The sequence below is a fragment of the Rissa tridactyla genome, chromosome 10 (genome assembly GCF_028500815.1).
Source record: "Rissa tridactyla isolate bRisTri1 chromosome 10, bRisTri1.patW.cur.20221130, whole genome shotgun sequence".
Classification (NCBI taxonomy): Eukaryota; Metazoa; Chordata; class Aves; order Charadriiformes; family Laridae; genus Rissa; species Rissa tridactyla.
The window spans coordinates 14414983-14536878 of NC_071475.1; the positions used below are offsets into that span (position 1 = coordinate 14414983).

The window sequence follows — 121896 nt, forward strand, 5'->3', positions numbered from 1 at the left end:
TTATTCACCCTTCACAAGGGCTACTGCCTTGCTTCAGAATTACTCATCTTTTACTTAACCTGAGATTACGGCAAACTTTTACAAACTTTTTAAGAGTGTTCTACTTTTTGACGTTGAAGGACAGGCACCGAGCTGGGTTTTCCTCTAGCAAATTCCAGACGTGGTTTCAACTCTGTGTTACAACGGACGCCTTTGTCTATATTGTTCAAACTGTTTGAAATCAAGTTAAACAGCAAGAGGAACAGAGTTACATTTGAATCTGAGTAGGTTAGAAAATAGAAAACAAATACGCTACGCGAGCAATGACTCTAGCTGTGCATGCTGAGACTCTTTAGCATGCATATTTACAACGAGGGTTTACTGCGAAACTGTCAGCGCATCTTAATACTGAAGAAATTCAAACTGAATACTGAAAGAGACAAAGATTGCTTGAAATTCAGCTAAATGTGTGCTTCTATCTGACACACCAGCAAACCAAAGGAAAAACAGTTTTAATTTCAGTGGGTGGTACAATTTTATGACAGAAGGAAATAAATTTTCATCGAGTATGACTGACATTTCTGGAAACTGCATTAGCTTTGTTTCCAACCATCACGTCAAAATAGATTTGGGTGTTTCTATTCAGATCAGCACCGTAATCAAAAGACTAGAAAACATCTCCTTCCTACTACGCCGTTTTGGAGTCATCTCTTCTTTTTGCATTAGGACTTCCCTCTTATCTTGAAACCTACAATATTAAAAAAAAAAAAATATTTCAAAAACCAGGGCCAGTTTTCTTCATCGTCTTTACAGTATTTCAGGTGTGACAAAGCAACTTCTCTTTTGAAATACTATATTGTCTTACAAATATTATTAAAAAAGATTTCTGTGCTCTCTGAAAGCACCATGCAATTCTTGAACTGCGATTACTTGTAGAAAGTTATTTCCAACCCTAGCAACCTACAGAAACACCGCTTGCTATATCCACACTGAAATCTGAGCAGCAGGTAGTGGGAAAGAGGGATGAAGGTGACACGTCATGGTTTCCCAGGTTGTCAATCTATCATGACAATTCCCCACGGAGGTTCACAAACAGGTCCAACAAGACCAGAGTTACTCTCCTCACACGTTCCTTACACGCCTCCGTCTGTCAGTGCCTGGGATCACGGTATCTACAACACTGAGAACACACTGGTTTATTCCCTACTTTCAGCCAATGCAGTTCTGCTCAGACATGCTACCGCAGAGAAAAGTAGCAGATGTGAAGAGAAAAATAGCAAAGTGGGGATGGCTGATCTCAGCGAACAAGGGCGGGCAGCAGCAGGGGTGCGCTTTTTTTTATAGTGAAAGAGAACGCTGCATCTGCTAGAGCCATGGCACACGCTGGCCTGTAACATCACGTCCCTAGCTTTAGAGATGATTTGATGTCAGCACACCCAGTTTGTGAGCTGCTCAGAAGTTTCGCCCCTCAGTTCTGAGGCTTCTGATTTATCCAGCTGGTCACTGATTTATACTGATGTAACCCCACCACTCAGTTCAAAGGTTTAACTCTGAGTACCAGATTTATGGCTTCTTCAAAACATCTTCAACAATTCGTTGTCTAAACTACAATAAGAAATTCATTTTTTAATTAATTTTCCTGGGTTTTCACTGACCTTTCCAAAAATGACTGCAGTGATTCAGCAGCAATGATTTGAGATCATCTTGGTTGGCCATGCTACTGAATGCTTCTGGCCACTTACAGTATCGAGACCATAGTAAACATACTTTTCTGCTTCAAAGCCATTTATTGGAAGAAATTATCTTCTGGGACCGATGGCATAAAGTCAGAAGACAGAGGGTGAGCGATTGCTCATTCACTTTAGGAAGGATTGGTGCAAAACATTCACATCCAACTAGCTCATGCAATTACCGGTTTATTTCCAAATATTAAGGGCGTTTAAATTAAATGTCATTTACTTACAAAGAATAAAAGCAAGAAGAGACTGAGGAAAAACTGTGTCCTTTTGTAGCATCAATTGGATTCTCACAGACGCAGCCTCCAGCAGCACAAGACCACTGATGCGAGGGATGCCTTATTCCACAGGGTCAGGAGCGCTGTTTGCCAGAGACAGTCTTCCCACTCCAACATGCAGATGTCTACCTTGCCATTTAATTGATCAAATTATCTGATGGACCAACACGGCAATCTGCAGGCCCAAATCCTTCTCCTGCTGATACAACTTCTCAACTGTATTTGAAAACCAGACCTCTACACATTTTCTCTTAAGTATCACATCAATCCTTTTACTTACCGTAAGCAAATGACTTCAGCAATTACTGTCTGTACAATTGCTCTGTTCGTAGTGTTGGAGAACGCACGGTGGTGCATTCCCAGCGGTCTGTACGCTCCAGGCTGGCTCCAGCAACACGGACACTAGTGTTTTGTTACACGGTCTGGCCGTTCACAGAGAAATCTTCCAAGAACAAGAACAGGAAAGGTGTCGGGCAGGTCAACAGTGGCTGTGCAGAAGCGCAGCAGTTCCAGAAAAACAGGCTGAGTTTATGAAGTCCCATGGTACAGTTTTGCTTTACTGGAATGTCCCAAACTTATGCAATCCCAGTGGCTGGAGTATTTATGAGCAGAACACAAGTGCGGTCAGGTAAAACAGCTCTTACTGGGTAAAAAAATTTACAGGCAAGCCATTTGCTATCCAGGAGAGCAATAAAGCAGTGCCTGAAGTACAAATATTTACAGGCAGAACCAAGGTCTGAGCTGTGAGTTACTGGTGGACTGCGACTATGCTTTCAAAGTGCTTTCACTTTACCAGCTGCTCAGCAACAGCAGTCGGAGCAAACTCTTCAGTTCCTACCTGGAAGAATTAAGTCAAAAACTGGTTTTAACACTGAGACAGTGTGTTCATTTCATCATCTGTACAGCTCTGTAGAGGCAAAGAGAAGATCAGACTGACATGTGAAAAACACTCCTATGAACATGTTTGATGATGATGAACATATGATTGATGTGAAAGATAGAAACTAGTGAACTGCATTTTTAGGAATAAGTATTTCCCTCTAGCCAATTACCACTCAAACCTCAGAAGGTGAACACAGAAATGTAAAGTAAGTATTATCTAGCATTTCCTCATGCTACTAATTGAATCCATTTAACAATCATAAAGAATTTTGAGCTATACTACCACTGTTTCCATATATATTATACAATGGTAAATAGAAAACACCCGATACAGCCTTGAACCACTGCAATGGTGGGAAAAGTCCCCAAAGCTGCTCTCCACAAGCACTGAATTTGTCCTGAATCACGTTTTTTTCCTTAAGAAGCCAAGGACATAGTGGGATTTCTGAAGACATCAGATGATGTGCAACTGCAGCTGGGTACTTTGACTTTCATCAAGATTTAGTCTAGAGCTAAGCTAGTTCAAAAATAACGGATGTCAAAAGAGAGTGAAAAGACCATGTTGCCAATGCTTAATTGACCTGCTCTAAGCATCAACTCACTGAAGGTGGGAATGAAGCCCAAAAGTTGGTAGAAACGCGGAAAATTAAAATAAATACTTGACAACATGCAACAACTTATTATTTCTGATTTGAATTAGGGCAGATGAGGTTACCAGCCTCCTTTTTGTAATGGCACTACTTCGAGTAAACTGGCAGCAGCCTAAATGTAAAAACCATAATTGCAATCAAACAGGGCAAAACCTCAAAATAGTGCAAGAGAGATCTTCTCCTGTTGCGCAGCATTCTGGAACACAAGAGCTACTATCAGCACAGGCTGGCACTAAAATCAGCCATTTCTCTCAGCTATTCCCTGCTTGCTGTGAAAAATAATGATCTGTTGATCTTGGTTTGTCATTCAAACTGTGTACCCACTAAGTCAGCATCTGTCTCTTTACTGGATCTTCTTCTGTGATGTTTACCAACCGTCAAAACACAACAGAAACAAAGATACAAGAACAAAGCTTCTAGAAATACTTTTATAACTACATTTGTCAAAAAGCCCTGATAATTATGGCCACCAGAGTTCAAAAGACCTCAACCGCAATGATACTATGACCACGTCTATGTCTACACAGAAAGGCATGAATTTATATTGTACTTCCAATATCAGTGCAATTTAGAATGGATTTTCTTTTTTTTTTGCACTTCCATTATGGAAAGTGAGTGCAAGTGGTTTGTGCTCAGTTACGAAACAGAAGGCAAGGCTTTGCAGGACAAATTTACAAAAATAAAGAAGTTAACTTTCAAAATAATAATTACTTGATCATCTTCCCGTTTCTGTTAAGGACAGCAGATCAGCAGGTGGTTCTTTCCCGCTTCCAAATGTGAAAGCTTTCCAAGTAATTCCCTATCAGTGGATATTTTACCTTACAGGATCTCGTACCTTTTCCGTAAACACAGTGAACAACGTATCCAAGGCGAAGATGAGAGTCTGAGATTTGAAAGCAAAGAAACCACTGCAGCGCCCGCAAGATACAGTATAGAAGAAAAGATCAAAGCTTCCACTGGCAGAGCCAGTGTGGCAGGTGCGAGCGCAACCAGCTTTGGTTTATGTGTGTGTCTCAAGTGTATGTCCAAACAGTCTTGTTCAGTTACCAGATCTTTAAAAAAGAATTTTCTGGAATAGGAGCTAAGCTGGGCTGGGGAAAAGCAAGAGGAGGGGAGGGAGAGGTGGATCCTGCACCTGGGACAGACAGAGGCAGAGAAAAAGGCACTTGTGGCTTTGGCTGGGGAAGGGGAGAGATTCGCTTTGTTTTACTTGAGGACTTTGTCTGAATTGGTTTGCTTGAATTAATAAACAGTTCCCTGAGAAGAGGGCCTGAATGAGATTGATTTGCTTATGGGATTTCAATTCTCCTAAGCGGGAGAAATCTGTCAAGTACCTCAGCACCTACTAGACCTGGAAAGCTGAGAGAACCCCATCACCAAAGTCTCGCTCAATTTCTAACTACGAAGAACGTCCTTGGAAATAAGCTTCTCATTTAACACTTCAACAATGTTGAAAACTTAAGACTTAGGTACACTACCATATACCCAATTTATGTGCACCACTACTCAACTGTGTAAAAAAAACCAAACCCGGTAACTGACTGAATAGTGGCAAGGTCATAACTTCTCACACACAAACATCCCCAATCTGTATGCAAACGACATGCAATCTACATGTTCAAGTGCATCCCTTCCTAAATGATTTGGATAAACAGCCCAATAGCACAAAAGAATGTACTGTAAAGACAATTTTCCCAAAGTAAACGCTACAACTGCACCTAGAAACAACAGTCATCTGCTAACGAAGGTGCAAAATGAAACAGCCCTGCCTAAATAAAGGCAGTGGAAGCCTACAACCCTCACCCTGGAAGCCCTGGCACACGTACCAGATTGCAGGCAGAAATTACTCCCCGTACCTGACTCTGGAGCTGTGCTTAAGCTTTTGCAGAATCATGAAATTATGGGCAAAAGAATAAACAGCTGGAGACAGCAGAAGATAACAGCGAGACAGGCCTACTCCATAAAACATGCAAGTTAAGTCAAGGAAAGATGGTATCACTTCAGTTGTTTTCACCTGAAAATAATTTATTTTCAGTAACACAGTATTTTTTGTTCAAGTCTTCTCTTACCGTCACATCCCAGAAGACTTATATAAGCTCCTTCCAGTTCTACCAGGTTCATCCCCATCACCCATCCGCCCCCTCCGCGCTGGGGTGGGACAGGAGGAAGCCTGGCTGGAAAGCTGACATGGCGGTTTGGACAGAGACAGGAGAGTGTGGGGAGAAACAGATTCGGGGAAGTTGCAAAAAGCTGCAAGATGTGCCTGTAATTCATTTAAATGTGGACTTTTCCCCATTTTTGTGCCATGTGGCTAGACTATCTCTGCTAGTGTGCTAACAAGTTTTCTGTGGTGCAGCTGGAGAATGGACGGAGCCGGAGCCAGCCGCTCCAGCCTCACAGAAAATACTCTGTGCTCCCTCTGCATCGGCACCAGGGACTTCAACAAAGCGGTGCCGGGGCTGGCGCTGCCATGAATCAGCCCTCTGTGCCCAGCTGCCTCCCCGGCCTCCCCCATGCACCCGCCGACACATTCAGACATTCACTCAGCTTTCAACTACCCCGCATCACCGAGGGAAAGGGGGAAAAAAAAAAAAAAAAAAAAAAGAGTGAAGGGAAGCTTTTATGTTCTTCGTAGTTTAGGCAGTGCCCTGAAAGAGGCAGACGGGGCTCCTGACCCCAAAGCGCGGCCCCGGGGACAGGGCAGCGCTGAATCGCTCAGCAGCTCTGCCACAGCCCAGGCAGGCACGGCCTCACTTCTGCCAGCACTGCTCCTAGAGATCTGCCAGCTTAAAATATCTCGCCTTTATGCACAAATCCTAATTATTGGTGGTCCTGATTAGGCCATGTGTTATCATTAACATCATTCTAAAGGCACAGACCATTTTTTTAGTATGAATTTTGAGTTATTGTGAGAAAATGAGATTATTCATTTCATAAGTACATTTATCCCTGTCTTTCTAGTAACACCCTGGGAAGGCTTATCTAACACCCCCCCCTTCCCAATCTCCATTACATCCCAGAGGGAGATAACGAGGCGCATAAAGAATGTGCTCATTGATCAGAAAGACCGGCGGAATCGTTAACAAGGTTCAGATGGCAGGATGGCACACGCAGTGCCCCAGAGCGCTCTCCATGGAGCGCCTGAAGGAAAATGTTCTTTAAATGCATCAAAAGTGGTCCGCTATGCCTTGTAATTTGGCTCCCTAGAAAGATATTTCCATACTAGACAGGAAAGTTTCAGTTGTGAAGGTGAAGGAGCAGAAAGAGATTAATTATCCAGCAGAAAGAAAGCAGACACTGAAGTTTGCCAGTGCTAAACTCTCCCTTACTACTTTACTGCCACAATAAATAAGATTTGGTTGGACAGAAACAACACCTGTATAAGTACACCCACCAGTGCAATGCAAATCCTTCTCCAGAAGATGATACACAAGCAATGCTGCACACAGAGGAGATGAACTGGTGAAAACTTGTTGCCAGGACACTAGAGAGCAAGCAATCAATATAAACGCACTTGAGGTTTTGCAGATTAATGAATGTATTTTAAGGGAACCCTGATGACAGTGTCCAGGAGGCTCCTGATACATCCTTGATAATAATTCAGTATCCTCAAGCAAGAGTTAAGGCCATTGGCTTCTAAATTACTAAATAATCAAACCCACCACTCTCTGATTGCCCAGCATTACTTCCTGAAACATCCGATTTGTTGCTCTCTACAATCCACTGTATAAATTGGTTTGATGGACTCCAGCTCTCCTTATCTATTTTATTTCATCTGACCATCTATGGTCAGGTGTTACAGCAGCAAGCCTGCTTTCTAGGGCGGTCAGTAGTTAATGGAAGAAAAAAGATGATCATCAATCACTTTGAAATTGTCTCCTTTTGTTTAAGGGGGGAAACAGAAAAGTTAGCAGGAACAGGACAACACAAGGAAGGAAGTGCAAGCGACTGATTCCATCCCTGCCAGACAATCTCTCTGCGTGACAGTAGACGGATTAACAAGCAATACGGTACAGATTAACACCTCTAAAGAGTTTAGGAAAAGGACACATAAATCATGTCAATACTATTACTCTATCCTGGGGTCAGAAAAAAACCTAAACCAACCCTTTTGCTATTGTTCTCTACATTTAGAGAATGAAGTTCATACCTCGACATTTGTAAAAAGCAGCTACAAATATGACAACAGTGAAAAAGAGATGACAATTTAAAAAACTCTGAAGGACACAGCAGGATTTTTTTTAAAAAGATAGATATGCCAAGTAAATATGACTATTGCTGCCAAATCTCAGCAATTCACTACAAGCAACTGAAAAAAGCCTATGTGATAATAATGCAAAACAAGTACATGTACACTCATACAAGCAATATTTACAAGCACTGCCATGCTTGTCTAAAGATGAATTTCCATGCTCCAATCACATAATACTGGTAACAAAAGATTACACATCCTTCTCAGAAGGAAAGAATTAGCTACTACTGACTCCAGTGGTTACTGATCCCAGAAATCATTACTAACTGGAGCAGTATTTGCATACACAAATAGTCCCTTCTGCTAACACTGCTGCAGTCCAGCTTCAGAATGGTCGCAAGCAGGAAGCAAGCATTCTGTCCAGCTGAACTGCTGTGACTGCCCATCACCCTGTTTATCTGCAGGCAGGAGTCTCTTCTCTATTCCTGCTACAAAGCTGCTCCCTTTCTGTTCCTTCTATAGAGGAGAACAAAGGTCCTTAGAGAAGCTAAAAGGAAAGAAAAGGAGAAAGAAGCCCCACACACACTCCTGTGGGACGCAGAACACTACATAAGTAAAAATTTCTTTTATTGTATGTTTGGTGCAGCTCTTGTGCAGATACTGGGTAAAAAAAGTACAGCGAGCTTCTCATGAGTGAAGGTCACAGAGCCAGGGTGTCCATTCCAGCGCCCCTGTTCTGCATTGCATGGTCACAGCGAGCTGCAGCACGTCACCCAGTGCTTGTCTGGCAAAGCAGACATTGCAGATTTAAGATAAGCAGCAGCTTTAGAGATAAGGCTTGGCCAGAGCGATAACTACTTTTAATATCCATACCTTTGCCAATTTTTTATATTAGTAAATTGTAATACAGAAAAATACAAACACAGTATCAAATATAATTATTAATTTTAGAACTGGATGCTAAAGAAAATTAGGTTTATATATAGTCTGCGCAAGAGCCAATCCTTCGCTATCCTGGATAACTTGCTTGTCTGTGTTAGAACGTGGCACAGGGAAACAACCATCGTTTGCAGAAACAGATACAAATGAGTGTCAGATTATGCAAGGTCCTGGGAGCAACAAAGGATAAAGTAGCATCTGTTGAAAATTCTAAGATATCAGTCACTACTATTCATTGAGACTTAACTTTCGCAGCATTTCTGAGATTCCATTAGTAACACCTACCCTAAGCCTGTTGATGGGTTTTTCTTGCGGCTGCTCTGACTGTTCACATTTGGGAATATCAGTTTTCATTTTCTTCGACTGTTATTATCCACAGAGATGAACATAACTATGACTAGTAAATGGTCACACAAGTTTATTTACTGATGTGAATGCAGAACTCAACCCAACGTTTTGGATTACCTGGACATTTTGGATACCTTATTCTAAATATCAGGATGATTGTTTCTCAATGAAGCATTTATATGATGGTACCAGCAATTAATAAGGCATCTTTCCATTATTTCTGCATGCCCTATTTCCTTTAAGCGTAGCAAGTGTGTGAGTTAATCATCTCTTCAGGACAGCTGGAAGAAAAAAGCTGCACCACTATCATACGTTCTGGCCACAACTAGTAATTGTGTTGACAAGAGCATTAACATGACACAGGCTGGTATGAAAGGGAACGTATGTCCAGTACGCTGCGCTCTTGGCATGTCAGTGCTACAGAAACGGATGCCTAAACTAATGATTTCTCTTAATTTTGGTAAAAGCCTCAGCATGGTATCTTTTCAATCCAAATATATTTTATTTTCAGACTAGACATATTAAATCCATCTGCTGCTAAGCTCTCTTTTTAACCTTTGCATCTTCTACAGTTTATCTTTTAATCCAAAAATACACGGTAAAACCAACTCAAGACAAAGAAAGTCTGTCCGAACTCTTACACACCTTTCAGGTCATCAGCTACAGAGAGCTGGTCTCAGCTCTTCATAGCAGATGACAACAAGGTCTCTAAGCAGAATTCCACCGACTTCTATCTTCTGTGTGTGCATAAATGCCCATGTGAGCACACGCGCATGTACATGCCTCCATGTGTGTAAAAGAACAAGGGGAATATTTCTACAGTCTGCAGAACTGGTAAAAATAGCCTGAAATTTGTCACAACTCGTGGGCTCGCATACGAAACCCAGAAGCCACAACTTTTTGAGTAACTGCCAGGAGGGAGATGATCTCAGAGGGTTTTGTCATCATTCCCTTGGTAACAGGAACTAGTTTTTTGTTATCGTTCCCTTGAACATACTCTACTCGCCTTTCCAATGCGGGCAGACGACACGCTGCTTACAGCGCTGATCACCACCAAGATCCTGGCAGAGGAGAACGCAGCAGGAAATTGTTTCTTGGTATTTATCCTTTAGCTCCTGCCCACTGCAAGGTCTGTATGCCCATTCCACAAAATACAATTTGCACTTCCTTGCAGTACCTACAAGCTCTCTGGAAGCCAGGAAGCCTGGCGTCCAGATCCTGCTTTCTTCTCCTATTTTAAGGGCACTGAACTGGTTCTTACCTCCCAATAATGGGTAAAACTTTTGTTAAGTGACACTACAACCAATTCCTTGGAAAACAATGGCTCTATTGGGAACATCTTTATTATTATCCTTTTAGATGTGTCAAATAATGCTATGAACATTTCTGTACTAGCTTCTACAACAGCTTTAATTTCAGCCTTTAATTTCAGGTGGGGTTTTTTCCCCTTAATAATTAAGTAATTATTTTGTCCATCACTGGTCAGCTTTCACCTTTCCAGTATACCCACTCTTGAAACCTCTTTGACAGTACACTGAAAATCCCAAACCACACTGCTGGCATCACGGGGTAAGCAGGGATTTTGCTGGTAATGTGTCTGGGGAGGCATGGGTAACTCATGTGATTAAGTAAGAGTTTTTCCAGGTTATTTATCGTAAGTGTATGATGGGTCTTTAAATTCACCTGCAAAACCTGCATATGCATGATCTGTACACTATGAAGTCAATTTATCATTGTACATCAGCACTTGTCTATCTCTAACAAATGAGTAGCCTGAGGAAATCAGTGGGATTTACCAGTTACTTAGAATTAAGCTTGTCTTTAACCACCCTGACAAACCAGGTCTGATGTTTCCTCGCTAGATGGACTGCAGAATACATATGCAATAGAATGAACATGGAAAAAAAAAAGTTTCTGGTTTATCAATGCCTCAAGCAAGTTTATTTACTACATTACGTATCGTTCCTCTAATGTACTAAGTGTAACAGGGTGCTTGCACTGATTGGAATTCTGAGACATTAAAGTTTTAAGTAAATAAGTAAAGCTAATTTAAAAAAAAAATAAAACACACCATCACCAACAAAATTCACACTGAAGAGAAGCAAATTAAGGTCCTATTTCTAAGCCCTAACTATGGTAGCAAGGAAAATAATAAACCTGCCAATAAGACTGGCAACCACATACCCCCCCCATCTGCTATTAATGGAACAGAAAATATTAACTTTTCTACAGAATTTTTAAAAGCTCAACAACAGTCCCTGATACAGTTACATATTTGCTACATAATTAGGTTAGAAAGCCCTGAAGGAAGGTCTTTCTTTTGTGACATATTCTATTATGTCCTTACAATAGTCTGCTATAGATTTTTCAGCCACATTTAACCCTCCCAAGACTTTTTCAAAAGGTTATTCAGAAACAGCTACTTCCACTTGCATAAAAATAAGGAGCCCCACCAGCCAGCAGGTTTGCAACAGCAAAGCCCCAGTCAGTGTATGTACAAGAGTTTTCAAGCCCGTGCAACGGGCAATAACGGCAGCTGAGAGATGGGCAGGTAACGTTGCTGCGGAGGAAGGCTGGCTGCTGGATGCCCAGACACAAAAGAGAGGACCCAGAGTCACTAACTCGGTCTCAAGATTTAAGGACAAAAGCAATTATGAAGAACCCACGCCAGCAGGTTTGTGGATAGGTCTCTATACATACCCAATGGCCCTGTGACTGTTTTTTTTTCCATTAATGTACGTTTGCACAATTCAGAGTGTAACTACTTTAAAGCCTTAAAAACATCATTACAGATAAATCAAGGACCCCAGACAAAAGGGGCAGTGGTTTATTCAGTGACAGCCGTAAGGAGAGTTGAATGCGCCAATGAATTTTACATTCCCAACAAACACTCACCATTCCTCCTGGGGAACCATCGCACACACGAGTGAGCCCCGAGGGTTTTGCTTTCCTGACAACCTTCTGAAAACACAACACTACCGCAACCTGCACTGGGAGGGCAGCGGACCGGTCCACCCCAGTCTCCCCAGCCAGACACGCTGCTGGTGTGGGGCTCCCCGTGCTTCAGGCACAGCAGCTCCGGATAAACCAGCAGAGGGGTGAACTACAGCCAGAGAAAGCAAAAAGAGAATGAACTAAAAGCGGTTAGAAGTGGGGAGAGAGGAGGCAAAACAAGCTCAGACAGGTATTACTCCATGCTCTGGCTTTCACCGAGGCAAGGCATGGCAGCTAACTAATTTTAACCATTATTTTCATGCCTCCATACAAAGCACTCGGGTTTTGTCACTGGCTTCTGTTCTACACTGAACTTTCAATTTGTTGAAGCGTCAATCTAGGTGGCTTTGTTGGAAGCCAATGAGGTGAGATTATTCGAGCGATTATGAAATAGAATGAATTGCTGCATTTGAGAAACCTGCAAACAAACAAAAAGATCACCCTTTTCATTGTGCAGCGAAACCACTGCTTACAAGCTTTAAATACTAGAGGCACAGGTCACCCCTGAGACACGCAGAAAATGCATGCAAGTCTTGTTTTTCAAGATTTTAAATAGTCACCAAAGAACTAAAAATGTTTGGGGTATTTTCTTCATTTTATGTGCTGGTGTTTTTCTTGCCACATCAGGATTTACCATTTTTATGCTGTAGTTTTCAGAAAACATGAAAAATGTGCACAGAACGACCTTTCTGCTTCGTGCCTGTAGAGGATCTAACAAGTTGCTGGCAAATCTCTTTGTTTATGAAGTGTACAAACTGAGACACATTTTAATGTAAATTAGGAACAGACTAGGACTCTTACCGATTTCAGTACTTTTTGCCTGTATTTTCACACCAAGTGCTTAAGAGACCAGGGAGGAGACGTTAGAGCAACCAGCGATGGCAAACAAACAAGCACATGTCCTTTTTGGGAAGGGACGGTATTTCTGGAAGATACAAACTTGGGGAATTTGTTTAAAAAAGAGTAGGGTTTGCTGGCCTTGATCCAGCAAAGGATGTAAAAAATGCAGGGTAGGTAACTGCATTAAGGACAGAGGAGCGGACTGTGCCCTGCATCTTCCGCTGCAGGAAGCCAGTAACCTACTCCTGGACTCCACATCTCTGAACAGCCTGGCACAGCACGCTCAAAATATTGCTGAGATTAACAACCCACCGCACTCCTTCAAACTCTAGGAAATTTCTTAAGCTTTAACTTGATGAAAGAAAGTAATATTTCTATGCAGACATGCTAGACAGACAGACACGCAGCATACCTAGAATCCAGTCCTGTGCACTTCATTAAACTGCATGTTCTAAACCAGGCAAGACTGCGGTGTGCTCTGGCTTCCTTTGCAAAGAAACGAAACGCTGGCAAATTCAGCTCAAGATCTCATCACGTGAGTATTTCCTCAAAACTGCTTGGCCAACACGCTATACGTTGTGATTACTACTGATTTCCTCTTCAGATAAACTGGGAATCAAGCTCTCAACTCACGTGTGCTACTTACTGAGTTCCTTTGGGAGCAGGATCACCTACTTGTAAGGTGTTGGGGGAAAGAGAGAAAAGCAGAAGCTGCTAAACGCTAACCGAAGTTGCAAACGAGCACACTACAGTCCTCTGCCTCGGTGCCTGCACAGTTTCCCACCAGCCCCAGAGTTTCGCTGAAGATGTTACCACCGCTCTGTGGGCTCCATGGAAACTCTGGGATGTAACCTATAAACAGAAGTTCATCTACTGAAAATTGTATCTGTGCTTCTTTTCAAGCGAGTGGGCAAGGTCGGAGAGTTTCTTTATTCATGAGATTTCGGCTTTCCTTCTCGTAGAAGCGAGGCCCAACAAATGTGTTTTTCCAGCATCCTGATTCAAGTACCCGCAAGGCACACAGCTGAGAATAGAAATTCTTCTAATTAGAGACCACTTTTCAAAAAATTTAGCCCTCGCTGCTGTCTTGCTCAAGGTCATATGCTAAGTGGCTGATGAACAAACAGATCTGCTAACTTTCAGCAGAGTGAAGAATTAAAATCCAATTTAACTTCAGTAGCAAACCTGGTATTTGACACTGTCAAAACAATTTTTCGTTTTAAAGCAACAGTAGACTATGAGTGAGGCAGCAAAAGAAAACCGGAAATGAAATGAGACTTTGTAATCTGTCTTTTTTTCCTTAAAATCAGACTATTTTCTAAGAAATTGTTGATCAAGAATATCAATTAAGCAAACCATTAGTTCCAAATCCAGTATTTGTGGTTCTGCTGGGTTGCTAGCTTAGATTCTACATTTAAATTAATAACTGAATGGAGGTGTTCCTTAGGTATTCCTTCATATTAAACATGCAGTACCCAAAATACCCTAAACACCACACTATTTTTCCCCCCCCCGCATCCTCAAAATATTGAATTTGGTCCATAACAAGTTGCATAGAGACTGGTGAACAGGTAGAACTGTATCAGTATTTCCGTAATTTTATACTTCGCAGTTACTGTTTGATAAAAATAATCACCAGTGATCACCCAGTATCTTTTCTTAATGATCATTAAGATATTATTCTTAGAAATTTATCATTTTTCATATTAAAATATAATTGCCAGTACTACTTTATTGCTCAGTACTGAATGTATCATTGGTTTTCTACTTATTTCCTACTCTGTTTTTCTCAATGTATCATTCATCATGAAATAATCAGGATGGTAAACACTAAATTTTACGTCATTGTGATGTTCCATTTAAACAGTTCATCTGACATTTTAACACGTGCTATAAACCCACACAGAAAATAAGGCACGTCAGTAGCTGGGAAGTAGCAGCTCAGGTGAAGGATTTCAGCAAAGTAGGAAAAAATGTTCTGAACACAACAGGCAGGTCTTGGCCACTGAATAAAATCAATATTTTCATTTTAAATTATCTTGGAATTGAAATAAAAATCCACTTCTGTCTTAGCTACCAATTTAATTGAAATTGATAGTCCCATGTGCTCAGTGTTTATAATATACACTAAACTCCCGCTAGAATAATCATATAAGTCAGCAAGGATTTGCTTCTGATTTATACTTATGCTGAAACGCAGACTTTGTTCCACTGCTGTCCTTGTGACTACTGATGCAAGGAAGGGGTGCACAAGTTTTGCTATAACAATAAAAGAGTTATTTTCTCAGCTGCACGGGCAACCAACAAAGAAAGAAATACTGGTGTCACACCTAAATATAAACACTTTTTCCCCCAATGAACTACAGAGGGAAATGGATTCCAAACAAATGAAGGATGTTAGCTAGGTCAAAACAAAAATATTTTGTACTTTATTAAATCCCCTTAATTTGGTGTCTTATTAGGAAGGTTTACAATTCAACTTCGAATCTACAGTCTAAGACTCTCATGACTCAAATTTTCCAGGCAGCACGAATCTGCCTGCTAAAGAAAGGGGGAAGAGATCAACACAGCGTAGACGCTGCCCCTACGCTTCCATATTAGACCACCACCTAGTAAATGCTGATTATTTCCAGGACCTGGGCTAAAGCCCTGTGCTAGAACGGAACGCAGGAAGCAAAGGTGCAGCAGCACCACTGCCCTCTCCAACGTGGGAGCAAGCGCAGCCTGGGGAACTTCCCGACCCTCTAATGCCACCTTCCTTCATTAAGCCTGCCAATGTTCACACGAACACGTGAGATCACAGGAAGGCTTGTGGGGGAAAAAAAAAAAAAAAAAAAATCCAAATTTAGGGGAGCTGTAAAGTAGATTTAAGCCACTTCCTCAACTGCTGCCCTTGTCTAAGGGCCTCTTCTGTAGCTCACTGACATCTGAATCTTACCATCAACCCCTGCTGACTTCAGACCAGACCTCGAACATCTCTGAACATGACGCTCTTTGAAAGATTGCTCTGCTGTGCCTACCGGAATTCAAATTTCAGTTATCATTTAAAAAATATTGTTCCTTTTACTTTCTTTGACAGATAAAAATTGGGCACATTATAAAAAGGTCCGTAAGCTATTACAGATGGCATTTGAGATAACGCGTGTTCTTTTGCTAAGATACACACTACTCAAATGGCAGGAGTCTGGGAGCTCACGGAAGTTTAACAATTGACAAGCTGTGATTGACACGGCTCTGCTCCTAGTGCGAGATGTCCTATTTAAGGCTCGCCGAGATGCACCGGCTCGGCAGAAGGACTGCAGCAGTGTTAATGTTTGCCTCCTATGTGGATTTAAGAACTGGCACAGAAGCTTGATGCAGAGAGCCCCTGCTCTCATTTTCTGCACTGTCATCTCTAACCACCTGCCACACAGACATTCTGACATGGCCTTATTTCTCCAAACCGAGAAACGTTATTTTTGGTGTGCCATTTAGTCTCAGAGAGTTCCTTTGGCTCCTTTGCTATTCCCCTCACCCCGGGCTTTCATGCCATCGCAGCTTTGTTATGAGGTAAGTCCATCCCACCCTCAACACTAGGCACAAAAACTTTGTTTTGGTGGATGCTCAATGCAGATAAATAAATAGAAAAAGAACAGAACTCGAGGCAGATAAACGGAGGGAAGAAGCACTTTTCGAAGTCCTGGAAATGGTAAGTGTATGCAGTTTAAACCTTTCCTTTTGGAGACTGGCCACAAGTATCAGAAGGTAGTTTACGGTTCCCTTCTCTTTTCCATTAACATCAACACCAAAGCCTGACCTTTATTCAGTGAAGTTATGGGAAGATTTTACTTCTCTGCAGTGAGATGACTTTCTGTACTAAATCATTTATAGGAGGACTATTCAGAAGAATCCCTGTCACAAGAATGGAAAAATGAGAAATACATTGTCTGATTTTCAACAAACTAGCAGTCAAAAAAAAGGCATTTTACAACCAAAGAAAAACAGATATGAAGATGAATCAAAATGGTTCATTCCCGTGGTACACTTCCAAAACATCCATACTATAGTTAGCTTAAACCTTAATCAAAAGGTGCCTTTCAGAGTAAAAAAGTTAAAATAGGTGAAAATAACACATTTGAGAATTTTTATATCCATCAACCTTTGACTGAAGAAATTAATTTAGCCAGATACTTCCTACAGCATATGCTGGATTTTGAGGAGCTATCTTGTTTCAAAGGCGGGGGGGAATATTTCCACCTAAGTGGAATATTTTCAATAGAAGTGCACTTACTTCTGAAAAACCCCACATCCTACACTGACCTTCTTATTCCTCACTCGCCATGCAGGAGGTAGCGACAGCACGTATGTGCACGCTGTGTGCGCAGCACAAGATTAAAGTGATTCATTACTCTGAACGCTAGGGCAACAGATGCCAGAAAGTCTAATATAACCTGATGAGAGATAAACTAAGGCTGCAGTGTTGAATACCTTCTAAGAGATTTGAAGGATGGTATTTTAAATCAATATATTGTTTTTAATGCAGCTTATACACACAATTTTCCTATAGAAAGAGCTCCACGTTTTCAAAACCATATGAAGGAGATTATTTGGTTGCATTTTTCCGAGAGGAACAAAAGCATGAGGTGTGCTCAGTTCTATAGTGAACTGGTACAACGCAAGTTCCTATTTTGTTGGCTCAGGCAGGACAAGAGCAGGCAGTACAAAAGGTTACCACAATGTTGACAACTTTTCAGTCACCAAAACAGGTGCTAGATTTGAAAGACAGACCCCGAGATGGAAAACCTTACACCATTAACAATCTCCTAAGACCACTCTTCCTCCCAGCAGAAGGTCACACAATGGCAAGGGCTATTGACTGGGGACCCCCGAGGTGCACGGTCAGGGGGCAGAGGGGTCCTGCAGGAATCTGCACAGCATCCAATCCTGATCCGAAAGAGGAGGCACAGGCTGAGAAAGGAGAGCTTGGCTTTGCTGTCCTTGACCACTGCTCACAAAAAATTGCTCTCGTTATTCACTCATGCACAGCGGCTTTTACACTGCCAGAGCTACAGGCCAAGGTGTTTCAAGTGCCCGGGTCCAACATTAGGCACGTTAAATGCAATATCCTTATCTACATGACTACGTGAATCTGATGGGTACCATCTACCTGCAGTAGTACGGACTACAAGACCTAGAGCTAGATGCAAAGGGCCTCTAAGTCAGAGATATCAAAGTACTAATTCAAAAGTTGGTGAGCTGGGAAAGCTAAGACAAATTCTCATGTCAGTCTGCCTATTGATTCAGCTCCTTTTGCTGCTTGTATTATTGCAGTTAAACCTTTGCTTTCATATGCACAACTTATTTAGAAAATTTAGAGAATCAGAAGGCCTCTAATTTTTATCCTTCCAAACTCCTGTCTCTTGCAGGCACATGGTCTTTGACTGGAACATCAGACAAACCTTTTCCTTTATTAATTATCCACAAGCTACAGGTCTTCTAAACAAGATTTTGTCTAAAATAGGCAATAGAAAATTTCCATTTCATCATATTAACAAGGGGCAATAAAAGCATAGCCTAGAAGAACAAACTAATTAATATTTCCAAGAAATATTAGCCTTGGACTTGTCGTCTTTTGCAAGGGAACTTCTCAGACCAAGGCATCAAATAGGTACAAGAAGAAGCATTATTATGATTATTAAGTATTCATACAGCATTGATTAATCTCTAGTGTTACAAGGAATCCAGCATAAACGTTGCCAAGATATTGCAATGATTTAAGAAGGTACAAAAATTATGTTCAGCACACTGCATTTTTAACAGAAGAATGACATGGCTCATACCTAGCACTGCACTGTATTAACTGAAGAATGTCAGATGAACCAAGAAACATTCTGAACTCCATTTATGGCACATACTGCCACTGCAGTAATTTCAAAACATCTGTACACTATCAGTCCTTCTTCTTGTACCCACCTAGAAGAAAATAACTCCATTTGCTTGAAAGCGTGACCTGACTTCAGCATCTCACACAAAACCATTTCCTAATCTTTCTCTTCTCGCAGTTCCCTATGTTACATGAATTAATTGCTGACTTTTACAATCACCAGTTTCAGCTGTAAGGTAAGTTCATCTTGTAAGTTTGTATGTAACTATATGTAACTACTGTTAACAGACAAGCCACGCAGTGACACAGGTTTGTAAAACGTTATGCTTCAGTACTCAGCAATTACACACAGTTGTATATTTGGGTTTTTTTTCCAATATGCTAACATCAACCTTTAAATAACTTTGTATAACTGTGCACCCAGTAAAACAGGCATCAACTGCCAATCTGCTGAGTCAGGAATGTAACAGCAAGTCAACAAGTGGCATGAGGATTGCCGTATTTGTAACTAAATCCACACTGAAAACCTCCAGTAAACCCTTGGTGCAAGGACCTATTTTGATTTTTTTAAAAGAGAGTAAATGTGTTATTTCTATCAAAAATTATTCTAACAGTAATTCTGTACCTTAACATAACATCTCCAAGTTGGTAAGTGGCAGTCACGTCCAATGGAGGCATGTAGACTACTGTAAGAAAGGATAATTCAGTACCAGGAAAATCAGTGGAAGGGATGATTGACCACATTTTGGTTACCCCACCTACAATCTTTTCTTTAGAGAATATGAAATGTTAAGAGAGGGATGAACTGAAGATTTATGAATCCAATACCTGTACTGGAAACATTACGCTGTTTATCTTCAGATTCCATTAGCCTCTGCCAACTTTAGGTAAGCAAATAGTTATAGGAGTAAGCACAGTCTCAATTCTATTACGATTTCCCAGAATCAATGAGCTACAATGCAAATGTTTGCCCACAAGCATAAGCAGAGGCAGCCCTGCCTGCGCTGCCACTGATCATGACTAATAGAGACCTGACGTGGGAATGGATAGCTAGAATGAAAATGACTGCTACGCAGCTTTGTTTCATTTGTTTCCATTTTCAAGTAATAATACAATATAAAATTCCATATTATTTTTAGCTGCTAGAACAGGTGGCATAAGGAGAAAAATAATTTAAGATCTTATTTGTATGAATATGTGGTCCTGTTCTGCAATATTCTTCAGTTTGTACCAACAAAATGTAGAATTAACTGATTCTGAATAAATTGTGCTGTTTTGTCAGTCAAATTTCCTGCCACACATCCATACTCTTGCACTCTGCAGGCAGCAGAGCACACCCACACTGACATTTAAAATACCTTGTCACAATAAACCACTGACTTCTTCACATGCAAGGCCTGAACCAGAACGCTGATTGTGCCTCAATTCACGGGTTAGATCTGGTCTTTTAAAGAACTCACAGAATGTGCATTGGTAGATATGCCCCATCAGTACAAGCACCCTGGGATTACAGTCGGATCCAATCCACATGTATTCTTGGCCATTTCTTTTCCTTCTACCAACACCAAGCATGATCTTCTGTGGGAGCTGCTTAGCTGAGGCAGCAGCTGAGAAGCTCCATGTGGGTAACTCCGCCAGCAGAGCCCTCCAGGCTGGTGCCTCCACATCTCCTCATTTTCCGGAGCCAATGTCCCTCTTTCTCATCACTAGGTTCTTCAGCAGTGATAACTGACTGAATGAAAAATGTCTTGAATGAAAATCCTTTAGGACTACATTAACACACTCAGCTAATACAACTTACTTCAAAAAGTGTCTTCATCCCTACTCAGATCTGCGTTGTGTTACTGCCTTATTGTCAGAATTCTTTAGCTTGCCTAAAAGAACCCCCCATGTCAATTCTGGTGGGTCAGAACTCAGACGGGCTGCTTTGTCTAATTAGATGAATTTGCGCAAATACTGCTTTTGAATAATTATGCACGGCTGGCAGCAGGCACTACCTTTAATTCATGTTATTTTCATTTTTCTTCTATGTCCGTGGCTTTTCTTTCTAATTCTAATCTTTTGCCGCTTGCAATATACACAGAATGAGAGTACTCCACTCTTGACCTTGATTAGCACCACTGAATTTCAATTGTTATATCTCTAACACGTAGTGCTGGAAGCCACAAGAATTTTGTAGATCCTTGTGTTGCAGCTTTGGGAATCAAACCAAACTTCAGGGCTGTGCCTCCTGAAAAACTTGTAGTATTGACCATAATATTTGTGTTTTGCCTGATACTGGTGTACCAAAAGCCAAGACTGAATGAATTAGTTTGATCTTTCACCCCTTCTATCACGGCACCAGTGAAACTCCCTTCTTGCCTATGAATCGCAGTGATAACATTTGCAGCAAAGAAGCGTGGATTAGACAACAGAGAACTAACACCAGAAACAAATTCTTAGGAGATAAGAAACACTTAGGAGATAAGAAACACTTAATTGTTGCAAGAAAATACACAAAAGTAAACAGAGCTCCATAAAAATATATTATTATATGCTTGCTGCCACAGGGGACGAGCCAAAGGCTATATAGATGACAAACATAAAACAAATTGTGCTCCTAAAATTAGATGAGGATGGATTTTGCACATATACACAGCAACTCAGCATTCAGATGAATTTATTACAAAGAATACAAGGCATGTAACGTTTGTCACTATTTTTCATTTCCTGCTTCCATCTGCTTAGACCAAGTTGAAATTTGCTACTGTACATTATACAACCCCTTTTCTCTGGGTCTCTCTGATTGTTACCATAAAAGGTGAGGAATGAAAAGGCTAACGTTATATCTGTTGCCGATATTTTCTACACAAAGAATTACAGTGCCATTTTTGCAGTACTGCAGGTTTAGAGACAAGTGAAATGCCTAGCAAAAGTAAAACAAAAATAAGGCAGAAAAACCCCTAGCTTCACAATCTGCTTCTAAGGGCGTTACATGCTATCACAGTGGTGGTACTCTTCAGCAGTAAAACCCAAATAAAAGTTACATTTAACTTCACCAAGAGAAATATGAAGCCTCACAAGACAGAGGAATGGGCACAGAGTCTGCTGGTTTACTCTGATCTCTCATACCTGGGAGTTGAATTAGACTGGAATTTTAATTGCATAAGCAACTCACTGCAAATGCCAGCTAGATGATTTATTAAAATGAAAGCCATCAATATTATCTCTATTACAAGTGCAGAACAGATAAGGATAAGTGCATTCTGTTAGTTTCTTTAACTCTGGGAAGACCCACGTTATGTAAAACTTCTGGACCCAGTGGATATTGCAACCAGGTCTTCCTCGGTTATCTACATGGAGTGAAACAAAACTGGCTCTCCGTAAATTAAACTGACACCATAAACTTATAACTGGATAGAAAAAGTTGTCAATCACTATCAGAAATACCAGGATTCAAGTCCTCTGTTTCCTCTCAACATTGTTGCAACCTGCTTTTGTTTCCCATAATTTACACTCTTGCCAACTGATGAATCTTTTATTACCCAATCCGGGATTATGGGGGTCAACTATTCCATATATAATTACAGAAAACTCAAACCCAAAGTTTACATCATGAACAACAGCTTACATTATCTAAGTAACTGTTTCCAAGCCCTTGTTTTCCATTTCTTCACTTCTAACAGGACACAAGCAAAGCAATTATTTCACCCAGTAAAAGGTAATGGCTTTTATGACACAGAAGGTCAGACACCATTACCATGAGTGCTTCCTCTGGTCTTAAAATTATAAATCTTCTGTTTCTTCAAGGAACAGGTCAGGCCAAATAAGGAGAAGTCTTCAGCAATATGTCTAAGCTACAACAGGATGAATTCAATGTAGCTCTGCTAGGAGTGATTCTCAATAGATTAGGGATTAATCAATCTAAACAGATAACAAGGAGACAACAAAAGTTTAAATGACAATTTCATGATAAAGATAATGGGGACTAAATACTAGGAAAACAGACACAGAATAGCTGGACAACTTAAAATGACAACATATTTAACTAACCGCAAGACATACTCAAAAGTTGTCATCTATAAGAACTACTGAGTCACGTATCAGCCCTGAAAAGTGACACTCCTGAAATTCTTCCAAGAGAAGAATTTCAAACCTGTTTATAGTAATAAGGCTCAGCATATTTTATTAAAACATTTTGTACATGTTCCCTTTATCAATACACAGACACCTGCGTGTGGCAACCGCATATTAATAACACAGGAAGATTGACTGTTAATTGGTTCTGTGAATCTCACCACAGCCGACTCCGTTTCTCCCGTTGGTACGAGAACCCTGTACCGCCCTCCAACACTTCTGCGGCCTGAGAACAACCCCCAGCCAGGTGTTCTCCTGCATCTTTTCCCTCACTTTAAGGATCAATTAGTGACCAAATATTCATATGAAAAAAACCTTTATATTCTTCTTTTGAAGGAGGTAAAATATCATGTTTTGTTGCATGTTGCAATGCTTTAAAAAACAAGAGTTGGCTAAGAATTTTGTTTGGGCTGTTACTTGTTTATTATCAATTTACATCTGCAGGAATTCTGAATGTCATCATGCCTCTTCTCCCCTGCCTCCCTCCCTCCCTCCCTCCCAGTGTTGTTACAGACAGACCACTGGCTTTAAAACATTTCCTTTTCATATGCTGCAAGAAGGATGGGGGAGGGAATCTTTCATGTGCCATTTTTGAAATCTACACAATAAGAGTTTTAAGGGTTAAGGCAGAAAATATCAAAAGCCTTGTTCTAAACCATTCTAGGAGAAACACACATTCTCAGCATTGAAGAGAAACAATAAAATTTTATAAGGTTTACATAAAACAAGGCCAATAGCTAATACTAAAAGCTGGCATTTTACCAACTGCCAAAAGCAGTTCAATAAATAACTATCTTGAACTGAAGAAAAAAGTCTTAGGAATGCATTATCAGTAACATGCCATCCAGGGAAAGGACATGAGAGGTACAGTGTGCTATGCAGATGTTGTTGTTGCAGTGGGAAAATGTGGGTTTTCTGTACAGCCGGTATAAGCAGTTTCTTTTGCTGCCACGGGAGATGACAAGTAGCTACCCACCTCGCCTCCTGGGAGCACGGCTGTCGCAGGAAGACGGGAAGCTACAGGCTGCTGAAGCCTGGGAGGGTGCTTTGAGGAAAGAGCTAGAGGTGCCTGCCCTGTTCTGAATTCCATCGGCATCCACCGCAGGAAACATGCTGCTGTGCTGGACGAGCCTGGGGTTTGACATCGCGGAGGGGATCTCCCACTGGCATCAAGATTAGACAGCGAGCACTGCAACAGTCAGGAAATCATGGAAATGCATTTAGCGGGACAGGGAAATATAACTGGTACAAAATTGTCAGAAGTACAGAGTTTATATAGGAAAAAAAGGAAAGTTGAGATCTGCTCTAAAATAGACCATACTAGAAGAGACATATATGGTAACTCTAATTTAAGGAAGCAATTTTGAATGATTTCTGAAGCACAGGTTGATCCCTAGCACAGCAGAAGCAGGCAAATGCGCTCATGGTTAAGCATCCGCAGCTGCCAAATTGCTGCCACAAGACAGAACATGAAGTCTGTAATGGGAGACAGTACGAGTGCTCCAGTCCAGCACATCTTAACACATGATCTTGTGACGCTTAGATCCTTTCTTTTAAGTTTTGTATTTTACTGGAAATCTAAAATTTACTGTAAATATAATTTGAAATTAGCTATCAGCCATCAACGATGGCTAACTCAGACAAAAGTGCAGGGAAATACCCTGAGGATGGATAGCTGGAAGCGTCAAGTGGGACTGCTGTGAACTGCTGAGAACAGTTGTTTGGGTACCACCAACACCACACATTCAAATCCTTTTTCCACTCGCCAGCACAAAACAGGAGCCCAGTGGTGGGGTGGGGTTTTTTTGTTTGGTTGCATTTTTTTAGTTTTTGTTTTAAATAAGGAAAGGGAATGAAGAGATCCAACTTGAAATGCAGAGAACGGTACCATCAGTCTCTTATTCAACAGCCCAACTGTTAAAACATTCATCTGAAGTGTGAAAAATGTTCCTCCTCTGCTAGAAGAACTGCTTCTCACCTAAACCGGAAATTTTTCCATTCTTGAGTCTGCACTCCTTCACTTTTTATAAAATACTTCCCAGCATCAGAGGCAAACGCAGATGAATTGGTAACACCTACGGGGCAGCTTCAGTCCTGCTCCAGGAACATGGGACTTCCCATTGAGTATAATAAATTTCATCCGCACAACAGTCCCACTACACAGAGAGCCCAGCGCCTGGGAATTACTCCCTCCTGCGAGCACCAAGGCCTGAGACCTGCTCAGCCAGAGGGAAAGGTCGAGCCCAGCGCCTGCATGATGGATAAATGATACAGCCACTATCCTGCTGGAAAAGGGATTCACACTACCACCTTTTCCTGGATGAAAAACACTTGCCAGAACTCACAACCACCACAGAATAAAGAGTATTTCTGACATTCTTACTATCTTGCCCCAATAAAATATTGAGGCATATTTTATTTATGCATATATATACATATATAATATTGAAGCATATTTTATAGATAGATAGATATAACACAGGGCTCATCAATATCTATAGAATAAACAGTAGGAGATGTGTTTGGATGGAGCAGTAAATACAGACAAGGAACTACGGCAGATGATTTCACAAACAAGTCACATACTACTGGATTTTTAATAAACGAGATCAGTCAAATGAGGAAGTGAAAACAGAAGAGTAATGCAGGACCAATTGCTCATCACAAAGGATTGTGACAGATTTTTGGCTATTCATAGAGAATTAAAAAAAATACTAGCACTACTACATGTTTTAATAAACATTAAGTACATTTTTAATAAATGAAACAGTAAGTACTGCAAACCAGTTATATCACAGCTGTCATACACATGGCTAAATCACTGCCACATTACTTTTCATATCAGCTCAAAAGACCACCACAAAATTGTGACTTGTTGGATTGAAAACTTTCTACTCAAAAACCTATAAAAACTGTCCTGTTCTTCAAATAGCGTCATCTTGTCTCCAAGACTGCTCGACTGTACTGTGCATTGCACTGTCCCATCACTGATGCTACTGTTCTCTTTTATTTAGCCAGGTATTTCTAAATTGTTTTACAATGCAATAAACAGAAGGTCAAGAACAGAAGTTATTTACAACCCCAAACAGCCCCTCTGTGTTGTTCTCACCTCAGTACGCTGCTGCCAGTGCCTCACCTTGCTCTGCCACTTGCTCTTTCCAACAATTTATCACCCCAAAAGAGAAACGGCTTCTCCCTTGGTTATTTTAAAAACAGGGCCAAATAAAGGTCTAACGGTCATTAGGTCCATGACCCCTAATAAATAGGACAGGAAAGAGCTGGGCAACTCACCTCATCCAGAGAGAAGTAATAGAGAAAAAAGTAATTTATTGATTAGTGGTATTTTTTCATTTTTTCTCCTTTGCCCAAAAGGTTTACTATGTGGGTTTTTTTCCGATTAAAAAGTACTTTGTTAAAAATGTCGCTTTTTTCTATCTCTCATCATCCTTGCCCTTAATCTCTTTATACAGAACTTTTCACAGATTTAAAAGTCTGTGGAGACTGAAGACCAAGAGTAACATCTTTAAAAAAAAAAAAAAACAAAACACAAAAAGACAGAACAGGAAAAAGCACAGCTAAGGATTAACATAAGTGGTTGAGCTTTGTTTATTTATTACAAATAATGTTGTGCAGAGAGCACTGTAAATAACAAAACTGCAATACCTTTTTTCTTCTTTAAATGCAATTACTGTGCATAGTATATTCAGAATTCAAGGATTTTTCATGGAGAAACTACTTAGTATGCATGCAAACTATGGAGAAAGCCAAACAAGCCAGCAGGCTTAGCAAGGTCACTCAGTATATATTGTGGCACCCAGATAATGTTCCCACTCCTAAGCCACCCATTTCCAACACTGGAAGCAGGTACACAGCCCAGAATCATCCCTATCTCCCAGCGTTAGCCTGAGCGGGATCCCGTGGCTGCGCTGGGGCAGGGAAGCAGGAAAAGGAGCCAGCACCAGTGACCCTCACCCTGGAGAGACGGTGTCTCTCTGCTGTATGTGACACTGCACCTCGGATTACATGAAAGCGGGAGAAAATGTGCCTGACGTCGCAGGCTGCCTCGTGATGACAGAGGAATGGGATGGATGGTCACGGGCAACATATGTTCTTGTACGTTCAGTAAGCAAATTCCTGTTGTTAATCAGAATTGGTATTTACAGAACAATCAACAAGGACTCCTTTCGAAGTGCTGAATAAGGAGAATCTCAAATAATTTTCCATTTTCTCTGCAATTACATGACATTAAAATAGACTTAATTTTCCAGGCTTTTAACGAGCAGACTTCCAAGACACAGAGCTAACAATAAAACCCTGAAATGGCCGTCGCGGCAGTGACAAGGGAATGTCTACAGCATCAAAATGAGATACCAACTTATCCAAACAGAGAAAACAATTGCAACACTCAAGACAAAAAGATCCCAACGGGAACTCAGAGAAGAGGATGTGAATATACCACTGAGGAAGAGCATGGGCTACTGTGTTGATGGAGAGTGGGTATCTGCAAACAGCCTGCACACCAAAATCGCTCCACTAGCCATTCGCTATGTTGCCAGGATGTTTGAATGTTAAAAACATAGTGATTTAAAACATACGATATTAAGCTTTGAATGTTCATTTCTATTTTTGTGGTTTTAATTAGGGAGTAAAATTTTTTCATGGGGTGAGATGCTGTATACATGATTTTCAGGAAAAGTTACTTCTATCGCTTTCTAGCGTACACTGCGTTAAGTACCTCTTCATTCTCAAATTGCACTGTCCAGGAAATATGAGGGTCTCAAAACAAGCCTGAAACACAGAAACCTCAGTCTCTAACTGCATTGTTTAATACTCAAGAGTGAAAATCAGGAGTGCTTCTAGGAAGAATGCAGACCGTTTGGCCCAGCATGGGATGATCCCTTCACTGTGCCATACTCCCTGCCAGGCTGACTAATTAGTTGTTTGAATGACCCAAGTGTTTTTGTCACAACAACCTTAACTATTAAGCTATTCTGCACTTTTTAATTATCTGGAACAAAATAAAACAAAAAGCAAGAGAATTACTCTGAAATAGGCAGTTAAGATAGAGAATAAATTTGCATACCAAGAAAATAAAGTTGCATACCATGTAGTGGCCATGAGGTCCTTTAGAAGACACCAACCTAAAAGGAAATAAAATGTTCATTGGAATCAAAAGTTCTTCAAAATGGACAGATAAGAACAGATGGATGCTAAGCAAAGAATAAAAAGAGGATGGCTTTAGCAAACAACATGGGGAAAGAAGGTTTTAAAACAATGTATCTTTGGAAGAGTAAAGAGACCCATATTGGTTCTGTAACAACTCGGAAGTGGGATGTCACAGATATGTCAAAGATAACGTAGTGTTTCCCATGTTACCAGAAGATGGGACTGTCCCAAGTCTCATCTTAACTCTCTAATTTCTAACATCACAACTCAACCAGGCGGCTTGTAAGACTTAGACAGGCCTCTAAACGCCATACGTCAGTTTACTTCACTAGGGAACAGGCAAATCAATTCCTTCTGAGGGCGTACTGACACCTTGCTGCAAAGAGTTGTACAGATACTGCTGTGTGATCCAGAAAACCAAAAGACAGTACATAATACAGGTAAAATCTCTTGAGTTCTGAAGTCAGGCTAAAGATCAGTTACCCCAGACTACAAATTTCACGTCTGTGAAACCCAGGAAGAAGGTTCGAATCTCCAGCTGTCTCTCCAGAAAGAACCTGCTGGGTACTGGCAGTCGATGCTGTTGGGTCATCGAGGGTACAAAATGCCTGCAGGGGTTTGAAGAAAAGGCACTGCAGAAACTGAGCGCCAAGGAGCTGCAAGAGGTCTCTCTGTTTCCTTTCTAAATCGTGCTTTCAGAAGGGGTATGGAAGACATAAGATAAAACGCTATTAAGTACACATTTTAAACAATTATTTTTACTTTTTGAAAAATTGGGTCAGGATTAATGATTCAAACCAACATGGAAATAAAAAAAAAATAAAAAAAATCACTGAAACAAAGAATAAGACACCAAAGCACTTGACAGTAACCAATAAACCAGCTGCATACTGGACTTAGCAGCACCAGAAAACCCCAGACATTTTATTCACTAATGGTTCGATAGAAAATAACAGAATTATTTTCCAATGATCCATAAAACAAGGAATATATAAACTGACATAGAGCTGAGACTACAGCGTGGGTAAGAGGACTGCTAAACTCATCAAATAAAGCCACAAAACCAGACAAGGTTTGCAGAAAGAAGCAGCATTTTTTCCCAAGTTTCAGTCTGTTATTCCCTGAAATTTAATATAATTCAATACAATGGACTCAGAGTTATCTTTATGATACTGCTGATTTACTAGTGATATAAGTAACTGTATTTGTCATTTACTTAGTTTCATACGTTTCTTCACAATAGAAATTCAGATTACCATAATGTACCAATTACTGTAAACTGCAGTTTTAAGGTTTTTTTGGGGTTTTTTTTTTTTTTTTCTCTCCTCCCACCCCCCCAAAAATGTGCTTTAGGCCGTATGATTCAAATACAAAGGTTCAAATCTGAGCAGTGGTTTCTTTGATCTCTTACTTCTTGCGGAACACGGGGAAATTATGAAATAATGGGAATTGTGAAAGCTTCATGGAAGTGCTTAAGGACTAATAACTAATAATGAAGATAAACACAAGAAGTCCTGAGATTTGCCCCTTTGCTCAGTACGGTGCCAACACTTACAAAGCTCTACATGCTTTTTTCCTTCGGTACTTGTCTCAAGCATTTATCTTATTGATAAATGCAGTCATAGATTTCTCTGACGCTCGAGCTCTTTGATTTAAGTCTTTCAAGGAGACTCAGACCTTTTCTTTTCCTTAAAACCTTTCCAGATCCACAGATGTAACTTTCCCAGCTCCTTTGGTTTGAAGCAAGAGAGCACAGTACTTCTAAATCGCAATCTTTTTTAAAGGCTATTGCATTTTCATCAGATAAAGACAAATTGTAAACACCCAAAAAGTCACACCAAGTAACAGAAAGCCCAGGAAAGGATGACATAGACCAAGAGAAGTAAATCAGTTTCCTTCTTCAAAGCAATCTTATGTTCCACCAAAAACTGTATCATTTTTGAGTTAAAAAGGCATGGTAAGGGGTGTGCAACTTCCATACCAGCAAGTGAAAGAAAACAATCATCATCCCATGTAGGCAACAGAAAGGTTAGCATTACATAATTTGTCAGCCAACAGACTGAGATTTAGGACTCTTCATAAAAGTGGTCTTAAAAGCGTTCAACCTTGAGTCTCCCTCTTAAAAAATAAAAACTAAATACAAACTCCAGATACAAAACGCAACAATGAATAGTAGATCAGGCTGAATGGGAAGGTAAAAGTAAAACAGGAATAAAATCCTATTTTCCTCCCAGACTGCATCAGCATTACACTAATACCACCAGAAAGCCAGGTATTTTTCCCTGGAGCCCTTGCGATCCGCCTCCAGTCAGTGCTTTGCAATCACATCCAAGAAGCTGAACAGTGACTTGGGCCGGAACAGCACGACGCCGAAGGCCAAGCTGACCTGACCTACTCGACCACGCCAGCTGTCTCTTACTGGGTAGAACAGATTTTAGTCCATGTACAATTCTGACAACCAAGCAGACCATTCCCTACATCACGAAAAGCTCATAAAAGTCACTCATTCACTGGGGATTAAAAACAAAAAAAAAAAAAACTCCCGAAAGTACCCAAAAGCATACGCGGAGAGGACAATGGTATAGGATGCAGTGCAGTAAGAATAGGACACTATAAAGATGGAACACAAGCCACCAACTTTAATTTCATTGCTTTGTGGGTTTTATTTTAAGGCCCAATGTTATCTTAACGTGCTTCCTGGCTCCCATAATTAAATTCACTAATCCTCAGTCTTAAGGCATCAGCAAGTTAAGCTAATTTAAAGTTAGCACCTCAGCTTACACCCTTTTTTTTTTTCCCCCTTTAGCAAAGAATAAAAATTATTGAACCCTTTCTGTGACAAGTAGGTATTTTTGTCTCTACTTTAATCGCTCGTTCTTTACTGTCCTTATTCTGTACTTTAGGGGTTACGAAGGAGGCTTAATATATTAGTTTGTGAAGATTTAGATATATCTGGATACTTAACCAAGCTACAGAAACATATCTTCCAATATCCTCACTGTATGGCTGCTTGATACTCCCAAGCTGGCATTCACGCTGTATTTGCAAACTCACACATCTGTTCAATATCTCTTATTTCCTTGTTTCAAGGTGCTGGGATCCCTGAAGGTAATACCTGAAAAATCAGCATGTCAGTCATACCTCCTAATTCCGTGATCCCGACAGACGCCACAAGCTAAGCAGGATCAGTTCGCCATCAATCTGTACACTGCAGACAAACACAATTACTAGATAAAAATCTCCTGGAAACATGACTAGCTGGAAAAATAAATTTACCTCATTATCTGCAAAGAAATCACCTAAGTTTCTCCATCACTTCAAAATAATGCACGTAAGTCATTTTTTTAATTACATAGAGAACATTTCTTCAAGTATTTCCAACCACACAATCTTCCACTAGCCGCTTCTATCAGCAGCATTAACCATCCTATGGCCCAATTTTAGCTTTGGCAATTATTTGTCCTCCACTTTAAATTCCTTTTTGCAGTTCCAATTAACACAGTGTCACTTGCTTCCTGTCCCAACCCATAGCACAGGTTTGTACCGTTTCCTTGGCTCTCCCAGCCATGGCAGGATGCAGGCAGACACAGCATCTGCAGTGGAAACACTGTCAAAAAAAAATCATGATAACGCAATCCTCAGCCCCATTGGGCCAGACAGTCTGGGCATAAACAAAGTACAGGCTGATGCATTCCCGTCGCTATTGAGGTAACATCACCAAGAGTTTGATGGGGAAGACACTAAAAGCCGCAAGGTCTGGTTTTCCTGCAGACTAGCAAAAAATTACTAGATGTGTGTGACCTGCAAGGTTCATCTTCAGTATTTATGAAATTCCTAACCTAGGTCCAAAATTTCAGTAATGACTTGTTAACTAACATTGCAATGTCAAAAAGTGAACCCATTTCATGCCATACTTTCATTAGTCTTCATAGCTTATCATTTTCTGGTAAAGCTTTTAAGTAATGTGCCACTTCCCAAGTGGATTTCTCCTCAAAACACTTTTTACATGCCACATGGTTATCCTTGTCCTATTCTTTTCCAGATGCCTCTCAACCAATGCAAATCCCAGTAACACAATATGTGCAAAATGAATAAATACAGATTTTTCTTTCCTGTACTTCTTATCAAACACTAGTAAAGAATAAAGACTTGTTCTGTCAATAAGGAACTTACCCTTCGTCCTCAAGCCTCCTAAATACACTCAACGATGAAGTTCACTAAGTAACATCTGACCAGAAGCTTGTTTTTCATTGGAAGCAGTTCAGAAAATCCAGCTTCAAAATCTGCAACGTACCCTTCTTTTAGGTATTTGTCTAGGTAAAGGGTAAGCTGTGGATCACAAACAATGTTTTCAAGAGATCTGTGCTTTGTGCCTTCAACCTTAAATAACGCGACTACCAGCAAAGTGTGGTCACAGCAGAGGTAACAGCCTCCAGCCAGCTCCAGCTACCTCAGCTTTTTCAAATGACGGGTCAGGACTAAGCACCTGAGTAACACTGATTTAACATCACAGATGAGGTATCTCAATTACCTTTATGCCCAAAGCAAATGCAGGAAGGCAGATGAAGTAGCAAGATGTCTGGACTCCACACATAAACACAACAGACACCCCACAAGTGGAATTAACGTGCAATTGCTCTGCATCCACAAAGAGAGAGCTCTCCAAGTTTGGAAATACTGCATTTAAGGGAAACAAGACCTCAGTACATCCTGTTACACAGAAGGATGGCCAAGATTTTGTGGAAGCTCATCTCCTGTTCCCCAAACTGGCCCAATCCTAGCTCCCTCACTAGTCAGGTGACAGGTCAATTCTTTCAGCTGGGCAGGCAAGCTCTTCAAGCCAACAGGGTGGTCTACTTAATACCTAATATCTCTTCAACCGTTAATTACCAACAATAAATAACATCAAAATATCTACAACAGAACATTTACAATGGCATTCCGAATTAATATTGAACATGTTTAGTAGATACGAAAGAAGAGATACGTTTACCATTTATCCTTTCTAGAACAGGTCTGGCACATTTTCCGGCTGATTTTTGTTAGTGCCAAACCCACAGCTAATGTATCTGTCCAGATGAAACAAAAATGATGGATTACAAAACTTACACACAAATAGCAGCATATATATATTAAAATCAGACCTTCAGTGACTGCTATCTTAATTAACATCTTATCTTAGTAGAAAAAAAAAAAATGTGCAGTTAACTCTAGAGGTCTGTTCTTGTTTCCCTGGAGGAGCAGGAATGCTGTTGGTCACTTGGGAGAGGGTAGGATGGCTCCCTCGTTAATCCATGAGCCTGACTGCTCCCTTGTTATTCCGTGAGCATGATCCTTCTCCAAGCAAGGGGGATAAACACACGCAGTACCTGAATGCAGCAGCACATTTTTTACTGCCACAGCAAAAAGCAACTCGCAGGACCACGAGCAGGCAGTGATCATTGATCACTCTGAAGGATGGTTCTGCTTGTTAAACTCTGGCTTATCCCACCACCGTCTCTCCTTTTTTTTTTTTTTAAACATTAATTAAACTTTAAAAAGGCAGTTAGGATAAGAAATTGTAGAAGAATTATCATCATTTTATTGTTTATTCCCTAATTGCACACGTAATGAGGCAAATTTAAAGTAGTGTACCTTAGAACTTATATTTTAATGATGCTTTTATTGTGGTCTGAGTGCTAATGTCCTCATTTTTATTATTGATTATGGCTTTTTAGTGACTGCTCAAAAAAATGTCTTGTTAAGAAATGCTTATAAGTCATTGTAATTATATATTGTACATATTAAGGTTACAGCTAAAGAAGCCAGTAATTTAGTTTACGAAAATATATTTATTGTATATTACAACTTCCTTGTTACAGTCTCTTAGTACTGTAGAAGGCACAAAGTCTTGGCAAAAAAACCTTTTGAATACAAGCCAGTGTTTTCCATTTAAATAAAAAGTGGTAATCCTACATAAAATGATGCTTTGCTGTTTTTCTAACTTGATATACATACGTCTGTACTTTAATGCATGAAATACCAACAGCACTTCTACCTTATTCTCCTAGCAGTAAGAACACAGAGTTGAATTTAATATAATTTCAAAAATAGATTTTCAATGCCACGTCCATCTGTATTTGTACCTTGGTTTCCAATAGTTGTCAACAGGAAACAGGTTCCCCAATTTAGTCTCATGTTGTCACCATGGCACTGTCTGCCGGTCCCATGGAAGAAGGATGTCCCCTTCCCTTGCAGCAGTACAGTCAGGGTTTCTGTGAGAGCAGTACAGGACTTGCACGCTCCCCCAGAAGCCTCATGAGAACAAATGAAGAGGCTCTGGAGGATAAATAACTAAATTTTAAATTCTGCTATGAGAGGAGCGAGCAATGCTTACTTAAAGATAGAATTATTAATGTAATGAGTGACAGTGGAACAATTCACAACTGCAAGACTGACCTTGAAATAATCAGCATATCACCAGGTACTTAATGTCTACACCTGTCTGTCTTAAATCCTGAAAATTGTTTCAGTTATTCAAAGCCCTGCACCACAGTGCAGGATGCCATACCCTGGAGTACATGCAGTTAGTCTTTTCCATCTTCCCATTTTTTAAAAATGGGATATATCACTCCGTATCTTTTCCCAGGCCAGCAGTTAGTTCAGAAGTAAACCAAAGGCTTCGCAGGACAGATGAAGCAATTGAAACACTGCAGCCGTATTCCTGCTACTGCTCACAAAGTGACACGACATGAGATGTAGGCCCTCACCCATCTTAGAGCCCTCCACAAGACAAGAAAAATAATGTGAAGTTTTCAAAACTGTCAAGATCCAGTCTATTTAACATCAGCAAGCTCCCCAGTTCCTATGAATAAAAATGTTCCTTCTTAGGCAAAAACTTTTCAAGTCTCATGGGTCCTTTTTTTAAAACATCCTCTTCAATATAACTACTTCTGTTGTGCTGGACAAATATACATTTAAGCTAATAAAATCTGCAGAAACTACTCCTATGAAATATTCCCAGAAGCCCTGAAATATTTATAACTAGATAGGGCTTGTAAAAAACAATAAAGAACCATTAATTGTAGTGGGATATCACCCTTGAAACTGAATACTGATCCATTTCCTCGGGTCCCATGGAACACCTCATTTGCTCAAGCAGGCGCGCATCCTTTCAGAGACCCTCAAATGCTTTGCATTTTATATTGCTCAGTCTAAAACTGCCTGCAAGATATTTCTGCTAAGCATATTCACTTGCTGCAAGGAAATAAAGAAGTAATAATAAATAAATCCCAAGATAAAGTAGCAAAATCAACATTTTGCTTTTTACTCCTTCTACAAACACTGCAGCAAGCGGCGGTAGCAAGAGGATTCAACAGACAGGGGTGCAGTTTCCCTATCAATCTGTGCAACGAGAAACTAGTGCTTTATTTAAGTGTTCTAACAAGTTTCTTCTTTCAGTTCAATTCCTGCCCCATCCCCAGCCACCTCAAAAAGGTCATGTAACACGCTCAACTAACAAGCCTGAGAGCTCCAAGCAGGAAACAATAAAATAATAAACAATAATTTACCTCTTCTTCATGCTAAACTTCAGTGTCTTATAATTTAGCTTTCTCAATACAAGTTCTCAGCAGGAGGCAGCTAATGACTTTTTCCACCTTAAAATAAGCTGTTCCAGACTGTGCTAGGTGAATCTCCCTTAGCTTTGTGTGGGAAGTCTGAAGTCGGGTAAAATATAAGCCTCTTAGGGCAAAAAAAGGGAGAAAATAATATTCTAAAACTAAAACTAGTCATATGGTTTAATATCAAATTTTTAGCATGCAACATCAGCTTCTTTTTTTCCTGCTTAGATCAAATTGGAAGCGCATTACCATGAAGTAGCAATATTCAGATTTAGCCTTAAGCAAGCAAGGGACAATTTTAATAAGGAAGTACAATACAAAACATGACTGCTTATCCACAGTAAGTGTATACAACATGCGTCACTCAAAAGAACACCTCCTTTGTTTTTAAACTGGTTAAGTCTCCTTCACTTGACACCAAGTTTCCCCAATTCCAAATTGAATTATATGTACGTACACAGCTAAAACGCTTCAGAGCAGGTATCCATTAAATCCGAAAATATTACAGGAGTATCAACTTTTTTTTTTTTAAATAAAAAATAAAGTGGGTCTGACACTGAGAAAAATATCCATAAGTGCATTATTATGAATCATTCTTCAAGGTCAGTTATTTACTTCCAAGTTCAGACTGTGAAAAGCTGGAGGGAGTTTTATGTCAGTTATGTGCCAACACATCTTCAGGACAGAAACCTCTTGTGTCTGGTTTATTTTCCCTCCCATTAGCTTCTCCCTCGTGAAGAGAGGGACGGAGGGAAGCAGGCAGCTGATGAAAAGGAAAAGCGACTGTGATGAGCTGGCAAGCAAATAGGGAGTCACGGAGGGACTTCTCCCTCTCCTGAGAAAGTCCTGCAGAATGTAACTGTTATTGATACTGGACACATTCCCCAGTACAACGGAGTTACATTAAGCAGAAATCAACACAGCAGATTCTCTTTTTCCTAGGATTTTTCTTCTGGGTATCTACCAGGCTGGATAACTTTCAAAGACTGGACGTGTGCCTTCACCTAAATAAAATAAATCCCTTCCATTTTCTATTTTTTTAGATGTGAGAAAGAGTGAAAAAGAAAAGAAATGGACATAAATTAAAGCAATAAACTAGAACTGGATTGCAGGAATTCATCAGCAGAGGTGGTCAAGAAAGAATGCTAACAGATTTATTTTTTTTTTAAATCCTAACCCAAAACATACTTTATCAGTGAAAATTAGGAAGAGAGAACTATATAAAGAAGACTTAATGTAAGGACCAATGGACGTGACTGATAAGCAAGACCTTTTACATTTCTATGCTCGGGTGTTAAAAACCCAGGACAAACACTGGACGACAGAAAACATTTCCGTGTGCATTAAAACGAAGCCTTCCCCTTGGAGGAATTTTAAGTGTTCAAGGATAAACCTTAGACACATTTCATTCAAGAGTCACTTAAAGGAAACCATGGTGTGTTTTATGCCCCCCCATACACTTTGCCCTGCCAGCCCCATGGAGAAGAAGTAATTGCATCCTCCTCCGGTGCACGCTGCTCACGCTGACGCTGCTTAATTGCTTTGTGCAGAGTCTTGTCATGAGAATGGAGCCCAGCCAGAGCCCAGCTTGCTCAGCAGCACTGGGACCAGAGCCCAGCACATCTGCCGTGTTCATTTCAGTGCTTCACGCTGCCATCATCCAGCGCAGATTAGAAGTAGCTCTGAGGTCACCTCGGAGTTGTCGGATGAGGTGCCCATTTCTTCACCTCTTACAGCTTCCAGGTGAAGGAAGGAGGTGGGCATGGGGCTGATGTCACTTTACCCATATGGCAGATCCATCTAGACACCAATGTCACACGGTGTTACTGGTAGTGACTGAAGCCAAGGACTGAATCCCTGCCAGCAGCCTGGTGGCTTTAGGAGAGCTATCACAAAGGGGTACTTCAACAACCCGGTTTTCTAATGCCAAAGGAAAAATTCTTCACTTTTTGTTAAAACACAGCAACCATTATGTCACTATTTTGATTCCCTTACATCATTTTCTGTCTCAAGGGTTACGGTTCCTTTTCAACATCTAAACCAGCAGATTTGCAACTCATCCATTCTCACGTATGGTAGTATCTTGGCAATCTTCATTCGTATGACTTATATTAGCTACGTTCTGAATTCTCACAGCTTGAAAGAAAGGTGGCTAAAATTTACTGAAAGAAGAGATACTTATCTATTAATAGCAATGCAATCCTCCTGTCAACAAGGCTGTTAATTGCTCTGTGAGAAAATATTTAACCTGCTAGAGTGAAATTAGACTTCTTATTCCAAGCAGAAAGTTAAAAATAATTTTTTCACACATTAAACACACAGTTTGTCACCAACATTCCCATTTCTAGTGCCACGGGGTTCCAGCAGACAGCAATACTGCTGACTTTGCAATGGTTACACAGTCCAGTCATTAGTGACAGTAAACTAGTCTAACGAGCTGTAACAAGGCCTTCGCTGCTGTTTTGCATTACTTTCCATATTTTACTGCCAAGCTCTGCTACTTTTACATCCCACCCGCATTGTACGTGCAGTAGATAAATAAAAATGTCTCTTTCTGCGCAAAATTCTAGAGGGACAGGAAAACAAGTTGAGTGTTCAGATCTCCGCGGCAGCCAGCTTGTTCTTCTTGCTATCACCGAGGCGTCAGGTGGCACAAGCCGCGCACCAGCTCCCAGACCCACAGCTCCCATCCCTGGCCGGTACGGCACTGCCACCTCCCTGCCTGTGCGGACTGAAAAAGGAGCCACTCGGCACAGCCAGAACCACCAGGTATTTACCTGATCGCATGAATTCTGTCGCCAAGCTGGGGATTGAGCCCCTTGCACAATGTGTGACGTGTCATTTCAAGGTGAAGGAGAAAGCTGCACGGAACACGGAGAAGCTGCAACGTGCCTTGCTAATGCAAAGTGCACAATCTCTTTTAACCGAACCAAACCTCTCATTTTGTGGCTCTTCCAGCCCAGGTGAAAATACTTGGAGTGGTTTGGCTGCTACTTTCTGCTCAAATAAGAAAACCTTTCTAGAGATGTATCTGTAGGTCAATGACACTGCAGTAAGCACTGACTATGACTGTCTACAGCACAAATAAATACATTTGCAGGACAAGAGTACTCACGCAAGAAATTCAGATATGCTCGTTCCCTGAAAATGGTGGGAGGCAGTTTATGCTCCCAAACACATGGAAGCAGTTTATGCTGCCCACAAACACAAAAACAATTTAAAAATAGCTTTAAGTTGCCAACTCATTCTGATAGAAAATACACTTCACAATTAACATCATCTTGCCCAAAGACGTTTTTCCAAGTATCACTACCGAGTCTTAAAATGAATACCTAAGACCTGACACAGCAGGTAAGGGAAAAGGCCAATCAAGCAGAGCACTCTGTCTGACAACAGCCAGCTGTAGATTTTTATGACAAAGATGGCATAATCCCCATGCCGGCGAGCTTCTGAGATGGTTTTCTTTAATATTCACTATTTGACTGAGCCACCAAAAAAAAAAAAAATCTGTTGAATCTGGTTTTGAATACAGTTGTAGTTCACATCTCTGCAACGTCCTGTGCTGATGAGCTCCACGATGTAATTACATGCTGTGGAGAGAAAGAGTTTCTTTTTGGTTGTTTTAAATCTACTGCCTAATAATTTCACTAAGTAGTCACTGTGTTTTGTATAAAACGCAGTACACTCATTCCTGAAGAGCCTTTTCTACGCATGCTGTTTACAGAGCAGTACGTATGGTCACACGTTAGCACTGCACTATTCATTCCTTTTCTTCACCAGCTACAAATACAATGGCCAGCACAAATCCAGTAATTAATCTGTTTGACTAATGGAAGTCTTCCTCAATTCAAATAAAGAACCCTCTATTCTTACCTTCTGTTTCCTATATGCTAATAAGTTACTAATCCATTTTACACTGTAGGTAAAATGGCTTTTTCCTCCCTCCAAGTGATCTTGCTGGAAGTGCCTGAAAAATACTAATATACAGTATATTGACCAGACCACCCTTACCCAAATATCCATTAACTCCTTCAGACAAACCTGATTGATTTGTCAGGCACGACTCCCTTGAAAAGTAATATTTTCCTACTATATCATATTTATGCATGTGTCCAATAATCTTTGTCATCTAGTAGTGTTCTGGTACAGAAGCCACACTTGCTTACCTGTAGTTCCCCCTATCATCTCTCTTGCTATTTCACATAAAGAAGTACATCCTTTTTGTCTCCATAACACTGAGGCTGATTTAAATGACAGGTTACTCTACAGTTAATAGTCCATATTTAAGTTCCTTTTCCACCCACGATGCTGCCATCTGTTCCTGTCATTTTGTTACTTTATCGATTGTTTTGACCATCTTCTACTGACACATCAATTTGTGACAGTTCCTTAGACTATTCCCACAAGACAAGGAGCTGATAGGGAGCCTGCCGAAGCTGTCCTAGACTGCACGCCAAGGCAAAGAAAGTATTTAACTCTTCCACTATCACATTACTCTCCTTGAATGCGACTTGCATTATTGTTTATTACTTTACTATTGATTACCTGTTAACTGCAAAAAGCAGGATGAGTGCCAGACTGTTGAAGACACTGGTTTCAGAGTGTTTGGGTTTGTGGTTTTTTTAACTATGACTGTCATTTCATCAGAATCCTTTTAGCTTTTCTTGTGGCTTTACATTTAAATTAATTAGAATGTATGTTCTTGCAATTTTCCTTCTTTTGCTATGACGTCCACTTTTGAAGAGTCTCTTTCACTTCAGTTGTTAATCATGCTAGCATTTGGTGTCCTTTCCAAGTCATTCTGCCTGAAAGCATTATACTCTTAGATGTTCCTTTAAAATTATTTTTAAAGAGCCTCCTAAATACGTGTATTTTTTGAAGTTAAATGTTTTACTGTGCCAGATTTATTGCTTCTACCAAGACATCAAATTTGAATAACACTATGTCCAACTTCATAGTAGTATCTTGAATTATGTCCTGTTCGCTATGCAGGATTAATCAAGATTTGCTCCACCTTTTCAGATTAGGTTATTTATTTCGCTCAGAAATCAGAGGTTTGTAAGATTTAAAATCTTTAGTCTCTAACCTTCAGCCTCAAACCCAGCCAATATACCCATAATTACAATTTAACTTCTGCTTTTGCAGCTTTTCTAATGTCACTTAGCCTTTCATGGATATTATCAGTATATTGTGATGATATGGTCACGGTCTCAAGATCTTTCCATGCAGATATGATTATTTTTTTTTATTCATAAAATTTCACAGCTCCTTTTGATGCAATTTATTAGCTTACCGTATTTGACTCTAACCTATCCTGAATATATATATATATAGGCCAATTCCTCTATAGCATGTCCTGCTCTATCAATCCTATATAATTTTTACCCTGGAAAAAGACCATCTCTCTAAGTAACTTTCCTTTGTATTCAGAGAATAAATAAAAGTATATGATGCTTGCCTAAACAGGCAATTGCACGATATGCAAGAATTTAATTCAGACTTATCATGCACATAACACTTCAGACCTGGAAATCCATGGAGATCAGGGTAGACAAGACTTTGAAAAAAGGTTTTGGTCTCTCTGGTTCCTTTATTGTACTCATCAAAATAATACCTGTATACCTAAGGCTGGATTTTTCGGAGAATCAATAAAACGATTTAGTGCACAGAGTACAAAAAACATACCAAGCTTTTAAAGAAGTGAGAAACAGCACCTATGTGAGAAGGGGACCCCAAGAAAGCAGTTCCCCAGAGCAAGGAGCACAGGGAGCGGAGCAGCACTGCGCAGCCCGGTGTGTCCCCACCGGGGACCACTGCAGCCAGCACCACGCTGGGGGTTACCCACCCACCAGTACGTTAAGCCACATAAAATGCCATCTGGATCCAAGCATGAAAGATTAACATCAAAATTCACACAGTTACCCATCAGAAGGAGAAAATAAACAGAAAATGACATCCTTTGAGTGTTATCCTAAATGAATACTGTCCCAGGCTCAGAAAGCCGGGTCCGTATTCCTCTCGGCCAGGGGTGACAAAACCTGCTACTGATGGAGAAAGTTAAACCCACGTTAACACCCAGTTCTTGCAAACATTTCCGTTGTTTTCTCAAACAGGATTGATGAGGCACACCAAAACCTTCACCATTCTTGCTTAGGCTATGATCTTTTATTTTATTTCACTTATACATCCTCTGTGCACAGAGCTTCCAGTCCCGGGTGTCACAAGGGAATACCTGTCATCTCTCTGGTCCACAAGAGAAAGGAAGAAGAAAGCCCCTTTCCTGACAGATTTTTTAAAATAATCACAGCTTTCATCATCCCTGATCAGTAAGCAGTGCTGACGCTGCCACGACAGCCAGCACAAGCCCAGTTGAAGTGACTTCCCTCAGTTCTTCCCAAGCTCACCCCAAAGGCACGGGCCCTCGCCCCTGCTCCCCCTGAGCACCCCCCTGTGTCTGCCAGGCTCCTCAGGCAACACCGTAAAGGAACTTCAGTCAAACCAGGCAACAACATCAAGGAGCTTTTGGTGAGACTGCTCACAAGTGCTGACACCTTTACCCACACTCGAGACAGGAAAGAGACTTAATTGATTTTCACCTCACAAATCAAACCCACTATGCTGAATCCCCTCAGCTTTGGGTGTTGGGAGAACGGAATACGATGGAATGCAGCCCCGCTGATGCAAAGCAAGATCCTGTTTTACAGTGACACACATAGACCAGAAAACCACGCAAGGACCTTTTCCTCCCTTGCAGCTCGCAAGTATTCAACTGTTAAATTACACCAAGTTCCATTGATTACAAAAAGCAATACAAGGACTATAGATATTTTGAAACTATTTGCTATCTGTAGATGAAAGGACTGCTTTCAAAACCAGTCTGCTGCTCTGAAATCGGGGCTGAAGCTTTGTATGGCCCGTGAAGGTGCTCCATCACCTTCTCTGGGAGCAGGGCACCAAGCACACCCTGGCCCAGCCTGGGGAACGAGCCACGCCAGTTCCAGACCTGAAGTGGCACCAGAGACACAGCTCCAGCGGGGAAGTATCAACATGGATGTTTGCACACAACTTCCAGCCAATTACAGACGCTGAATTTAAAATGCACTCAAGCAACCTCATTAACTCCACAGCCAGAAATATGCTGCTGTAACTCTTACCAGCATGAGGGTGCAAGTGTCTGCTTGGTGTAAAACTCCTCCAGACACTAAAATAAAATATTTCCTCAGCTGAAGTTTCTTCATATCCCCTGGGTCATTCTCTCAGAGTTAACGGTGTCCCGTAAATCTGACTTAACTATGTTGCATAAATCTAACTTTTCAGTGACAAAAGCTTACATAAACGGATGATAAAATTGTCTCGATTCCCCCATTGGGGGCTGGAGCTAAACGAGAGACAGATTTAGGGTTTCAGATGAACTGAGAATACTTACAGGCTCTTCTAAATAGGGCTTGGGATTAAAAAAAAGGTTGTTGTTTTACCTCAGGCTGCCATATTTCTGTCTCAGCACAGAAATACTCACACATGCACTACGCTCATGCAACCACTCCCCACCCCTCTGTGAGGCCGCAGATTTATGGCACACACACAGCAGCACGCGGGTACCAGCAGCTCTGCTCGCTGGGCTTTCTGTAGACAAACAGCCTTCCAAGGCAGCACAAGACATGAAGAGAAACACTCAGGTGCATCTTGTTCCTGTACGAATGCAATCTCTGACCGGAGGTCAAATGCAGAACAGGGTTATTTTGGTTTGACGAATGTTTTAAAGCTTAATACAAATTAATAACTGCAAATAAAAAAAAAGCTGTTTACATTCAACTGAAATTCTTGTTGCCATTGAACATGAATTGTTATTGCGCCAAAAAAACGTTTTGTCCAGGCTACCTTTAATCATGTTACTGTGAAAGCTTAAAAACTGCAGATCTAGGTCCATCCTTAGGCACAAGCTTCAGACTGATGGAAATGTTGCCCCAGGCAGTTCGCCCTCCTTCACTCCTTCAGCATAACCATCAGAGGAGAACCCTCGCTCCTCCCTTCACCTGCGGCAGCTGGGATGCTGCCCCTTGGGGAACCACCACCACCAGCGCTGCTGCCCTGTGCAGCACAGCGGGGTCCGGGCACAGCGCTGCTCACTCCCCGAGCAGCCCCCGCAGCAGCCCAAAGCCTGCTGAGCCCAGTTCCTGCTTTTGAGCTGTTCCTGCTGCTGGGCCTTCTGGCTCTGCAACCCTCCTGTCACAGGTGGGCGACACATGGCAGTGTTTGTCCCCGCATTGGGTGAGAGCTGTGAGCCTTGCGCACCCACCTGCAGCATCTCAGCCCGCCCCGCAGCACCCGGCTCCGAGCTGCGCCCACACGCTCGCTGTCCGCTCCCTCCACTTCACTGCTTCCTTTTCACTTGCAATCATTCAGCTGCCGTTATTTCAAAGATGAACTCCACAATACTTGAGAGGAAGACCTTGTTCTGTTTTTCCTACTGAACCTGTTCTTTTTTGCATAAATAAATATTCAGGTGAGACAGAATTAGAATACAGACTCTCTCTATAACACTTTGCCCATCCCAGGAGCCCTCTACCCCACCAGCTATAGTCACTCTTTTCTACCACAGCTCTCTCAAAGACTAAGTTTTCCCTAATAAGCAGAACAACTTCAGTAGAAAAGATTGAGAAATTCATTCTGTAGAATAGTCTTCAGCACAATGCTTAGAATATTCACTGGATATTACAGGAAAATAAAGAATTGAGCACAAATCCCATACTAGAAGAAATTAATGATGTGTATACAGGACTCTCAGCACTGAGTAAACTATTTGTACAAAGCAATCCCAAAGACACACAGAAACATGTCATGAAGAGTGGAGAAGAGGAAGGATTTGCACCCAGAATGGCTACAGTACAGGGACAAAGGGAAGAACAAAATTGTATCACTGCACGTCCTGTTCCCCAAAACAGATTTTCCAGCAAACCTGATCATCCCCACCAGACAGACTTGCACAGGAGGCTCTATCCCTCCCCAAATTAACAAATCCAGGCAGGGAAGCACTGCTGAGATGGGGCCCATTCCAGCATCTTCCAAGTCCACAGCCCAAGTATCATCGCTCACCCTGAGAAACACGAACAGAACCAGCAAAAGGCACCCCTGCTGCAGGGGACTGATTATGGGGAAGAAGCTCAGGGAGATTCAACTCCACCCTCCCTCCACACACTTTCTTTTCTGGGAGCTTCTCTCGTTCATTGAGGGCAATAAAAGCTGCTATCAACACACTACCAGCTACCTCAACGTATTTTACTCATCTAGAAGTGAATTATTAAGAACTAGTAATAATATTGGAAGGAGCTTCCAGGCAACCAGTACCTTACTGAACCCATACTTCCAAAAACGTCAGGAACTTCCCAGAACAGTGCACCTATCACCACTGATGAAATGCACTCTCACCCACCAAACCATCTTGAAGATTTATGCATTCCCTCCGTTTCACTGTTTCAAAGGCCTTAGAAGATGGATAAATTGATTTCTTTTTTTTTTTTTCTCAGTTTGTCAGAAAAATGGGTTCTATATACAGATCAACCTGCAATTCTCTTCTGCCCTTTTGGCCTCCTTTTTTGATCCATAGTTCCAGCTAAAAAGCTTCCAAGTCCTCCTTGGAATATTGTGCTGCTAACCTGACCACAAGTCTCACCGCCATGAATGCAGGCGGTGCTTTGTCTAATGGCAGCAGAGTGCTTTATGCTTTTGCAACAGCAAATATAACTTGAAATCTTCCTTCGGTTCATGTTTAGTATGGTCTATCCTGACATGTAACGGTGCTGCCATTTCACTTTGGCAGATGCAGTAGAGACATTTTTAAAGGTCTTAGCTTTTCAAGCATTCTCCCAACTAGACATGCTTATTAAATTTGTTATGAGCATAAAAGGCTCTTTGAATACCTCCACAATTTCAAAAAGTGAAATATGGTTCTTATCAGTTTTTAAATGAATTGAACTCAAGCATTAACATAAAAACAGTTAGACACTAATCATCTAGCCGAAGAAAAGGACATTACAAACCTAATGAAAACAGCAGGGAAGCACAGGGGAAATAACAACAATTCTTCGCCAGCAGCAGCGTGTCTGTGGGCACACCAAACTTACCAATAAGCTGACATTTACTAAACAGAGCACAGACGTAACCAAGTTTTATACAGGGTTTTAGACCTCCCGAGAATTTGCCATCAGAAGGCTCTCAGCTCTGAAAAGCTAATCACACCCAGCTCAGCGTAGCTGTTCTCTGCAGTGAAATGGTTGAGTTTCCATCCGGTTTGACTTTGGAAAGATGCATACAGCAGAAACAGCCGACTGATCAGAAGGCAGACAGCGTGCAGAATTCCAATGCCGGAAGGCAAGCAAAATGTCTTCAATGTAAAAATACATTATTTTGCTTTTATTAACACATAACCGTGCTAAAAAGTCTTGGGCACAGATTGACCAGGACAGAGGCCAGAGAGCCCTCCATTCCCCAAAAGCAATATACGATGCAATATAGCTTTTCTACATTATAGCTTATGCTCTTCCACAGGCAAATTTCAACTCCATGTATGTAATAGGACTTAAGCCCTGGGAGAGGCTGCAGCAGCCTTTAAAAACAAGCACCAAAACCAAAGCACACCTAGATATTGCCTCTACTGGGATATTAAATCGTGACAATTGCTTTAAGGGAGAGGGAAATCTTTTCTCAGGGAAGACAAAGAATTAAAGGCAGGTTTCCTGTAAGGACAGCAGCATCAAAATTATGCGTGAAATACTTTTTCCAGAACACATAAAAAAACAGGTCATCATGTTCTTCAGGCCATTCTGGCATTACAATTTCAATACGGAGTAAGAAGAGGAGCAACTAAGGCTCAGAGGTTCCCAAAATATTACTTATTTTTTGCAATAGTTTACGTAGCCTCTTATGCTAAAAAAGCATAAAGTAATTCATATGATTTCATTATTTAAAAGCAGAGAGAAAGGAAAAAACCCAAACGGGCTCAGGTTTATAACTGGATTTCTTGGCATAGTCCTTAACTTTCCCTGCATCGGAGGGCAATAACCATTTCCAGAAGCCTGTATTAGATCTTCACTGAAGTGCCTCTTGAGGAGGCTGGATTTATTAGTGTAAACAGACCGAAACCATGCTAAAAGAACACATGGACTTAGTTCATCTATATCAAAGAACACGGCCAACAGTCACTAGTGTGTATTCCAGCTGTGTACTCATTTGATAAAGTTAAATGAAAATAATGTCATCAAAACAATTATCCTAAGCAAGTACTTTGTTTTCTCTATCTTTTCTCATTTCCAGCAGTCAGCTGGCAGCACCACAATGTACGGGCTGCCAGGCACACACAACATTAACGAACAAGGGAAGTGGCCAGGAGAAATCCTGAAGTGCTGGGACAAACTCCGCGGGTCAGGAAGGGCTGGGCAGCTCCAGAGGAGAGGGTCCTGGCTAGTGGCTGGAAATGGGCAATGGGCTCTCCTTCCAGCAGCATTTCTGAGAGGGTACAGCCGCTCTGACTTCCATCATGACCCACAAACAAGATGGCTGGGGGATCCCAGGATCCCAAACCCCGCTGAGGCACTCAGCATCTTCATACTGTCCAACAGTAGGCCATTCTGCACACATGGAAAGGGTTAGGCCACAACTGAGTGTAAATATAGAAATGATGGTATCACTTACATATTCCCCATCATCACCACTAATTGCTAGCACAACATGTCAAATATAGCCAGGTACCCATGTCTCGTGACTTCACTGGGAGCTATTTTCTTGTATCTAGCAAGAATATAGTTTCCCATAGTAAACCTGGTTGGAATGCAGTTAGTTGATTAAATGGAGGAGTTTAAAACCAAGGAAGCAGTAATCCACAAAATGGAGCTGAGCCTAGAGCAGAAAAGTTTGTATCAGACATAAATGCAATTGTAATAAATCATACTAGTTTCATCCTGGAGAATTACTGTTATGTGCTGTTTCTTACAACAAGTACCCTTAACAACTACAGCCAGACAGTCTCTACCTTTTATTATTTCCTAAGTGTCCAGTGATAACAAGCCAGATCCGATTAATCCTCCTTCCTTTTAGGAGTTACGGGCACCAAACAAAAACTAGTCAAAGCAAGGGCTCTCTGGCCCATTTGACGAAAAACTGCTGCCAAATCACACTGACAGAGATGGAAGCTGATAAATCTTTAACCAGTCTCTTATAGCCTGGGTTTGCATTTTCTTCCTTTTTTTTTTTTTTCTTACCTAGTAGCAATTAGAACATCATATACCTTGAGAAAGTGAAATACTACAAGGAGAGATTGCTATTAAGAATTAATGTTTTTATTTCTGCTAAATGATAAAATTCAGAAGCAAAGCTTCAACCCTTACAGCACAATAGTCAGAAGGCCAACAATCAGCTAACAGAAAGGACACATTTTTCATAAGTATACCTCCCCCTGGCTCTGCCTTTCTTCTTGTGTGCTCAGCTGTAGCAATTAGGAGAATAATCTATAGGAAGCCTACCCCCAAAAGCCTCTTTCAGCTTTCTCCAGCTGTTTCCTTCTTTTTGTTGCCAGCAAACTCAAGCTCTGAAGAGATGATTCACCTCAGCAGGACTCCAAACTCTACATCTGCTCTGGGGGCATAATCTTCACTGGGTACATGGAAATGGTCTTTAAACTAACGGAGTCACTAGACTAAGCAAAAATTTCTCTTCTCTGAATCTACTTTCTAACGTTTTATTTTCAATTATATTTCTAGATGAGTATTTTCGAGATTATCATCTTTCTTTAATTGTCATAATGCTGCTTTGCAACACACATTGCTCTTCTAACAGTACCTTACTGCACTCTACAAATGCAAATCTGCACCATCTTTTTAAAGACAAAGAAACTATACACAGTGACCCATCCAGCAATACAGAGAAAATCCCTGGAAGAAGTGGAATTGGCATCCAGTTACCGTAACTCTCCCAAACCGCAACATAATGCTGCCCCATAAACAACACTGTATTACTGAGTAGTACAAAAAATATGTTTTGAAAATGGATTTGAACTTTCCATTCTTCAAGGAAATGGGAGTGTTCTCCCTTATTCCAGCAAGTGATTGGAAAAAAAGTTGTATGCCTGTAATTCATGTGAAATACGGCTGCAGTATGCTCCTTAGTGCAGGGAGAAATCCACACCACCACTGAGAGGGAGGAAGAGGGCAGAAAGAGAGAAGGACACAATGAGTTGAGGAGGAAAGCTCTGAAGCAGTGGAGCTAATTTGGACAAGCACATTGAAAATCACGTACTTTTTTGTGGGTGGTAGATACAGGAAGAGATAGAAGGAAAGTGATATGGACAAGACCAAAGATTGCAGATTACACAGTCCAACGCTCTTTGTGCCTCCATGTAAGAAACATGTTATTACAGGCTGAGGAAAGAAAAGGTAAATGATTTTTCCCTATGCGTACAGAAGGAGTTCAGATATTTGACTCCCAGGACATGTGCGCAAGAGCTGCTGCAAATGAGTATTATACTGAGAAAAAACGCACTGACGCTTATCACTCAGGAGAACGTACAGAGCAGCTCCTCAGTTATAACTCGGAGGGAAGCTTACACTGATCTTTATATTCGATAAATAAAATTTTCCCCTCTCAAGAAAGAGCACATCATTTTTGTGAAGCACAGAGAAGCTGGAAAGAGAAATGCTCACCTCCATCCTAATTTCTTTCCTCCAACTGAACTGAGAAAGACTGCACAGGAGGTCGAATACATGACTTTCTTCATGTAACAGAAAAGAGCTAGTAAACTAGAATCTTCTACTAACACAAAAAGAATACTTTTTGGAAAGTAGCCGGTGGGCATCTACCTTTGAGAAAAATCACAGAAAATTTCACGGGTATCTAAATACTGTTTAAATGGAGACTCAACAATTTCTTTGCTCATAAATATAAGCCCACGGAAGAATGTTCAAGAATAACTCTGTTCTTGAGAGAGAGATTTCTTAGCCAGAAACTAGTCTGGGATCCATTTAGTCCAGTTCTTTCATTACCACACAGAATTTGTCAGGTACAATATCCTGTTCTGAAGAACAAGGCCACAACAAGGTATTAAAAATAATCCAGAGATCAGGAGAAAACACCAAGTTAAGAGAGTATCTAAAGCAAGGAGAGGCTGTAGACAAGGCCACCCTTCCAAATTAATGTAGCTTCCCCACTATTAGGGCTACACATGCGTGTAAAGACAGCTCTAACTTGGGAAGTCTGCTGGAAGAGCAGGACATTATCCACTAAAAGATCTTGACTAAGAATTCAAAGGAAAAACAGTCATACAGAAGCACAAATACACATGAATCAACACTAATCTTCACAGAAAGGAAAGAGAGCTAGAGATAAAACATTCAGATTTATGTGCTTTTCTGCAAACTTACACATTTCACTAACACAAAGAATTATAATAGTTCTCTTCCCTTACTGGTCTTTAGTGCGTTCAACACCACAGATCACAAGAAATGCCACATATTTACAATACCTAATACAGAAGAAAAATCTTAATTTTCACCACCCAATGGCTTCCTGGCTTATCAGAAACTTCTCTCACAGATGCTGAGCAGGCCCTTTTCCACTCTCTGGAGACCCAAAATTCTCTCTTGAACTACTGGGATTGTGAATTGTCACTACCTCCACACTCATTACACAGTCACCATCTGCCAGTGACTAATAAAAATAACAGTTACCTCATGCTCCTAAGATAACTAATCTCATCACCTTTTTAGAATCATTAACAATGAAGAACAGCAAGCTTAATAATCCCTCCCTTGGTATTTGGAGTGCTAAGAATATATTATCATAAATAAAATTCATTTTTATTGTATATTCCACAACATGAGTTTCTATATAAGAGACAGAAAAACTGAGGACTGGGAAACAAAGACTGAAAAAAACCATTCAGTCATATATTATGCTTTGGCTCCCTGGGGAGGAGAGAATGAAACATGGTCCAAAGCTGAGGCTGGAGCTTAGCTGTGGACTAGCCTCACTAAATTTAACAAACATAGAACGGGATCCCATAACCCCCAAGAAGGCGGCCTCTTGAGATCATGCATTTTAGCTTCTGAAACACAACAATGGGACCTACCCACCGTCACAGCATAAAACACGATTTTCTCAATAATGAATTTGCTGACTCCCACTCAGGTAGACACTGTTACCCACAAAGAGCTCAACAATCTGCTGTTTGAAACGCTTCCAGCATCTACTTTTGTTGTTTGTCATAAAAACATTGAAGTAAATAGTCAGCTAAAATCATATGCATCAAAAATCCTCCACTGATCTCCTGAGAGGCCAGCTGGGCCCCATCACGCAGGTTCACCTTCTACACCACTTCAACAGCTACTCAAGCTCTACTCAGGCTTGGAAGATTAAACTTGCTAGAACCTCCAATTAAAAATAAGAAAAATTTATGTTTCCTTAAAAGAAGAGACTTTTCAACTCAAACACTGACGTAACAGCAATGGATCACAAGGAAAAACACACCTTCAATCCCAAAGAACCACCTTTACATGAACAGTCACACACATTCTGCTGCAATGAAACCGCTACGGCTCCAATCATGTATCACAGCTTGTGGCATCAAAGGCAGGTAGAGGAAAAAAGTTTCAACAAATTCCACATTCTGTACTGATGATGATATAACCTTTTTCTACAATTCTCACCTCTGTTATGGTCTCTGAACATCAAGGCTATCTTTTAATAAGATCAACTGATATAACTGGGGGGAAATAAAAACCCCATATAAACTTTGAAGTACCCAAACCCTGAAGAAACACCTAAAGCTGGACGTATATGCCCAAAAGCTGCTTGGTTAGTCTTATCCTTGCTGACAGAGTTACCTAAAAATAGTTTTTATATATTCCTCATCAAACTTTGGCTTTCACTTAGTTCATTATCAGGATTTGAGGCACTGCTTGCAACACAGAATAAAGGAAAGTCCAAGCAAGTGACATATTCAAGTTGACAGCACCCTATTAGAGGGCCCTGCATTAGCTATCAGTTATTCTTCTCCCTCTGTAGTCAGTAGAAGATGTGAAGCTCTCTTTGGCAAATGTACTCCTCGGTACCACAACGTCCTCATTTACTTGTCTGCGTTGTATATTACTGTTCGTATCAGAAAGTTTAATTAGTCCCTTGCAACTAAAATGTCGTCTTTCGACTAATTTGTATTAGCAGGAGAGATGGATGAGAAAGCTTCATTGACAGCTTAAAAACGTTAGATATGTTTCCTAACACTGTTTCTCAGCTACTTTTGTATTTTGCTTCAGATTGGCCATTTTAGGGAAGTATCGTTCACTGTAAAACTCCTGTTGTCTTCCATACTGAAGTTTTTCAGTCACATCTAAAAAGCTAGGTTCCAAATTATAAACTAATAGAAATGTAATTCTTGTAAAATATTTTAAATGAAACAAATATTGCTAAAAGCAAACAACCACAGCAGTTTCCATGAGCATGTTGAAATGAGTTCTCCCCTTTATTGCCTGAAGTATCACCGTGGCCTGTTGCTGCTCTGCAGGCCAGGCATCTGCTGGCTCTCTGCAGCCTCTCCTAATGCGAACTCGCTTCCCAGGTCTCCTGCAAATTCCTGCACAAGCAAACCACAGTCCCAGTTTTCACAAGGTCTCTGTCTCCTACTCATCCTTCAGGCCCTGACAGTGCTCAGCCTTTCCAGGAAAGCTCAAGAAAAGCTGCCCGCAGCGAGAGCCTGTTCTAACACCTGTCTCTGGTGCTTTGTGTTCCACCTGCTGCAATGAGAGCAGCAACACCATCCTGCAGCCAGAGCGTACAGATTTTTCACTGTGTCTCTGACATCTCAGTGTGTCTCATCTAACTGGAGCCGCAGAAATGAGATATGTACCTTTTCAGGAAGGCTGCCAATGTACACCAAGCTGAGACTGCTGAGCCCATAGACTGAATGAAGACCTACCTCCACATTTAAGATAAAATCCAGTACTCTTCCTCATGTTCAGCTGGGCCTTTATTCCCTGGCACTCCTTGCAAAGGTCAACAGCAGCACACGCAGCTCTACCCCCACAGCAGGTCTTGCGTCTCGTCACACAGCACATGTTTGTGCTTTATGACAACAAGCAGAATTTGAATTCTGATCTACAAACCCCTTAATTTTTACTTAGCGAAAAACCTAAGGCAGATGGAAAGCAGCAAGGAGGGTTAGAGAAAACTCATTATTACAGAACATGAATTATTACCCACAAGTCTCTCAGGTCACCTCTGCTATGCTGTGAAACACACATACTCTTAGCACAAGGCTTATTAAAATACAGACTATCTGACAGAATGGGGCTATTTTTACCTAGGCTGAACAATATCCAGGCATCTTTCTCAAGCAGTTAAATCAAACTCATACTAAAAAGCACATCAGGAAGAAACTTAAACCAAGCAAAGTATCTCAGAGACCAGTTTTTGCTCATATCCCCACCTTTCTGTTGTTTCTGTTGATAAACATGGTAGAAATTAAAATGCTAAGAACCACCAAGCAGCCACCAAAATGATATACAGAAGAAGTGAAACTATCCAAACTTCACAAAATCCACAAATCTTTCCACAAGATCGCAGCTGGCATCTCAGTGTGCGATCTTCCATCACATCCGTTATTTAGCCCATGTCTATACTGTGTCGAATTTAAACCAGCTGCCGGGGCTACTCCTGATCTGAGAGTTGAAGCTGGCCGGGATGCAGGCAGCCAGCCCGCCCTCAGCTCGCTGTTACCATGGCCACACTGCAGCAGGACCTGCGCTGGCCAGCCGAAAGCCAGCTCATCTATGTCCCCATCAGTGGCAAATCCATGTAACACGGGCACCCTCTTAAAGAAAAGGTGGTGCTTGTGCCTTTGTGTGCTACCATCATTCCTGGCAAAAGAAACTGGGAAAAACAGAATTTTCTCAGACGCTCCCAGCAGTTGTTCACAAAAAATATCAACCGTGCTACATGCTACATGGCATCTTTGTGTGGACAACCACCAATGCTTGAAACAGTTAACAACGCATCACATACTAGACAACTAATGAATAAATTCTGTCAAGAGTGTAAATGGCATAAGAGGGAACAGTCACTGATATCCCAAACTCTCTCCTTCAGAAAGATGAAGAACTGCTGTTCTTAAAAAAGAATATTACATGATCTTTGCCTTCTTCAATAAACCAGATATGAATATAAAAAGCAAGAACAAATATGTGTTTTCAGCCTGTCCATTATCAGGTATCAGCAGACTGATAAGAACTGCACACACAAGAACTACAGTGATAAAATTGTATAGACAAGTTGTCTGGTTATGACAGCATTCCTTGGAAGAGCAATATATTCACAGCCTGTGTTGACAGCATTTTAGTCAAGATTCCTTCTGTGAATCCCTGCTGGACAGTGAATGCCACTGATTTCTGAAAGCACAGTGCTTAGCTTCTGGCTTGCATTGTCAATTCCCCACCTGCTGCACAGGATTCCCCCTGAGCGCACACCCAGCCCAGCCTTCCGAAGCAACAGCCCCTGCCGATGGATGCTCCAGGAGCCCTCCTCGCGTTGCAGATACCCAGGCACCTGACCAGGACACTGCTGCCATAACAACAGCACACACGGCCCGCGGGGACCCCAGCCGTGGGACAAAGCAGGGTGGGGCAGCAGCAGGCTGCTGCGGTTGGCCAGAGCTGAAGTCCCCGGCCTTGCGCGGATGCTCATCACAGCGGGACCTCAGTGCTCACCTTGATTTCACTGCAGCTCTGATCATAAAGCACATACCCAATCTAATCTTAAGAGAAATCTGGCTGGAGAGCATCTCATCAGTGAAAAGACTGACTGCTGTCATACCCAGGTGATATTACTTTCCATGAGTCAGTACAGAAGAGGTGGAACTGTTGGTTTTGGGGTCTTCGCTTTTACCCCTCAGACTATGCAGTCTCAAATGGCCACAGACTGTGATGTGGGACACAGATGTTTGTTAAAGCACAAATAACTCTACTTGTTAAAATTTTATCTGTCCATAAGGGAGGTCAGAAAGGCTGTCGAGAGCCCTCCTGACACCTTATTTCATGCAGTCCTCTTTGGTATGTAAATAAATCTTAGAAGTAAACATACCCAGAGCACCATCACGCAGGACATTTGCCTCTTAATTTCTGTAAACAACAGCTTATCTGAAACAAACTCACTAATTTTTAATATTTTTTTTTAATTTTTTTTTACTAAATAAGGCTTCAAGCATATTGGATTTAAACACGAAGTTACAATCTTTCACCTTCTCTTATTTTATGTACATAAACTACCGTCTTCCCTTTCACACACACAATCCTACTGAAAAGTGTTCTCACCTCCTTCTTCTCTTGTGTGCCTCTTCTTACCCCGGGCATGCTTTTAATGGCAGTACCAACTGGTTTGTAATTAACTTTTACTCTGGTTTAGTTATTGACCATTTGCCAGGACAGATTATGCAGAAGCAGCTATCTCACCCTATTTCATAGCAAGGTTTTAGCCAGAGGTAAAACACGATACCTAGTAACAGTATTTTTTTTTTACCCTTCTGGGAGAGTAAGTAACCATGGATGCACAAGAAACAATGCCTGGAGATAAAAAGGATGCCTCCAGACAATAATGTTTGTCAGAAGAGATTTGCACATTTCTTTGAACTGATATATTTATATCCTACTAGTTATTTGAGAAAAATCTCGGAGACCTTATCACAAAGACGGTCGAAGTTACGGTTATATTTTTTTCCCCCCTCAAGTCTAGGTTTCTTTTTAAAGTATCCCTCAAACTTTAAAATTTGCTTTGAACAGTTTTCTTTTCAGTCGTTTTAGTGATTCACACCTATGCAAACACCTCTAGGCCAGAATATACCTGTACAACTTGGCAGGAAACATCTTCCAAATTTAAGTCTATTAAATTTTTTACAAACAGCTTAGGTCACGTTCTGAAAGACCTGACTTTACTGTTAAATACTCACTCTCTTGTTCTTACTCTGCTTTTCCATGAAAAGCATGGGACGTTGCTGTTACTGCTACACAAACACCACACAATACAACTGACAGCTTCAATAAGTTGTACAAGTAGGAAGCAAACAACAGAGGTCACCTTAGGGTCTTTTTTTTCCTTTATAACCACTGGAATGGCAATTTAGAGAATGTTCTGCTCAGCAGGTTTTCAGCATCTGATTTTCCCTCTTCTCTTAAAGGCAAATATCAGAGGAAGGACTGTGTCACAGGCTTTGAAGCAACACTACACATGGACTGGAGGAACAGCAAAGATAGAGGTCATCTCCCCTCCCAATGTAAAAGAGCAAAATATTCAGCACTCACCTCCAGACCCCACCATTTTGCTCCATTTAAGTCACCTTCACTAGCCCCAGCTTTATAGAGATGGGTGTTTGCTCTGGGTACCGCAGCTTACAGCACACCCCACGCAGAACCCCCAAAGGGCGAGGGGATGTTAGATGGGAGCTTGTGCTGCAGGAGGAACCAAACGCTGGTACTGCTTCCCAGCCTTTCCTGGGGCTGCATGGCCTCCTGTAGTTTGGAATTACCACGGTACTGCACCAAAACTAACTTCGCTTCAGAGATCTAACCGACCATTAAAGATTACAGGTGCCATAGTATTTAAAGCAGTTTTTAACTTCCTTAGTGAGATCTATCTCATTCTCTTTCAGAAGATGAACTGATAGAAGTTGATTGGACTGAAGGCTACACGAAACATGCCAAGTATCCTGAGCAAGCTGAACTTAGACACAACTGTAGAAAAATGAGCTTTTTCTTAGAAAGTACAGGAAGTCTACAGCATTCAGTACTGATGCACGCACATCTCACACAATAATCACTGACACCACAGAAAAACGATTCCACGTACAAAAGTATCCCTTATTATAAGGGTTAAAAAAACATGCGAAACTACAACTGCTTCTTCACCATTAGGACAATGTTTACTAAAAGAATTTCAGTCTGCAGATTGTGTCATAGGAAATGTCATTATGTTCTACAACGCCAATGGGAGCTGACATATTTCAAAAATAATATGCTTAAAATCATTTTACTCTACCAAACATGCAGAGTAAGCAGAAATTCAGGATGCCTTCATGGAGGAGTAGATATATCACACACAGAGCAACTCCTTTTTTAAAGCCCAGTGTCTCAGTAATTCAATTCCTATTTTGTTTAAATGCTTAAAAGAACTCATTATACTACTGAGCACTAGTCTACAAAATCTCAAATGTGTAACTACGGACTTACACAATATGTAGAGGTGAGGAAAAAGGATGGCCCAGCTTATCAAATTTCCTCAAGCTGCCAAAATCAAATCAGTGTGTACCAGAAGTGTATATCGAAACGCTAATTTGTGAACCTCAGAGACTGTGTCAGGCTCCTGAATTCAGTTACTTTTCAGAAAAGAAATTTGGAAATGGCAGTGGTAAACTGCATAATGTCAAAGCTAACATTAGAACAAAACAAAACACCAACCAAAGAGATTCTAACACAATCCCAACATTTCTACTCATTCCTTCAGTCCACTAAATACCATAATACTTGCTATGTTACCATAATACCTTCTATACTACTTTATTGTTTCACCCAAAATTAAGTGAAACAAAACCAGTATGATATGGTGAGTCAATCATATAGAAGCTTATATGAAAAAATTTTAATTTCTGCAATCAGACAACCACCAACCTGATGTCCCCTAGTGGCAGATCCTAAGATGGTGTCAACTGTCACAATTCTCTTGACCTCAATTAAAGTAGGAATATTTGTATCACCTAAGATCCACTTCTCATTGGTTTTATAGGGGCAAATCACAAACAATCATTTAAACTGGTCCAATAACTGTTTTGTCATTTCTAAAGTGTCTGACTGCTTGGGACAAAAATAGGAATATATATATTTTATGAAATACGGCTCTTTTCACCCTTGTATATAACACACATGCAGACATTGTAAACACAGCAAAAGCTGGTACAGCAGCTTGATTGCAAAGGGACAGGTTCTACCATTTCCCTTGAGGAGCCTCAAATTGTGACCCCAGGATTGAAGGCAAGCACAATCACTTGTCTTTTCTGAAAATTTAGCTACAATACATTAGGTATCCAGAGATTCAATTTACAGCTTTTAAGGCCCAAAAGCGCCATTGCTCATATATTCTGGCCTCCCCCCCGCCAAAAAAAAAAAAAAAAAAAAAAAAAAAAAAAAACAAACAACAAAAACCACACAAATCCAGAGTCCACTAAATTTTACCAGCTACTCCCTTAGGAAGAGCTGCATTTTACTGTATTGTATTTCCCATAAAACAGAATCCCAGAAAACAGATTTCCTTCAAAAAGAAATACCAAGTGCACAATCTCCCTTGGCAGCAAGTACCCCCAGCAGTGGCTCCGTAAGGTCAAGAACATTTATGTGCAGGGAACACAAAGCAACGTGCAAATGGGCGAAGACACACAAGATCTGGCCTGTTTTCCACTACAGGAGATCTCTGCAGAGCGTGCACCCTGTGGTCCACCAAGCAGCAACCGAGTCGAGCACAGGAGCCAGGAATCACAAGTCAGGCTGACCTCCCAGCACACCAGGAATGGGAGGATGGGCACCATTAGGAAGTGCAGGGTAGCTGAATTTCACTTGTGACTAATGGCTAGGGATATTAGAACTGAAACAATCTGAAACTGCTGTGTTTTGCTATATATGATGTTAGAAATGCAAAAAGTCAGTCCTCATTGCAGCCACTGTAAGCAAGCTAGTGTTTATTTCCCTTTTTTGTTATCTCTTTCTCATGCATTAAACAATTTGTCTGCTTTGCTTATATTGTCAATAGTACTGTGTGCCAAGTGTGACATAAAAATTTATTTAGAATTTAATTAAGTTTCCAAAGCCACCGGGAAAACAATGGGAAGTGGGCACGTGAGAAGAGGGAGGGAAACATTCTCATCCTATGAAGTTTGAAGCTCTCTTCCTTTAAAAAAAAAAAAAAAGTTATCTGAATCTTGGACAGGAACTGCTTAGTTGAATTGCTTTAACACAGCGTACATCCTTCTCAAGTGACTGGAATTAAAAATTCAAGCCACCAGAAACAAGCTCAAGTGCATTTCATGATCACAGGCTTATGTATTTGTTTATATCCTGGAGTCACTTTGAAAATATCTGCTCAAAACAGGCCAAGCCTGGAACACCAGCATCTTCATTCAAAAACCCAAATTACAAAGCACTGTGAGAACAAAACTGAAGGGCAGCTGCCTCTAATCAATACTACCAGTTTTCTATTTCTAAAGCTGGTGATGCATTTAGTAAAAGAAAGCCAGCAGTCAGATTCCCACCTCTGTTATAAGTAATCCAGCGTAACCCAACAGAAAGTCTAGCTGCTCAGCATTTACACCAGCATGAAATTCAACCAAGTTGACTCCCACAATAAAGAAAGGGGAAGAAACCTGGTGGGGAAGGGGGAAATATTTCACACAGCTCAAAGGACTGCTCAACTAATTATTCTCAGTGATGAAAGAAAAGGTTTTTCAACCATAACAGAAAACAACCTAAATCACACTAAGATTATGCGACAGAACTACAGGAAACACAAAGTTTTGAAATGACACAGTGAAGGTAGAATACAAGAGCAAACTCAGATAAAAGGCCACATGAAGAAGTAGGTCCTATGCAAAAAAAATAAAAATAAAAAGGATTCTTGTGAGAGTCTTTTCACTGGAAGGAAAGCATCTATGTCAGAAAGAGAGAGAGAAACAGAGAGACACAGATCTGAGTCAGGGGAACAAAAGCAGATCAGTACAGTAGAAACAAGTCAGCAGCCAGTCCCAAAACAGTCTGGCGCACAATAAAACATACCAGTAATTACCGGCTTCTGAGCAGACTTCGGTGAGAGACAGTGGAAGAGCTGCAGATGAGATGAACAGATGGAAAGACAAAGCCAATCAGGAATCAAAATACAGAGTTACAGCAAGGCGAATCTCTAACAGTGTACATTTTGCAGTCTTTATTTCCATAACTAGGTCAAGTGATTTTTTTTCTACCCCTTAACTGCTGTCTGCAGTAAAAAGTTCTGAAGTGAGAAGGATGGATCCCCAAGAACCCCAAAAAATATACTCTGAGCACGTATGGAAAATAAAGACATGGATGAGGCATGTTAGAAGCCCTTTAAACAACAAAGGGCAGCAAAGACACAGTTAATTCAGCAATGTAAATAAATCAGTTTGTAGCATAAAATTTAATCAGTTTACAGAGCAGGGCACTCCATGAGAATATATGGAAGGAGACAAAATACAAAGTGGTTTTCAGAATGGCAGCAGAGACTGGGGTGATGGGGGGAAAAATTATGCTGACAGACGGCAAAAACCTTTGGTAATTGCATTTAGTTTTCTTATCAATAGGAATTACTTTTGCCCCCTTAATCATAAAAGTTTCCCAATACTCTGTTGTCAAAACAAATCTGTGATGTTAGTAACAACACACTTTATGCATTAGCATTCCATGACCACAGGTTTGTGAACGTATCAACTAAAAACTCAGGAGCAAACAAATGGGTTGTTCAGGCAAGTACACAAAATCTAGTCTAAACTACTAAATGATCCAAAACATTTCAGCTAATATTGTACAGATGTTATCAACAAAAGGCTTTCTCTCTCGATTCTGCCCCGCACACTCAACTCACTGCAATACTGGCATATGTGTAGATAATCCTGAGCAGGGCTGATTCTGAATGCTAAGCAAGAGTTTATTTTGACTGAGTGGGAACACAGATTGGCCATTGTACACAAGTTTCCAAGTGACAACGCACAACAGCCTCAGCATGCTTTTGGCACAGGACACAGTCCATCATTTCCAAGAAGCAAGAATTCACTCAATATTTGATCTAAAAACCCCTGAACACCACAAGAATTAAAGATGCTTAATGCTGAAGATTATGTTCCCTCCTCTGCAAAACTGGGCCTAACCAAAAGCCTGCTGCTGTCAATGGAAGACTCCTGCTGCCTTCACTGGTCTTTGGCAAGAACACAGAGGGGGAAAAAACTGCACTGCTGGAGCCCAGGGGTGAGGAGAACCATGGCAGCAGCAGGCACTGATTGCTCTACTCTTGCTGTGGCAGTTTGGCCAGAAGACCAGGATGGACTCAAAAGACCCGAGTCCCATGCTGCATCCTGCTAGGCGATCTTTGATGAGTCATTTGTCCTCTGGACCTCACTTCTCCAGTCCTTCACTCACCTCTGCTGTAAAGTTCTCCAAGATCTCCTGATGTGGTTAAAAAAAAAAAAAAAAAAAGCCCAGCACATTGAAGTTCCACTGGCCTCTGCTGACACAGATCAATGCCCAGTCCTCTCTGGATTTTTGTTCAGGGTTTATCTTACCACTTTTATATCTTGTTGGCCAAGAACCAACTTGGTCTCCATGCCAGCCATCTGCAACGTAGCCGAGCTGAGACACATAACCACTGAGATCATGACTGCAATGACGACTCTGGAATAGTAATACCAATGCCGGCACCATGAAGGACAGCGGAGTTTAGGTTTATTTTTCAAATTATTATAAATTTTGTTTACTTATCACAAAGGTTAGTCCTTCATTTTCTTCAACTGAATGATGTCTTTAGAATGACTAGAGTATTTATTAAAGCTTTTGGACCACTGAAATTCAAGAGTAAATGAAAAATAGCCAAGATCTGCACTAGGCAAGAAGCTACATGCACTCAGAAGTACAAATTATAAAAAGCTATGAAATTGGAATAAGTGTATAAAATATTTACTATAGTAAGGGAGGCATTAGCTAGCAGTATTGGATTGTATTGAGAAAGAGAAAATTTGGACTGAATATTAGAAAACTGTCCTGACAAAGTGCTATTGATTAGAAAAGTAACATCCTCTGTGAATGGAGGGAACCTCTTCAACTGACAATGAAAACAATTTTGGACTGAAAAAAAAGCCCAGTAAATGTACAAGGGGGAATAATTCAATAAGAACCCGGTTGCTTCTGCCCACAGAAAGCAGCAGCACCTATCTCGAATGGTACTTGGGTCCTCTTCCCCTCCCTTCCAAAAACTATATATTTTGAAAACATTAGAAACTGCGTATTTTGGAAACACCAGAAAGTTAATCTGAGGTAGAACCCTAGCTGTAGAAGTGGGCTGATGAAACCAGGAACATGACATTTAACATCTTCTCCCACAGCAGCCAAACACGGCAAATTCTCCATATAAACCTAGTCCAAACACAGTCTTTATCCAAGTTCCCATGGAATGAAACGAGTCTGACACCTCATCACGTTTTATTAATGTTCTTTTACCGCCTTGGGTTCGTTATCGCCAGCTTGGAAAAGAGCCACTGCATTGCAAATAAAAGGCCCAAGTGGGTCAAGTGAAGACCAGCTTCTCACACAAGGTGAGCCAGTGTCACAGGTCCAGATACACTGATATCTGGAGAGGAAAGAAATTAAGCTCATTACCAGATTTTTCTGCCCTGTGCCCATTACTGGTGACTTTCAGGTCATTCATGTGGAACACTGAAAGCTCTTGAGAAAGACTTCAAAACCTGCATTCTGTCTCGGGTGATTGAACTCCATCGCTCTCCTGACCCCACTGCGTGCTGGAGCACCTGGAGACCGCTCTGCTTTACATCAGCGCCATCTGCACCCTTGAGGACTATGAGCCTTCAGACAAGTAAATCAACAGAGCTGCACCGTCACACCTTCATCCCCTCGGTCTCTCCTGTGTCACCTTTGCCAAGGTGGGATCACTGCGACACGTGCAGCAGCAGCAGCCTCCAGCAACTACTCCGCACTTTCACTGGCACGTAGCTGGGACATGGGAACAGAGGTAGCCCTGAAAGCTAACGGCCAGATCCAGGCCTTCTACTTCACACAGAAAGCATGGTGGAGCTGGCCAAAGTTATTTGTGAATAAAGGGGGGCTTTGATGGGGTTTTTTGTTTATTTTTGAAGCTTTGTCTGCTCAACATACCTGTGGAAACTGAAGCTTGCAAACTCCTGCATCAAGCAGGTCCTGGGCACAGACTGCTTTTTTTTTTTTTTTTTTTTTTTTTTTTACAATTTTTGTGTTGTGTTTTTTTAATATGTTAATTTTGTAATTTGCTTTTTGTAATATGTTTTTTGTACCTCTTGCCAGTCACTACACATCCCTTGTTACTCAAAAGCAGCTAGTCAGGCACAAGCTACATCCAACGTAGTTGTTACTAAGATTAGCTGGGAAGGAATGAGCAGAATTCAAGGGTAAGCACTTAACAGAGACACACACAGGTGCCTGGGTGCATCCTGGTGGATGAGAGGTTCCTGTTGCTGCTGGCATCCCCCAACACAAGGAGGAGGGTTACTTATATGCTTAAACTATTACAGACACATTGGCAAGGTAGCAAAACGCATGAGAATGCTCGGGGATAGAATAGTATCCTTAAGCAAAAAAAAGCTAAGGAATGCTGCGGCCAACTGGAGTGTTAATAAAGTAAGGGTTTGTTTTTTTTTTTTTAAATAAAGCTATTACTGTAGCTTTCTTCAGAGGTACCCAAATATATTTTTACAGGGATAAGAAGAAACACAGTGCTTAGTTATGGCTACTTCACAGTCTAGTACTTGTATCATGGACATAGGCTCAGATTTTAGCAATGAACAGTACCAATTGAAGTGTTTTCTGTACAAATATTTCTTTTAAAGGGGACATTCTCAAAGGACAGACTTCCAGCTTGAATTTAAGCCTTTCACATGCAACGGCAACAGAGCATGCAACAGGATTACAAGTGCAGCAGAAACACCAGTCTCCAGTGTCATTGGTACCGAACACAATGCACAACTAGAAAATGTGAAACCTGCAGTACGATGTTTGATGGAGGGTTAGCTCTGGTTAGGCGATGGTGTGTATTCTGAAGATGAGCACCAAGGCTTCCCTCGCTCCTCGTGGGCTTCTCTTCTAAAACACAACTCTATCAATACCAGCATCTCCAGACTGCCTCTGACTGACATCAGGAACTAAATTACACTTAGAGGTGTAGGAAGGTACAAGCACTGACAAACTGTTACAGCCTGCACATGCATCTGTCAAATGCAGGCACAACCCACCAAAACAGAACAGAGAAGCCTCTTTCAGACATCCTCTCAAGTCCATTTAACATTAACAGTGAAATGGAGCACTCTACAGCTATACCTCTGATCTCCTACCCACCCTTTCCAAGAAACGCTTTGGTATTTGGAGACAAAAAAAGAAGTTTTTCAGTATTAACAGCTCTGTGTTCTAGTCTGCCTAGAATGTCTGAATGTGCAAGGGAGATTTGAAGAAGAGCTTTCATACCAGTAAGCTCGTCTGTTCTTGTAACTCTGACAAATAAGAGAGATTACCTCTTTTTACAAGCCTTGCCTCACTTGAATACATACAGCATCTACTAGAAATACAAGGTGATTCGTATTTGGGGGGTTAGGGTTTGGTTGGTTGGTTTGGTTTTTTTAATACTCCATAGATAACAGAAATCAGTGCTGCATCACAACTGTCAGTGGATCTACATCGGCTGTACACAAGCTGGAAAGGATGCTGGCCTTAAGAGTTGCCTTTGGATTTCTCTTGCAGAGAGACTGAGAAGCCAAGGCGCAGTTTAGAAATCTACTCTGCATGCAGGATGGAACTGTAACACTTTCCAGGGATGAACAGAGTACTGCAAAGCAGGAAATTATTTTTAAGTTATAATATAGCATATAGGAAGTACGCTGATAAATATATTGTTCTGTGCTAGGAGATGTCCCCAAAAACCTCAGGGAAGAAGGCTCTGTATTGTCATAGCTACTAGATTTTCCTATAATCTCATCCAGCATATTGAACAGCATTGCACTGCCATCTCTTGGCAGATATTTAGATAACAATCTAAATTCTATACAAGTACAGGAATAAATTGACATTAAAAAGACATTAAAAGATAAATATATAGAGATATGTTTCTCTTACTAGTCAAATAAAAACAAACTGAAGCCACAGATGAAGAGTCTAGTCTATATCCAGTCTATTTCCCTGACTCACAAGACCTGTATTTTGTCAGACACATACCTGTCAAGAGTTTAAATATGGTCTAAAAGTCTTTTTAACATTTTTCCACAAAAGAGATCAGCTGATTTTATGGTCATGTTATACTGAAGTAGTACAGTCCTGAACTCAAGATTTTATCCATTTGATTAAAACAGTACCAAAATGCTAGCAGAGTTGTGGGCAAAAACATGCCTTTTCAAGTACATAAAATCATAAATAACATAATTTAAAACATACAGCAAAGACAAAGACAGAAGTACAGCCTAATGCCACACGCATATATCGGAAATGCAGAGGCAGGAGAAAGTAGTTACTAACAGATTCTGATGTACAATGTTTACACTCCCTGCAATATGAGCTCTAAGAGGTCACCAAAATATTGCAAGTAACAGCTCCAGAAAACATCATCAGGATTTAAATTTTGACAGCTACCAGCTAAAGAAACAATTCTGTAAGAAGACACATCACCACCCACTGGCAGAAACACTGTCCATACTAATATCCACATGTTCCTAACTCTAGTTTCCACATCCATGGTAGCCTAGTCTGGTACTCAAGATCTCTCACCCTCTGCTGCAGATCCCTTCCTCCTCTACATGTACACGCTTCATAACTTTCCAGTGGCTGAAATTTTTTGGCATACACAAAACAAGAAGTGAAATGCAAGTCTCTCTCAACATCAGTAAGTGTTTTAACAGAGATATCACAGAGGGAGAACGTGCACACACAGCCACCTGCTTAAGTTGTGAAGAGTGACTTCTGCTCTGGTTTTGCAAGAAAGAGCTCCTTCCCAAAGACAATGATGCCCTTGTAGAAGGGGAACCTTCTGTGTAGCACTGCATTGGGTTTCTAAATACCTTTATCAAGCCTTGGGAAAAGAAATTCTTTATGTATCTAACTCAGAGCTGTAAAATCTAGTCTAAGAGCAGGTCCCTAAAAAATTTGATAATTTGGTCATTCTGAAATCTAGTGGCACTTAGGAGACTCTTCCTATAACTACGCATAAGTCATCAACTACAAAGTACAATGCAGACTTAAATTACCCTGCAGCGTATGACATAGAAAGTCTTGGTAGGCCTAATAGCAGAAGCAGAGTAACACCCATAAAACACAGTCTTCAAGCATTGCTTTCTAGGGAGACAGTGGAAAGACCAGTTGAGTAACAACTCACAAAGCATCAAACTTTGCACCAGTGTAATTTACCATTATTTCATTTGAGTGAACAGAAACAATTTGCAGCAGTTGAAAGTCCAGCCCAAATGTGTCTATTTGCAACGTGTTATAAAAGAATGACAACAGCATGATCTTTAAAAAAAAACAAAACACAGAACTATGAAGTTGCCAACACTGTGCCAAGATGAACAAGGTCACTATCTACTTACTCGAGATGCAGTTATACGAATTTGACCTTTCTGTAATAAGTGGTAATTTCAGTAAAAACAACCTTTCAGTTCAGAAGGAAAGGGAAGTAAGTCATGTATCCTGCAGTTGCAGTTTATGATGAGACTCCCAGCCCTAATTTAAAGGTCACCAACAATCCTTTGGAAACAAGATTGCTTTTCACTTTTTTCACATTTCATAGAACACTATCAGGGCTGACTAGTCCACAACAGCAATACTACACAGTCGCCTGGCCAAGAAAGAAGTTCAGCCTTCCCTTTATTATAAAATTAGATTATATACCACTTTATTAGGCATGCCAAATTATCAGCAGGAATTTAAAAATAATCAGTAAGGATGTTGGCACAAACAACTAATTTTCTAATCTTTGTTAAAATATTTCTATTATTTGCACTCTGGCAACAAGCAGAGGAACTGAAAACCTTACTATGCTCAGTGGTCTACATAAAGGTTGGGACACGACAGTCAGTCTTCGCTCCCCCTTCCCCTAAAGAGAGTCATAAAATACGACACAGATGGAAGTTTCTCTGGGTTTTTTTTTTTTGTTGGGTTGTTGGTTTGGGTTTTTTTAAACCACTCCTAAATTGATTCTAGAAACATCCTGATCTCTATCAAAATTGCTTATTCTTAGTGGCCACGTCACCAGGAATACTAGCTGCAGACAATTAATTTTCTTCATTTTTAAGATTAAAAAAATATGTGGACATGAAAACTAATTACGGCTTTTAAATCCACTATGTTCAAATTAGTTCATGGTTTGTTCTGTGCGAAGACATGCAGCTTACTTGCAGCTTTCAGAAGTACAGGTCTTCTACCTCTTCCTTATTATTTGACCTCTGTTTTGAACAAATGTAATGCGTTCTCAGCCACATGATAAGGGAGAAATAACCATAAATCAAGAAGCACTTAGAGAAGTTGGGAGGAAAGGTGAAAAAACAAGCCATAGCTGAAAACATGATGTCATATTTGGGAAATACTCTTGCTAAATGCAATCCCCCAAGCACACCTGTCAGCTACTAGCTTTTAGATGTTGCCAGTTAAATAATACTTCTGAGGAAGATGCTAACTCCTGTGTGATTCATGCTATATCTTAACTATGTAACTGTCTTTATGCTTCTCCAAACTCTTTAAAACAATAGAAACAAATGGCATCAAACCCAATTAAAGCTAACCTAAAATCAGAGCAGACTATTTCCACAGCAGTTCAACTGCTTTTCAAACAGGAGCAGCGTTCACTCCCTCACCTTTGCCTATGCAGCAGTTTGTGATGTGGGCTGCATGCAAAGGATAAGCATCATGGAGGTCAGCACCAAAGACGAGATTAATGATGTTCAGTGATAAATTCCTAAAATGTTAACTTTCTACATGGAGACTCCCCAGCGTAACACTGGGATCTTCACATTTGTAGTTTTAGATTTGATTTGTATGTCTGGAAATACCTGCTGTGAGATCCTTAACAGAGCTGGAGAACACCCATGGGGAACTCTTAATCCATGGGATGCCAGAGCCTGGACGCATGCAAAGAGTTGTTGTGCTTTTAGCCTAACTTGAAGAACTTCTTCAAACACTTACTTACCCCTGTAAAGCTCTCTCCGGAGAAGAGGTTCAAGCTGCTACTGAAGACACTGAAGACTCTATGATCACACAGCACAGCTAAGCTCAGGACTTTCTTGGCACAAGAAGGCTGGCTACTTTTTCCTCATCACCGAGCTTCATGAGTTAATTAACGGAGAAAGCTCCATCACATCCCTGAGGAAGCAGCCACTGGCACAGAAGAGGCCACGGGTGGTCTGGTGCAAGGGAAGGAAAGGTCTACCACTGTCAATGCAGTGGTGAACCAGTTCATCTAGCTGTTCGGCTCCTGAGGGCTATTTCCTTCTTCAAAGGAGACACAAAATAAGATCTGCTGGTTGCTACCTGAAGCAGATAACCACATTTTTTTACCCCCCATACTGACTGTTAGATTATGCAAACTGCTGCCCTCTGCCAAAAACAAACCCCACAGAATGGAAGGGCTGCATGGGCCTCCTTCAAGACCCTGAGCTGCCTTACGCTGCGATGTGGTAGCAAAGCCTAGGAATCTTGCTTTCGACACCTTTATGCACACCTTCACTGACAACAGTGCTGTTGGTACACATGTAGCTGACTTGTACAGCACACAACCCCATTGTAGTCTGCTCATTTTATATGGAGGAGCACTTCAAAGTAGTCAGTGTTACAACAAATAAGGATGACAGCTGGCTGGAGATGACTTACAAACATATTCAAAACATGTCCTTTTCACAGAGCACTGCAGATGGTTAAGACCAACATTGCTGACCTTATCAAACATTCCCTGCTCTTCCCTCCTACAATGATAGCTGCTGTTCCTACTCCCCAGAAGTAGGAAAGGGCAAGTAACTTGCCACAGAGCAGAGACTAACTAATGATGTTCAAAAATTTGGTGATGACTTCAGCTTCTTACCAGAAAAACAGCAATTAATTTGTCTCTTTATATCCCAAAAATTTACATGGAAAATCGTTTCTCTAGCTAGACCCTCACTAGGCAAATAATTTCTCATACCCCTATCAATCCAGAATTACCTGCTTCAGAAAGGATTGCTACGGAGAAAGCAGTGTTACAAATGTAGCTACCAAAAGCAAGATGGCATCTAGACAGATTCTTCATATTTTTAAAGTCGTGTACAGAAATAGATTTTTACTTGCTCAGGTAGAACTCAGTTCCAACTCTTTCTTTTTTATTCCCTTTTTTACCTGCTTTAGAGCCTGCAGGCATCATTCGAGAGCAGCACTCCACAGCGCACATTCACGGACCCAGCTCTGAAGAGCTCGCAGAGAGAAGCTACAAGGGCTTCTGAGGAGAAATTAGTGGCCAAGCTATGAACAGAAATCACATTTGCTGATTCACTCCCTGGGCATCCAGGCCATGCCTCCTGCTACCTGGATTTTGCACGCACAGTGCTGTCACTTACATGATACTTGCCCATGCTTAAGGGTACAGCATTAGACCATTTCTCATGGCTCCCAGTTACTCGGATTGCACTTGACTGTAAAGCATTCAGAAAGACTGACGGGTACTCGAAAATGTTCATTTCGTAAAATAAGCAGAAATAGCATTGCAGAGAATATTATGATAAAAATTGAGAGATTACATCAAAATTAATAGCTTTGAAAGGTAATTAAATTCTAAGCAATGGAATGCTACGAAAACTAACTTTTTTATTAAGGCGTTACTTTCCTTTTTTATTCCTGAATTTTCTTCTGGAAGAAACATTAAGTTTTAAGCATTACGCCTTTGAGATAAATTGTATTTAAAGGTTACAGTGCAAAACTAGGTATCTTAGTCCTACACAAGATGGCTTATTAATTGCTCCAGATACGCACATACTCATAAATTTGTTCATATAATTTGACGAGGGGAATTGATTTACTGTCACATTGAAATACTATATTAAACACACATAATTCTTTCTTTATACGGTTCCTCCCCTCTTAAAAGCATTCTGTTTGACTGCATGCCATACTGAATTATTATTCTATAATCATCAAATGATTTATTTACCTGCTACAGCACATACAGTTAACATTCATCTATATTCTTATTCTAATTTCACCTTTATGTTTTCTGTTGTCATACCAACAAGGAAAAATCATTAATTTCATTTAAACCAAAGTACAGTTATGGAGCAGATAGATTAGGGACTCTTTTATTCTCTTGCAACACATCTTTCTCAACAATGCAAATACAAAAAATGCAAAAATATAAGCTTTTTGAAAGCATAAATAGTACAGGATCATCAGGTTGAAAATTTTGTAATATATTAAGCAAATATTGCTTAGGGACAATAAAAAAAAACCCACAAAAAAACCCAACCAAAACATAAAACTCCAAAGCCATTTTTATTACTGTCAAATCATTCAGTAAAGGGAAGGCTACAGACCAAGATGCTATGTGTGACAAGAACTGGAAGGAGTTGTTCCACAGTCCATCATGCCTGACCCAACATTCGCTGAAGATACAAATGGTTATGCCTAACTCAACCTCCTATTTTATTCACAGAGCAGTACAGTTTTCCATCAGCCTTAGCTTATGTGTGGTTTTATATGACTTGCACTCCAACAGTTCTTGGGAGACATTAACCAGCAAGACAAAACGTGATTAACACTACAGTCTCAGAGTGCACAGAGTTCATTTCACATTCAGTACCACAGCCTTTGCCTACTTGTCTTTTACAGCTTGGAAGATCACCCCAGTTTCCCAAGACGAAACTGTACATTTCCCTCTACACGTACATTGATTTTGGGCTCACGCTGACCAGAAATATGGCTGATGTACAGCATGTGTGCCTGAAGACAGCTTGAATCAGTACAACACACAACAGAATTGACAGTAAGCCACTGAAAATACCCTTAATAGTAAGGGAATACATCTTCACGAAACAAAAGAAACCTGAAGATCCCGGCATTGTGAACCTTTCCTGACAGGGCGCAGTATGAACCTCTGCAGTGACCGGCCACACCTCAGAGCACAAAAGGTTAGAACTGCTTCCTATATATATAAAACATGCAATGTAAAGGCTAAGAAAACACATATCCCTGAAATAAACTTTAGATACCCCGCAAAACCCAGCTATGCAAAGCTACCAGTAACTTTCTGAGCAGCCACAAGCCCTGCCCTGGCACCAGACACACATCTCTATGAGGACATCGTTCACCAACACCATGGTGACTGCTCTATGCACGCCAAACCAGTGAGCCTCCGACACGCTGCAGCCCATAGTGACAAGATGCTGTTGTCACTGTCAGCTGTAACAGAAAACTGAAGCTTTACCTTAGTCTGGCTTCAGCTGTATATTTCACAATACGCATGGTCCCAAACATACAGGACAGACCCACCTGAACGGCCAGGAAAGCACTTGCAGTGTGAAAACAGTTACTCAGACTACTGCAGTCAAGAATATCTGGTGCTGAAGACACTAGAAGCACAGCCTAATAAAAACACAAAAGCTACCATGCCACGCTAGCCATAAACGAAACCACCCTGTAGAGGCAAGGGTCAAAGGAACTGCACAACCACCATTTTGGTGAAAGGCAGCCCAGTAAATCTACATGGCACTCTCTCAGCTTCGTTTACTCATTTCCTGCAAGTGCTAGAACATGCAATTCTGTCTCCGGCAAACTGCTGAAAAGAAGCAGCACGTTAAGTGAAACTACACACCAAATTTTGCAGCAGAAGTTTGCTAAGCACACTGTAGTACTAATACATCAATTTGAAACACCGGCTTTGTCCCTTGAAGCTGTCCATTACATACGTAGTTCATCGAAGACCTGAATGGTGTATACATCTTCCTTATCTACAGAGGGCTTGCCAGAGGTCACTGATGTCAAAGGAAGGTTTTTCACACAAGGCAGATGGGGAGCACAGAAGAAATTTGACGTGCACTTCATAGGGAAGAAACTCCTTCAGTCTGCAAGGCAGTTCTATGCCTCACTTAGTAATGAGGTTTTTTTTGAAGAAATATCGTTACACAGAAATCTATTTAATCGGAATGCTGTTATATAGCATTCTCTATTAACAAAAGCATAAAAATACACTCAGGACAGATTCCCTGCAAAAATATTACTATAATTTTACTGAGTAGATGGGTGGTCCATCTAGTCTTTGCAAGTGGCTCACCTACCGCTGTCAGGCCAAAATACTTTATAGATGCAAGTTTATTTAAGTGAAATATATCCTGAGACTAATTTTCACTGAAATACATTGCTATTAATCAGGAAGCAATTTGCATGGCAAGATCTGAATTGTTCCCATTGTTCTAGACTTTTTTTTTTTTTTTTTACAACTGAGGATGTGACAAAATGTTAAGTTATATAACTTTCTTACTCATATGAAAGTCAAGACTTTGCGTTTGTGTATTGGCAATGAGATTTATGGTTCATATCACCTAATCGATGCAGCAAGAGCAGCATATGGTGACAGATGAAATGCGATAACCAAGAACAATAGCTCAACCACTGGATAACTCATTTCATGTGTTTCTGCATCAGTTTTCTTATCTGTACAAGAAAGGAAACAAAGTCCATCTATCTCTGCAAAGCACTTGGAGATACTTTGATAAACTATGTTATTCAAACACAGCATTTTCCAAGGTCAGTCTTCTCTGCACAGCTATGGCATACTTAAATAAACTGATCTTCAACTTCTCCTTTTTTGGATTTACAAACATGATTACCAGATATTTCACTCCAGCATCCATTTACTCATGGAAGATTTAGAAGCTCATTAGCACACAGCAGGAGACAGTTTCACCAGGCAGGAGCCCCAAGCTGAGGACTGACCCTCAGAAATCCTGCTTCCAAACTTAGCGAGGGCCAGGTGTGACTCGCAGATAATGAGCTGGGCCTTGCAGAGAGCAGGCTGCATGCCAGCCACACACCACTGCACAACGCCACAGCACACTCGCTGCAGAGACTGCAGCCTCTCACCATTTCAAATCCTCAGCCCATAAAGTACTTCAATGTATTTTATAAGCTATAAAGCATAAATGAATTGAACCATAAACAGACAAAAATCTAGTTTCCTAGCTAAGCTAATAGTTGAGAGTATTAACATATTTGCTATTTTTAAAAAGACAGTAACAGCAATCCAGTGCATGAAGGGGAATCATACCTGTGGTCAGTCAGATGTTCACAAATAATACTGAAGTACAAGTAACATGTCTTAAAATAACTGCAGACTGGTCTGAGAATGGTTCAAAAGTAGGAAATAGAAAAATATGTATGTTTTCATTCACCATCTTCAGATGGCAGACTACTGTGCAGAGAACAAGGGGCAGGCAGGGGAGCTGCATTCATCATGTGTATGTAGTAAGTATCTCATACTGACAAAAAAAAAAAAAAAAAAAAGAAAATCTTTACACCTGGTCTTTCCACAATTCTCTCAGCACTTAAGAGCAGACACTAGTATGCCATATCAGATGATTGCTCATGTCTATATATCCTGCCTAAATACCCTGGAGAAAATATATATTCTACTGTTTCACTACTAAAAACCAATAAACTGCAAGTGTCATAATACATCAAAGTACCTTTTTGCCAACAGTTCTCAAAATGTGGTTGTTTGTAATGAGTCTTCCAGCCACAAACACATGTAAACAAAACCCTAACAAGATGCGTATGTTTTATCTTACCTGCCTAGCCAAGACCGCATCGGGGAAAAAAACACCACCTAAGCGTCTGGACACTAGTCTTTGAACTTGACTAGCCTTAGAACATTGTCACTCTACTCCACTTAATGGGATATTGATTTTTTATAGTTCACTCTCTGTAAATCAATATTCTAATAGATGCACAATAGACTGGCAGAAGGATAGAGTACATGCCCACTAACCTGATGGAGATGATTATCCAAAAATGAAGGTCAAATCAAAGGAAAATCCACACCTGGCATGAGAAGAAAAGCAGCACAAAGAGAAGAGTCTGTAAGCAAGGGAATTTAAAAAACAAAAAAAAAGTATCTAAGATTAACTAGAGAAGGAAGAAGACACAACCTAAAGAGAGCATGGATAAGGCAGCTAAGAAACACTCAACCTGGGAACGACAGATGTCAGGAGACTAAGCACATGACCAACAAGAAAAGTTTGAGGGACATATGCTTGTTTATTCCAGCAAGGAGGACACTATGAGCTCATCTAAAGGAACACTGTGAAGAGTAATTATGAAGATAACAGAGTCACACTCCTCTCAGTAGTGATAAATAAGGCACAAAAGCAAAACAATGGGAAGTTCAGGTTTGACATTTTGAAAAAACTCTCACTGTGAGGCTGGCACAGTCCTGAAACCTGGACCGGAGAGGCTGTGAAATCTCAGGCCTTGAGAGTTTTCCAGAAGTCACCTCCAGAAAGCCACAGCTGACTTGATCAAGTATTGGCAACACTCCCAGCTGAAGAAAGGGTTGCATCAGATCACCAGAGTTCCCTTCCAATCAATAGTACTGATGATGACACTACGAATACACAAAATCACTGAGATTTCTTAGCTTTCAGCACACTGACATTAGAAAGAAATCTCTTAGAAAAAGCTTCTTTTGACTCCAGGGCCTTCTGCCTACCAGAAAAGACAAGAAGCTTTATATCTAATTTCTTCTAGACTAGGATTACGCATAGCTTCCTGAGCACAGCTCCCTTAACTTGCAGCCTGGTGAGTCTGGTTCACACACACCCCTGAGCTCCACCACCTTATTACAATACACAGTATCAGCCACAAAAATTCAGTGATGATGTCAGATGAAGACAGCTCTCAAATGAACTCACTGTTCCAGGCACAGTTAACATTCCAAACTCCAAATATGAGATGGATATTAAGAAATGTGACAAACTGCAGAAAACAGTCATAAAAATGACTAATGAGCAGAAAGCATTATTTGTTCAGGGAGAAAAAACAACATCTAAATGCACGCAACATATCAAAGAAAAATGATTCATATAGTCTCGTCCTAGATACAGCATACTGCGTTGCAAAAGAAATTCACAGCTGCACCAGGTGCCTTAGTTCAGCATAACAAAGTTCACACACAGTTCACTCTTTCATCTCAATTTTAAGCTTTGTTTCAACAACAATTTTACATCAAAAATTAAAATGAGCTTTCATCAATCTTTCACCCAACCTGGACATCTCAACAGTTCAACCCATTTGTAGTTCAATACAATAGATGCCCTGGGGAGGAGAAGAAGGAGGAGGAGGAAAACACTAGATTTTCCATGACCTTTTGCTGATTTCCAAAACCCCATCTCCTGTACATATAAGCAATCTGTTTCTTTTACTACAGAGTAATGACTTATTACTTCTGTCATTTAAAAATGGAAAAGAATTCCATCTGGCACTAAGGATTAGCAGCCAAATTATGTGTGTCTTGAGATAAAGGTCAATTTGGTAATAACAGAAAGCCCTAAACTACAAAACCAAAGCCTATTTTAATTTCTGCAATCACTCAACATTTCCTCATCTGTCTCACAAAAATGGATCTACCACCATCCCCACAATGGTAAGTCCTCACAGGAGGAAAGCATCAGCCCCAAGAAGGCAGGGCTCAGAGCGATCCACAGGAAGGAGCTGTACAGCCGCTTGGGTGGACAAACTGCAAGTGACAGGCTATGTGTATTTAAAGCCTTCCACCGTTTTCATTCCATTCCGTTATGAAGTGCTGATGCTACACTTCCTTTACATTCACAGCAGCATACACTGATCCAAGGCTTAAACTGATCAAACTCTTCCCCAAAATTATACTGGCCAGATACTGGGAGGCAGACTTCTAGAAACTCCTCTTCCATACCTTCCCTTCTCTTACAGGCTGAGTGCAATCCTAAACAACCCCGTTCATTATCTTCCTAACAATTCTGCTACCCCATTAACCGTCCAACCCACAGACACGGACTTCACTGTCCGGTCTCACCTGTACCTCTCCTGGTGTTGCTCAGCTCCTCTTCACAGGCAGACAGAAGGTGACACAATACGTGAAGACTCCTTTCATTTCCTGGATGGTGCAGAAAAGAGGGATCAGAAAAATCACATCAATAATCACCACAGTGAAAGACACACACAAAAATAACACCTTCTTGGAGGGGCACAGAGCATGCTCCAGGCATTTCTGCCTCCTAAGTCTGAGGAGATCATTTCCGGATGTGGTAATTGATTTCAAAAGGAAAACACATGCTTCACACAAAGGGAAAAAGGAGGTGAAGAGCCAGTAAGAGCTTCCTCAACCTTAGGCCCCAAAACTGACCCAAGGGGCAAATACAAAAGCTAATGGAACCATCAGCATCCAAAGAACACAAGTCTGACTCCTTTTGCCTAGCCACAGCTCAGTTTGCTGTTCACAGAGAAAAGGGGAGGCGAGACCCATTGTGACTGCTCTACTCTTATCACACAGCACAGAAGCAATTTTGTCATGATTGCTCTAGAACATCATATATAGGACTGGAAAAGCCTTCCAGATCAATCCAGAGCTTGATTCCATGGGCCCATATCTCCCTTCAGCCAGAAGACCAATTGAATGAATTATGTCCTGACATAGTAGCCAAGGGGAAGATTATGGCCTCGCTCTACATTGCTGTAGGTACAAAACCTGCCAAAGCTTTCTCCACCCCCAGACAGGAGGTGGCCACTGTCCCCACTGCCCAGCCACAGCTGACAGAACTTCTAGGCCTTGTAAGATATGAATACAAGACTTCCCACCCACATTACAAAATGCATTAACTTACTTTAAAAAAAAAAATTATATATAAAAGGTTAACTGAAAGTGTAAACCAGCCAGGAAGAATTAAAACAGACAAACAAAAAAAGCAACAAAAAACCCCCACAAAACACCAAAAAAACCTGCCAAAGCCCCAAACTCCAATACCTTCAAAATAAGCAAGGATTTACAGTCACATGAAAAATTAAAATAACTCAGTAGCTTCTAATTAACATTTAAAATTACTCGGGTTTGAGTACTTTCACACGTATCACGCAAAGCCGCACCCGTTTCCAGAGGGGCAGCCCCACCGCGGGGAGTGACCCAGGACGGCAACCGCACCGCCTTCCCTCAGCCCTCGGTCGAGGGCAGTCTCATCCCACGGGCGCAGGGCAGCGTGGAGCCGCCCCGGCCGTCCAGCCCCTCCGCAACGAGCAACCCGGCACCGCGCCGGCCTCGCTGAAGATCCTCGCCACAAGATGGCGGCGCTCGGCCTGCGCCAAGCAAGCGCCCACTCCCGCGCCACCGCAGCACCTACACACCCGCACGCCGCGCGTCACTCCTTCTGCCCAATCAAAGAGAAGCTTCGGAGCGGAGAGCCAATCCCCGCGGGGCCGGGGGGCGGGGTCCGGGCGGTGGTGGCCGGGGCCATGGCGGACCTGAGCGGCGGGCAGGAGCCGGTGGCTGTCGGGCTGTGGCCGCACGGGGAGGCCCCGCCGGCCTTTCAGGTACGGGTGGGGGCCGCGGTCGCCCCGGGAACCAGGCTGCGGTGGGGGGAAGGGGGACCTGAGAGAGGAGAGGAAGGGGACAAGAGGCCAGCGCGGCCCGCGGCGCCTCAGGGAGCCCGCCTGCCGGTGCGTCCCCTCGCCAGCCCGTCCCGGACACCCCCGAGGCGGGGACGCCAGAGAGGGTTGTGGGGCTCCTTACACCTCCACGACCGGCCCCTCGGTGCAAGCCTCATTATACGCTCTTTCTTGGCCGTGCGCTTCGGTTACATACATATGCGATTATTTTTTTTCCTCAATACGTGGCATTTTGTAGATTTTTAATCGCGTAGTTAACATGTCACCTTTCAGGAGGAATAAGCTTCTTGTGCTACAGGGCATTAGCGTCAACTGTAAGCCGAAACTAGACTGAGAGTAAAAATCTGACAGGCTTGGCAGACACTTCTCGTTGTGCAACCGTCTGAAGCAGTTTACAAGAACAGGTGTAATCTGGAAATACAGGACCATACTTTAAACTCTTAACTAGTTTCATACTTTCTCAGGCATAGTCCAGTCTCTGCTGTCTTCTGTATTACTTGTTAAGTTCCAAACACATTTCCTGGAAGTACACCTTACTGCTCAGGAGCTCGCTTCAGTGGTGTTAGAGAGTCTTCACAAACCAGAATGAAGTCGCTTCTAATACGCCTGGGGGGAAAAAGAAAGACTTAATCCAAACAGACCCTAATCTTCCTAAATTGCATGGTGTGCTCTTAATTATCAAAAACGGGAAAGCTTGTAGTCACTGAATGGGAGAAGATGGGAACAGGTAAGGGACTATTAAACTTGGTTCCAAGTAAAGCCAAATGACTGAGAAAGCTGATGTTTATGAAAAAAAGAACCTCCTGAATGAACTGGATGTTTGCCAACACCCAGAAGCTACCAGACATAAGCTACTATGAAATGTAATGTTTAGTAATAGCACATACTCCAGGTTTCTAAATAAAGCTTTGCAAGATGAATGCTGAGAAGAAAGTAAAAATATCATGTAGCTGTCTTTATATTTTGATTCTCACATTCAGCAAAGTTTCTGTCAGCTTTTATTTTGCAACAGCCCCGTTGTTCTATAATCATTCACCTGCTGGGGGCATTAGTGTAATTTTGAGAACCTGATTTTCAGCTTGGGTTGCTTGAATTGAAGCACATCTATTCCCACAGACAGAATTTAGGGTGAAGCAAATACCATCCTGTGTTCTTTTCTGACAATAGAGTAGTTAGCTCAGCATTTTTTAAATATGTAGAGGTGTGCTAGTGCAATACCATCATCACTTTCTCACAGAATTAGCAGGAGCAATTTTGAATGCAACATTTTGAAGAGATAAATTGAAAGTATCTTCATTTTTAACAAAAATGGACATTTGAAATTCTGTGACTTAAAATAGTTATAGACTAACTGTATAAGTAGCTTATTGAGCATTTTGAAGGGGGAAATTACTTTAAAGATAGTTTGCTATTTCTATAAATAAAAATAGTATCTATTTAGTAAACTAGCTGACATGTTTTTCTGCTAAGAATTTTTTTTTTCTGGCTAGTAGACTATTTTGAGAAATTCAGTTACTAACAAACTATCAATTCTTTTTTGGTCTATATGGAATATCTGATTTGTATTCTTTAAAATATTTTAGAAATGTTAGACTTGTGGTTAGAAAATTACAGGGAAATGATGTGTTCAGTTCAGTTTAGAGATCAGTCATTGCCAGACATGAATTTCTTAAAAATTCGATAGCCTCTGTGGAAAGAAGCATTGAACATGACAAGGATTTGACTCTTGTTCTCTTCGCAGTATAGCCCAGACAACGTGGCTGGAGCAGACGGAGACATCGACCCCACTGAAATCACCTTTCCAGGATGTTCTTGTCTTACCAGCTCCTGTGTGGTTCACACATGCTCCTGTCTTTGCCGTGGTGAAAATTACAACAGTTTGTGCCTGCAGTCCACAGAGAAAGAGGAGGAATATGCCAGGCCTGTTTTTGAATGCAATTCCATGTGCCAGTGTGGTGAATCCTGTCAAAACAGGGTTGTTCAGAGGGGTTTGCAATTCAGACTTGAGGTATTCAAGACTGAGAAGAAAGGGTGGGGTGTTCGCACTCTGGAATTCATAGCTAAAGGAAGATTTGTTTGTGAATACGCTGGTGAAGTTTTAGGCTTTAATGAGGCACGTAGAAGAATTCAGGCCCAGACATCAAAGGCTTCGAACTACATTATAGCGGTGAGGGAGCACCTCCATAGTGGTCGGATAATGGAGACTTTTGTTGACCCTACGTACATCGGTAACGTAGGCAGATTCCTGAATCATTCTTGTGAACCAAATTTATTTATGGTGCCAGTTCGAGTTGACTCAATGGTGCCTAAACTGGCACTTTTTGCAGCCACTGATATTTCTGCTGGAGAGGAACTTTCATATGATTATTCTGGAAGATTCCATAATTTACCAATAAGTAATAGAGAACAAAAATCTTTAGAGGAAGATAACAGATTGAGAAAACCTTGCTACTGTGGTTCCCGCACATGTGCTTCCTTCTTACCTTGGGACAGCTCCCTCTTTTCCACACCAGACGCTTGTTCGGGGAGCTCTCCACTGCTTTTCAGTTCCTAAGAATACCTTAAAAATGTCATTTTCCCTAGTAGTTAAATAAAATTCTGATTGTGTATTCCACCAAGGAAGCACGTGTGGTTTTCAGTAACAGCTAGAAGACAAGTTTTGAGAATAATTTCATGCAACATCCTAGAGACCATTTTCAAAGTGGATGGTGTGATACGAGGGAGCACCAGAGCTTCAAGATGTTCCAAAACCAGTTTCTTGTTTTCTTCTGCCAGCTTGCTGTATGATAAAGCACCTCTCTCAATCTGTACCTTTCTCAAAGAATGAACTTGAACGTTGGTACACAGAAAGGACATGTGATAACAATGAGAAACGTCACCAAAAATTACACAAGAGAATGAGACCAAGGAATGTTGATGTTTGCAAAAAGGGCCTTAGGTTTCTTAAATCCTATCAAAATAATTTATTTTAAAAAAATTACTTGCTATAAATTCTTTTGTTCCATAACACATAAATAAATAATTATTGATGTAAAAAACTCGCCCAGAAAGATCAGCCTGAATGCTTTGTCCCTGCCCTGTTTTCCATCTCCAGTCACAGCTAGCTGCATGCCGAAACCTGGTTTTAAATGACTAGTTTGGTTTCATTACCATTTAGCTTCTGCGTAAACGGCGCAGTACTATAGGCTCTGAGCCGTATAATCATCCTGTCTTTTTAAATCGTGCCTATCTCAAGGCTCATCTAATAAGACTTCTGCAATAATAGTAAGCAGCACGTCCATGTTACTTTCCAGCACTATAATTATACACTCAGGAAGCAAATTCAGACTCTCCAGTCCAAAGCAGTATGATGCTGCTATTCTGACTTCTGAAATGGATTAAAGTAGGAAATAGAGAAGTACATCTGAACAACAAAAAATTTGTCTTTTTACACTGCTGAAAAGCTGGCAGATACACGAGCATTCTTTTCACTTTTTAACTGATCTGTTTTCACTGTTCCTACAGAACCAGACAGCATTAAGCAAGGCTTGTCCTTTCCCAGCAGCCAGCGAAGGTCATTACCTCTTTTCACCGTTCTTGTACAGATCTAACACGCATACTCTGCTTTACTGAGCATCTCCTCACACCAGGGACACACGAGAGCACTTGCCGGATGGCGGTACATTCTGCAACTGCACGTCACTTCCTTTCTTGAACGATCAAATTAAGGAAGCTTCAAAGAGGCTTGTTTTGAATTTCCCCCAACTTTGATATACAAGACAGATAAATTGCAGTGCTACTTTTTACAGTCACTGCAGTATCATATCAGTGGCACAAACCCCTGGGTTATTTGCTCTGTACAGTTTGATCTTTAATTGTATTCATTACCTTTGACACACACACACGATAGCGCATCTCGGGGGGATCAGCTGTTGTGCAGGCCATTGGTAACTTTTTTTTTTTCCTAAATAAAAGACAACTTTGGTTTGGACCTGAAAGATTAACCTGATACTGACATGGGATAAAGGACATTTTGCTGCTATTATTTTGCTATTTGCTAAACAAAATCTTTGTGTTTCCCTATACCTCCTTGATAAGCTTCAGTGTTAGCTTTCCCCCATTTAATAAATATCTCATGCTTCCATTGTGAAGAACTGCTGTTGAGATTTAGATACAGCTGTGGTTTTAGTTTAATATAAAGATGACCACGTGATTTTTCTTAGGGTTAATCATTAAGTGTCACTTCTGCCAGTGCGAGAGCTTCCAAAGGATTTCAGCTGCTTGTCAAAAGCAGTTTATAAGCCGAGGGGTCATTAACTTTATTCTTTGTCCAACAAAGGGTGCCTGCTTCTACAGAAGAAAAGTTCTCCAGGTCCTGTAACTCAGAATGCATAAGATACCAGAATTCAGCTTAGGTTACAAGGTCTCTTGTCCTATTTCAAGGCTTACCTGGTTTTCCTCCCCAAAAGGGCATTGCGCCAGCCACCTTCAGCCTGCTGGACTGGAGGGGTGGGAGTGGATGATCCAATCTACTTCCTCCTTCCCTCCTGGAAAAAGTGTCAGGACTAGTTTTATACCATCTGTATTCTATTCCTCAAGATTAGATGGGTTTTCAAGATGACAGCACTGTTTGCTGGCTTCCTGTTATGAATATGTACTTGGCATGACTTTGAGTAGCTAAGGAAGTGTAGATTCAAAAAAAAAATAACCCCAAAACACAACCCCCCAAACAGCATTCGGAATATCTAATCCTTGCATCACCAGCCTTAAACCAGAGAACACAGACGAGCCTTCTGTCTCTCCGCAATCCGACCCTTTCAGTCCCAGCCAGCTGATGCGGCTTCTAGGACGTGAACTGACTATCAATTACCTGGTTAGAAAAAACTTCCCCAGCATGGAACAGGAGAGCCTTGTACTGTTGAAAATAGCCAGCCACGTTAAAGGCCTTGCAAGAACATGAAATTCTGTTGTCCTTGAGTTCTAAACCACGATGGTAATTGTTAACAGCCTTTTTCCATATAGCACACGCATTAGACTTTATATGCCTAGGGGTGCAGAGCAAAATCCTACTAAAAAGAAAAAAAATCCTCTCATAAGGGACTAAAAAAGAAAACAGACTCTTGTTTCTACCTGCTGAATTTCTGTTCACTTTTCCCTCTGTGTTCCTTTGGGCTTCACTGGGTCCCAGTCTGCCCCTTCTCAGTTCAGTGCGCTCGCTCTCACTGGATCCCATCAGACAGCTCAGGCTGCGAGCTCCGTGTAATCCTCCCTCCTTTCTACTCTCCAAGTGCAGTAATGATTAGCAATATTTCAATAGTCAATGCTCACTCAAGCTTGGAGGTTTACTTTCCCATTGAAATCTGATCAGATTAATTCAAAGATGTTTAATGAAAGATCTTGTAATAAAATACAGTAACCATAACGCAAACAAAAGCAGCATAAATGGGACACATTCCACCATCTCTGCAGATCAGGAAGACTTTCCCCCTCCTGCCACCCGCAGCACAACGAGCCTTGACTGACATACACCTGATGGTGCGGCATCACAAAGCCTTTTATTTAAATAAAAGTTGTAAGAATTTTCCAATACGTGGAATTGTATTTTTTTCCAGAATAAAAAATAAAACCAACTCTAGGCAAAATCTTTTATAAAGTGTATTCCTTCTTGTGGCAGAGACATGACTTTTAGAAAGATAGAAATAGACTCTTTCCTTATTACTTCCAGTAAAATAGATGTTTTTAATGCATAGATTTTAATTAAACATTTAATGCTGGTAAGGCAGACTTTACTACGCAAAATATTTACCACAGCTTTCATCATGCTCGTGTGAGTGCCAAGTCATAGTGGTGTCATTCTGGAATTGTTTTTTTTCTGCTTGCTAGAATTACCTTTATCCCCTGCTTTCATTATTCCCATTTCCCTTCCTCCTTGCTAGAATGCCTCTCCTTTTAAGTCCTTTGGTTTTTTAGTGTGTTGGGGGTTTTTTTTGGTTTTGTTTGTTTGGTTTTTTTAAACAGAACAGTTTCAAAATTTACCTTATTAGGCCTTAGGTCTCACAGTTACATCTCCCACCTTTTCATTTTAATGATCTTTTATTCGAGTGAAATTATGTGTTAGCTTCAGTTTCTAATGATACCATTTTTGCAGTTTGCAAGTCCCCAAAATAAGCCTGCACCATGTCCAAGAGAAATTCAAAAAGAAATTGCCAGTGTTTTTCCATCAGTAAAAGTCTTTAGCATAAATAAATGCCTGGAATTCTATTCAAATATGTACATAATTTCTGATCACATCATGACCCTGAGGATTATCACCCCTCAGCTGCAGAAGGCACTTTCTAAAGAGGTGCAAGTATCTCACCAGAAAAAGCACCTTTCTGGACCTGATTTTCACTACAACAGGAACGTAATGCAAGGGCTGCACTAACTGCCCCTGGCGATAGCGCTCTGTCTTCCCATCCTCACCTCTTCTTAACCCCTTCAGTTTTCTTTTAAAGCTGTCTAGAAGTTTATAAAGTCCTCGTTTATTGGATTTGAGCTTAGAAATTCAAACTATACATAAATAAAACTATTTAATAAAGATATTTTCTAAAGGAGCTATTAATTAACCGTTTAAAACACAATCGGCATGTTTCTGCTCAGTTTTGTGCTAGTTAACTCCAGAGAACTCTTGCTAAAAACCAAATAGAGTTCACCGATAAAAGGTTTGGTCAGGAGAAAAGTCCAGGCCAGGTTCCCTGAAGATAGATACAGGAAAGTTCTTCAAGCAACGTTGAGTAGTGTTGGATTTTCTTCCCTGAACAGGAACTTCAAAGCACTACATTTTTCTCTTCTGTGTCACCAGCAAGTGACACTCCACGCATCTCTTCTCCTCCTTGGGTGAAATTCAGCCCTTGACGTCCCGGCGTGACGGCAGCTCCGGCGCGGCGTCTGCTGCGCAGCGGAAGCCCAGGTTCGAGGCAGAGCTGTCGGGAGTGTTTTGACTGCGGGCTGCGCAGCGGTACCTGTAGCAGTGAGACTGCAGGGGAAGAGAACTTCAGAGCACATCACAGCGTGCATTCCCTTGGGCAAGGGTTTGTTAGACGAATATAGCTAAACATTTCAAATGCTGTTGGAAAGACCAATGAACTGCCACTGAGCAAAAAATCACTGTGTTAGAAATAAGGGAAATCCCACTGTATACAGAGATCAGCTGCAGCGGATACAAAAGGTAGTTTGAATGCAAAGTGTCTGATAACAGGAGTGTCAACTCATAATACATCGAGCTCCGGGGAAACGCTAAGATGCTCATTCTGCTTCTCAGAGGAAGAGAGAGCTCAGAGCCTTTCTCCGTTTATCAGCGTGACGAGGAACGACTGGAAACGAGCAGGTACTGGCACCTGTCATAAAACATTTCACCGAATGAGATGCAACAAGAAGAAAGGAGTAAGAGGGGGCAAACTCCTTCCCAGTATCTGATGGCTAACATTGTAGGGATATTTATAATCAGATATAATCCGGACTAGTGGCTATGAAAACATTTAAGCTTAAAATTAAGCCACTGATAAGATGATTCAACTGCATTTCAGATACTCCTAGTAGACAACCACAAATACTACAACCACACAGTAGCTGTTTCTCAAAGAATTAAAGGAGGAACCATCATCACCATTTCGTTTCTTTAAGTGAGAAAGGAGCACAAGACTACATGACAGGGCTTGTCCTCGCACCAGAGACAGCTGTCTGATGCCGCTGATGCGTGTTGGTGGGAAATAGCTCTGCGCTTTCGTTGCCAGTGTTGTTTATCTCATGCTTGTAGGATTTGATATTCCTGCGATATACCAGTTTAGATCCAAAGCGGCATTTTACAAGGTTGAGAAAAGGCTTGCTGCAGGGTGCTTTGTACAAGTTACTTTGAGAAAGGCTGTTAGTTTATACCCAGCCAAATGAATCTAAACAGGAGTAGGTCAGACATCGTTACAGCAGCGTAGAGCCGCTGGTCTATAACATGCTTTGACCCTGCCTGGCTGTACAGATTTGGCCATGTCTCAGTGCGCATTAATACACCTACACTCCTTGAAAAAAGGAAAAACTTGTGCTATTTGCAGTGCTACTGATTCTGTTATCTGGCATTAGGAACAGTGGTTTCCGAACTGCAGAACTAACCAGTTTAAGTGCTTTGCTACATTAAATCAGACTGACTGCCCAGGAGCAGTTGTCCATCGTAGCACGGAATGAGGACAGTCACGCTCGTCGTTTCACTGATAACACGCTGGGGTGGCAGACTGGGCATTTATGTAGCAACTCCAGTGCAATCCACCATCCAAGTTCTGCCCCATTTTGCTTTTACTTCAAAAGATTTGGCTGAGGCTTTTTGTTCCTTACCATCCCTCTCATCTCCTCCAGCTACGGGCTCCTGGCCTCCAACAAACACACACCACTCTCATTCAGGCTGGTTCAGCTGCGTATAGTCAGGCTCTGAACCAGGCTTCTGGAATGGCTGGGTTAAAGAGGTTAAAAAGGCAAACATACCTTTTAATTCTTTTTTTCCTTTTCTTTGCGGGGGGTATGGGGGTGAGTTTGGGCACAGCTCCTGAAACAACTGAACGTGTACAACCGCGAGGGTGGTGACAACTCAAACAGGCTCTGTCATCAAGGGAACAGCCCGTGAACCAGGCCATCCCCGCAGAGCAGCGGGTCACCGATGTTTATCTCTGCGAGTTCCCAGCATCTCCATCTAAGGAGACACAAATACCGGCTCCTGCCCAGCAGCCGGGGCACAGGGCAGAGCCCACGCACGCTCTGCCTCCCGCACTCAGACGTCTACCCCGACCCACAGCAGTACTTAGAAGCTGAACTATTTTGAAAATAAAAGGAGCTGCGAAGCGTGCAGGTAAAAAGGTGCAATTTTAGCCTCTGTCAACTCTGAGAGGTAGGACAGCATCTGAAAAAAATCTGAATAGATTTTTAGGCACCTAATAAAGAGCCCTCCTACTAATCGTATTCAGTGGGGGTTTTTTTGTGTCTTGATACACAGCCTAGTTTTATCACCTACAAAAAAAAGACTAGGACAGACTAGAATCTTCACAAGCTTTTAAAATGGGTCACATTATTCATCACTGAAGAAGAGTCTATTCCACTGTTAATTTAATCAAAACTGCTAATTAACATCTGACATTGATTTCACCTAAGAAGGAAATCAGTGTAGAAAATGGGATCTCACTGTAGAAAATTTAATCTAATTATGAGACTGATTTGCCAGCTGCAGGCTTTGAAAGGGAAAAAGAACAGGACAGCTTTAATGAAAAAGGAGATCTACAATGAGCATTTTTTTCCAGCACTGCATGAACAGAGTTTAAAACATGATTTATCTCATGAACAGCTATTGCATTGCGATCTGGCATCCAGACTTTTCAGAAATAATTTCAAGTCCGCTGTCAACTAAGCTGAAACATTCATCTCCCAGAGATCTTGCTGCAAACACCTGATATCCTTTCTGAATCCAGAGTCTTTCTAGAACTAAAAAAAGTCACCTCCATACTTTTACAAGTGTCACCCAGGCACTAGAATAAAAATAGCATTAGAGGCATACCTCAATGGTAACTCTGACATCTAAAAAACCATACTGGATAAAGAAGTTTGTTTAATTCCAAACTAACCAAAAAGCATTCCTTAAGAACATCAGGTATCACTCTTCCTTAAATTGCACGAAAACCCTTAACAAGCACCCAGGCTGCCAGGAAACTCCAGCAGAAGATGGTTTTGTTGTGAAGTCAGGTACTTGCAGGGGAAAGATCAATATGAAAATAGCCCAGGCCTTTTCACATTACCTTATGGCACATGTAGGATCCACCCTTCTTCACTCGGTCCGTCCCCGATGTGGGCCCCTTCTGCAGAGATGAGGACACAGGTTAGTACTCGAGGAAGAAAAACCGCCAATTACAGGGTAAAGGTAAAAAGCTGTCAGAACAGGGAGATGGCTAAGGAGCAGCCATAAATACTCAAAGTCAACAAATTTCAGCTGTGTCTGTCTGAACCAGACAGCTTGAAATAATTCTGTTGTAAGAGGCATGCAGACAGGTGACAGTACTTGTTCTCCCTACCCCCCAGCTGCAGATATTTAACATCAGAGTTGCTGCCCACTGCCCAAGAGCACCTCGTGTTGTGTTTCCATAAAGCACCTGATCACAGGCTGGAAAAAGCACAGTGGCAATCACCAGCAGCACTGAGCTATGAAAATGGGGACCTTTCTGTAGTTCCAGACTTTTCCTAATGAGAAATTAGGAAATTTTCCCACATTGGCCTGCACAGGGAGCAAAATCTGTGATTCTCATCAGTTCCACTGCTTTGAAACAAACACATGGAAACCCAGGAGCCTCCCAAAGGGGTACGGGGAGAACTTAACTTTTCTAAACACGGTTACATTGTTTGGTGGCCAGTCGCAATCAGGGGCTGTAATGCCCCATGTTTGCTGCTTATTCTCTTTCAGCACAAAATCAAGTCTGAAACCCAAGTTAGTGACTGTGCAGCAAGACATTCGTATCACCTCCCAGCCACTATGCACTGAATTTGTTATCATGTGAGATCGTGACAGCTAAAAAGGTCTGCAGAAAGGACTGCACTTACAAACAACAATTTTGTAACTGCATGTACATTTGCAGTGTAAGATTTATTTGAAGTGCTTATGAAATTGGCCCTAGAATTGATTTAACGAGGTTATTTCACTGTTCTTTTCCAATTCCAACTCCAGAGGACAGCCTAATAGTTGCAGAAGAAACCTGGGCTTCCTCAATAAGACACACTCTTGCTTGCTTTGATGCATATTTATTACACAGGCGAGCAATTCCCCCACCTCATTACTTTTAGCTGTAGAAGTTCCTACTGCGCTCATCTCCTGCTTGGAGACTGCTGCTATACTTCACGTTCCCACTCCTGATACCAAACATCCTTACGTGCTTCCTACGCTCCACACGCATTGAGAAACTACTTTTAGGAAGGAGCCATGAGAATACCTGTTTTATTGGAGTGACAAACAAGACCAGGAAAATAAATTGTGTTTTATTAGTCAGGCAGCAAGCCTAGCCTAGAAGTCCATATTGCCACTAAGAATCCTCTCAAAGTTGTAAGATTTGCATGTATTTCTATTTCTGTACATGTTACACTGGCATGCAACAAAAACATTTTCTTATGATGTACAAGCCTCCAATAAAGAATTTTTCACTTAACTTGAGGTACAAGCTGTTTCTTCACTGGTTGGTAGCATGTCTAAATCAAGTCTGCATTTCTAGACAAAACCTTATCAGAAAAACTTGTGGAATAGAGGAAGAAAAAAAAAAAAAAGCTGTGACATTCATCCCTGCACTTTCTGATAAGACCATTACCTAAATCAAAAAATACAGGTTACAAGAAAGCCATCAGCCCAGTTTTTACCAGTTAGGAAAAAAGAATTCATTGCTACAGAGTATGTAACTGATATAAAATAGTATCATAAAAAAGCACCATAATAGGTTAAAAACAGACAGCTGCTGAAAAAGACATTCTGCCAATTATTTGTCCAGCAGCCAGCCATTTATCCTGGAGGTACCTGCAGGGTCCCATGTGTTCTGCAAAGCTTTGAGAATGACACCTTGACCAATATAAATGCAGTCACCAAAGAAAAATTTCACTTCTGCAGCATCTCCTGGATCCAGGAATAGCTTCCCTGTAAGAAGCAGGTTCCTAAAGAGGGGATTTCACACCTCTCCTGCTTTTCTCATTATCAAGAGATCTAGCTGTTCCCCACCCAGCTCCGGCATTACCAGAGGTGAGGTTCTAGGAGAATCAAGAGACCACAAGGATTTGTAACACTGAATATAAACCACGGGGACTATAAGAAACCCCTGAAGCTGATGCCAGTACTACAGAAGGTACTGACTGCAGCCACCGAGTGGGACTGCTTTGGGAGTCTTCATATGGAAAGCTTACCCTATTGAAACTTCAGCAGTTTCACATTTAGTGCAAAATATTATGAGATGGGGGGGGGGAGAAGAAAAAGCAAAGCCTACTACTGCATTTATACCCTACAAATGCTCAAGGAAACCCCACCCACAGGCAGTGTCCGCTCCTTCCCAAGCCAGGGTGCTCCTCCACAGGACAGGCTTACTGCGATTCCGAGGTCTCTGGAAAGAGTCTTCACAAAACCCGCCTGTAGATGCTCCGAGCCCCGCTCCTAGATAAGGCTCTAAACAAGCACAATCAACTCCAACAGCCTGTTAATCTCATTTTGGGGGAAGGCGGGGTAGAGCCAGCCAGAATAAAACTGACCTAAAAAAAGCCACATGAGAACAAGACAAACCAGAGAACAATGGAGCCGCTGAGCAGGATTTCCCATTAAAAAATGTAACGCAAACACAGAGCTGCAGTCTTTGCTATTAGCTCCAAAGTAACTTTTATAAACTAAGAGGAGCACGCTAATTTCGGATTAGAAGGTTTACTGTCCAACCATAAGACTATTGTATGTTTCAGCCATTACAGAGGGATAACATATACTGAAGAAGCATGTGAACCAAAGAAAATGGTAATTGCATAAGCTCTTTTTATTAATTACAAATATCTTATGCCAGGCAAAAACTGAGCAAAGGTTATTTGATAAGGAAAAACCAAGTTAAATTGAAACCCCCCAGCCTCTGAAGCATGATTTATCACCTGCAAAAATCTGATTTAGTATTCTCCAATAGTCTACTCTATTACACCACACTTTAAAAACACTGAAGGTAAAGAGTTTATCATAAAACAACTGGCAAAGTTCTTGTAAAAGCAGAAAAATCGGAGAAACAATGTGCCCATTTGACAACTGTCCATGGGCTGTGTTTAGTTCCCTTGCTGTTGACATCGCCCTGTCTTGCACTGCAGTTGAACAAAGAAAAAGATAAAAGGAAGCTGGGATAAACACATTTCCCATAGTTGTAGCCAGCTACTTACATAGGTATAAAATCAAATGCGCAAGTAACTGTGTGCAAGAGACCGAGTGGACTAACACCCTTCTCAGCTGGTCACTGCGCTCCAGTTGAGGGAGGTTAAAAAAGGAGCGCGGAGCCTCAGAAGGTGAGTGAATTCAGTTCTCCTTCCTAGTGTCAAAAATGCAGCGTACAAGGCCCCTCAGTCTCATTTGAAGGCTATCGCAGAGTTAAAATCCAAACCACAAGACCGAGCACAGCAGGCAGTGATTATTCAGCGCGCAGCTCATCACCAAGGTCCCTGGCAAACCAGGCAGGCTGATCTGAAAGCAACCAAAACTAAGTGAAAAAGACACTGTTATTACAGACTGATGAACATCCCCACCACCCTTTACATTGTTTGGAACTTCTGCACCCCAGGTTTGTCTGCCTGAGGAGAATGTGGCACTGGAATCCTTTCTCTAATGGTTTGCTTTTGCATCCCGTGCAAGCCCCCTACTTAGCGCTAGAGACTGAGGACTTCGAAGTCCCGTGATGATGTGTTGGCATCCCAGCAGCCAAGGGCTGGATTTGCATCCCTTTGCCTCAGGAGCCCTTTACTACAGCTCCCCGTAAGTTCCCAGCTCAGACACCACGGTAAAGCTCCAGGCAAGCAGCTGTCCTTCCCCCGGACTGCATGTAAAACATGTCTTGTTTTACACTCCTTTCTCTACTTCAGCCTTGCTGAAGAAACCTCAAACGTGTCACATGCAGGAAGAAGCCGCCTGGTCTCTATTTCCTTGGCATATGAAGTTGAACAATTCTGTCCAGGTAGGTAGAAAGGTGCTGCAGCTCCTTGGTCTTGCTCTACCTGTAGCGTGAACCATCTTCGTTATGCAAAACAAGGCCCTATTCCCAGCTCCAGGCTGAGGTAAAGGAAGAAGCCAAGTCCCTACAGACAAGCGGGAATAAGAGATTTCAATTTCTTGAAAGGTGTTAAGAGCTAGATGTCCCTTACAGGCAACACCCTGCTTCTGACGCTGCACATGAGAGTTCCATACGTGCCCTTCTGAGCAGAGTCCTTTCCTCAGGGTGGTCTTTCTCCTACCTACATCACTTGCTTAAACTTTCTCTTGTTCTACAAAGAACCTTACCAGTCCCTACATCTTTAGACGCAGAAGTGTAAACTCATCCCCGTCTGAGCGCTGGCTGCTTGGAGAGTACCGAGAAAACCAACCAAACACCAAAACACCTCACTGCTTTGTCTCCCACAGAACTACCCAGACCTCAGGTCTGGCGTCCTGGAAAGCCAAGATCGCCCCAGTCAAAGGCTCCTCCAGAATAATGCCTGCATTTAACATACTTGGTAAAGTACAAGTATACAAACATTATCTCACTTTGGCCAGACAACGTCACAGCCCAGTATCACGTATTTCATGTAATTAAAAAAAGGAGAAACCCTGCAATGTTAGTATTTGCTCATGCTTGTGTCTTCCTTATAGATAAGGGAAACCTGCTTTAATAGTTCTTATCCATAATAAACAACTAATCAGAGCACGGCAATTAAGGTCACATTTGATTAAAACAAGCAAATCTTTGTTCCATCAAACAATACTGTTTTATGCCATTGTCTGGAGAATTGTACCATCTGGTGCAGAAGTTGAAGGACGTTTGCTGTCCCTACGTAGAGCGCCAGAGCTGTTCAGACTTTGATCCCAGATTTAAAGAACAGAATCTACTGTGTATTGGCAAGTTTATTTTGTAGTATAATGTTGTAACAGACATATTATAGTCTGATTGCATAATTACAAGCGCTTAATTCACCACAGGTTTGTTTGGGCTTTTTTTAAATGAAAAAGAAAGTTGTATTTCTTTCATTACATCAAACAAATACTTTCTGAAGTTGCATGATAATTTTCTAGGCCGTCAGCTACACAGCCACTTTTTTTTTTTTGAGCTAAATCAGTTTTCAAACAGAACTGCAGGTCATAAGAAACTATGCACTATATATATATAAAAAACCAAAAAAATCTGAGCCAGAAGTCACCACAGTTAAAATGGCCCCCTAAAGGGATTGTGGTTTGATTGATCTCACACACCACTTGGCTGCTGTCTGCCAAACGATCACTTACATTGTTTAAACAACAACAAAACCCAACTCTAGTGCTTCCTAGTCCTGCCCTTGTGCACCAAATAATAACTGCAAGATCCAGTAAAGAAACACGTTTTGTGAGTATGTCTTAAACTGTGGATTTTTCTCCCACTCATTAGGAAAAAATCAGCCCAGAAGCACTTCTTTCTGCCAGCAGCTTTTCACCACGACCAATGCTGGAGGAGCTGAATATCAGTTTTACATTTTCTCAAGCGGATGTTGTAACTCCCTCCAAACTGAGTTTGACCACACAAAAAACCATTTCACCTACACGATTAAGACACGCTGCAAGGCTGTGGTTGTACGGCTGCGTGGCCCCATTCTGTGCGGCTCCGGGATGTCTTCAAGTGCAAGCCAAACAATTCAGAGAAGAGCAGCAAGAGGCAGCTCCCCAGTCTCCCAGCACTCACTCGAGTACAGAAGCCCTCACGAAAGGATCCCCAGAACGCACAAGGTGTGCTGGGGAAGAGCCGTGGCAGACCCCACTCTGGCACCCTAAATTCAAACGCAGGACAAAGCCCTGCTTAGACAGGCTTTTAGTGGTTGGTGAACACAGAGCACGGGCGAGAACTGTGCTGAGAGGCGAGGGGAAATTAGAACAGGTCACAGTTGAGAGACACCATTCCACTTGAAATTCAGAAAGTTTAGAAGTTATTTCCAACTGTAAAAGTTTTCCACAAGCAGCTATTGTGGATTTGGCTTATTCTGGTTTGTTCTCGCTTCCTGATACAGGAGACTCCCACTGGACTATCCTGCTGCACCAAGTGAGTGTCACTGGCTTGGATACTTCCCATTTTTTCCTGGGGGAGTAATGAGCCCACTGTCTCACGGGAAATCGAGGGACCGTTCACTGTGTTCCAGATGACAAGTCATTCACCATACACAATTTGTTACTTAACCCCCTCCAAATACAGTGCTGTTTGTTTACTTTCACAGCGGGTCTAAGTACAGCCCACCGACCCCCACTGGTCCAGTGTGCTTGTAAAATGGGGACACTTTCATTTGCTTAAGTCAAAACCAGAGACATTTGCAGTTCACAGATCTGGTGAGAAGAAGAATTCCAAATTGCTCCTTATGTTCTGCACAAGCCACTGCTATTACACAAATAAGGGTTTGGACTAGACTAGTCGAGGAGGCTTTTAGTTGTAGAAGTGTCTAATTAAATTCTTAAAGAAAGGTCTGTACGAACAAATCTCCAGTTATACTGATGCTCTGCTCTTAAAAGTCAAGCCCCTACCACATTACGATGCCTTTCACTTCCACCGACTGGTGAGTCTGGCTGCATCCCCCAAACCTGCTACTGCTAACGGTGTCCAGCGCTGTGGCACTTCACAGCTTACCACTTCGAGGACACAGTACCAAGCTCTGTGTTCTATCTACTAACTGAGCTGCATAAAAAAAAAAAAAAAGTCTTTTAAGTTTGTTTATTTGGCTTCAATACTTACCTGCACAGGTCCTATACCTGGCACAGAAGAGGAAGAACGTTTGTTCCATTGTTAGAGCATAATTTAAATCTAATACCTTAAAAAGCAGCAAACAACTTACAAAGCACTTTCAGGTGTCCCAGTTTATTTTTGCTCCTGGTAGTTATTTGTGAATGCAAGCCGATCAATTACAGGAAAAAAAAAATACCTGTGTGCCAAATTCCATACATTCCTTGTAACCTGTCCACAGTGTACCCAAAATCTCTCCAGTACTAGAAAACCTCTTTGAAGATTTCAGATGTTAAACTAAATGCATTAAACTTTCACTAAGCTCTGACCCTCTAGAAGAATTCTTAGTCTTTTAGGCAGAAAGAACACATCCTATATATAGGTTACGCTGCCTTGTACTCTGGAGGGACTTAAGAGATTGGCTCTGATAGATATGGTGCTAATCATTTTTAATGTCTCAGAAGATACGGCAGCCAGGCTATTTTGGGACACCTTTTCACATTATGAGATTCAGTTTCCTTATCCATTTAATCAGAAAAACCCTTTGGAATTCACTTTGAAGTGCTCTGCCTCAGACACTACATTCTGACAATTAGTTTCCAACAAAAAAACCCCAACATACTAAAAGCATCATTGTTAACACCTAATTTTTAAAAACTTTCTGAAGTGTCTGCAAAATGTTTGCGCCAAATTTAAAAACCTAAGCAAACTCAATAGCCACTTGAGTTTAAGAGAGCAAAAGTCACACGACGGTTGTTTCTCACCATCGCCTTAATTCAACACGGAAGCTCTGCTGCATTGACATTATGAACACAAAAGCATCTCGTTTAAATAAGTCGTTCTAATGAAAATGCAGCACTGCAATACTTAAGAAAAATGATTTTTTTAATTTTTTTTTTCCGAGCATCATACCACAGTAGCTATAGTTCAGCAAAATATATGATTCTACCTGGATTTTGTGCAACTCGGACAAGCTGAGAAGGCTGACACAGACAGAGAAATCTATTTTTCTTTATAAAACAAAATAAGATGCAGTTAATTAGCACCAGTGGCAGGGAATGGATTAGCTGAAGGCTACTCTTTGGATGAAGATTCCTGGAGGTTTTTTTTCCCACAATTACCGCAGTAACTTCCACATGAATTAGTTGTTCCATGCCTTTCACCTACAAAAGCCAGTCACCTTACATAAAAAAAAGCTCTAAGACTTTGCCAGGGATGACACAGAACCTGTAACAGGTATCTGTTTAAACAAATGATGCACAGAACCTTATGCTTACCTACAGACAAAAACAAACGAAAATCTCTAAACCTATTTAGGTGCAATAGACCCAAGATCTGTGACTCCTAAGTTCATAGAATCACAGAATGGTTTGGGTTGGAAGGGACATTAAAGCCCACCCAGTGCCACCCCCTGCCCTGGGCAGGGACACCTCCCACCAGACCAGGCTGCTCCAAGCCCCGTCCAACCTGGCCTTGAACCCCTCCAGGGATGGGGCAGCCACAGCTTCTCTGGGCAACCTGGGCCAGGGGATCACCACCCTCACAGCAGAGAATTTCTTCATGAGATCTCATCTAAATCTCCCCTCTTCCAGTGTAAAACCATTCCCCCTCGTCCCATGGCTCCCCTCCCTGATCCAGAGTCCCTCCCCAGTTTTCCTGGAGCCCCTTTAGGGACTGGGAGGGGCTCAAAGGTCTCCCCAGAGCCTTCTCTTCTCCAGGCTGAAGGTCTATATATAAACAACATCAAAAGTGTTTTTATTCCCTATACTTGGCCCAGTTACTCTATTTTTGCTTCCCAGTGTTGCCACTTCTTGCTAGGGAAGACGACTCCTAGAGAGCCGACTGCTTCTCCTGGCCCCGAGTGGCCACTGCACAAAGAAGGAGCCACAACTGCAGTAGGTGTTGGACTGGGAGAGGAACAAGAGGGAGAGCTGCAACATGCTGCGAACAGCCAGAGCCGTGCTCTCCCCAGGGACAGACGCTGTCTGTCTCTGAAAGGGTGGGCAAGGGGTCCTTCCCCCCACCCCAATTAAGGCACCACATACCGATGCGGGTTCCAGGCACTGTGGTGAAGCTTCAGCAGCAAGAGGGACAAAGCAGAAACTTCCCTGGCACAAACCATGGAGACCACAGAGTCTGGAACTGAAAGCTCAGCCCTGCTCACGCTCCGCCTCCCCTGACTTACCAGGCTGCAGTCAAATCAATACTCTACTCTGAAAGTTTGCTAGTTTTGTTGTCCTTCACTTTCATCTAAATTTACATTCTGCCAGTTACTCAAGACTTCATCTTTAGAAATGTTGCTCTTAAAGTGGCCTTGTTTCCATTCATAAGGTACACAAAAAAAATTATCCTTAATTGCATGTGAAAAGCCCACCAGAATGGAAACAGAACTGCAAGACAGCAGATGTTTCTTCCCTAATCAATCAGTATGCAAACAGGAAAAAAAAATAATTCTAAAGCATCAGTTTGAATGCTAAATGTAAGCTCTATATAAATTTCAGCTGTATATGTATGCAAGCCATCAGCCAATGTGGGGAAAAAGACAGGCGCATTTATACATTCAAGAGACAATTCATGCAATACAGCTTTCCATTAGTACTGAATTACAGAAACTGGCCGAAAATTTTGGCTACTATGAAATACTTAAATCACATCATATGAATTTGTGCAGTATGTGAGAAAAGTAGTAGATGGAGATACAACACAGCCAAGGTCCCAAAGGAAAATGAGGTTCTTTAGCTATTGCTAGGCCACTAACACAAAAATTAAAGAATAGGCCATCCTATTTTAAGATCAAACAAGAAAAAAAAGCTACAGTCCCGAGCATTTCTTGGGAAGATGCATGTAGCACACTGTCCGACAACAGCTGATGTCACTAGAGGGAACTGCGGCTTCTTACTGGGATACAACTAATTAGAAATGGGCTGATGTGACTGGTATGGGTTGGGAGGTCTCCAGGTGCCCCATCAGAGTGGTGAAACTGCTGGTACAGACCTAGGGCAACCTAGACCCCGAGGTAAGTCTATTTCTCATGCTAGCAACCTCCTCCTAGAAGGCAGAATGTCAACCTCTGCAAGGTACAGAACAGCAAAAAAAAGTTTAATAAGCTCCTCAAGCCATTTCTAATTCCTGACTTCCCAGAAAGGCCTGCAGTCATGTCCGGCATACCAAAGACAGGCTACACACATCAAAGAGACCACAGCACGGGGACACTCAAGTCCTGCAAATGGAGAGCTCCTGCCCCATGAGGTTTTAACTGTTTTTCTCATTACAGACAACGGTGTCTGAACAAAACAAGCTCTGTGAGAGCAGAGCAGTGCATTTCTCAGGTTTAGTCATCCTGGACAAATAAGAGAGGAAGAGAGGTAACATTAGAACTTGAATCTGCTGAGAGATACTGCACGAGAAACGCCCCCCCCCAAAGCTTACCCTGCAGGACTTCTTTCTCTGCCTGCCACAAAGAAAACCAAAGATTAACCTGTCAAAGCTAGTAAGCTACTTCTCCCCATAAACTTCAGCTTTATTACACATTGAGTTTTAAATGAGCTAGTAGAAGCCATAAAAGATAATTCAGGATGGTTTATTCTCTACTTATAAAAAAAAAAGTAGTAAAACTTGTAGCAATATAAGCTAACAAAAAAACTTCCTTTTTTTTTTTTGGAAGTAATTCCACTGCAGTGGTAAATTCTTGATTTATGGAATACAATGCCAGTTTGGAAGTATTCAACTACTAACCAGGTGTGGAGGCCTATCCAGAAAAAAAAAAACCAAACAAAAAACCCTGCATTGCAATTCCAGTGTTGATGATCTCTAGTGTGATACTTCCTAATTCACCAGAACACAGCCCATCCCACCCCAGACACAGCAGAGGGGAGCAAACAGTAGGTTTTCAAACAGCAACCACATCAGAGTAGCAAGAGGGAATGCTACACTTTACGTCATGCCAATAAAATACTTACAGGGTTGTGAACTTCATCTGGTGAATGATGAACAGTCCACCAGTCAGACGTCCATTCCCAGGCATTTCCTACCATGTTGTACAAGCCATACCCATTGGGAGGAAATGCAGTGACCTATACAAGATATATAACACAAGTGCCAGTTCTCTAAGCCACTCGACATGAAATACAATTTTTAATCCTGAAGACCAGTCTGCTGAAGGTGCATCTGTCTCTCCTAGGAGCTTCTACCTTCATATCTCAGAAGCAGACACCACATTAGTAGCGCTGAACCGTAACACTTTAACATACTCCATTTAAATAAACCAGAATGAAATAATGAACTATTATCATCCTTCATGTGCTTAGCACCACATTCCCACTATGGCATGTAGCATCTTCTCGTTGGTTTTGGAGGTTGATTCTCTAAAGAGAGGCACTGTTGGACCAACAGACACAGACCTGCACGTGGCATTAGTGATCTGACCTCTATACCCATGCTTAAAACTTTGATTCCCCTTCCCATCCACGAAGAGCAAGGGTGGCTGTCAACTCTTGCACATGCAGACTTCTCTGATGATGAAACTTTTTGGACTTGCTTTAACTACCATTTAATACTTCATTCACACCCTTGGTTGCACTTAAAATTCACTCCATTGCTTGCCACACTAGACAGACTCAATCTTTCCAAAAAGGGAAGTTTCATTTCTTTTAAACTATTGCACAATTTCTGTGCCTTGAGAACAACTACCCAAAAAACAAAAGTTCAAAAAATTGCAATGTCAAAAGTGCAAGCAGGATTTCAGCATCTGACTATAAACTGACTGGAAAGGGGGAAAAGAGGTCAGTTAAGAGGAACTAAAAGTTTAAATGAAAGTAATCGTTACTTTTCAATTAGCTTTTCAAAAGTGTCCCTTGGTAAAACTCAAGCCTGCAGTGAAATATACTGTAACTTTAAAAATCTAAAGGTGAAAGAGTATCAGAATGGAAACCAGTCCTGGTTCATTATGTTGAACGCAGATCTCAATTTTAAGACGACTAAGTTCATTTCCATATAATTAATTCACTTTGGGACACACTTACAGGTGCAGTTCCTTTGTATCCGTCTTCTGCAGTGTTGGTGGTTGGAAACACTCCCTGCCAGATATTGGCATAATGTTGACCTTTTGGCTGAAGCTTGTTGCCCCATGGGAAAAGTCTATTAAAAGACACACAGAAGAACAGTTGGCAAATACTTTTTTTTTTAATTAAAAAAAAAAAAGAGACAGCACACAAATTCCTCAAATTCCCCTTCCTCCCCACCTTACCCCAGAGAACTGTTTGTATTCCAGTTCCATTTGCACGAACCTCTAGCAGGTTTTCAAGGAGAGCAAGGGTTCTAGGAGGACAGTTTGTACACGGAGGAGGGAAAGGCCGCACTGCCCTGTGCAGCATGTAGTCCAGAACACAGGACGGAGAAGACACAAGCCTGTTATTCCCCGTGGCTTCCCCTCCTCCCCAGGCCCAGTCAGGTAACAGGTAGATCCAGTGGCCCTACAGTTGCTGTGCAGTGATGGAGTTATTTACTTCTTAAGCTCTTTCACAATTTGTTTGGCCTTGGCACTAAGGTCCTTCATGATGCCTTTCATCTCCTGCAACAGCAGCAGTCCTGGGTCTTGGCATTTTGTCACATCTCCCCTGCTCTTGGGCTCTCCGCGTTCTCCTCCCACTACAGAGTTCAGATGACAATACACCATTTAGGGATTCAGGGAAATTCACTTACGTAAAGGAACCTGTTCAGAGTAATTCAGTGTTATATTTACCACAGAGGTGCACAGAAGACATCGAGAGTAATAAAAACCCACACAACTCTTCCTTATCTCGTAAATACCAGTTTTAAACATTTATCAGGGACACATTTGTGACAGGTACCTATTCTCAAGGCCCCCTCGGCAGCTGTATTCCCATTCAGCCTCCGTTGGTAATCGTTTCCCTGCCCATGTGCAGAATGCCACAGCGTCATTCCAGGAAACATGAAGAACTGGATGATCCATTCTGAGGAACAAAATAAATAGGACAAGCTCATCAGCAGAACCAGGCAATCTCACAGCTATATAGCACAAGCACTTGCTGAAACTCTTTTAAGAGATGGCCACAAAGGGCTCTGAGGAGATTCACAGTTCAGTTACGACCGGACAAGCTATCAGATTACTTTTATAGAAAAGAAGCTATTTAAAGAAAGACAGCAAGCTACTAGTAGATGCTGCATGGGAAATACAAGAGGAAAAAAAAATAATTGTTTGTCTCACCACTCTTTTATGTACAGCTCTATACAGTTAAAGACATTTGTAGTTTGTGCTTTCTCACGGTCTCCCCTCAGAAACCTGCTGCAGCCAGGAGCCAGTGAAGAACCACCAATACACTGGCTAATGTGGAATCATAGGTGCTCAGGGACCCAAAGTGTAACAGTATCTTAACAAGAAGCCAAGATTCTCAATAGGAAATTTTACATTGCAATCTAATGGCGTATGCTCTTCACTTCCCTGTGCACTCTTTGCGGTCAGTTGTGGGGTTTTTGAGGGAGAGGTGAGATGAGAAAGAGCCCTTACTCCTAGCAACACCATCTTTTGCAGCACCCAACCCAGGAAACAGTGAACTGCAGAAATTTAACAAAAAAGTACTTTTTCTTCAGTGTTTCAAGCAGTCCAGTTTACACAGGTTTGGTTCCAGGATTGCCCTTACAATCGTGGCCTCTTTTTTCAGAAAAAAGACAGAAACAATGGCTAGTCATTCTTGTCACAAGGATCCTCCCCATCCAAGCCTCTAACAGACCAAGATACTTCAAGAGCTGAGGGTTCTGATCCAGAAGACAGACGCGGAGGTCCTTCCTGCCTCATTTACCAAGCCAGCGTACGCCTCCTGGTCCATTAGGCTACTTCCACCTGGCAAGCTCACTAGCAGTTGGACTAGGTTAGGTTTGTGCTATACTTCTACACAACTAGATTTACATGGCAGGTTTACAACTCTTATCTGCTGGCTGTGACCTAAATTTCTCTGTCTCCCCCTAACAACGCCTCCTGATATTATCTCTATTTTTGCCTCAGGTAATTCTTTCATTGCCCTTGGAGAACAGACAATGGACTTGTTACTGAGCAGTTCAGCCATCAGATGATGTTACACTAACATAGCCCTGTCCTCAGAGGACTCAAAACCATGCCATCATCTACTAGATCTAGGCTAGAGAGTCTGACTTTACTTCAAACAGCATTTTTGAAACTTCAACTTAAGCAGGTAATGCCAACTTCACTGCCACCTGCCTGCAAGAGAAAAAGAAATGAAGACAGTCACATCTAGATAAGCATACAGTAATATAGCCAACCACAACAATGGCTTTCAATATGTGCAACCCAGGGCTAGTTCTGCCATATCCACAAAAAGCACCTGAGAAAGACAAAGCCTTTTGATTTCCTAGGCATAAAATTCATTCCACTTCTGAACTGAGATTGTGTAAAGACATGGATCAGCAAGTTTCAAGGTTTCATGCTAGCAAAGCATGGCACTAACTATAGGCTAAGAAAAAAACCACAGATTTCCAATGCATTTAGAGCTTCTAGATAACAAAGACACAACTGATTTTCAACAATAATCAGCCTACAAAGTCAGAATACATTAAACAGCACAACAGCCTTCAGTCATCTGCTGCCAAAGAGATAGGGCTCCAAATCCCAGATGGAGAACACACTACATGGACTCCTAGAGTACGCATGCAGCTAGTATTTAGTCTTCCTCTCCAAAACCAGATCTGGATTGAATGTCCTGAAGTTGCTGATGCTCTAAAGACCTACTCTGTCTCACTGCCGATGTATAAATGTGAATAGAAAACACACTGAGGCGCGTTTCAGTATGGTCTCTTTTCCCCTGGGTGGAAAGTGCTTATAGAACCTTTTGAAATACTATTATACCATTGACCATATGACCACACAATGCAGTAGAAAATGTGAAAATAGTACAGAAGCAGCAGCAATCAGGTTACTAATTAAAAACCCTTTCTTGCACCTCCATTCCTGGTCTAAGTTTAGAGGTATATTTACAAGCACTGTGTATTATAACTGAATGGTTATTTATGGCTTACCTGTTGGAGATATTAGAGTCAGGACCCTCAGGGTGCTTCCAGTTGGCTCCCTTCACAGGCAACCACCAGGGAGCAGCTGCGACCTGAAAAGGGACAAGAACGGCCAGGGAAGACGACCTGAATTCCCAGCTAAAGACTATTCTGAAAAACCACCACGCGTGGTGGTTACAAAGGTTACAGGCTACAAAGCTTTCACTCACAGCTCACGGCTCTGCCTGCAGCCAATTGACCTATTACATTCCAAATCATCTCTGATGAACAAAGATGATCATTTGATCCACATTACAATACTGCTGGCCAGGGAACAGCACAACGAAAATACCACCTAAAAACAAGCGAGAAGGAGACCAAACCCTGGACATACTTTTCTGAAGCACTGCCCTCTGGCTGCCTCTCCTTCCCTTCTACATTTTCCCACCTGAAAGCCAGGTACAAGGCACAGTTTATTCTCTTTGAAGGCAGAGCCTTCAGCAAACTACCTGTGGTGGTCCACACTGTCCTCTCAGAAATTCTTAATTATAGCTCTTCGCCTCTGAAAGCGTATGCCAAGAACATTCAGGTGGTAATGGTTGGAGGAGGTCATCTGGAGCATCACAGTTTTACTCAATTCTTTTACAACAGTATGCCCAGAGTACAGTCAAACCAGCTGACCTCCTACCTGACTTCAGTCTGACACACACTGCAGAGATAATAAAAAAAAAAAAAAAAAAAGACAGTTTTGTCTTAAAGAGAATTTTCATCCCAATTATTTGCTCCTTAGACTCAGTGTTTTGGAATAACTAAAACAAAATCCTAATGACAACTTTTAACTAGGGTCAAAACACACATCTTGAAATACATTTGCTTTCCAGTTAATTAACTCAGTAAGCTGATATTAAATTATTTGCTATCAGCTTCCAGAAGGTGGAGACAGAAGAGCCACAGAAGTTAAGTGAAGCCTTTTTTTTTTTCTTTTCCAGTTGGTTTGCTGAGCAACATCACGCAGACAAAATATGCTGCAACAATGCAGACATCCAGTACTTCCCTCTAACCAAAAGCCTCAAATTTGATTCTGCAACGCCAAGGAATTATTCCCAGAATACAATCATAAAGGATTTCTTCCATTAAGCTTGCTTCAAAGCTGAGAAGGTCAGTGCACAGCACATTTAACTATTCTATTCCGGTTCACATTCACTGAGAAATACTTATCTTAATAGTAGGTCCTTTCAGAAAATTGAGGCAAAAAAGAACTTATGCTAACCACCAGTAGTGTTTTTTCCATCAGCTTGAGTGCTTGCTTCCAAAATACTCCTATTACAGAGATAATTTCCATAAGGAACAAAAATCAAAGTAAATAAGCCTCCAATGCTTTAGGAGTTAAACAAGTCTACCAGCTGGTTAGCTCCGACATTAGGAGATCCAGGTGCTACTCTAATGGTAGCTGTAGAACAACCTTCAGCAGCTTCTGCCTTCTCTACTGCCCCTCAGCTTTCCCCACTCGAGAGATGGCAAAGGGAAGAAGTAGAATATTTATTTCTCTCCATCATGCTGCCAAACCAACTTTGTGAAGTGTTACACACACAGGTAGGAACTGTGCCAAGAGCATTATCCTTTGACTCACCAAATCCTCCGCAGCAAAGTCCAAAATAAGAGTCACTGAAAGCTGGTACATGGGAGACAGAGCATCAATGCAGTCAAACAATTTTAACAGCAACTTCTAGGGGGAAGCTGCATCCTTCAATAGTGATGAGCACTTAGTAAGTAATTACATGTGTGCGAGAGAAAAAGTTATCTGTGACAAACATAAGTTGTTAAGAAAAATTCTGGTCCAAATTACACATCAGATCCCTCATTTGAATGTTTCAGTAGGAAAATAAACTGCAGTGCCTAAGGAATAGAAATGCCGCTACTATGTATAGACATATTATCTTGTTTTTAAAGCATATGATCAATCTTCGCTACAACAGCTCCTATGACCGCTTTCACTCTTCTCCCATCATCACATACAGATTTAGCCTAAAGCTTACATCTGGGTACCTCACCTAGGGGTTCACTGTAAATCAATAGCAATCCTGGCCTAAAGCTGCAGAGTTGTTGGCGTAAGCTCAGCTGAAGAGCCCACAGCTCTTTGCGAGCTCTCCGCAAACGCGCTGGAATCTCTAAACTTGCTGCAGGATTGCTCCAGGCTGGGAAGCCATTCACATTCTGATGCTCCCTCTTCCCAAGTGAGTGAAGACATTGGTGTTAAGTACAAGAGAAGTAAAGATGCTCTCAGCACCTTGCTGATGACTGAGACGTTCTGTCCATGTGCTCTCCATCTAAACGGGACCCTTCAGGCATACTACTAAAATAGTCACATTTCTTAAAGATCCTGCTTTATGATCCCCCCAGCATGATAAGCACATAAATCAACAACACCAACCATGTAATTCTGGCACAGTATCTAACAAACCTAACAACATTCTCCCCACAACTGGAGCCCTTACCCTTTTCAAAAAAGCATGAGAAGTATTTGATCTCTTTCTAGAAACTACAGCTCTGTTACTGAGCATTCAAACCTAAAGGTGGGGTCTTCATTCAGAGAGATACTCAACTCTCATAGCACTAAAGCCTCAGAATGACTAAGCTCCTAAACAGATACTGCAATCAATAGGCTTAAAAGTGGTTTGATTTAACCAATTCTTTGTATATTTTGAGCTTTAACCTTTAATCTATATTGAAGATAGGACAGAAATCCCAAGTTAGAATTTCATGGCTCTTTAAGGAAAAGAGCAGCACCGCAGTACTACTTGGTAAAGGTTCTCCATGAACCTGAAAGATCATGAGTAAGACTTCATCATGATAGTTTTAAGCATAACACATTTTTGTAAATTAAACTGCTGGGTTTTGGATAAAAATCTCTGCAGGAGACTGCAGAGACTTACGCTTTAGAAGACTTTAATTTTGGAAAACATTTTTGTTATGCAAAAGAAAAAGCAGATGCTTTCAATCAAAATGGTTTATTTTAAACCAAGAAAAATATAATCTCTCCACATGAGAGCACTACGTGTGCATGTCTTTGTTTCTGGCTCCACTGAACTGAACACCAAATGGCTGCCAATCTTTGCAGAACACCCAGATCTTTAGAGAAGTTACACATATAGTACTAGGACAGCGATAACAGTGATAGACTACGTGCAGCCTTCAATAATTAATTGGAAACTAATCTAAGTCAGACACTGAACCAGTGAGCACACACCAAGATGCTCCTTCCAAAAGAGAAAGTCATGTACCTGAAATTTACAGTCCTTTCAAAAAACTTCTCAAAAGTCTTTAAAGCTTTTAATTGCTCTAAATCTAATTAGTAGAAGAGCTAATTAGACAGAGATATTACAACATCACAGTTAATACAGCAAAGCCCTCCCTTGCCACTAATGAGCTTAGTTACTTTCATAATGCTTAGCGCTCTCATGCTTCACTCCAAAACATGTGCTCTGTAGACTGGCAACAGATTCATTTTGTAAAAATAGCAGCACATGCTGCTGAGTAGATCTTGAAGAGATACTGAATTAGAGGACAACATCTCCTTCATTTTGTTTAACTCCTTCCAGCACAGCCTATCACTTCTAACGGAACCTGTTAAACGTAACTGCTCTGCGAGCGTTCCACAACCGCCTCCACACGTAAGGAAATGCAGCTCTAGGAGCAAAGCCCATTTCAGAGGCAGAGAAGCTCGATGCTTGTTTTGGTCTGATCCAGTTGAAAACTTGGATTATCCAGCTCTCTGCTCCAGGATTAAGCTTTAAGAACTCACTGTTCTGCGTATCACAGACCCGTAGCGCTGTGAGGAAAAGAGAACGCGACATGACACTGGGAAGACACACTAACAGTTAACTTCGACCTACAAGTTTTCCACTCAAATGAAGCAATTTGCAGAACTGAAGCCTATACTCCCACTATCTGCCTGCTTAAAATTCAAAGTTTTAAGTATTCAATTTTCTTTTCAAAGTAGGCTGGGATATCCTAACTCTAATTGCTCCATTAACTGGCGATTTCAAGATTTTTAGACTACTTTACAATTATCTTGAAGAAAATTCCTTCCTAAATATACATAGAAAAGATGAAGGGGAGGGTAAACATCAGGAAAGAGAGTTTCATCATCAGCATTACACCATTACGGGTGCTGCAAGAGCAATAGGGGAATGCCCTTAAAAACACACACACGAAAAAAAACCCAAACCCCAGCCAATAACGGTGAAAACATTCGTATTGGTCTTGCGTTTGACATGGCACTGGCTGTGTTAGATAAACACAACCCCCCACGTCAGCTCCAGATTTTAAATTCGATTCACATTTATATATTAGAAGAATTACCAAAAATAAACTCAACTGAGTAGCTAATCTTGGCTCTAATTCCATTTCTAACATGCAGCAAGTCACTTGAAATAACAAAGCTGTAGATTTTAACCTTAAGTCAGGCCCATAAAATGATGAGAAATTCATGCTGTTGTCCAGACACGTAGCACCAAATAAATCTTTTTTTGTAGTGTGCTACAGCATTATAATGCTATTTTTATATAAGGCCTGCAAACACTAGGTCAAGGTAAACATCTGGAAGAAGCAAGAGTTATTGCAGAGTAAGAACTTTAGCAACTTAGGAATCTGAAAATCTGAAAAGAGATTTTCTGAGTGAAAAGTAGTCTAAGTCTGGAAAACACTTCAAGAATCATTTATTAAGCAGTGAGTTCTTAACGATACGCACTCTTCCGTTTCAGAGGCTGACTTAATAGGTTACCACTTTTTTGAATCAGATTGTGTTAAGCACTGTACATCTTAACTTCCTGCTTCCAGCCTGTACGCATATTCCCTTTGCAGCCAAGAGGATGCTCTTGTGAATTTATGAAGCATATACCAATCGCTAGCATCAGTAAGATGTGAGAAACAAAAATAGATATTCAGCAAAGAACAGAATTTTTGGATGAGGTTTTATTTTATCCATGTAAGGCAGATAGACATAAATCTCTGTCAATTTTTCGTTCTTTAAGTCATGTCCTAAACCCTGAACAGCTGATTAATGGACTACTGAAGAAAAAGGCAGATAGAAAATAGAACATTTTTAGTAGGGCAGGGAGTTTAAGAAATAAAAATAATTACTGTGCAACAGCTGAACCACTGTCATTTTCCCCTCAAAAACCACAAAGAAATCACATTAAGTGGGGTCTTGGTCACAAGTAACTTTACACCTATTTTTTTTTTAAGTAGCATGAGCGTACCTTCCCACCAACCCTCAGAAATGTCCTCCCTCACACAGATTCAGGGCAGAGATCTCCTCCCACCATCCACACGCAGCTCCCAAGCGCATCACTACAGCACCTCCTTCCCTCCGCTCCGCCTGCCTGTCACTGCTGGTCATAGCATCACAGAGTGGTTTGGGTTGGAAGGGACCTTGAAGATCATCCAGTGCCACCCGCTGCCCTGGGCAGGGACGCCTCCCACCAGACCAGGCTGCTCCAAGCCCCATCCAACCTGGCCTTGAACCCCTCCAGGGATGGGGCAGCCACAGCTTCTCTGGGCAACCTGGGCCAGGGGCTCACCACCCTCACAGCAGAGAATTTCTGCCTCAGATCTCATCTAAATCTCCCCTCTTCCAGTGTAAAACCATTCCCCCTCGTCCCATGGCTCCCCTCCCTGATCCAGAGTCCCTCCCCAGCTTTCCTGGAGCCCCTTTAGGGACTGGAAGGGGCTTGAAGGTCTCCCTGGAGCCTTCTCTTCTCCAGGCTGAACCCCCCCAGCTCTCTCAGCCTGTCCTCCCAGCAGAGGGGCTCCAGCCCTCCCAGCATCTCTGTGGCCTCCTCTGGCCCCGCTCCAACAGCTCCATGTCCTTCTGATGTTGGAGGCCCCAGAGCTGGGCACAGTAGTCATCAGGTAACATTAACCTCCGCCTGCCTGACCATGGCTATGAACAGATCAGCCAAGCGCTGGGATGGCTATTCAGCATTCCCAGACATCAGCAAGGAGCAGCTATTCCGGGCTGCTGCATCGGCACAGCCCAGTTCTCAGGAGACACATACCCACACAGCATTTTGGCTGGCTGCTGCCACCACCTTCATGAAGTCCTGCTCTGGGTCAGAGGAGGAAACCAGCGGAGGGCAGAGACAAAGGCTAGCCCTCCTCTGATTCAGCTCTGCAGATTCAGAACAAATCGCACCATGAGGGACAGTCTGAAACAAGCCGGAGCCATGGAGTGGTCCCACTCGATTTTCAAGCCATTTTCCAAACACAAGGAAAAGCCCTCGGGCAGATGCATGCTCCCTGTTCACCTTCTGCAGCTCTGCTTCTCCTTTTCATCGGTACACCAAAAAAGGCATGAACATGACCTATTTCCATGCAGTACATCATCTCTATAGCAACAGGCTTGTGTTTAAGTTGAAACAGCTGTAAGGGAGTCAGGGAGACATTGCAATGTAAATAGTGTGGATGCGAATACCGCTTCACGGCGCAAGGGAAAGAATAGATCTCTCCTCGCCAGTTATCAAGGTTGTCATAGTAGCTGCATAAGGGAGCCATAATCTACATACGCAGCTATAATTCATATTTGTACTTGAAAATACTCTGCAGAGAAGAACAAACCTTCCATAATTATGTACATAAACTGAACTGAAACATGATTGTCAAACTCTCCACCAAATCAGTAATTAAGCACACTGAAGCAGCTTAGAAGTAGACAGTTGAGTATTTTTTCCAGAAGATAGCTAATACTTGAAGTTGCCAGCTTCTGCAGTGCTGCTGCAAGTCCCATACTATTTATTATATCAATTAAAAGTCCCAGGTCCCCAAAAGTTCTAATTAGAGAAGAAACTATTTTCATTCTTATTTTCTAAGGTTTCTAGCCTCCCTCATTAGCTCAGAAATGAAAGCAGTAAGGGGTTTTGTTTAATACTGAACATTGGTATTGTTTCCCTTGAGTTAAGTCACAATATTTTAAAGTACTTTGAAATTGCAGTGCCACAAAAAGGAAAGGCAGCAGCTTTATAGAGTAAAAATAAATATATTTTAAGTCATCAGTTAGAGAAAAGATTTCAGACTTAATTGGAAGCTAGCACTATACTTTTACGAAGGGACCTTTTCCTTTGCATAAGGAAAGGTCATTGAATCTCATTCAAACAGTGTAATACCTCACAGCTATGTCGATCCTCCAAGAAAAAGAACCAAAGATATTTGATGCTAAAATCCAGTAAGATTCATTAAGTGCAAGTTTTGGAATCCAAAGAAGCTTCTTTTGAGGAACTGATAGTCCTGGTGATTTCCATCTCTGGAAGCCTTTTTTTTCAGCCAACATCTAAATCTGCACTCAAGCTAGTCATTTTTTCCAATACCCAAATGAATATGAGTTTTTAAGAAAATGAGGCATGCACGGATATATCTACAGCCTGAGGCACAAGCAATGCCTGCTTTAAAGTTGTAGTTTATACTGATAAATATGGACTGATATTACTGGCAATTCCCAATGAGAGATGCTTCCTCCACGTCATTCTTTATCCCAAAGGTGGGAGTACAGCGTAATATACAGATTAACAGTTCAACAGCTCCATCTCCCCTACTCCTTACAGGGATTATCTGAAGCGTTAGGGACTACAAGAAATAGGCTCACCCACCTCTTTGATTTCAGTTTCCTCTCTGAAAGGCCTCTGAAAAAGCGAAAGTCAAGTGCCATAGAGATGAAATTTACCCTTAAAGTAACAATAAGTGTATTTGTCAACTTCTGCTTATGAATCCTATGTATGTTGACATTTTAGCAGTATCAGATAAGCTATACAATAACCCACCTGCTCTCCCCTCAAGCCACAAATAAGCAAGTTATTATTGCACACTGTCCACAGTAACTGCTGCAAACACTAGCACTGCGATCCGGCCTGCAAACGTTGTTCCTTTCAGTATTGATCTGAAATACTCATTCGAAATGCCTAATGGTTTCACTGGATTTAGAATGGGACTATGCCCTTGGAGATACAGGCTAGAGGCACTGCTATAAATAGGGAAATTGCACAGCTCAGGACCACCGCAGAGGTTTCCATACAAACAGGGATGAAAGTAGCATCTAACAGTTCTAGACAGACCCAAACTCCTTAACAGTATTTGCTTCAGTCTGCCAGTGAACTGATTTCATTCCATTCTCAGACCAAAAATTCAATACCTCCTAAAGACAAATAAAATATCCAGATTTTTATGCTTTTGGTCTCTTCATTGCAGAATTTATCTGGCCTAGACGCAAAAATTAATTTTGCTATCGTGCACAAGCCAAGAATAAAAATGTTCCCACTACTCTCCAGTGAGCAAATCTGACTTACGCTGTACTGCAGACTCGGTAAGTGCTATCCTGTTTACCTTTTTCATGGTAGCTGCACAGCAAGTGAAACTCTTGCAGTTATTTGCAAAAGCTCTCAAATCCCCTCACTGGCGAGCACGCCTCAGTACCTTCTCATTTCACAGGCACAATCCCCATGCTTTTTGCTCTAGGATACATTAAAATGCCATATAAATGGCATTTTACAATGCCATGGAATAATAGCACTGGGCATGCATTTCCCCCTCCCTGCTTCCTCCTTAACTCAGTCAGGGAGATAAAAGAGCAGGAAAACAGTTTAATCATAAAATAATAGTGTCAAAATCTCTAAATTTTGAGCTTTTTCCATTTCCACAAATTCTCTCAAAAGAGAAGAAAAAAAAATAATCTCCAAGTGCCAAGCTATTGGCAATTCTAGGTTGTGTTTTATCTATGACATAGAAACCGAAGGCCAAGTACCCAAGAAAGGCCATAACTTAATAGCTGTAATAGATGCAGTAATTAGCAGCTGGTTTTAATCTGCAAGTCTGAGAACTGATTTTAACATGTGAAGCTATCAAAACTTGTTAAGCCCACACAAAACCTTTTGGTTTCAAAGGACCTTCCACCCTTGCCCTAGAAAATCCTTTTTTTATTTGAAAAAGTCCTTGCCAATTCCATCAGTAACACCCTCATCTGTTACAGTGCTAAATTTTTGCTCTCTGCCATGTTACCACCGCAAATTTAGAGGCCAAAACTAAAACTCAAGTTCCCAGAAATCTAGAACAATTCAATTATTGGCTGCTACACCCCTTTTTTCTGCTTCCCTTCCAGAGGAGGGTTCAGTCCAACCCACATTCCTGTAGCAGTGGCTATCTAGGAGACCACCTCACCTCCAGGAAACACACACCCAAAGCTCCAACAATTATTCTACGTGCTCAGCTGGTTTGCTCCCGCATTAGCTTTCACCAGCCCCACCTCTGTTCTCATTTAGCTGTCTGCTTCCTTTGAGGGCCTATGACAAATTTGTCTGGTTTAAGAACTGGAGAAGCCAAAGTGGCCAAATAGAGCAAAACGCCTAGATACTCCCCAACAGTCCCATGCACCTTGTTATTTACAGGAGCTGTTACATACCATTTACTTCAATATCTTCACTTCCACCTTTCCCCAGTTCTTTCACTGCGTATGAAATACTACTTCCAAAATACACATTCCTATTGCTCTTGCCCTATGTTCACATTTGCCTTTCGCACCCCTGGAGAAAAACCTTATCACAACATGCCTGAGCCACTAAGGCAAAGTAAGAATACAGCCCTTTCTCCCATCCATTTGGTGGGATTTTCAGCACCAATAACATATCACTGTTTATGTCTTATTTCTGCTTTTCGTGGTGATAGCTATGATTCCAGAAGGTACATACCACAAGCTAAAATATTAGTTGACTAAGGTATAAATTGAGAAAAAAGCCTTAGTCTTCCCTGTTGCTGATCATTACAATCTGCTGATGCAAACCAACATCATGCAATTTATACTTTTTTGGATTACATTTGAACAGTTACACTGCAGTAGCCAAGTTTTAAGAAGTAGGTTTGGGTTTTTTTGTTGTTTTTTTTTGTTTGTTTGTTTTTGTTTGTTTGGTTTTTTTTTTTTACAGTAATTGAATGGTATTAGATTCCTTTCATCATTTTTCCCCAGCAGACACTAGCAGAATTTAAACATTTGGTCAATGTAACAAGAAGCTAGGTTTTATTTTCTATTGTTTAATTTAAGCTTGCAGATCCCTAGAAAGAATTTGCTTTTGTGGAACCCTTAAAGCCTAGAACTACAAAAAGACAGTTTTGAGAGGCGGAAGCACATACACACAAAATTTTAAGCTGTATTTTCAGACATTAGAGTTCTCTTGCCAGCTGTACCACTGAGCTGCCTTCTGACACCTTCTCCTTGCAGACAGAAGTTCCTTGCTAAAAGCTGGATTTCATGGTACGTGGCTGGTGAGGGGGCAGGCAGACAGGAGGAAGAAAAGCAGCTTCTAGTTTCTTTTTCACCTCCTCACAATATTACCATGTTTTAGAACATAAGTTTGTCCACAGCATCAGCATGAAGTTAAGAAATGCCAAACTAAAAGGCAGTCACTATTCTCCAGATCAATTTGCCAAAATAATTAGTACAATCTTTCTTTGCGTCTATTTCAACAATACTCTGCATGCTAGCAACTCACAAAACAACCAAATAAATACTGAAAACATGGCAAAACGACAGTTTCCTAAGGTTTACTTTTAACAAATACAGAAAGCCTTCATGAAGAAGCAGCCAAAAAGACCAGTTTGGGCTCTATTCCAGCTCTCTGGCATAATACGTGTTCTGTTAGTGTTACAGCCAACACTTTAAAATTTGGCTGACACACCCAGGAAAGTGGCTCCCAACACTCTGTATGTGTTTATACAAATAGCCAAGACTGAGCTTACACCAGCATTCTTCGGGTTTGTTTGTTTGTTTTAAAACAGAGACCCTGATTTAGGGATTTTTGCATCACAGAGCTAGGGAAGGAAGAAGTATTTCTCTAATATCGACTGTTGTGAAGATGGGATGAGCACATCTGCATTTATTCTACCTTCAGCATCAGTTATGCTAGCATTTGGGAAGTCCAATTTAGTCTTATATCTCACAGTACACAAATGTTAGTCACGAATTAAAAGACAACAAACTATTCTTGTAATCATCCTTTCCTTGCAGTAGGAAACAAAACCCCACGTTTTTTGCCAGTCATTCACAGCACACATTCACATAGGGCTTCTTGAAACCTCCCATCTATCAATCTGTGCCTTGAAGATAAAAAGGCTTCTCCCCTCACCCCTGATGATGAGAGCACCATTTATAGAGAACAATGAATATTCACTACTCTAAGTTACTGCACCATGCATGTGGAAGAAAAAGTCTTTGTGTGATAAAATATTTTGGAGAAAATTAAATTACTAAATACTAAAGCTCCAGATATTCTCAGTTGTTTGTCCTAATAATAATCCTCCAAACTCCTGAAGTAGTACCTTGGATCAAATGGCGCACACAAGTAAAACCTTGCTACTAACTAAAAGAAATAATTTCATCTCAGACTGTCTCACCTCTCTCTTTGCTTACCTAGCATCAAAGGGTGGCAAGAAAAAGTTGTGCTCCTCTGTAGGTGCAGTTTCACTTACTTACATTTAACTGAACTATTTCCAAAAGATGCAGTTTCAGTCCTGCTACTGCCTCATCCCTGCCTTGTGTACATCCTGCTTCCCTGTGTTGATTCAAGCAGTCGCAGAATGAGACAAGGTAGCTTCGCTGATCCAAAAGAAAATTAAACAGAAAAGCAAAGAAATTCCCATACAGACTATATGCAACTTGAAACCACACACTCCCCAAAATAACCACACTACGCACATCAGAATGCTTCATTTCTAAGGCCTTTTTAAAGGCATGGGACAAGAGATCTGGAAACGCAGCATGTTCATCAGAACTGAGGATAATTCTGATGGGAAGGGACCTCAGGAGGTCATCTTGTCCAAACTTCTGCTCAAAGCAGATAAATTCATCCAGGAGATGACAAGACATAATCTTTACCACTCCTGATAGTAAGCAGATTAAGTGCCCTGTTAAGGTTAAGGAGGAGGTAAATGAAGCCTAAGAAAGGCTCAGCAAAACATTCACAACAGAAAAAGGAGGGGGGGGCAGCAAAGCTTCACTACTGAACTTTTGGTTATTTTTAAACCAATATTCACTTCGACTCAACAGGAAAACTGGATCAGATCTAGTTTAATGAGCCCTGCACCTACCAGCATCACTATGTTGCCCTAGCAAGATGAAGGGAACTGAAAAACCAGCAAGGCATACAGGATCTTCTACAGACAGGCAGGAGGGACAGTATAACATTCACAACGTAATAAGAAGTCTTATAGACTCAGGTCTGCCATAGAGATGACACTTCTTTGGAATATTTGCCCCTAGTTAACCTAGAAAAAGCACTCATGCAAGCATTGCTATCATATCAGATACACAGATTATCCTCATTTTCTTAAATCGGTAAAATCCGGGATTTACCCACTTTGGACACAGGACTGCACTGGCAGAGCGTGCCAGTCACACGTACGTATGCCCTGGGAGCCAGAAGCACTCCTGTTCTTTGCCTACACAGCACATCACTCAGTAGAGCCACTACTGACATCTGAACTTCCAGAGCATCGCTGTGTTACACATAAGGCAAATAAACAGCCTTATATCTGCACCATTTACTACTGTCTTAAATCTCTCTCATTTAGGAGGCAAAAAAAGACAAGCAGGGGGTGATACTAACTTTTGCTAACCAGGAGCCGATTTTTTTAATTGCTTGTTTGTTTAAAAAAAAAAAAGAGACTAGAGAATAGACTGCGAATTCTCCACACTTGAGGGAGTCTATTATTTGAGACCCAACATTCCTCCATAAACCCCATTTTTTTGTACATAGCTTTGGGAACATCCCACAATTTAGATATTACTGCTGTAATTGCTAACACATCCGCCCCAGTGATTGCTAAGTAAGTTTTACCCTGCTGTGTTACTCACTGCCTGGTGGATGTCAGCCTTCACTTCTTCACTCAGCATTCCCTCAAACACAAAGGAATCACCAAATTTCTCTGCCTGTAGAAAGAGCAAAAGATTCAACCATATTATCAAAGGAATGTTAGTCTCAAAATGCCACTCATACTTACAGCTTTATTTTATCAAGGATAAAGAAATTCCAATAGTAATTTTGAGTTCTCTTTCAAGGAAGCTATTTTGAAACAGAAGAGAAGGCATTTTATCTCTGGATGTCGTTCTTCAACAGCCACTGGACAGATGGCAGCTCAAAGAGCTTCTGCAAATGTTTTTACTTCTGTTAATTAAAAATGCAGTTCCAATTGTCCCAACTGCTTTAAAATGGTATAGTCAATAATCTAACATTCAAGGGCATATTTCATTTCTCTTGTTTTTCCTTTGGGAATTACAATAAAAGACTTCAGCCTTGTCACTTACTGCTGCTCCATCATCACTAGCACCATGTTTTAAAGTGCTGTTACAACAACAATAGAAGAGTTTAAAGTAACCCAATCATCATATCTAGCATTAGATAAAGCCAAAAGAAACAAAAACTAGAAATAATTTCAATGAATCCCAGTATACAATACCCACATAGAAGTTTTTTCCCTTGGTAAACTAAGTGCATGGATATACCACTAGGGAAGTCAAAACATGTTATCGGAATTCAACACATTTGCCCTTCTCAATCTCTTCATTTTATTATAGGCATTCAAAGACTGAGAATGATCACCCTGAGCTGCTTCTGCACGCTCACAACTCTTCAAGAAGAAAAAAAAAGAAAAAAAAATTATTTTTTCTCTCCTGCCCAATCTGAAAAACCCAAACAGGTTTATCACCTGAAGGACGCTAGATTTCAGTCTGACAACCTCCATCAAGGGCTTTTTTTTTTTTTTTTTAAGTTTGTTTAAAAAAAAACACTTTTGGTTCAACAAGATAGCTGTACATCTGGAGATTTTTTTTCCTTCAGCTTTCTCTTTACTTTCAGGTTTCAATTGCCGCTGGAGTTCAGCCTAGTCCTTAATAAAAGAAAACCAAGCAGTAGGTTGGCTCTGTTTACCCGCAGTAAGTAATGTGGACATTATTTAAATACACAAAAAACAGCTCAGCTGCATCCTAAAAAAAACCCTGCAGAATCAGTGCTGTTTACTCTAACTCTGAGTTTATTTTTCCAAATCCAGCGTAAAAGGGGGCCCCATGTGAGGCGGGAAGGGAGAAAGGGTAAGTGCAGCATCCGACTGAGCCATGAAGCCTGTCTGAAACAGACTCCATCAGATGCCGTGCTACTGTCAAATACCACAGCACACGCGCTCCTTCCAGGAGCTGTTTGCAACAAGTAAGCCCTGTTCAAACTCAAAGTTGTTAAGCAACCTTTTTTCATAATTATTGAGCTAAGAACTTAAAAACAGAAATTGTGCTATAGATAAAAGCAGCCCTTCTTCCACCCAGAAGGATCCTGTCTTCCAAATGAGAACCAGTTTATCAAGTAAATTCAGCAAAGTGCCTCCTTTGAGACCTGATCATTAGGAAGCTTTTATTTGCCTAAAAGGCCTGTCAGGGTTTTATAAAAGTTGCGTAGGAACAGTCAACTGTCAGGAAAGATCAGAGCCTCAGGCACAGGTAGCTTCTTTATTGGAAGAACCTTAACATATTCTTTCCTAGTCCATTGTTCCCACTAACATGCACAAAACTATTATTATACTTGCTATTATATCTTCTTTAGACAGCAGGGCTTTCTGTCACTCAGCTCATTAGCGAGTAGCTGTGCTGAACTAGCCTGCAGAGTCCTCAGCTATCATGGTTTTTTAAAATCCTTTCTCCCCTGTTCCTCCAAAATAAGGAAAATCTAACAACACAGTTGTGCTGGTACAAAGATGTCCTGGGACCCAAAGGTCAAAAAACCCAAACCAAACAAACAAAACCCAAAAAACCCTGCACAGACATCTTCAGCAATCTGTCAGCCTCACCCAGTCTGCCTCAGCCATGCTGAAGGGAAGATAATTATTTCAGATATCAAGACACTTACTAAATGTAACAGTATACATTTAAAGGCCTTTTCAAACCCCTGGGCAGCAAGGGAAAACAATTTCATCTCTCCACTGTGTACAGCAGAAACATTATACTGTGCAAATCCCAAGCAAGTATTGTGATGTCCTTAAAAAAAAAAAAAACCTAGAGTTTTTAACAGGGATTTTGCCATCACAAAGAAAGCTGACAGGAGACTGTATGCCTTTCCGCCTTACCTCAGTAATGTACCCAGTAGAATTCACAAATCTCTCAAACTCCTCATTGCTGACCTCATACTGATCCATGTAGAAACTGTTGACGTGGACTCTTCTAGCAGGCCATTCTCCGTCTTGCTGTATTTCAGGCTCATCAGTGCCCATTGTGAACACTCCTCCTGGAATAGCGACCATCTGCGGAGAAAACCACCCAAAAGATTATGAGAATGAAAGACTGAAAATTCTCTTATCGCTCTTACTCCTCCCCCACCTCATTTTTGGAGGTATTTTTGCTTTGAGCAGCATTTCACCAACAAAAACAGCACAACAAAATGGCAACAGTGTCATCCTGATCACCACCTGTTTGGAAGAAATAGCAAGCAGAACTTAAATTGAGAATAAAAACCCCATTTGCAGCTCTTTCTACATGAGGTCTGGGTAATTCAGAACTTTTACTGAGGGTAATGCTTGTGCTCTAATGAGGAGAAACACGTTCCCCTGCTGTACCTAAGAGTCAAGAAATAGCCAAGAAACAATGCAGAGTCCTTTCTGCTCATTTTTAGATGAGGAATTTTGGCATTTCACTCTATTCCTAGGAAGGCTTGATGCATCAATGAAGAATCTGGAGATTATGAAACTGTAAAGCGCTCTTTTGTGGACAAGCCTATGCTCGTTTGCTTACTAACTACACAGGGGTTTTCACTTAATAACAGGCACGTGCAGCATTTTACGACCAACCATGCTGCTCGCTGGCAGGTAGGCACAGCACCTGCAGCTCTGTGTGCCAGAGACGAGACAGACTTCCGAGTCAGTTGTATTCCACTCCTCTGGAAGACTGGCCTCAGGCAAGAGTCTCAAGCTTCAGAAGTAAATGAAGAACCATATTTTAACTATTTTCAATAAGATGTTTTCCCTTTAAGGCCTCAGTCAGTTTCCAGAGAAACAAAACACATTTTCTTTCAGCTTTAGTGGGCTCTTTTCAGGAAGACAGGGGCCCCAGAGGTCTTTTCGTGCCTCATCAGATGTTTCCTGGGAGCCCTCTAAAGACCATAGATTGAGCAACACACTCCTCACCGAAAAAACAAGAGGATCCACGATGCCTACTCAGAAGCTTGTGCTGGAATGGAGAATGACAACTCAGGCTGCAGAAAAACTTCCCAATGGGCAGGACGTGTCAAGGGCTGGCTACCCAAGAGCTACCTTGCCAAGATGTTACACCCAGCTGATTACCAACAGATGAAAGAATTGGGGAAGAAGAGTCCCTCTCCTTTCTTTTCAATATTCCTGAGCTACCTTCACATTGAATTCAGCCTCCTCATTCCTCCTCTGGCAACAGTCAGAGACTTGTGAGTGGGTGAGCCCCCAGAAAGCCAGTCAGCACTGACACAGGCACCCCCCCGTGGAAAGTGATCTGGCATGTCATCCTGCACCTGTATACCCTGGCAGTGATCCGTGATCACACACTACTTGTACAAGGAATTCCAGCAGATACACCAGTGACAGAACCTAAAAGGAGCAAAGCCAGTTTAAGCGCAGCATTTATTTTATTTTGCACGATCCTGACGCTTGGTACGCAGAAAATGCAAGTCTAATAACAGAAATATTCACTGAGACAGAGTTTCCAGAGTAGCACACTTCTAACACTACTCCAGAAGCATAGTTTAATTTCTGACCGAAAAAGCAGCCTGGGTTTTAGATGTGCAAGAGTTGAAACAAAATTCCATATACATGTAGTGGAATAACACAGTGTACAATATGTGTATTGAAAATAGCCAAAAATCCAGAGATAGGGTTGTAAAAAATGTGAACTGACGTAACACTATTTAAAGGAAGAGGCCAGTTCACAGAACCAAACATGAACTTTGGACTTTGTATATGTAGCCATTTTGCAGAACAGTCTAGATTACAGGGCCTTGGTTCTTCTATAGTTGGAATTTTTGGGGTTTTTTTTCTTACTTTACAAGATTCTCTTCATAAAGTTGGATGCTTCTACCAGAACAGCTTATCTGGATGCCCACAATGACTCACACACCAGAAAAACAAAAAGAATCATTAGTTACCTTCCAGCTTCTGGAGTTTACTGTTATTTATCTAGTTATAACATACCAAATGATCAGAAAATAAGTTCACATCAGCTGTCCAGCACCTCTCCCTATTCTTATGAGAACTTGGGAGTATTTGACATAATCTTACATATCTAATTTCATTGTTTCTTCTCCACCATAGATCTCTCCTTTTGCTTGGATCTCTCCCAGAAGCACTTAAAATTCACACAACTTGCAAAAGGCCTGTGAGAAGTACTACAAATACTTTTTTCCTTTGAACTAACCACATTTGAAGCTAGCTGCATCCTCATAACTTTTTCCTCCACTAAAAAGAATCTAAGCACTTAGATTGCCTTTAACTGAATCCATAAAAGGGCTTCAGGATAAATTTGCTTACATTTTTTAGGACTTAGGGAATGACAACGTGGTACAATATTGCACCACTTCCTTCCAATCTCTTTCCAATCCACTGTAGCTAAAAAAACCTCCTTGAAGCAGTCTTCAAAGCAAGATTCAGAGTTCACTAGTGAGCTGCCGTCTAAAAGCATGTGAAAAATTAACTCTTGCTTTGCAGCCCAGCATTCATTTCCAAACCCTGAAAAATCTCAATAGGTAGCCAGGGTATGTTCAGCTGGGAACGTCCAAAGGCTTCCTTATAAACCTGCTGCTTTTACAGCCCACTCACACAGTGAGACCTGAGACCTCTGGCAGGTCCACCAATGTTGTGTCCAACGCTGACACCAAATATTCATTCCACACCAAGGCTCATTTCACAGCTCCACCTCCTGTTTGGAAACAGGACCTTCCTTTGACAGCTTCACGATAACACCACATCAGAGGCTGCAAGGCTCAGAGGTCTGACAGCACTCTCCAGCTGAAAATGGTGGAATACAGCACTAAGTGAAGAACACATTTTCTCCATAGACATCACATCCAGAAACCACATTTATACAGTTAATTAAGCAGCTTTAACATCCAGTTTTAAAATACAGGTAGCTAACACAGAGGAACTAATCTCTAATAAATATCAACGTTGAACTGTGGAGGCAGAAATCCAACAGCACAGACTGACAGACACATCATTTACCCTATTAGGTAGAGCGTGCAACAATAATTGCCTGCATCTTTACAATGTTACTTAGCTAGTGCATGCAGCTCATTGCCCTTGAAACTCAACTTCAACAACAGGGACCATATTTGCCTATGATTACACTTACATTGAAAGTATTACGGTAACGTAGAGCAGACCCACTGAAGTATTGGGTCCCCATTTCTAAAGATGTAGTGGAAATAATTCATCTCAGTTGTGGTTGAGGTAAAAGCCAATTTTTCCCTCATTTCCCTTTTGGTAAAAATGTTTTCTAGCTAAGCATAAACAAGTTATGTTGTGAACATAGCTTAAAATCCAGCAGCAATTTGTTTTCATTATCTGCTGTTGAAGTTGCCAGATGCCTTGCATAAGGTACAGTCAAGTGATTTTTTCACCCTACAGTGAGACTCACAGTGAAATGCTGAAATTTGTTACATGAAATGTAGATCAGTGACATAGTCCCCAAGTGCCCTACAGATTATTTAATTCAAACTCTATAAATATAGTCAAATTTCTTAAGTGCAGCCTGCAATAGTAAAGCCATAATTACCACTGTGCATCCTTCCCTTTACCTTCTAAATGTCTGCCAGGCTGTCCCCAAGCTGACACAGCTTCCCAGTGTTACAACACCAAGAGGCAACTAGAGAGGCAGCTCCTCACATTTTAACTGTTCGCAAGTCATCTTGCACAAGAGCAAGATTTAAGTCTGCTGTGATATGATTTTGTCTGCCAAAGGTTACTAGCACCTTTTATGAAATGAAACGGCTATCACGTTTCTAATAACTGAAGCTGTTTCATCCAGTGAGGCATTTTGTCTCCAACAACACAAAAAGTCTCAGTATCGCAGTAGGTGCCATCATAGCACATCAACCCACATGAAGCGCTGCCTTCATCAAGAAGGCACACTCACCTCTGGACAAGGTCATAAGAGTTCAGAAGAGCAGCAGAAATAGAAAGGAATAGGCAATTAAAGAGAAATTAAGAGAACCTGAAAGGCTATCTAGATCAGGATACATAAATGATGGCTTTGCTGAAATACACCCGAGACCCAACACACCACTTGTTTCAATTCCATTGATAGCAACATAGACCGGAAAGAGGTGACAGGGGCAAACCAGAGCCACAGTAACACTGATAGTCACTAAGTCAGGGACAACATTAACCAAGCTACCACCTCCCCGGCAATGGACAGCCCCACTCGGGCATGTACTTTGGCACACATATTCCCGATGCTAGCCAGGTGAGGGTGTGGGGAGGCCTGCCAAAACAGCCAGCCAAGAAAAACACCTCGAAGTGGTTCATCACATCTGAGTTTTGCACAGGGAGGAGCAGTCGGGGCACACACGGGTGGGAACACAGGGAAGGCCCCCAGGACACAGGCCCAGGCCTCCCTCCATCTTCAGGAGCACACGAAGGGCCCGGGGGGGTTTCTGAGCGGAAAAAGCAAGGCGGGACCCGCCGGAGCACCCGCAGCCGAGGGCTGCGAAGCGGCTTGAATTCGAGTCCCCAGACACAGAGGGCCGCTCGGGGCTCTCCGTTCACCCTCGAGCACCTCAGGAGGCCACGCTGCCCGGCCCCGCCCGACGCTCGGCCCCCGCCTCGCGGGGGGAGGAAACTACCGCCCCGCCGCTCACCGGCCTGTGCCCGGCGCTCTGCCTGCCGCCCGCCGCCGCCGAGTACCGCCGCGCCGCCGCGTGCCGCCCGTCCCCGCCGGCCCGGCTGGCGCTGCAGCCACAGTCCCCGTCGGGAGCCGCGGCCGCCGCCAGCCCCGTCAGCAGGAGGAGAAAGCAGCGGGGCAGGCGAGCGCAGCCTGCTGCGGGCGCAGCCATGTTGGCGGAGGCACCACGTGCCGCCCGCGGTCAGGTGACGCGCCGCGCCTTAAAGGGGCCGCGCCGCGCTTTAAAGGGGCCGCGCCGCGCCCCGGCGGCGCTTCTGGTAGCAGTTCCTGAGCGGGGTCCGGGGGTTGCCTTTCCGTTGCCTAAAAATAACGGGGCGCTGAAGCAACCGAGGCCCAAACAGAGCGCACAGAGCTGCGCCTGTGCCGAGACGCCGTACCCCGCGCCCCGGTACTTCATGGGCAGTGTTTAATGTCCAGGGTACGCGGGTTTGCACAAGGTGCGTG

The 121896-nt window shown here is 41.5% G+C and overlaps 2 protein-coding genes and 1 long non-coding RNA gene across 8 annotated transcripts; 1 reads left to right on the forward strand and 2 right to left on the reverse strand.

Annotated features, from left to right (window-relative positions):
* Nucleotides 1-23334: 23334 nt before the first annotated feature.
* Nucleotides 23335-76754, reverse strand: LOC128915860 (uncharacterized). Of its 5 annotated transcripts, none has more exons than XR_008468775.1 (5): nucleotides 76528-76754; nucleotides 75461-75541; nucleotides 38362-38445; nucleotides 27922-27958; nucleotides 23335-24006 (listed from the first exon to the last, which is right to left on the reverse strand). It is a non-coding gene; the product is annotated as an uncharacterized LOC128915860 (long non-coding RNA). The 5 variants fall into 5 exon arrangements; XR_008468776.1 differs by having other exon boundaries at nucleotides 27901-27958; XR_008468778.1 differs by lacking the exon at nucleotides 38362-38445 and having other exon boundaries at nucleotides 27901-27958.
* A 121-nt stretch (nucleotides 76755-76875) lies between these two features.
* Nucleotides 76876-81730, forward strand: LOC128915592 (histone-lysine N-methyltransferase SETMAR). Its single transcript, XM_054216176.1, has 2 exons — nucleotides 76876-76968; nucleotides 78785-81730. The coding sequence occupies exons 1-2, from the start codon at nucleotides 76891-76893 to the stop codon at nucleotides 79595-79597; spliced, it is 891 nt and encodes a 296-aa protein (XP_054072151.1). The 5' UTR covers nucleotides 76876-76890; the 3' UTR covers nucleotides 79598-81730.
* A 656-nt stretch (nucleotides 81731-82386) lies between these two features.
* SUMF1 (sulfatase modifying factor 1) lies at nucleotides 82387-121612 on the reverse strand. Of its 2 annotated transcripts, XM_054216174.1 has the most exons (9): nucleotides 121409-121612; nucleotides 116661-116834; nucleotides 114406-114480; nucleotides 101547-101629; nucleotides 99347-99469; nucleotides 98519-98633; nucleotides 97457-97570; nucleotides 86829-86888; nucleotides 82387-84037 (listed from the first exon to the last, which is right to left on the reverse strand). In XM_054216174.1, exons 1-9 carry the CDS (start codon nucleotides 121601-121603, stop codon nucleotides 83906-83908), a joined length of 1071 nt encoding a protein of 356 aa, XP_054072149.1. In that variant the 5' UTR covers nucleotides 121604-121612; the 3' UTR covers nucleotides 82387-83905. The 2 variants fall into 2 exon arrangements, with proteins under 2 accessions (XP_054072149.1, XP_054072150.1); XM_054216175.1 differs by lacking the exons at nucleotides 82387-84037; nucleotides 86829-86888 and adding an exon at nucleotides 95274-97245.
* Between the last annotated feature and the right edge of the window lie 284 nt (nucleotides 121613-121896).

Coding starts and splice junctions, on each gene's coding strand:
- SUMF1 (XM_054216174.1), bottom strand. CDS start 121,603: ATGGCTGCGCCCGCAGCAGGCTGCGCTCGCCTGCCCCGCTGCTTTCTC. Junction 86,889..97,456: donor CAGATGAAGTTCACAACCCT/GTAAGTATTTTA, acceptor TCATCTCTGCAG/AAGGGGCCCACATCGGGGAC. Junction 84,038..86,828: donor GATCCTACATGTGCCATAAG/GTAATGTGAAAA, acceptor CTTCCCCTGCAG/TCTCACTGCTACAGGTACCG.
- LOC128915592 (XM_054216176.1), top strand. CDS start 76,891: ATGGCGGACCTGAGCGGCGGGCAGGAGCCGGTGGCTGTCGGGCTGTGG. Junction 76,969..78,784: donor AGGCCCCGCCGGCCTTTCAG/GTACGGGTGGGG, acceptor TTCTCTTCGCAG/TATAGCCCAGACAACGTGGC.